Raw genomic sequence first — 138039 nt, forward strand, 5'->3', positions numbered from 1 at the left:
GGTTAGGAGAGGCCTTGGTGAGATCCGAGAATTGTAAACATACACAGTAGAAGGGGCATCATTAACCATGTGGTTGAGATGTCAGGGGACACGAAAGGGGGTTAGCAGGATCAGGTGCAGAAGACTATGTATACGATGTCATTAGGGACTCTCTCTTGCACGTAACAATTATTTTTGTCATTGCCTACACCTTGTCCTATGACTGAAGCGATGTGAACCAGCTCTCTTTCAGCATTGAGACATTGTAAGGTGAATCTGATCTCTGCTGATTGAAAGTTCTAGAGAAAATGCATGGCAATATAAGCAGGCACTGCTGACTTCTATCTGACCCATTTACTTTTCCTTTTCAGTCTTTCTGGGAAGAGCTCAGTTTTGTTTGTCCTCACTGACCACATGGCTTTGTGCAGGAACACTCTGTGTCCCCAGAGGATACCATGAGCTAGGGACGAGTAATCTTTCCCCATCAGTAACAAGATTAGTAAATATTTTGGGTTTGTGAGCCCCATGGTTTACCACTGTCACTATTAAACTCTGCTAATAGAGTGCAAAAGCATCCTTTAAGAACACCTACGCTTAGGCAGAGGCAGGCAGATCTCTGTGAGTTCGAGGCCGGGCTGGACCGACAGCCTCCAAAACAATACAGAGAAACCCTGTCTCGTAAAAACCAAAAAAAAAAAAAAAAAAAAAAAGAACACCTATGCTTTATCTATGGACAGTGAACTTTGCATTTTTTAATCACTTTCCTGTGTCACAGCACATTGCAGTGGTACCTCTAAGATGCCTATGGATACAAAAATCTATGGAGGCTCAAGTAAAATGGCAGTGTCTGCATATGTACCTGTACACATCCTCCAATAAGCTTTGTCATCTCTAAATTGTTTGCAGTGCCCAATAAATACATTGTAAATTCTACATAAGTACTTACACATATTGCTAAAGAAATGGCAAGACAAGTGTGAACATGGTCAATACAGATGTAATTATTCCTTGTTAAATATTCCCACATCCTACATATGTTGATTCCACAGATGTAGAACCTAAAGACATGGGCCAGCACTCAGGAGGCAGAGGCAGGTGGATCTGTGTGAGTCTGAGGCCAGCCTGGTCTACAGAGGGAGTTCTGGGACAGCCAGAATGTAGAGAAACTGTCCAAACAAACAAAAACCCCAAACCAAACAAAAGGTGGTATGTAAAATTGACTATTTGAAAATTTCTCAGTCTTTCCCTCATTTAGAAATGCAATTATCTGAGGCTGGAGAGATAATTCAGTAGTCGAGATCACCTGATTTCAGTTCCCAGCTCCCACATACAAAGATCCAAACCTCCAGCTGCAGGGAATTCTTCTGGCCTCTTAGCCATGCATTCAGTAAACACACACACACACACACACACACACACACACACACACACAGTAAAACACACATAAAAAACAAAAATTAAGAACTCTTTAAAAAATAAAAACACAATACCCATAGTTCATGAGCTATGCAAAAACAGGCAGTGGGACAGATGGACAGATGTAGCCTGTAAGCCCGCCTGCCAGTCTCCTGTACATTCAATATTCAGTTCTTTTGCCAGAGATTGGTTTAGCATATACACCTGAATTTAAATATTTTGCAGTGAGATCTGCAAGTGCTCCTTGGCTCAAAAAAGAGGCGTATGAAGAGGAGCAGTCTTTTTATTGCCTATAAATGCTGCTGTGTGATGAGTAATACCTACAGCTGCTATAGCTATGTTGAGGACATGAGATTTCTCACTTTTATCTGAGAAAGGCAAAGCAGAGAAAGGGATGTGACAGAATCTTCGTGACAGCACTGAGCTGCTGAACTAACCTGAAAATTACTTGGACTGTCAAATGTCATCAGAGTGTTGAACTTCACTGACCCTAGATTTCTTGTATAATAAAGGTTCTTACTATATAAGCCATCATAGGGGCTGGAGAGATGGCTTGGTGGGTAAAAGCATTGGCTGCCCTTCCAGAGGACCCAGGTTCAATTCCTAGCACCCACAAGGCAGCTCACACCTGTCTGTAACTCCAGCTGCAGTGGATTTCACACCTCACACAGATACACATGCAGGCAAAACGTCAATGCACATGAAATAAAAATATATAAATCATAAACCACCTTAATCAAGTTTTCTGTTGCTTAGAGCCAATACTTTTCAATTGATAAATGATGTAAAATGTCTAAGGCAGTACTATATAAATCATTATAAACACTGACTTTGAAAAATATCTTAGAATGAATAAAAGTGTGGCATATTTTACACAGTTAAAATACCATATTTTCAGGATACATGTGCAGATATATATATATATATGTATATATGTATATGTATTTCTCAGTCTGAGAAATGTGTGGAGCAATTTCATCATTGCGTTAACATTAAAGGGTAGTAACACAAACCTAGATGGTGCAGGTTTTCACACAAGTAGACGATATGATATAGCTTATTACCCCTAGATGTGAGATTACACTACTCAGAAGGAATTCAGCAGTCAAGGGCAGCACATGCGAGATGCAGGAGACGGCTGATGGCGTCACTTGGCATGCTGTTTCACTATAATCCTGTTCCTTACAAGTGTTGTGAGTATATTCTATGTAGCTGGAAAGACATATCAGTGGTTAAGAGCCCACACTGCTCTTCCAGAAGACACAAGTTGGGTTCTCAGTACCCATGTTGGACAGCTCACAACCACCTGTAATTCCAGCCCCAGACCATCGATTGCCTGGTGCACACACACACTTTTAAAAATACAATGAGTCGTTTTTTTTTAAAGGAGTGTATTATAAAATAATAGTACAGTGTGATAGTTCCATGATAATCTCTTAGCACTGCTAAGTATTAAGCATGAAATCATATTACTGTGTTTCCATACAACTGACAGCACAATCCGTACCAGCATGCCCACCCATGCTAGTTAGATGGTGCATTGCAACCATGCAATGGCTACGGTGCCACAAAACTAGAGAAAAATTTCGGCCACCTTATGATCTAATGAAACCACTGCTATATGTATGGCCCCTCATTAACCAAAGCCTCTTTATGTGTTTTGGAAGACTATGATCAACCGTAATGAACTCTGGGACCTGTTGCTGGGTAAGTAGGGAGACAGAGGGACTTAAGCTTATTTGTTTTCTTATTTAAAAAGTTAAAGTCTATGCAATCTTTCTAGAGTTTAAAAATTGGCCAGCCTGGTCTACAAAGAGAGTTCCAGAGCAGCTAGAGCTGTTACATGGAGAAATCCTGTTTTGAAAACCTAAAACTCAAAAACCAAACTGTCAGGGACCTCCGGCCATCAACCAGGTATGGCTGCCTCACGTACTCATAAGAAAAGACCCTTATAGAAAGTAGGTGACTCAGGACCACCCTGCTACCTGTCAAATTCCAGAAACAGACCTGCAGCTTATCTAGGACGTAGGCTTAAACAATAGAAGGTGGAATGTGAAAGATAAAGTTAGAGTCTGCAGTTAGGTTACCAGAGGACACAGGATGCCCTACCCATCCCACTGACCTAACGCTCCGCCAGGTTCATCTCAGCTACAGCACATCCCCCATTCCTTCCCCTCCTCCCCTCCTCTATATAAATCCCTTTGGGATGAATAAAGTTGTCCCCTTGACTCTTGTCTTGGCGTCTGTCCTTGTATCCCCTGCCCCCCATCTTTTTCCTAGGTGTCCACCAGACCCACGATGAGTGTCCTGCGGGTCGGGACACCAAACCAAAAGGAAAAAAAATGGTTTACTAGAGCCGGAGATGACTAGCTGGTTAAGAACACTTACTGCTCTTCCAGAGGACACAGTTCAGTTCTCAGCACCCATGTTAGGTGGCTCACAACTGCCTGTAACTCTATATTCCCTCTTCTAGCCACTCTGGTTACCTGTATACACGTGGCATATACTCACTCAGACACATAAAAAAATAAAATATTTTAGGAACAAGTTTACAACAGGAAGAATTGTTGACATGGACGGGTATTTTGAATTGGATCGTGTAGGGATCTAGGGGTTAATTAATTGATGAATTAGCTTAGAGACATGATCTCATTATGTAGCCCATGCAGGTGTTTGGGGATCAGCAGTTTGTGTACTCCAGCAGTCATTCTGTGGATCATAAGTGGCTAACTACACGACAACGAACAAGAAGCATACAGGGTCAGGGTAGAGGTAGAGATAGGGTGTGGGGTAGTACTTGAGAACACACTGTTGCTTTCATTTGCTTTTTCTTAAAAGTTTAGTTACAATGTGTATTTTGTTTCCTCTTAAATGGTCTTATTAGAAGTGTATCATCAACTACACCCATTCCAGATATTTCTTTCAATTTTCCAGTTTGACTCAGACTACATCAATGACTGACACTGAATACTTGGGAAAACATGGTCCACAATCATCTAAGGCAGGAACATAAGAGTGTTGTTTGTTCTGTGTGCACCCTTGCCTCAGCCGAGTTATAAGAAGCACTATTTTTCAGTTCTAATGCTGGCGGTTCCAATGGCACACAGAAAATTGCACAATGGCTTATACAGAGATCTCATCAATATACTTGATAAAATTATGATAAAATTAAAAGCATTGTTGATGGAGGATGTTCTCCTGTATATATGTTTCTCGGCCGGGCATTGGTGGCGCACGCCTTTAATCCCAGCACTTGGGAGGCAGAGGCAGGCAGTGAGTTTAAGGCCTGCCTGGTCTACAGAGCGAGTTCCAGGACAGCCTCCAAAACAATACAGAGAAACCCTGTCTCGAAAAACCAAAAAAAAAAAAAAAGAAAAGAAAAGAAAAGAAAAAGAAAGAAAAAAAGAAAACACTGGTTGGTCAGTAGCCAAGTAGGAAGTATAGGTGGGGATATGAGACCAAAAGAAGGCTGGGGAGAGGACGGAGAGAGAAGCCGCCAGAAGGGATGCCATGTAGAGACTGGGAAGATAGGACATGTCAGGCATTCTCTGGTAAGATAAGGCCATTTAGAAATACAACGATTAGTAGTTATGAGTTAATAATTAAGAGAGAGCTAGCCAGTAAGAAGCCTGAGCCATCATCCAAACAGTTTAATAATTAATATAAGTCTCTGTGTGTTTATTTGGGGATGAACGACCTTGGGACCAGTTGGAACAGAAACTCAGTCTACTCATTGTGATTACATAACAGAATTTAGCCAGTTCAAATCATCTAAGGAGGAGTAGAATATAAGAATTTTAAGATTAAGAGTATCTCTTTCTAACATTTGTGCAGAAAAAAATGTTTAATTGCCATATCTTAGAATAAAAACATAAAGCTAAAGGGTGCAAAATCTGCAAATAATAATCATTTGTCAAGTTGGGTGTGGTGGCTCACAACTGTAACCCCAGCAACTCAGAAAACTGAGGCAGGAAGACTGCTCTGAGTTTCAGGCTAGCCTGGGTTACAGAATAAGACCCTGTCTCAAAACCAACCAACAAACAAACAAATGCATGTATGTACATACATTAGTGTGTTTCTATACACTAGCAATAAACTATCTGAAAGGGAAATTAAGAAAATAATACCATTTATGACAGCCATCAAAAGGAACAAAATGGAAACCTTAACTAAGGAAGTAATTAATTAAAGAAACTAAGAAAGACAGTTAAATGGGTAGATATTCATGGGTTTATTTTGGAAAAATTAATATTGCTAAAATATCCATACTACTGCAAATGAATAAATCTTTAATATATTCCTCAAAAACCCAATGGATTTAAAAAAAACAAAGTAGACACTTTTTAAAAATCCCAAAATTCATATGGGATCACAAAATCTCTACATAGTCAAAAACTTTTCATAGAAGGGGGGTACAAAGATGACTCAGGGAACAGTGTATTCCACATTCGAAAAGAATGAAATTGGATTAATATTTTACACAAAACTTAATTCAAAATGAGATGGACATGCAGGACCTCGAGATACACAAACTCCTAGAAGAAAGCATGTGGAACGTCATGACACTGGGTTTGGCAACGATTCCTCAGATAGAACACAAAAGCACAAGCAACAAAGGCAAAACTAGACAAGTACAGCTACGCTGAACTAAAAACCATCTATTTAGCTAAGTAGTCAATCAATAAAGTGAAAAAACAACCTCAGAATGGGAGAAAACATTTGCAAATCATACATATGGGGCTAATATCCAAAATAAGCACTGAATTCCTACAACTCAATGGAGAAACCCAGTAGTAATAAATGGGCCGAGGATGAAGCATTCCTCTAAAGATATGCAAATGGTCAATAGTTTCATGAAAGATTCCCCAAATTGCTAATTATTAGGGATTTTCAAATGAAAACTACAATGAGTCATTACATACTTGTTAGGATGAACATATCAAAAAAATAAAAAAGCAGCTGGGTATCTTAGCACTCGCCTGTAATCCCAGCACTTGAGAGGTGGACAAAAGAAGATCATGGTCTAAGGTGATTCTCAGTTAAGTAGTGAATTTGAGACCAACCTTGACTACAAGGGACTCTGCCTCAAGAATCAAAACCAACCAACCAACAACAAAACTCAACTGTAAGTGGGTGATGCAAGTAACCAGTGTGGACGCTTCTCAAAAAACTAAAACTAAAACAACCCTATGACCCAGTTATACCATCGTTAGCCTATACTCAACAGGATGGATATCATACCATAGACATTTGCACATCCACGTCTATTGCTACTCTATTCATAACAGCAGAGGGATGGAGACAGCTTAAATATACAAAACAGATGAATGCATAATGGAAACATGGTATTTATACACAATGGAATCTAAATGTAGCCATTAAGAAAATCAAAATTATGAAAATTGCAGGAAAATGGGTGGAACTGGAAAATATTTTAAAGAAAATCTAAGATCAGAAAGACAGATAACATATGTTCTCTCCCATATGTGGGTCCCACAACAGCTTCTCATTGTTAAATATGAATATGTAGGTGGGAGCAAGTGTGGGCAGATAACAGGAAACTAGAAAGTGACTGAGGATGGAAAAAAGGAGGCTTTGAGAGAGGGCATGGAGGGAGCAATAGAACGTGAGATGAGAAAAAGGAAGGAAGGCTACAGGAGCCGAAAGGTTCATTAGGGAAGCAGGAACAAGGAGACGGGAGAGGAAGAGAAGGGAGGGAAACTTAGTATGAAATGCCAGAAGAAAACCTACTACTCTGTAACTTAATATATAAAGAAAACTCTGAAAAGTCAAAACCAACCAACTTGCCAGATACAGAGACCTAAAACAGTAACTGGTGTTTCTAAGGATGGGGAGAAATGGGAAGGAACCCTTGTTGTGATGGCTGTTCTTGGCTGTCAACTTGATAACACCCGGGACTAATGAAAATCCAAGTGGCTGGTTAGGCCTGTGAGAGATTTTTTAAATTACATCATTTGACGTGAGAAGACCCACCTTTAATCTGGATCTTTTGGGGGGGGGGATTCATCTTTAATCTGGGCCACACCTTCTGAGGGTAGCCTAAATGGCATGGGAGAAGGAAGCTTGCTTTCTTTCGTTGCCTGCTTGCGCTCGCTCTTGTTGGCAAGACCGTTCCTTTACTGACATTAAAACCTACTTCTTCAGAAGTTGGGCAGGCACTGAAGATCATTTGAGACACCCAGCCTCAGGGATGAACAGCTACTGTATTCTTGGACCTTCCATTGGCAGACAGTCATTGTTGGACTAGCCCAATTACAGCCTGTAAGCCATTCTGATAAATTCCATATTCTATTTTTCATAGTGACTGCAGCATTTTGCATTTCAACAAACAGTGTTCATAAGAGATGAACAACTTGTATACACTCCCCTAGGGGTAAATGGGTAATGCAAATGTGCTGGATAATGCAAATGGATAAAATAAAAGCACAGTGGAATATTGCAATCACATACAACAAAACAGATAAACCTAGGAATTACAGTAAGTGAAACAAGCCAGTCATAGGAGGAAATACTGCACGCTTCTACTTACATACGGAATACGAAGACAGTCAACGGTTAGGAGAAACAGCATGGTGGTTGGCCGAAGCTAGAGTAGGGTAAAGACAGAGGGTGCCGTGCAGTGGGCATCAAGTATATCACGTGCAAGATGGGATCTAGGGATCTGTTGGACAACATTGTGCCTATAGGTAACAGTGCTGTACTGTATATTAACAGTTCAGATCTCATGTTAAATGCTGTTACCATAATTTTAAAATACCACTGAATAGGGGCTAGAGAGATGGCTCAGTGGTTAAGAACATTTGCATCTCTTCCAGAGGACTTCCAGAGTCTGATTCCTAGAACCCAAATCTGTCCCCTTAGAACCTTCTGTAATTTCAACTCCAGGGGCTCAAACACCTCTGGTCCTCATGGGCAACTGTCACAACCACCTGGACTAGCAAGGAAGACGCGACTCAGGAATCCTACTCACAAGCGGTTTATTCAGGACCTTGATGAACAACATGGAGGCAGCCACGGGAGAAACCCCTCCTGCTCCCTAAATAGCCGAGGCCAGCCAACCCTGAGCAGCCACGTGTGCGCAAGCCATAGGCTCACCAGAATGCATAAGCAATCTGATGATGATGGCGTGACCCGGGCGGGATGGGAGCAGGCCAAATAAGGAGTTGTTTATTACCGAGCGCACTTGTCGGGATGGTGGAATGCGGAAGCTGGCGCCATGTTTGAGGCGCGGTGTGGCGCAGCTCTCCACAGGCAACTATACTCACATGCAGATATACATACCTACACATAATTTTTTAAAAAATCACCCAGTAAACTAAGTAATTCATTGCAGATAATTACAACAGGAGGAATATGGGATGATAGTGGAGTAGCAGACAGGGAGCTTCAGGAAGCTTCCAGATGTAATTATGTTACAGCCGGGTTCTGCGGCTTTAGGCAGGCTTATAGACTCCCCATTGTTTGCCCATTTGTGAAATGGTAAACTTAGACTAGAATTAGATGCCAGCTGACGTCTCTCAGGTTTCCTATGAAGCCGTATGTACACGGCTGGAGCCCATCCTTTCCAATCATCCTGTCCCTTCTCCCAGTTCACCATTCCTTCCTCAGCAGATGACACTTCTCTTTCAACTTTGTTCTTAATCTATGGATGCCGTCCTTTCGTCATCTATGCGATCTCTATGCTTACTTGCTGTCCTATCTCAGATTCAGGCTGTGTAGATAAGAAGCCTACAATTACCGAGGTGGAGTGTGCTCAGAGCTTCATTTTGGTCCATACTAAACGTAGTACAACTTGACATGCTTTCCCAAGACAGGCTGCCTCTTTTTGTTGTTAAAGTTTTGAGACAGAGTCATGCAACAATGTTAACTCCCGATTTCCTCTGGACTGTGTCACTGGGTGAAGATGAGTACTGTTGCTTCAGCTCCTGGTTTGCCAATTGTTTGTCTAGTAACTATTTATTTCAGCCTTACTGCAGTGAGGAAGACACGGATTGTTCGTTTTCATTTTGTTTCATTTTGCTTTCAGCCACTTTTAGTACTAATCTTCTCCTTTGTATGTTGTTGATTTCTCAGAAGTTACAAATACAAATGTCTCCAATAGCCAGCCAGATAATGAGAGCGAATAAAGTGGGTCTGAGTCCTGCAGTGACTGAGCAAGAAGGCTCAGGTGCTCCCTCCCCCCTTCCCCCCCGCCGCCCCCATGTTGGAAACAGACTTTTTTTCAAAGGAGAAAGTTTATTTTGGTTCACAGTTTTGGAGGTTTCAGTCAGTAGTGTTTATCTTCACTAATTGATTCTGGGTCTGACTGAAGCAGAGCGCCATGGTGGTGGAGCAATTTGGAGGAGTCTGTTCAACGAACGGTGGATGAAAAGCAGGAGCCAAAAAAAAAAAAAAAACCAACAACTACGTTTTTAAAAATCGAAACCTCTTGGTTTACTTAATTTTGGCATCTAGTTAAAGTACAATTTGAAAACACTATGTGGGCTAAATGGCAGATTTTTGCTGACTCCATTTGACTCTGACCCTTCTATCAGAGCATCCTGGGAAGCCAGGGTTCCCACAATGCACACCTCTTTTAAGGTTATGCCCACCATGCCCCAGCATTAACACGTCTAATCCGTGGTCACTCACGGAATGTTTTCTTGGTCTCCATGCCTCTTTCTCTCATTCACTTCATTCAATGTGGAATTTTTGTTTGTCTTAATACCGCAGCCTCTCAACTGTTTCTTTCACTCGACTTTCTCTCTACACTCTTTTCTTTCAAGTAAATCCAAAAAAGCGTCAGGGTAAGAGAGATGCATCCCGGAATATCCCAATCAAAAGAATTCTGTCCATGTTGACTGGAAAAAAAAATTAGCGCTGTAAACGGAGAACTCGAAATTCTGTTTAGGTTTGCATGATATCTGAATGAAAATCTGTCCGTGCCGGAAGGAAAAGCCGTGCTGAGGGGACACTCACGGATACTGACTGCCTCTTTCCCCTTACCAGAAGCAGCTATAAAACAGCATAGTCATCCTTTTCTGAGCGATCACTGCTCTTTTACCAACGAACACTGCGTCTATTTTACCATGTGCATTCGTTACTGGGAGCGCCCAGTTATTAAATTGTCCTAGGCTCAGGAACGCATCCAATGCCTTGCTATTCCCGGTTTTTCCTCATCTCCTCAGAATCGAGGTCCAATCCAGAACCGATCCCAGCTCTCCCGAGACCCTCCTCAGATTCTTTTGGCGGGAACCTAAACCTTACAAGGGGGGGGGGGAGTTCCTCCATCTCCCTATTCTTTATTCCTCTGCCGTGCCTTCCTTCCGATTTACAAACAAATCTGGTTTTATTCGATTTGCAGGATTCTTCCTGGCGATCTTTGGCTGATTCGGATCTCTAATCCGGCAGGTTTCACGATCGCTCTCTGCTGAATGTGCCCCGGCGCGGTAGAGATCCACAATCCCTCGTTGCCCAGACCAGAAACAAATCCAATCTACAACTATTCCATCAGCCCCCCTCCCAGCCCTAATATCCTCTTAAAGACGGCTTTAGTCATTTTTATCTAGGTCACACTCCGGTGCTTTCAGTTCTGAATTCCTGGGTCACACTAAAATGTAGCAGATGGGGATGTGTGGGGCTTTGACCTTGTGAAACAATTATTTAGCGATGCACTAGCTCAATACCAAAGAGGGCAAGACGGGATCACATAACAAAAAGCTTTTCCAAGAAGCCAGGTTTCGTCCTTGTTCCCTCGGGCGCCCCCGAGGCACAGGTAGGGAGGAGAGGGGCAGAAAGCATCCTTGATCTCGCGGGTCGGGGGTAACGCTCGAAGGCCCCCCCCAGCTTCCCCAGGAGGGGTCCCGGCCCTGCACTGCGCAACTCTGGGACTCGGTCCTTGCTCCAGCCGCCTTTCCCGGGTGACCGGAGCCGAGCAGCATCGGCCTGCGGCCGGGACCCGCCCCCGGATCGCGGCGCCCACGCCCAGCGCGGTCCGTTGTCCCGGCGCAGTGCAGCAGAGCTCGCACACTCCCGCCCGGCGCCCGGACGGCGCAAGCGCATCGGGACCCGCGCCCTCCGCGGAGGGAGGGGCCGAGGGGGCGTCCCGGGGGCTTTGGGCGAGGGGGAAGGGGGAGGAGGAAGAGGCGGGCGGCCGCGTCGCCCTGGTCGGGGCTCGCGCTCGCCCTCGCGTTCGCCCCTCCGCCTCTGCCGAGCCCCGCGAGGCTGAAACGCTTTCTCCCGGCATGCAGCGGGAGGAGGGATTTAACACCAAGATGGCGGACGGCCCGGATGAGTACGATACCGAAACGGGCTGCGTGCCCCTTCTCCACCCCGAGGTGAGGGGCCGCGACGAGCGCCCGGGCCCGGGCCCCGGGGCCCCGCCGTCCCCGCTCCCTCGGGCTCGCCGAGGGCGTCCGCGCGGGGGGCCGTGCGGGACCCGGGGAGGGAGGCTAGAGGAGCGGGTCCAGGCCCGAGCGCGGCGGCCGGCGGCCGAGCGGATAACGGGGGAGGAGATAGCGGGGCGGGCGCGGCCGGGGCGGGCTCTGGGCCGCCGTCCCTGGCGGTGCCTGGAGGGCCGAGGCGGGGGTGTGGATGGGTCTGCTCGGTCGCCGCGCCGCCGCTGGGTGCGGGGGCCGCGCTGACACTGGGAACCTGCGCCCCAGCCCCTGCTCCCGGCCTCCCCAGGGCGAGCAGGGAGCCGACCCCGCGGTGCGCTTCTCTCCCCTCCCTGGCCGCGGTGGGTGGGTGACTCTGCCCTCTCCGTCGCTTTACTCTTGGTGGGGGGATCGTAGTTTCTTGGGCAAAGTGACGTCCTTCCAGGATGTGCCATGGCAACCGACTCGCCGCTCAGGACGGCGGGTTTCGGGGTTTTGAGTATTTGCCCCGAAGCCGTGAAAACGAAAACAAAACAACAAAGAGCGGTCAGAATTTTCGGGACAACCCCCCCCCCCCACGTTCGCTTGTCAGAGTACAGCTGTTGTAGGACCCGGGTCCGTGTCGGGGAGGGTAGACAGTGCAACACGGTCCCCATCGTTTCTTTTGTATCTTCTCACGAAAGTGAACATCGCTGTCCCCCAGATGGGCCACGTTCTGTAGTTGTTTGCCTCCCGGTTTGTGGCCGGGTTTGTGTTTAGCTAATACCTGGAAGCAGTTCTGTGTGCATTCGGGTTTTTAACCGGTGCACGGTGAGGTGCCGGGAAGGGAGGAAAGAGGAGCTCAGCTCCCTGCAGAACTCAGGTCGTGTCTCGAGGTTGAATATTGTGCACGAATCTGTGGTGTTCACTACAGGGCCAGCAAAGGTGGTTACTTTGCGTGAAATTGATTTTCTTCCTGGATTTTTGCATCTTGCGAAAATTGTGAATAACAAGAGCCACTTTCTCATATGTTCACTCTCCGTCATCAGTCATCATTTCATTCATAACTTCATTACATGCAAAACTAGACAGTTTCTTAGAAATACATGCCCGGAAAAGTAAGTCTCACCAGAAAAAGTTACTTTGGGCTTCTGACAGAACTGTGCAGTAAGAATAAAGTTTTTTAAAAATTGAAGTGGTAGGGCCTGGGGGCTCAGTGTTGAGAGCACTGCTCTTTCAGAGGTCCTGCGTTCAATTCCCAGCTACCATACGATTGCTCACACCTGTCTTACTCCAGTACCCGGGCATCTGACACTCTCACACAGACATACACATGCAGGCAAAACACCAGTGCACATGAAGTAAAAATAAACAAGTCATTAAAAATGAAAGTGGTAACAATTGACATTTGAGACATTTCTTTTGGTTTACACTTAAGCCCTAAAAATATGTCGAGAAAGTTTTCTGACGTCTTGCAATTGTGGTTAAGGAATAGTTCTATTCATCTGTTCATGTGTGTATATTTCAAGCACTTAAAGTGCCCTATGTATTTTAGGACAGTTGGTGGAGGTGGAGGGAGGAGGATTAGAAATTCAAAACTAGCCGGGCGTTGGTGGCGCATGCCTTTAATCCTAGCACTTGGGAGGCAGAGGCAGGCGGATCTCTGTGAGTTCGAGACCAGCCTGGACTACCAAGTGAGTTCCAGGACAGCCTCCAAAGCCACAGAGAAATCCTGTCTCGAAAAACCAAAAAAATAAAATAAATAAATAAATAAATAAATAAATAAAATTCAAAACTAGCCCAAACAGTATGATGAGTTGGAGGCCAGCTTGGCTAAATGATACCCTGTCTCCAAAAACCAGACCAAACTATAAACAAACAAAACAAAAAGCTTTTTGCATTGTGAAAGTGTATGTTGTATGTTACTTTAAACATAATTTTCCAGGGTGTGGTAGTGCACACCCAGTTCTTGGGAGGCAGAGTCAGGAATGTCTCTGAGTAAGACTGGTCTACATAGCAAGTTCCATGCTATCCAGGGCTACATAGTGAGATGGTTTCTCAAAAACTTTTTTTTTCGAGGCAGGATTTCTCTCTGTAACAGTCGTGGCTGCCCTTGCTTTGTAGACTAGGCTGGCCTTGAATTCACTGAGATCTGCCTGCCTCCCCAAATAGTGGGGTTACGGGTGTGCACCACTACAGCCTGGCAAACTTTTTTTTAACTTGCTAATGAGTCTAGAGATTGCTCAACATAATAGAGAACTTGAAGTTGAGGTGTCATCAGTCTGTTATTTAATAGATGGTATATTACTAGAAAGCCAATTTCTCTCTTGTTCAGAGTTGAAGTTGGTGTGGTGTCTGTTCCTTTTACCCTGTAAGTGCAAGGTCTAGTAGTTTAAATTCTGGAGCTCTGGGGACTGACAGAAATCAATTTTTTTTTCCTGTGGTTAGTCTCTCGCACCTGCTGTGGACCTGGTATTACTCTGCTCCTTGCAGTGTTTTAGGAGCAGAACAGGGTGTTATTTCTCTGAGTGTGTGAAATTGGGATGATGATGATGATGATGATGATGATGATGATGACACTTAACTAGTGGCCTGTTAAAGAGGTTACATGAGATAATGGAGAACACAGGCTTTGGGGCCAAAATGATGGGATTACAATTCTTATGCTTCTGTTTTATTTCCTCGTCCTGTCTCCTCTTCCTCCTTTTCCTTCTCTACTTTCTCCTCCTCTCCCTCTTCCAGGCAGGGTGTTTTGTAGCCTAGCCTACACACTAGTAACAAAGGATGTCTTTGGAGTCTGATCCTCACACCTCACGAAGTGCTGGGGATTGATCTCAGTGCTTTGTGTATACCAGGCAGGTGCTCTACCAATGCTCATTCCCATTCCTGGATTCCTCAAATCCTCAGCAATGACAGGATACGAAGACAGACTTGTCTAAGCTTCTGTTTGCTCATCAGAGAACACTGATGTTGCCAGGATTTGTTTAGCTCTGAGAGAATACACATCAGAATATGAGTGAACACCCTGCAGGCGCTTTGTTAAGGTCATCTTTCCACTCTCACTACCAGAAGAATTACTACTTTTCCAGTAATTTAGAAATCTTTGTGGCTTTGCATTTTGTAGGAACATTTCATTTTACTTTTTTCTTTAGAGTTAATGCTGACAAAAATAGTTTTTAGGTATTCGTTAAATAGACGAATTATTTGTAGGATAGAGAGTTTAGCTGTTGCCAAACATGTTAGAACATACCCAGAATACAAATACTTGAGGAACTGAAACAGGAGGGCTGTGAGCTCCCCACTAGCCAGAGCTACACAGCCCCACTCACTTTAGATAAATGGACAGATTCTAGATAGATAGAATCAGCTATTGCTAAGTCACCAATTTGTATGGAAACTGCCCACTGCTAAAACCTTTTTTACACAAGTCTGGACAGTTGAAGTATTTCTAGAGGCACTTTTTAAATGAAATACCACTTGTTTAGTGAGTCATGCAAACACTTGCTTATCAGATTTGGACCAGGTGTGGCACTGAATTTAGAATTTTGTGTGTTTAAGATCAAAAGGCACTATAGGATAGTGGTTAATGTGGGTTTGCTGTTCACTGACATGGTGAAATTTTATTTTCCTCATTTGTGAAGTTGGGATGCTGTGTTATCTTGTCAAGTTGTGAGCATAGTATTAGACAAACTACTGTTTGCAAAGCAGCCATCACACATTTGGACTGACAGGCAAACCTGAAGGCCGTGGCATATCACATAGTGAATACTGAAAGGGAAGTTGATATTACCGTTGCTCTGTTGCAATAGGTGATAATTCATTTTATCACAGAGGAAGAATTAGAGGCTATTTGGAGCTAGATAAACGGACCATCAGAGGATTAGGGCTAGTCCTGGCTCTGTAACTGAGTTAGTAGATGCTTAACTGCTCTTAGTTTCTTTGCTTTTGAGATAAAGAGAGTAGACTAGATGATCCCCACATCTCTTTGAACTCAGATGTTCTGAGTGATTTTTTTTCAGGGTAATCAACTTGAACGTCTAACTGATAGATGTACAACACTATTTTAGATCATGTGCGTTAAAGTGAAATGGGTAATACGTTTTCCTGAAAGTAATAATCTAGTTGGGAGCATACGTGTCTATGAACCACTCTATGGAGTGCAAGTCAGTGCTGAATGGAGTGTAGAGCCTGCCAGCAGTGTCAGGTTCCCGTCACTCAGAATAACCGGCTAGAAGACTGCAGAAGAGGGACAAAGAGCATACCCTATGCTGGTCTGCAGGCCAGCAGGTCTTGTTTCGTAGTTCCTGAGCCTTAGCAGATCAGCTCAGCGCTTCTGCAGCGTATCCTAGCAGCTCTGTGCTTCAGGTTCTGACAGCATTGGACTGGGTTGCCTAGATTATCTGGACTTTCACTTACTGTTTTCCTCCTTTCTTCCCTCATTTTTAAAACCTAATACTGCATCTATCCCCAACCCCAAGAACATGGTGACATTTTATCCATTTTCTTTTCTCATGCTTTGTCTTGGTTGGATATTGAAGTAAAGTATTCCTGTAGTTGCTGTCTTCACAGGGTTTCTTCACAAAGTCTCCCTTTTCAGGCTCTAGCAGTGATGACTTTGCTGTTTTCCATTTGTACTTTTCATCCTTTTATGTATTGAGAGATGTATTTGTTTATGTGTAGAAGCTAATGTCTTGCTTTAAAAAAGCAGACAGAAAACTACTTTCAAAGTTGTTTTCTTCTGTTAGGTTATTGGCAACTCTGTCATCAGATATGTGTTTGTAGATGTTAGATAGGATGTCTTTTTTCTTTTTAGCATTTTTTTTAATTGGGTGTGGTGGTGCACACTTTAATCCCTGCACTGGGAGGCAGAGACAGGTGGATCTCTTGAGTTTGAGGCTATCCTGGTCTACGAAGTGAGTTCTAGGACGGTCAGGGTTATGCAGAGAAACCCTGTCTCAAAAACAAAAAGATGTATTTTTATTCTTTTTTTATTTATGTGTCTGTGTTTGTGTGAGTGTGTGTGCACGCTTATGGAGGTCAGGTGAGGGCAGTAGAGCCCCTTTGAGCTGGGCAGTTGTGAGCTATCCCCTGTGGGTGCTGGGAACCAAACATGGAGCCTCTGCAAGTGCTCTCAACTGAGCTATCTTTCCAACCTCCTCTTTTTAGTGGAAGCAAAAATGTTCTAAGTCTGTCATTGTGATTTAGATTTAAAGGCATAGTAGCTACTGAGTCTCTGTAGAAAATGAAAACAAGATTAACCATTGACCTTATGGAGTATAATAAATCCAAAGATGGAAAGTATTAGAACCAAAATTCTTACTTGGTTTGAGAAAAGTAAAATGCCATTTATCAGTTCTGTATTTTCCCCCCAGTCTTAATTTCATTCTTTTTTTAAGGTAGGGTCTGATGTAGTTCAGGCTGGCCTCTGCCTCTACCTCCTGAAGTGTCGGGCTTACAGGTGTGGGCCCAGGTGTTGGTTTGTTTTCTTTCTTTCTTTTTTTTTTTTGGTTTTTCGAGACAGGGTTTCTCCGTGGCTTTGGAGGCTGTCCTGGAACTAGCTCTTGTAGACCAGGCTGGCCTCGAACTCACAGAGATCCCTTGCCTCTGCCTCCCGAGTGCTGGGATTAAAGGCGTGCGCCACCAACGCTTGGTGGTGGTTTGTTTTCATTGTCGACTTGACACAATGTGGAATCAATTCCTTGAAAAGAGTGTCTCATTGGGAACTGTCTAGATTAGGTTGGCTTTGGAGCATTGTCTGGATGGCTGCATTAATTGAGGTAGGAAGACACAGCCTCAAAGTGGGTGGTGCCATTTCCCCCGGGGGTGAGGGTGGGGGTGGGGTGGGGAGTGTTAGGGTCCTGGGCTGCATAAAGTAAGCTGAGCCCTGGGCATGCATGTATTCTCTCTCTGCTCTTGATGGGATGTGACTAATTACTTCAAGTTCCTGATTCCTTGACTTCCTGTTATGATTGACAGTAGCCTGGAATCATGACTACAGTGAACTGATTTCTCCCCTAAGGTTTTTCTGTTTGGTTGGTTTTTTTGGGGGGGGGTCAAGGCATTTTATCATAGCAACGGAACGGAAACTAGGACACCCAAATTCTCATCTTAAATTATTTCATTAGATAATTTGTGAGTATTATCTTAAAAGTATTGAGTGTCTATGAGGTGTGTAGATAGAAAAGTGTGGGCAATGAATGAAGACTTTGTATTCGAATCTCAATTTGAGCAATAACAGAACTTGTATTCAAATCTCAGTTCTGTTACTTACTAGATGTCTGACCTGGACAAGTTTTGAACTCTTGTGTGCCAGCTGTCTAAGCTAATACCAAGTTATAATAGTATGAGATTATTGTAATGAGTAAATGAGTTGATAAAACTTTGCATAAGCAGAGTTCTATGTCTAGCCATTGACAAACACAGTAGATCTTAGCTATTAATGTAATTGTATTAGTTATGGTTTCTTTTGTTGTGAAGAGACACCATGACCGCAGCATTTCTTATAAAGTAAAACACTTAATTGGGGTTTGCGTACAGTTTCAGAGGTTCAGTCCGTTATCATCATGGTGGGGAACTTGGTGTACAGGCGGATGTGGAGCTGGAGGGAGCTGAGAGTCCTGCAGGCAACAGGAAGTCAAGTGAGACACTGGGCTGTGTCCTGAGCATAGGAGTCCTCAAAGCCCACCACCACAGTGACGCACTTCCTCCAACGAGGCCACACCCATGACGATAAACCTCACCTCCTTATAGTGCCATAGTGAGGTTAAATGGGGGCCAAATACATTCAAACTATCACAGCAATAATAGATAATACCTCAAATTGAGCAATAGTGGTGCATATATTATGTACATACACCCAACGTATGTTTTAAATATGTTATATATTATATATATGATATATGTGTTGTGTTATGTTTTACTCTTTTGTCTTTTTGAGGAGCCCACTGCCCAGCTCCCATAGAGGCTTATTCTTACTTATGAATGCCTGCCCTTAGCTTGACTTGTTTCTTGCCAGCTTTTCTTAAATTATTCCGTCTACCTTTTGTCTCTGGGCTTTTATCTTTCTTTCTTCTGTTTGTCTTACTTTCCTTCTTACTCCATGGCTGACTGAGTGGCTAGGTGACTGGCCTCTGGCATCCTCCTCTTCCTGGTGGCTGACCCCGGCATCCTCCTGTTCCTCTTCTGTTTACACCCTCTGCCTGCCAGCTCTGCCTATCCTTGCTCCTGTTTTGCTATTGGCCAGTCAGCTCTTTATTCAGGTGTTTTAGACAGGCAGAGAATCAGTTTCACAGATTTAAACAAATGCAGCATAAACAAAAGTCACACACCTTAAAATTCCCCAAAGTATGCATATGTTAGGTTGGAGATAACAGAGACTGAAGTACTAAAGTAATACTGGTTGTTTGAAGGATAGGCAGAGGGATTTTATATACTCTTTCATAACTCATGCCTGCACTCAGTCCTTCCTCATGCCCTAATGTTTATTAGCCTTTCTTGTTTTTTTTCTTTTTTTTTTGGTTTTTCGAGACAGGGTTTCTCTGTATTGTTTTGGAGGCTGTCCTGGAACTCACTCTGTAGACCAGGCTGGCCTCGAACTCACAGAGATCCGCCTGCCTCTGCCTCCCGAGTGCTGGGATTAAAGGCGTGCACCACCAACGCCCGGCCTCCTTTCTTGTTCTCATCTCTACATGTTATACTGTGCACATATGTTTACTGATACACGTATATTGTTGTCTAGATCCTGCATATGGGAGAGAATATACATTTTTCCCTGAGACTTGTGTGAACTCATTTAATACTATATAATCTAAGTGCTGTACTTAAGCGTTTTCAAACAAACTGAGATTTGTGCTTTGCAGTGAGTGGTGCCTTTTGCTTTGAGCATGTAGTGATAGGTGGCTGGTTGTCACCCCAGTACATGGGCTCTCTTTGATTGTCCCTGACATTGTAAATGTACACCCGCTGCCCCTCATTTCAGCCAGCAATCATTGAAAGAATATTTGAGAATGGATGAGACTTAGCTATGCTCAAACTATAGCTGGGTTCTAGTAAAATCAAGAAAATTGCAGCATTGGAACATGTGGAATATGGCTTGGAAGAGTCCAGGGGTAATAGGTCTTTAGAAAATGCTGCATTCTAATTTTTGGTGGCTTATAAATGGTATTGACAACCAAAGGTAAGTACAACAGTGATGGAGAGGAGACCAACTCTGACCATGAAGTTTAGTAGTACAGTAACCAATTAACTCTGTCTCTAACGCTGTAAAAGATATATATATATATATATATATATATATATTTTTTTTTTTTTTTTTTTTTTGGTTTTTACGAGACAGGGTTTCTCTGTATTGTTTTGGAGGCTGTCGGTCCAGCCCAGCCTCAAACTCACAGCGATCCGCCTCCCTCTGCCTCCCGAGTGCTGGGATTAAAGGGGTGCGCCACCACCGCCCGGCAAGATTTTTTAATTACTATAAATAATCCTCCAGTTGTTACATAAAAATTCTAAATGGTAAAAGCATGTTGTAGGTAGTTCCATTGGCCGTGTTTTGTCTTTGTGACACCAGATAGTAATGGTGTTCTTTACAGTAGTAACCTCTTTCATTCGGTGAAACTGTCAGTATCTGTTCCAAAGGAAAGTCCACTATCCAAATTCTGGAGAGCAGAAAAAGCCAGAGTTCCTCAGAAACTGGTGAAGCTGGTTCCCCTCTAACAAAGGAGGCAGTTCTCTTATCACTGGCAGAAGGGACAAATGGCTGTCTATATTGCCTGTTAGCATCCAAAGCACACACTGGCCTCCAGGCTTCCTCCATAGTACAAATAGCTCTTCTCACCTCCTCCCTCACTATATTTAACTTTTGCTCAGGAGCATCACCTCCCCCCAACCCTCAGGCTCCTCACTTGGCCTTGTAACCTGGCTTTTGAGTCTGGTCTCCTCTCCCCTATGGCCAAGGCCAGTGGCTGGTCGTGTTCAGTCTACTACTTTCTCTTTCTGTTCCGAACTCTCCCAGATGCCTCTGGCTGCCCTTTTACTCATTACAATAAAAACCTTCCCCTAGGCCATACTTTGGAACAGTCATGTCCTCATTTTAGAGTCTCCAAATAAAGTTTAGAACAGTACCTAGGAAGTATACTTAGCTGTTATTATTTATCCTTTAAACGTTGTTTTTTAGAATTGTGTGTATGTGTTGCCATGGGGGTTCTGCATGAATGCAGGTGTGTCAGAACCCTGAGCTGGAGCTACTGGGCTTGTGAGTTTCCCTGAGGAGACTGAGGCACGGGAGTGGCTCTCTGTGGGAGCTGTGCTCCTCAGCTGCTGAGCCGCCTCTCACCTCTGGCCTGTGACATTAGTTTTCCTGTGCACTTCCAGATGAGTTGGTATGGATGAGAATCTTGCCTTTTAGTTTTGTTGTTTTACTTTGAGATTGTGTTTGTTCATGCACCTCCCTGAAGTTGTAATCGCTCATCATTCTTCAGTGTTTTGTAGGTCTAATTATGAATAAATTGTGTACATCGAATTCTTTGGAACATTTGGATACGATAGTATAGATATGCAGGATCTAAAGTTAATTAACTTGATTTCAAAGGTTCCCATCATTGAACTGTTTTGTGTGTATGTGAGATAGTCTTGTGTAGTTCAGGCTGGCCTCCAGTTTGTGAGTGTAATTGAGGATGCCCTTCACCTCTTGATCCTTTTGCTATTGTTGCTGAGATTATAGGTGCTCCACCACCCTGGATTTATTGGGGATTGAACCCAGTCCTTCATGTGTATCAGACAATCACTCTCCCAGCTGAGCTACATCTCCAGTCCCTGTGTGTGTGTGTGTGTGTGTGTGTGTGTGTGTGTGTGTGTGTGAATTGAATGTAGTCCAAGAAAAGGAACATAATTCTGGGGAAAAAATGGAACATCCTAGAGCCTAGTATTACTGCAAGCTGACTATAAACTTAACATTTCTGATTGATCTATCACCCTATCATGTGATTTGTTGTGTTTTATTGAATAGCATGTGGATTTTCAAGCTATGAAAAATTTTGAGCCACGGCATGTTTTGAACATTAAGAATTACTGACATAACTACTGTCAAACATGTTAGCTGGTATAGAAGGGTGTGCAAGTAGGAGTCCTGCAGCCCCACGTCCCCAGCAGAGCATGCTCCTCTCTGCTATGGAGGATGTTGTATTTCAGGTACACTCTTGCATAGTTGTCTTGTTAACATGTAAGTAGTTAATATGTTTGGAAATATGTAGTGTTTTTCTGAACCCTGTGTGGGCATGGTTCTATTTCAGAGCAAAACAATCTCACTTTTGTGCATCTTTCAGAAGCGTTTTGGGGACTGGAGAGGTTGCTTAGTTGGTGAAAGTCGCTAAGTGTGCAAGGATGAAGACCTGCGTTTGCTCCCTAGCACCCATGTACAAGTTGGCTCAGAGGCATGCAAGTTTAACCCCGGGAGTGTGGGAAGTCAAAGCAAGATTCCCAGAGCTTGCTGGCCAGCCAGTCCACCCAGATTGTGAGCTCCAGGTTCAGAGAGAGGCTGTTTCAGAAAATAATGTGGAGAGAGGGGCTGGAGCCATGACTCAGTCCCCACTCATCCAGAAGACCAGAATTCAGTTCCCAGCACCTACATTGGGTATCTTACAACTTCATGTAACTCCAGTTCCAGGGAGTTTGGCCCTTCTTTTGGCCTCTGAGGATGCCATACATTAAAAAAAAAGAAAAAAGGAAAAGAAAAAGAAAAAAGATGGAAGGCAGTTGAGACAGACAACCCATGTGGTTAGCCATTAGCCTCCAAACTCATATACACAAATTACATGAACAGAATAATTTAGTATGTAGCCATAGAGGATTGATTTGATTTTTTTTTCACTCAACATAATTCTTGGAGATTTGTCAGGTATTTTTGGCGATTCATTCCTTTTTGTTACTGATTATTGTAGACCAGACTGATCTCGAACTCACAGAGATCCGCCTACCTCTGCCTCCCGAGTGCTGGGATTAAAGGCACCGCTCAGCTAATGTACCGTTTCATACATACATTGTAAAATACTTGAGTTGTTTTAGTTTTTAGTGTCTTTAGATATTTGTGTGCAGGTGTTTGTGTAAACATAAGTTTTTAACTCTCTGGCGAAATGCTCATGAACACAGTTGTATCACGTGGCAGTTGTACATTAATGTTTTTAAGAAGTCAAGCTGTTTCCCGTCGCGGCTGTGCAGTTGACACCCATCAGCAGTGTGTGGATGATGTGATCTCTGCATCCTCACTGGTACTTGATGATGTTTATTATTTCATTGTATGGCTTCTTTCCTATCTGATTTTAGGATTATTTTTGTGATTAAGTTAAGGAGAGCCCAGACAGGGATACAGGGGATGTGGAGTTAGGGTCAGGTATGTGCTAGTGAGACATGAGTGCATGGAACAGAAAACATTTGTAAGTATGAGAGGTTAAAGGGGTGAATTGGAAGTAGGGAAAGAGAGGAGACACTTTTGATGTCTTTGTTAAGGTCATGAATGTGATAGTGTTGACGTCTTGTTGCGGAAAGGCAAAGTTGTGGATTTGCTAGTTAAAAATTCAAAAATGACTGAATGTGTGTGCATGGTGTGTGTGCGTGTGCGCGTGCGCACCACAACATGTGTGCTCCGTGTGTATGTCACAGCACATGTGTGGGTACATGTGTCACAACACGTGTGCTCAGAACAACTTAATAGAGTTGAGTCTCCCTGCCCTTATGTAAGTTCCAGGATTGAATTTCAGTTGCCAGCAAACACCTTTATCTGCCAAGCCATCTTGCTGGCCTCCATTCATGAGTATTTTAAAGCAAACGCACATGGATGAGGAGCTTATTTACACAGGTACTGATAACTGACCATTAGATTTTATTATAGTAACATCTGTGGGTTTGTTTGATTTGGGGTTAGGGAATAAGGAACAAACTTGCTTAATTGCAGTCACTCAAGTAGGGAAAGTTTTAACTAGGCCAAAGATGACAAGGTATGACTTGGTTTCAGATATTTTATGTCAAGTTTAAAAATAGATATTGAGGCAGCAATTCTATTAAATTATGACTTTTTTCTTTTCTTTTTTCCCCTCCTGTATGTGGTGTGTGTGTGTGTGTGTGTGTGTGTGTGTGTGTGTGTGTACCTTACACGTTAAGGTAGTCTCTTGTTGAACCTGGAGCTCAACATTCATTTAGCTTTAGCTTAGATGGCTAGCTTGCTGGAGAACCTGTCCACTTTCTCAAGGGCTGGGGGTTAAAACCAGGTTACAATATCCATATGGCTTTAAGTAAGCAATCACTTTATCTACTGAGTCATTTCTCAGCCTGGTCCCTCCCTCCCTCCCTCCCTCCCTCCCTCCCTCCCTCCCTCCCTCCCTCCCTCTCTCCCTCCCTCTCTCCTTCCTTCCTCAGTGTCTTAGTTAGGGTTTCTATTGCCAAGAAGAGACACCATGACCGTGAAAACTCTTATGAAGGAAAACATTTAATTGGGGTGGCTTACAGTTCAGAGGTTTAGTCCATTATCATCATGGCAGGATATAGGGGCATGCAGGCAGACATGGTGCTAGAAAAAGAGCTGAGAGTTCTACATCTTGATCTGCAGGCGTCAGGAAGTGAACTGTTCCATTGGCATAGCTTGAGCATAGGAGACCTCAGAGCTCACCCCTACAGTGACACACTTCCTCCAACAAGACCAAACTTACTCCAACAAAGCCACGCCTCTTAATGGTGCCACTCCCTATTGGGACCATTTTCTTTCAAACTACCACAGACTTCATCTTCCTTTGTAGCTAGCCTATGGTGGCCAGGAACTTGTGATGGCTCCTCCCTCAGCATCCTGAATGCTGGGTATGGGACTGGTATAGGCAACTACACCCTTGAACATTTAGCCCATCCTAATATTTATGATGATAAAGCCATGGCCTCTTAGCCATTTCCTGAGTGTGGGAAGTGGCTAATAGTCAATGGTTTATGATATTAAATTATGGTATTAAATGATGACTTATTAAACAGTGATATTAAATTAATGATACTAAATATCCCTTCTCATGTATATTTTCATTCCTGTATCCTTGGTGAAGTGTCTCTTGTCTGTCCTAGTTCACTGGAGCTGCTGCTGTAAGATAACAGACTAGAATGCTTAAACACAGAGCCTTTCCTCTCCAGTTTTGGAGGCTAGAAAACAAAGAACTAGATTAAACTGTTGACAGGTATGCTCTCTCCTGATATCTTTAACTTTTAGATGTCTATGGTTTCACTGTGTTTTTTTAGTCTATGGTTACGTTTGGTTTTGTAGTAAGCTTTGAGTTAATTTTATATAATTTGAGTTATAAAAATTGGCTTGATCTTTTTATCTTAATTTTTCCCTCTGGATATCCATTTATTTCAGCAAATTTTTTCCTCCATTGAATTGCTTTTATATTGTTGAGAAAATAGTTGCATATATATGTGGGTTTTAATTTCTGGTCTTTTGTTTTGGTTTTTGTTGTTCTGTCTCTCTGGTCGCTTGGTCTAAAACTAAGCCAACACTCTGTAGTATTGATAACTTTTGTGTGATCATTCTTTTCTTTTGTATGTGTTTGTGTGTGATCATTCTTAAAAAATGACTTTTAGAAAAGAAGTCATCTTCCCATATAAATAAACTTTCTGTAGGCATAAAGACTCTTGGGGGATTGTGACAGACACTGTATTATAAACTTGAGGAGAATGGGCATCTTTATGATGGATATTCTAGTTGATGAATACGATATGCAGATTTTTCTTTCAGTAGCATTTAACATAAAATACCACATATGTGTGTCTGATTGCACTGACTTGTGTCTCTCATTCACTCTTGTTCATCTTCAGTTCTTGATTTCACCACACCATTTCTATTAGTGAAAAAAATTCCCAGTCTGAAACCAAACCAAACATGATTATTTTCCTTAGATCTCATTTCTGGTCTGACTTCTGTTCTTATTCATAGCAAAACTTCCCTAAAAGAGTTGTGGGTATTCTTTGTCTATAATTCCTTTCCATCCGTCTACCTTAAACTATCTCCAGTCAGGCACATATCCCTTTGTCAGAATTATTTGACCTCAGTGTTGCTGAATCCTAAGACCACTCTTCCTGCAGCATAATGTTTGCTTCATAAGCTGTCTTCATTTTGCTGCAGGGAAATAGAAACCAAAATGATAATTTTTGGTGTTTCTTAGGTATCCCCAAATGAGGAAGTCTGATAAATCTAAGTATAGTGAAAAAGAAAACATTTGCATTGTTAGTGAAGAGTATAAATTGGAACCACTCACTACCTTGAAATACAACTTAATGATGAAGTTCAAGAAACTGAATTGTTTTATCTGCATATGTTTTCCTAATGTGATAAAAAAAGAAAAACTAAGCAGCACTGCATCAAAAAGAATAAGCAGCTGTGCCCAGTAGGGCAGTGTTTTTGTGTGGTTTACTGATGTAATAAAATGCCATTTACCACTGAGGGAAGGAGAGCCATTTGTATGAGTGCTGATAAGTCTCAGAAAGGTCGTGTTTTCTTCTGGGTGCGAGAGATAAATGCTCCTGCTACACCTGGTGGAGAACAGGGTATTTGGAACAAGATTTCTTTCCTCTCAGCTTGCTTTTGGAGCACAGCTCTGAGATCAGGATCTGATAAACACTCCTGCATTTTAAAGAGAGAGGTTGAACTTGCTCTAAGTAGCTGTGATTTACCCCACAACTTTGTGTCACCACCAGCCTGTCCAACGTGGAGAGAATTTAGTATAAGAAGAGATTCTTTGAAGAATTTAAAGAGATTCTCTCTAGATTGACCTAATAGCATTCCTGCTAAAATTGGCCTGTGTGACCAAACAAGGACAAGAGTGGAATCAACTGAACAATGGCTCACACCCGTCATCCCACCAGCACATGGGAACACAAAGCTGAAGGTCCACAGGTTTGAAGCCAGGCTGGCCTGCTTTAGTGAGATGTTGATTCAGTGTTCTATCAGTCTTGCAGAACAGACCTCAGAACTCGAGATGTCCCAGTTGAGAAAGTCTGCTTGAATATCTCCATAGGTATTCAGCAGTTGAAAGAACTACACATAGTGCCAACTCTGCAATTTGGACTTTGTCTCTTCTCTAATCCTGTTTATCCTCTGGTAGGTAGGTGCTCCCCAACCCTCAAGATAGTGGGGACCTAATTCCTGGAACCAATAACTATTACCTCTGAAGGAAAGTCATTGCAGAGATGGCAAAGGATCTATGATGGGGACTTGTTCTTGCATTTAGTAAGCAAGAACAGTGATTTGGGGTTTCTTATCCAGAAGCCTAAAATAATAAATCTGTGTTGCTTTAAGCCACTAGGTATGTTACAATAGAGATAGCAAACTAACATAATTCCTTGACACAATGCTTAATGATTTGTTTGCATAGTAATGGGAGCTCAGGTAATAGGCTATCTAGGTGCCTGAGGGAAATGAGGGGAAAGGGAAAGTGATACTTGAATTGAGAATTGAAGGGTTTAAAACTTTGCCTACACCCAGTACTACTAAGTAGGATGGAGACCATGAGCTAAGATGTAAGATGGCAAGGTTTGAAAGTGCACATGTTTAGGAGAAGGAGAATGGTAGACACAAGTTGAAAAAAGTAAACCGGGAGAGGTTTGTGGAGAATTTTATGTGATTGCTAAAATGATCTCACTTACTTGATAAACCCCATTATAAAATCTGAAAGAGAGATGTAGGGGCAGCAGTAGTCTGGGCAGAGTGAGAAGATGTTGTAAGGGGTACAGAGAAAGGGACCAGTGAGGATTAGCTTAGAGAAAAGCATTCTTGAGCTTTGAAATCAAGAGTCAAGGTTGAATGAGTGTTCTAGCTAGGACATTTAGTAGGTAGAAATAAACGCCTTTTAGCAAACATGAAAACCAAGAGTGAGTGTTCGCTCAACACAACTGGGATACCACTAGTTTCCCACCTCCTCCCCCATAGGACAGGACTAGCCCTCCACAACTAGCCTGTCATCAGGAGATGCTTGTGTACTACTTGGGAGGACTGGTTGTGTATCTATCTAATTCTGTTACTCCTTGCATAAGCCTTGCTGATTGAACTCGGCTGCATATTGAACTGGATACATAATGCCTTTATTCTCAAAGATGTGAGTTCAACATTCTTCTAAGAAATTATTCATAATGCTTAGGCTTTTTAACCCTGTTTCTGTACCACTCAGATTACATTTTGGTAACTGAGTTTAAATAACAGTGTTTGCCTGTATGTAACTTACATTTTAAAAGGAAAGACAGCTTATAGTGCTTAAAAGGTGTTTCCTCAGAAGCTTTCAGAGTAATTTTGTATCTGACCCAGTATTTTGGAACCTACTGGAAATATGCTGAAGGCTTGATGCTGATAAGTGCTGTTGGTCAAGGAGGAGGAAAGGAGACTTCCGAGATAATTTCCACCCAATGAGGAGCTGCATTAAAATGGTGCTGTTCAGAATCTTGAATTGGAAGACAAAACTGTTATTTACTTTTAAGTTAAAGGCCAAAACACAACTTTCAACCAAAAAGGAGTAAGAAATAATTTATTTTAGATCTAAGCATGGCCTGGAAACACAGATTTACATTACCCCCAGGCACCATGTTCTAAAATCACCACAAACTTCATCTATCAGGTTTTTTTTTTTTTTTTTTTTTTTTTTTTGGTTTTACAAGACAGGGTTTCTCTGTATTGTTTTGGAAGCTGTCGGTCCAGCCCAGCCTCGAACTCACAGAGATCCGCCTGCCTCTGCCTCCCGAGTGCTGGGATTAAAGGCGTGCGCCACCAGGGCCCAGCTCCATCTATCAGGTTTTTATAGGAGTAGAACAGAGAGTCATAACTCTAGACAACTTTTCATTATGTTTTGGACGCATCAAGAAAATGGGTTCAGCAAACCAGGGATGTCTTTCCCATAGGCTTCAGCTGCTATTTAGTGTCATTCTTAGCTTGCAGATTGATGGGAAGACACCTAATAGTTGAAAGGTGTTAGCTCATGTAGAGTTAGGCTGTAAGGAGCCATTTAGGGAGCTAAGGTAGTCTAAGACAATTTGTCTCTGGACCTGCAGCATTCCAACTCCACACATCACTGATAGGAATCAGTCTTGTAAAGTGTTTAATGTAGGTGACTTGATGATTTTGCTAATGCTATGGGTATGAAAATGAGAAAACAATACCACCTATTTTTGGAAATTAGATTGTACTTTTGACTATTCAGAGATATTATTCTAAAATTTTTTCTTATACATGGTCACACATAAGAAATTAAGTTAGTGAGCCAGGCGGTGGCGCATGCCTTTAATCCCAGCACTTGGGAGGCAGAGGCAGGAGGACCTCTTTGCGTTCAAGACCGGCCTGTTCTACAAAGTGAGTTCCAGGACAGGCTTCAAAGCTACTGTGTTGAAAAAAAAAACAGAGAGAGAGAGAGAGAGAGAGAGAGAGAGAGAGAGAGAGAGAGAGAGAGAGAGAGAGAGAGAGAGAGACATTGTTTTTACAACCATCTCTAAAATATAATTAAGATTTATAGAGATCTATCTGTATAGTACTCCCTAAAGTAAATAGCTCTCATGATTCTATTAGTTAGGATAAACTAGGTTTTGCTGCAGGCTCAACAATGTGTTAATGGCTTCAATGTTATTGGTTTGTGCAACACATACATTATGGGGTAAACAGTAGCTACTTTTGGACCCAGAATGATGATTTTTACTCTGTAAAAGGATTGCTGGTATCTATGTCACAGAAAGTAAGAGTGAGGCACATATTTTTTTGTCCATAGTCAGTTAAAAATAAAAACCTATCACCAGCACAGACTTCTTTCAAGTGGCCAGTTGTATAATCTTACTATGTGCCTGAGAAGACAAGGGGGGATATTGATGAGTAGCATTACTGATTGCAGTTGTATTTAAATACAAAAGTCAAGACCAGAGAAGTCCAAGGAAAAGATTAATGTGTGTGATTATTAATCATATAATGTCAGAAATAAATTGAAGCCACAATCAGTAATTCTAGAAATGGGACAGGCATCTTTAAGTAAGAAAATGGGTAATATCTAATCGTGCATATACAAGTCTAATTGAAACATGTTAAATGAGTCTCAGGAACCAGTAGAATAAAGTCCTCATACTCCCAAAGTATGTTAATACTCACTCTCTTCCTTCCTTCCTTCCTTCCTTCCTTCCTTCCTTCCTTCCTTCCTTCCTTCCTTCCTTCCTTCCTCTCTCTTTCTCTTTCCTCCTCCTCCTCTTCCTTCCTTCCTCCCTCCCTCCCTCCCTCCCTCCCTCCCTCCCTCCCTCCCTCCCTCCCTCCTGTCCTCCCTTCTCCTCCTCTCCCCTCCTCTTCTTTCTTTTTTGAGATAGTCTCTCTGTGTAGTCTTGACTGTCTTGGAACTTGCTCTGTAGACCAGACTGGCCTCAAACTCACAGAGATCCTCCTGCCTCTGCCTCTCAGTGCTGGGATTGAAAGCATGTGCTACCATAGCCACCGTAAATGTTATTTTAAATAGGGAACAACTTAAAAATAATGTTCAGTGCCATGAGAAAATAGTTAATGATGTTGATAGGATTGCAAGTACTGTCCTTTCATACCCTCTTCAAGAAATGAAATGTTTAATGAGCTAGAGTTTTTTTGTTGTTTTGCTTTTCTGAGACAGGGTCTCTCTAGTGTGTGACTTTAGCTGTCTTGGAGCTTTTTATGTAGACCAGGCTGGCCCATGGTCAGTCACAGAGATCCACCTACTTTTGCACACCCCCCCCCCACGTAGTGTTGGATTAAAGTGTTTTCAGTATGAGCAAAGAAAATAATCACATCCATTCTTTTATTTCTGTTAAGGGCACCAGTATAGATGCATATGGTGGCACATTTGTTTGATTCCAGTACTTGGGAGGTGGAGGCAGGAGGATTGTGAGTTTGAGGTCAATCTAGGTTACCTGATGAGACCCTGTTTTTAAAAGAGGGCACTGGTATCATGCTAGGCTTTACTCTATTGTGGAAGACTTGATGAGTCATGTTCCTACCCTGTCATAATTTAAAGTCTAGTTGTGAGAAGAATTTTGGGGGGTATGTGGAAAAGGAGTTCAAGAGAGAGAATAGGAGTTTAGCAGAGCTAGCTTTAAAGTCTAGCCATCAGGGAGGTGATGTGCAGTGCATTCCAGCGTGTCAGTGTATGGAGGGCCTAAAAGCTGTAGTGGAAACACTATGATAACGTTTCAGCTCTAGTATAATTTTAAGGGGCTACAAGTTTGTGTGGTCTGTTGTTGACTAAGTATTACAGGGATGCTTGGCTGTACTCAGGCTGATTTCTGTTAGAGTAGTTTATCTATACAGGGTTAGGAAAGGCTAGTATCTGAGAGCAGAAGGTTTTGTTTGTTTGTTTTGAGATAGGGTCTCACTATGTAACTGTACCTATCTCATAACTAGCTCTGTAGACCAGGCTGGCCTTGAACTCACAGAGATCTGCCTGCCTCTGCCTCCCGAGTGCTGGTATTAAAGGTGTGTGCCACCATGCTTAGTAGAGGAATGTTCTTAGATGTTATAGTCCTCTAAGAGAACATGTAAGTCCTTTCCCTTTGTTAGCGTATTATATTTTATCTGGGACATAGTGTTGGAGCTGAGGTTATTTTAGAGTAATAGAAAAGTTGTCACAAGAGAATGAGAATTTCAGGAAAATGTGAAGAGTTCTGTGGTACAAATGACAATTGCTAATTTATCATTAATTTCTAATCTCAGAGCTTTTTAGTTTTGGGATGTGTACAAGGGGAAGGTTTATCTATCCATGCTTTTTCTCTAGAATATGGATTGTGAGTAAGCTAAACATATTTATTTCAATAATATATATTTGCCAAGTAGCACAAAATAAAAACATTAAAGTATTTTTTGTAGTTTTACATTTCTTGCTTATGTGCTTTTTCTCTTTAACAGGAAAGCAAACCACAAAGCCATTATAACCATGGATACGGCGAACCTCTTGGGCGAAAAACTCATATTGATGACTATAGCACATGGGACATAGTCAAAGCTACACAGTAAGGTTTTTGTTGTTATTTTCTTCCTTGACATTTGTTTTAAGTGAAGTATGAATGCGAATTATGTATTCTATGGCCTTGGGGAGGACGTTGGTATCTCAGTTAAACTGTAGTAATTCCCATCAGCTGTTGCATTTGTTACTTGCAGTTTTGTAGAGGTTTATTATTGTACCTTAAGAATATTCAGTGTGGACAACTAGAAAACATTTCCAACTTTAAAAGTACCTTTGATGGGGTTGGAGACGTGGCTCAGAGGTTAAGAGGTTAAGAGCACTGACTGCTCTTCCAGAGGTTCTGAGTTCAATTCCCAGTAACCACATGGTGGCTCACAACCATCTTCAATTCAATCTGGTACCCTCTTCTGGCAGGCAGAAAACTGTATATGTGATAAATCAATAAAATAAATCTTAAAAAAAAAGTGCCTTTGAGTTAAAAAGGTAAGAGCGTATCCCATATTCCCTACCACTCAACCAAGTACACAAATACAACATAGTTAATATTATATGTGCATATATATTTATTCTACTAAGGGGGATATATCATAAAAGTGTTCAAAATATAATCTTCCAGATGTCAGATGATATTGGTCTTTGAGATTAGATAAGAAAATGATGGATCTAGGAATATTGTCATTCAAATCATATGGAAGTTGAAATACAGCAGGTATTTTTATCTGCTGACAGAGGAGAAACATGAGTTGAGTCCTGCAGCATTTTAGAATTGTCTGACAGTTAGTAGTCATACTGTACTTACTTTTTGTCATGTTTTTCTTGTCTTTTTGATCATTTGTATATTTACTTCAAGAAGACCCATTAGCACATATTAAGTGTATATGGTAATAGATTCATTGTGATGTTTTCCTGCATCCCTATACTGTAATTTTTTAACCTTGTATTGGCTGTCTTATTGCCCTTCCTCTTCCTCCTGATCATCTTAGTAATAAGTTTCCCTTCTAGTGTCTTCTTTTAAAGTCTAGATATTTTGAATGAGAGAGGGAAGAAAGGTTTTTTATTTTGTTTTGTTTTTGAGACGGGGTCTCACTGTATGTGTATCTGTTGCTGGTTTGGAAGTCAATGTGTAAACCAGGCTGTTCTCAGACTCATAGATCTGCCTGCCTTTGCCTCCCCAAGTGCTGGAAATAAAGATGTATACCACCATGCCCTGCCTTAAAAGTTCTCTTGTACTGTATCAAGCTTCTGCAGTGCCACACACATAACTAACATTAATAAAAATCAGTCTTTAGTGAAAGAATACATTAAGGGGCTGCTAGGTGGCTCATTGGGTGGCACCTTTGCCACCAAGCCTGACAACTTAAGTCCCCAAGTTCTGTCTCTTGGACCCAAAGAGTGGAAGCAGAGAATTGACTCCTGTGAGTTGTTCTCTGACTTCCCTGCATGCACCATGGCACACATACACATATGCACACAACAAATATAAGGAAAAATTTAAATTATAGTTGTTTACTTGGAGTTGGAGAAGTGGCTCAGGGGTTAAAAGCTCTTGCTCTTCAGCAAGCCAGCGAACATTTCTCCATGGTCTGTGTTCAGTTCCTGCCTCCAGGCTCCTGCCTTCAATTCCTGCCCTGACTTCCTTCAGTGATGGACTGTATGTAACCTATAAACTGAAATACACCCTGTAGCCTATAAGCTGACGTACACCCTTCCTTTTTCAAGTGACTTTTAGTCAGTGTTTAATCTTAGCAGCAAGCAACCAACTAAAGCAATGTTACTAAAATTGAAGTATTGTCTTTATGCAATTAAAACCAGTGTTTCTACCTCTCCTAATTGATTAAAAACCAAAGCTCCATTTTCATATGGATTATTGGCTTGGCTTAATTTTTTTTTACTATGACTTTAGTTTCATTCACATAGCTTCTTTCTAATAGTTAGTTAAATCAACTTTGTACTTGGAAAATACTTCTAAATAAAAACCTTCTAGGCTCAGGGAGAACCCTTTCAGAGGAACTGGGTTCAGTTTCCAGAACCCACATGGCAGCTCGTAACTGTAGCCCCAGTTTCTAGAGGGATCCAAAGCCCTCCCCTGACTTCCAAGGTCACAGTGCACACATGGTACATATGCACACATGCAGGCCAACACTGGTGAAATAAATCTTTAAAAAGGTAAATTTTGATGCACAGTGCTGAGGATTAGTTTGTGTTTGTGTCCTTTGTCAGATGGGAGCCTCCTGGAGCTGCCAGTGGACGTTCCCTCAGGTTTTAATGAATTGGCTGAGTCACAGGACTTACTTCCTACCCCAACACACTACGTTTTATTTGTCTCCAGGAATATTAGCTAAATTTATAAATTGAGAATCCTAGTGTTCATGTAAAATAGTTTTTGTTCATGATAGTCCTCAAATTTCTTATGTATTCCCTGCTACTTATTTTCTTGTAATTTAATAGTTTTGAGCTTCTGTTTAGTTTTAAAATTTGCATAGTTTTATACACTGTTTTGATATGAAGAAATTGGCTGACTTTTATTCCTCCCCATATCTTTTTGTTTTATACCTAATGAAATTTTACATTGTTACAAATGAAATATTTTAAACTTGTAACAAAAGGGTTAGTAAAAGCTGTTGACATGCTGATTTTTTCAAATGTATGTTGGAAAATAGTTTTAATTTCTAAGTATGAAAATGAAGCATTAAGCCTACTGAGTGTAATTCCAGCAACTTGGGAGCTGAAGTAAGAGCTTGTTGTGTGTTTAAGGCTAACCTGGGCTATCCTGTCTCCAAAAAAGCTTTCAACATTTTAAGTAGTGGTAGCATTGCTTGTTCTCTTTCCTAGATATGGAATATACGAACGCTGCCGAGAATTGGTGGAAGCAGGTTATGATGTACGACAACCAGACAAAGAAAATGTTACACTTCTCCATTGGGCTGCCATCAACAACAGAATAGATTTAGTCAAGTATGTGGTTTCTGTGCTTTTCATTAATAAGCTTCCTAAGAACTAATGATTTCTAAAATCCATAACTTTCATGGTGTATATTCTGCATAGCTTACAAAACAACAGCTTGTGTTTAATACATATTGAAAGCTTACATGAGTCGTATCATATAGAGTACTTTTCCAAATATATTCTCTTTGGCCATAATTGTTGAAATAACTCCACTTGAGATGTAGCAATTATGAGTGAGAACACTGAAGTAGAAAGCTTAAATGTGCTACCCAATATCATCACAGCTAATAAAAGTTAGAATTAGACTTGACTTGGGCGATTTCACTTGACTCCTACATTCTAAGTATGGATTCTCCATGGGAAAAGCAGCGAGGAAAAATGTGTTGAAATGCTAATCCACACCAGGGCTGTGTGGTAAATGGTTTCCATCCTTTAGCGTAAATCTGTTTGTTTATTATTGACAAGAAAGTGATAATCAAGAGCTGAGTGATAGGAATCTATTGGTAATCTTTGATACTTTGGATGCTAGATGTTTTAGGTAAGGACATGAATCCAGAACAAACTGCTTGGAAATGGAAAGGTAAATGTAGCACAGGGAGTGAAGAACAGACAGGTATTAAAGCCACGGGAAGAAGCAGCCAAAGATGACGCAGTGACAGCCATGAAAGTACTAATGTCCCCAAGGAGCACGCTCTGTTTGCTCCTTCATCCCTCCTTCAGGTCCCTGACATTCCTCAGTCTTCAGTGTACACTCTCATAGCTAATTCTGGCTTGTGCGAAGTACGTGCCTCGTTTCATCTCTATGGAAGAAACTTTCAAATGGAATAGAAACCTAGGTTGGTAGATTCTTTATTTCTTGTTTTGCCCATCTCAAAGGTTATTATACTGTTTCTGGCTTTTGTCAGAAATCCATCTAGGCATGGCACTTTTCAAGAATTTTGTTGTTTGGTTTCTCTTAGGATTTTCTATTTCTTGTTTCTGCAGTTCGACATGATGTGTCCACAAAGTATGAATTTCTTTTTATTTATCTTAATGAGAATTCAAATAATTTTGAGTTCATAATATTTTTATCAGTTTTTTTGGGAAAAGCGATTAGCTTTTTAGCTATTGCTATATTTTTTTTTGCCTTCCCTTTCTTCTGCTAGTCCTTCCCATGTACTTCCCTTGTTCTCTCTCAAACTCATAGCCTGTTTTTAATTGTTAACATGTATGAATCTAAATAAAGAAGTACAACCTGCTCAGTCCATATAGTGTTAGTGGTATTATGTCTGTAATTTCAGGGCTGACCACTTTGTAATGGAAACCAGCAGTCTTCTCTGGAGAATACTGTTTCTCCTACTCTATTACTTTAGTTGTGTATAGTTCTTTCCTAGGGTTGAGAACCATGAGCTTTTCCCTTTCCATGTTAGTGTGTCTATTGACATTGTCTTTATTTGGCTCTTGTTTAAGTCATAGGTGTAGCTTCTCTGATATTTCTTTTTTTTTTTTTTTTTTTGGTTTTTACGAGACAAGGTTTCTCTGTATTGTTTTGGAGGCTATCGGTCCAGCCCGGCCTCGAACTCACAGAGATCCGCCTGCCTCTGCCTCCCGAGTGCTGGGATTAAAGGCGTGAGCCACCACCACCTGGCTTCTCTGATATTTCTAAGAGATGCAATCTCACAGCAAACTTCCTGTTCCTTTAGCTTGTGCAATATTCCCACTCTTCCTTCTATGATCCATGAGCCTTAGGTGCAGGAATTGTATCAGTTGAGACTGGGAACCACAGGATCACTTGTTTTCTGCTTTTTGATTGGTTGTGGTTTTCTATAATAGCCTCCATCCCCCAAGATGTTTCTTTAATGAGAGGTGAGATCTATACTTAGGTGTGGATAGAAGGATAAGCATTTAGAATGTAGGTGGGAATTATGCTGATTTAGTAAAGGGGTTGTTGAGGCTCTCCAAGATGGACATCTTTGCTAGCTCTGGGTAATTGGGTAGGAGTCTAGTTCCATGCATGATTTCCATCCTGTTGTGGGTCTTATGTCAAATTAAAGAGCTGATTGTTACCACCAAGGTACACATGCTAATACTGTACCCTTGGGGACATTGTGCCATGTTGGTTATTGTAGTTCAAAGGTATCATAGCAACTATTGGTTGTTTCCCTCTCTTGGAAGCCTATATGGTACATCTGGTAATATGAAAACTAAGTCCTCAAGGGAGGAGGCTTTCTGGTCAGATCCATTTCATATCTTCTGGGTCTTACAAACAAGTGCACAGTGTCTTCAACAATAGAGAGTTACCTTCAACTTCTGTGAGACAGCCCACAAAGGGAGCTTCTTGTCCCTCGTGTTGGGGTTTTCCTTGGATGGTCTATGGCTCTTTGAGGTACGCATTGGGAGAATTTCATTTCAACTATATATGTATACCAGGACTTATATATTATGTAATTTTGGTGAATATATGATTGCTTAAAACGTTTTCAGACATCCTTATTGTCATTTATCTTTTTTCCCTCCTTATGCATTTTTCTAAACCCTTCTTCTTCCTCCCTAATTAAATGTTCTCTCTGTTTTTCCTAGTACCTGGCTATTCCCTTCTGTGCTCCTCTGAGACACTGGGTGTGGCTTAAGCATGTATGAGACCTCAAAACCTACCTCCAAAGTGGCACGCTTCCTCCCACAAGGCGGTCTCTACTCCAGCAAAGCCACGCCTCCTAATAGTGCCTCTCCCTTTGGGGGCCATTTTCCTTCAAACCTCCACAGGCCCCGATTATTGTTTAGGGCTTCCTTTTGTGGGGTTCAAAAGAAGGAGGCATTTGGTTGTCAAGGAACATACAGTATGCAGATCTCTGTTCTAATTATCATGCTCACATTCTGTAAGCTTTTGCTTCCAGCCTGTGTCCCTTCCACTGGTACATCTGGTTTTAACTGTTTATGTCTAGTTATCAGGCATACGATAGTGAGCAGGGGGTTCTCTCCAAAAGTTCAGTTTTTCTTATTGTGTGTATACTCAGAACTCATTCACGGTGGATCGTTAGCAGTAAGCACTGCTGACACAAGCTGTACACACCTTTCTTGGCTCTTTGGTGTACAGCTACCCAACTCCAAAGTTTTGTGTGCTGCTCAGATACTTGTGATTGTCTGGTCACCTTTTTTATATGACTATTTGGCATTTGCTTTAGAAATCATTTCCTTCTAGATCAAAAAATAGTGATGTGTATGTAATATGAAATCCTTCTAAACATGTTTCTTAAACTTTCAAAAGACTGTTTATCTTCAAAGGTACAAAATAGGTTGATAGCTCAAGTGGAAAACATTTTTTGCACTATTTTCTAAAGTTGAAGATGAAAACTATCTAAATTACTACAAATTTTATTTTATAGATACTATATTTCGAAAGGTGCTATTGTGGATCAACTTGGAGGAGACCTGAATTCAACTCCATTGCACTGGGCCACAAGGTTCACATTTATTTCTATTTCACCCTGCCCCTTTGGCCTCTTTATCTTTTGTTTTTAATGATATGCCTATACATTGTATAGTTAATTGTTTATTTATTGCTGCCCAATGTTGTTTTCATTGGAATCAGTTATAGGTTGTCCTCAGGGAAGCATGCAAGTCCAGTTGTAAGGGTTGATTACATTTTGGATTAGTAAATATAATACTTTGGAAGTGTGTTTGTTTACAATAAAACTGGTTAGTTCTTGGGACTTTTAGGGTCATATTGGAATGGATTAGCATAGTAATAATTATATTTAAGGAAGTTAAGATTGTTTTCATTAAGTTGTCAAGGCTGTTGTTCACTAAAGACTTTCAAGAACCATAAACTCCTGTGTCTTGTTTTAAAGCAACTCCATAAAAACATGATTTAACTTGCCACCATTACCTTCCTCAAGTATACTCTTTCCCAGAAGACTGTCTTTGACATGACTTTGTCTAAATGTTTGTTTTTCTCTTTTTCAGGCAAGGCCATTTATCCATGGTTGTACAACTAATGAAATACGGTGCAGATCCCTCATTAATTGATGGGGAAGGATGCAGCTGTATCCATTTGGCTGCTCAGTTTGGACATACCTCAATTGTTGCTTATCTTATAGCAAAAGGACAGGTAAAAAAAAATGTCTTCTAGCGTGTTGGTGTTTTAATCAGATGTTCTCCTTGACTTAATGCTGATATTCTTAGCATTATATTTGTAATACCTGGAATAGGTACTATTTTCTGGTGAGTGAAGAGAGTAAATAAATGTAGTTGTTTTGATACTGAGTTTTTAGTGTACTTAAAAGTAAATCTAGTTGGAGGTGGAGAGATGGCTCAGAAGTTAAGAGCACTGACTGCTCTTCTAGAGGTCCTGAGTTCAATTCCCAGCAACCATGTGGTGGTTCACAACCATCTATAATGAGATCTGGTGCCCTCTGAGGCAGAATGTTGTATACATAATAAATAAATCTTAGAAATAAAACAAACAGGGCCTTGGGAAGTATTTACCCCCGGTGTACAAATAGACTTTGAGTGCCCATGCCACAATATGGGAGGCTCTCTCAGCCGTGACTCTTGGGGGAGGGCCTAGGCCCTGCCTTGGATGAAATGACAGTCACTGGAGATTCACCAGGAGGGCCTCACCCTCCCTGGAGATTGGAGTGGAGATTGGGTGGGGGACTGGTGGGCCTGGTGAGGAGGGTGGGGGAGGGAAGAGGGGGAGGGAGTGGGAGCTGGGGTTGACATGTGAAACAAGATTGTTTCTAACCTAAATAAAATAATTAAAAAATTAAACAAACAAAAACGCAAATATAGTCACAAATTAGATAATTCTTCGTTAACTTGTTTTTGTTGGTGGTGGTGGTGTATTTTTGTTTTTTGTTGTTGTTGTTTTTTTTTTTTTTCCGTTTTTCGAGACAGAGTTTCTCTGTGACTTTGGAGGCTGTCCTGGATCTATCTCTTGTAGACCAGGCTGGTCTTGAACTAAAAAGATCCACCTGCCTCTGCCTCCTTAGTGCTGGGATTAAAGGCATGCGCCACCATCGCCCAGCAGGTTGGTTTTGATTTATAAGCAAGATAGAAATAAGTAGTGAAAATCAAGGGAAAATTTATAATCTATTTTTGCTTTAACTATTTCCCTTAAATAGTGTCAGGATTTCTATTGCTGTGACAAAACACCAAGACTAAAAGCAACTCTGAGAGGAAAGGCTTTATTTTACTTACACTTCCCGTCACAGTCCCTCATCAAAAGGCGTCAGGACAGGAGCTGATGGAAAGATCTCGGAGGGCACACTATTTACTGGCTTACTCCTCATGGTGCACTCAGCCTGCTTTCATATAGCACTCGGTACTATGAGATGACCAGGTGGCTCCGCCCACGTCAATCATCGATCAAGAAAATGCACCACAGGTTTGCCCACAGACCAGTCTGATGGGAACAGATAGCATGTTAATATTATCACAGTATAAAACACTTTCGAAACTTCCAAAATCCCATAGTCTGTAAAAAAAAAAAAAAAAATCAAACTTGAAAAGTTGTGTCTCTTTAAAATATTCAGTCTCTTTAAAATATTATATTCAAGGTCTTATAACTTTCAGGCTCCTGTAAAATCAAAAAACAAAACAAAAAACCAAGTTAAATACTTTGTGACACCAGGAAGGAGGAAGCAGGGTGTAGTCACAGCCTTAACAAAGCAAAATCAAAGTCTAACAGTCAGAGTTGGACATCTGGGATTCACTCACAACCTTCTAGGCAAATTCAAACGGGGCTGAGTGTGTTGGCATATGCCTGTAATCAGTCCCACTGCTTGGGAGGCTGAGAGGCAGGAGCACCACCACAAGTTTGAGCCCAGTGGGCCTGCATGGTTATTGCCAGGCTAGCCTGGACAAGGGTGAGACACTGTCACAAAATAAAGCAACTTAATAGGAAAAAATACCTAAAGGATCAATGAACATGACTTCTACTAATGTGTTTTATATAAAAGATAAAATATGATGAACTAAGTTTTTAAAGTAGTTTTTCCTGAGTAAATTTTCTTCATAAAACAGCAATACATACTTAAAATATTTAGACATAATATTGTATGACTTAATAGGTATAGTATTTACAACTGTCTACTAAAATTGTCAAGGAAATTAAGATGGTATGTCTTTACCTTTTGAAAAATGAAGACTGTAAAACAGTGTCACATGGAAAGTTTCATCTTGTGAATTGTCTTTTATTCTAAATTAAGATTGTGAAATAATAGTGTTTGAGGACTCTACAATAGCTAAGATGTAAATGTAAAACACTAAAAGGGAAGTCTGAAAGCATAATTTGTATTAGTGGCAGCACTTTAAAGTTAAGAGGGAAACTTTCATAAAGCATTCTTTATTGAGTAGTAATATTGTAGATTGTATAATGTACAAATTAGATGTTTCCAACTGATTTTGGCTAGGATCTTAAAATTCTGCTGTCTGACTTTATTATCAGGATGTAGATATGATGGATCAGAATGGAATGACGCCTTTAATGTGGGCTGCTTATAGAACACATAGGTATGTAATCACTATGGACTACTCAAATCACTTCAGTATAATACTACATGAAACAAGTGATTAGAAAGACCAGCAGATGTTACACTTGGAACCGTTTAAAGCTTCTGTAGCAATGACAAGTGCAGAACAGAAGTTACTCTGTTTTGGTGTCTATCCTTTGACTCAGTATATAATTCTCTTAATTGTGAGATGGAACAACAGTTACCTTTTTAAAAGTAATTACCTTTTCATGCAATTGTGTTAAAGTTTTATGTATTCATTTTTAAGTGTCTAGAATCATTTTTATATCAGTCCAAATTGAAACGAAGTAATTTTTATCCTTTAAATGTGTAGGTGTTAATAGCATGAATTCTTAGATTAAAAGTCGGAAAGTTAGGACCAAGTATGTGGTCTCTTGGTACCATGTTACTTTATATAGGGTTGCACATACATGATAGGTCTTGTTAAAACATTATTTAATTACTGATTATAGTATTACTGAGGCTAGAATAGATGTGTTCTAAGATGGAATGAGAATGCAGCCACAATCAGTGTAGTCTCTGTAATGATTTCGATAATTGAAATTAGGGTTGTTGTTGTTGTTTGTTTGTTTTTTTCCTTTTCAGTGTGGATCCAACTAGATTGCTTTTAACATTCAATGTTTCAGTTAACCTTGGTGACAAGTATCACAAAAACACTGCTCTGCACTGGGCAGTTCTAGCAGGGAACACCACAGTCATTAGTCTTCTTCTGGAAGCTGGAGGGAATGTCGATGCCCAGAATGTCAAGGTAAATATTTCCTGCTGTTGAAGGAAAAAGAAGACACTAATATACATGAATCTCTACATAAAACACATTGGTTTTTTTGTTGTTGTTGTTGTTGTTTTTTACTTTTTTAAAAAAGACTGAACATTAGAAGAAACTTATTAGCCTTTGCTTCTGCAAAATAATTTGTTTTCAAAACATGGGTTGTTTGCTTTCATCTTATGATACTTAAATAGTTTTTACTTTGGGGGTGGCTTTTTTATTAGGGAATTGTACTGGATTTTAGAAATTACCTGCTTCTAACTTATATAAATGAAGGATAGTAGCTTTCTGGTGTCTTAAGAATATCACTACATGTAAATTTATAGTTAAAAAAACACATTATCCCATCAGCCAAATGGCACAGCTGGTAAAATCACTTGTCTGTAAAAGGCTGACAACCTGAGTTGAATGACTCCCAGGGCCCATCCCTGTAAAGAGGTGGAAGGAGAGCACCAGCCCCATAAAGGTGTCCTCTGGCCCACCTGCGTGCCGCAGTGCCCTCTGGCCCACCTGCGTGCCGCAGTGCCCTCTGGCCCACCTGCGTGCCGCGGTGCCCTCTGGCCCACCTGCGTGCCGTGACACAAGCATCCATGTGTGCGCCATACCTTCACACACATGAAATAATGGCAGTAGTAAAGACACATCATTCATAAAAATTTTAGTCATTCTTTGATTTGGTCGTTTTAGAAACTTATTTCTTTAAAGAAGAAGACTTTTAAATTTGATTAAACCCTTTATGATGTTTATAGAGTAGTGACTTAACCCAGGATAAGTATACAGAATTAATATAAGCCAAGTACAACTTAACATGCACACTTTTGAGTTTTTAGAATTTGTAGACATCATAAATTGTCTACAAACTCGAGATCTGCTGAGGGACTGGCAAGGTGACTCAGTGGGCAAAGGCACTGGCTGCCAAGTCTGATGACCAGAGTCCTCCCTTCAGGGCATGGGGGAAGGAGACAACTTTCAAGTTGTCCGACTTCCACAGGTGTACTGTGGCATGTGTTTGCACACACAAACACGTGATAAATAAGTGTCAGAGTTGGTTCTGTTGGTACTCTCAGGTTTCGGTTAATCGTTTGCATTCTTAAGGACTTATGGTCCACTGTGTCCTTTAGCAGTAATCCGAATAATTACAATTATTGTCAGGAATCACTGTCTTTTGGCAAATGTTTGTAAGGATTAGCTGTAATTTGTAGTATTTTCTGAGCCATGCTTTATAAATGCCTAAAGGATATATGTTAATTAAATGTGAAGGGAGTTTAAACTAATACTAACCTGAAATAGCCAATCATAAAGTAGGTACCTCTTGCTGGATCAAGGCATCTCTTTATGTTCTAGTGAAAATTCTTCCTCTACTGGGTTACTTTAAGAAGAGAAGGTTAGACTATTAAAAATGGCTTGGACTATTTTGTTTTTTAACTTTTATTTCATAGCTTAGTACATTTTTAGAAACTAGTCTAATTACAAATTTTGAGTTTAGCTTAAATATTATAAACTATAAATTTGATAAAATTATATGTTTCCTTTCTACTTTTTAAAGTTCTAAGTCTTATTCCTGCCCAGGATGATCAGAATTGTCCACTAAACACAAGGAAAAGGGAAAGTTGGCACACCAGAATGACTGACATTTGATGGGCCCTTAGCAAAGCTATTGGCTAAAAGAACGAAGATCTGCATAGTCTTCAGTTTTGCCTAAGCTGACATTTGTGACAGCCAGTGTACTGTTCTGCTACTTCAGAAATGATAGAGGAACGTTTGCCGTTGCAAAAATTAACTTTAAGAGCATGCTCTGAAATTTATTAACACTGATTGTAGTGAACTATGCTGAGCCCAGACCAGAAGAATAAGGAAGATTCCCGACTAAATCTGACCACTGTTCTCTTAGAGAAGTTAACAGATTCTCTCACTTTCACTGTCTGTGCTCCTTTCCATCTCACTCTCTCTGACTTCGAGATGCCCAGTCTTGAGGTTCATGTACTAAAAATATATTTCAAGATACTGCTTACATCACTGTAAAAAAAAATAGAACCAATTTTTATACAGCAAGTAATTTCAGTTTGCTTTTTCCTAATTGCTATGTTAATGTATTTGAATTACAGTATGACAAATAATTCTGAAAGCAAAATGGCTATACAGTTCTGTAATTTGAAACCAGTATATAAAACCTTAGGACAATTCAGTCATTATCTTTAAGCATTTGTAACATATTTGGAAATTTTAACATTTTAAAAAATAATGAAAAGTTATGATCTCCACTAACCATTGCATAAACCTTTAATATTGGTAAGATAGAAAAGTCCATAATGAATTTCAACAGAAGGATAATGATATTGAAAGTGTTTGCATGATTTTTACCCTTTTTTTTTTTTCTGAGTGTGCTCTAGGTTCAGGCATATTACTTATATGGTACCAAGATCAGAATACCTTGTAGAGTCTACAGTGCCAAATGATTGAGCTTACTAATGTGCCTGTAGACATTTTATTTAGACTCATGCCTTTTTAGTAATTTTATTTTATCTGACACAGATTCACAGTTGACTATTGGTTAAAAAGAAAAAGTCTTCATACCCATGTTAGAGACTGCATCCGGGACTTCATGCTTGCTAGTCGAGCATTTTACCCGAGTAAAAGTCTCTAGCCTAAAAATGTGATTTCAAGTATAATGGTCTTGTAATGTCTTCTATAGTAACATTATAGGTAAAGAAAATTAGGTCTAAGGAAATAATTCATTTGCTCATGCAACATTTATAGTTTTGAGAGGAAAGTGTCTGTCCACTTTCCATGCAATTTAAAAGGAGAAAATAAGAATGAAATGTTCTTTCTGTTGGGACCTAGCATTCTCTGTATACTTGAAGGGCAGTCACCACTTCTGATAGAAATCATTCTTGCATTCAGTAAATATTGGTTCAATGGTAGGTTGTCTCAATGTTCAAGGCAGATTAAGGTCTGTGTTGTCTCAGAACATAACTTTGTTAAAGAAATAAAACTGTAAATAAATGAATAATAGATGCAGTTGAGTGGCAGGATGAGAAGGTGATAGTGATATGGGTATTCCTCTGAGATGATATTTTCTTTGAAGGTTATGATGAGAAAGATAAGTTGTGCAGAGACAAGTGGTAAGCAGATTTTCCATGTAAAGAAATACGAGTACTACAAGGCTCAGGAGGGTAAGATGCTGAGTTTTAGGTGTGATAACTGAGGCTGACTTAGAAAAACAGTGAGCAAGAAGCATCTTGAGAGGCAGTTGCCAGGTCACAGAGATGCTGTAAGTCCTAGGATACAGGAGGGTTTATATAGACCGCCAGAGGATGCGCTGTTTGTTTTAGATACTGTTTTGGTTGAAGAAGCCATTGAATCATTAAGGCAGTAAAAAGATTGGAAGATCAGTTAGGCTGGTGTTTTTGTCTTACTTTTTTTAAGGATCATGTGAGCTTAGCCAAGGAGTAGAGATGGAGATAACTGGAAGAATGAAGTACTGTGTATAATATCTTAGAGTAGGAATGACAGAGGGGACTTATTTGGGAATGAAAGAAGACACCACGGTGGTGCAACTTTTGTTTCAGTTAACTTGCCTTTGGTCTGGTTGAGGTTGTGAATGCTGAGGGAGAGCACTGTTTTGAGCTGAAGATAGGATGGATTTCTTGCTGTTTTGATAATATTTAGCATGAGGTACAGCCTTTTCACTGTGTACCACTTAAAGCTAATTATTTAGGTTACTGCAACTTTTGAAAAGGAAAAATTCATTTTAAAAACTCCAACATAATTCTTTGTCCATAATTTTGACAACATTTCTTTATTTCAGTTTTCATTTTTAATACTAGGAAAGGTCTTTGTACTAAAAATGAATTGTAGGGGCTGGAGCGATGGCTCAGCAGTTAGGAACACTTGCTCTTGCAGAGTCATTTCCCAGCACCCATAGGGTGCTTCACAACCATCTCCAACTCCAATTTCAGGGGATCTGACACCCTCTTCTGACTCTGGCAAGCATCCGGCGTTCATGTAGCACATATACACATAGGCAGGCAAAACACTAATATACATAGAATAAAATAAATATATTTTTAAAATGTAAAATGAAATGAATAGTAAAGGGAGGATATAGCTACAACTTTAGATTTGATTTTAAAAACTATAAAATGTTATATTCTCCAGACAAGATAAAACAAACATTTTCTGGGCTATAATCATTTAACTTTTTGGTCCTTTCCTAAAGTAATTGCTTTAAAAGTAAGGTTAAGTTTCTTTTAAATCTGTTTAGGTTAACTAGAAATTGTTCCTGTATATTACTTGTTTGATAAATTAGGTTCCTTTAATATATAAAACATTTCTTCCATCAAAATAAGACATCTTCTTTTGAGAACTATTTTAATAATATGTAACTTAAAAATATTTAAAGTTGGTATTTGGAAGCAAAATACCCTAGATTAGATTCACAGTGGGTCTAGGATGACACAGACCCATAAACCCCTTAGACTTGTTTAAAGTATCACTGTAATAGCATTTTGGGATGGGGAAAGAAGATCATTGGCTTTCATTGAATAAGTGTCAAAAGAATTTTACAGCCATAGCCCTAGGTTATGGTTAAATGTTAACCATAGGGTTAGAAACTCATTTGTATACTAAGAATAAAGAAACAAATTATGGCTTATGTCATAATTCTTTTTTACTATGGTGGTTTTGTTAATTTTTAAAGATTTTATCCTGTAGTTATAGTTAGAAATTTTAATTTGAGAAGAAAAATTCACCTGAGTGCTCCCCAAGCATTTCCAGTCTTTTCTTTCTAAAACCGTCAAAGGCTACAAGTAGACAGAAGCGTCTCTTGTAGTTTCTTGGAAGGAGGTGATACTCGTTGGAGAATGCAGTTGTTCATGAGCTCTTGAATACCCAGACCTCAATGGTCTCTAACTAGTGTTTGTCAGTTTTGACAGTGAGATTCAGTCCCACTAAGGCATAAGTGATCTTCCACCTTAGCCATGGTTATTTGACCAAAACCTCTGAAGTTTCTGTTCACTACTAGTGACATAGTCTATAAATTCTCCATGTGGATTCTTGCTGATGCTACTTTTGTTAGTATTATTTACTATTTGGCTGCAACATGGAGTAATCAAATATAGACTTGATTCCAAACCCTGGTTTTAGTACACCTCATGAACTGTTTGTTTATTTTACCAGCTGAATAAAAGAACTATACAAACATGGTCAGATGACTAGCGGAGTTGAAAGGTTTTTAAAGCTCCCTCAATCTTTCTGTCTAGGCAATCCTTAGGTGTCACATGGCCCTCTAGTGGAAGGGGAGCTCAGCTGGACCGAGGCAACTGCAGGATATTCTGGGAGTTGTTACCCAAGGGATTGCTATTATTCAGGTAATATTTATAGTTTGGATTAATTAGCTGCTTCTGAAAACCTAGGTGATGGAATTCTGGAATAAGGAAGGAATATCTAAAATAAATATCCCTATTTGTGGAAGGCTCACCTAGATTAGCCCATTCCTTATTAAATACCATTGGTTTTTGTACTAAAAATCTGCTTGGGCTTTTGAAATTTTTTATTATTGTTGTTTGTTTGTTTATAATTCTTTGTTGCTATATGGTAGTGTTATGCTTAATTTTTGTTTTTTAAGACTGTGTTCCATACTTGATAAGTTACTATCTCTCCCAAATGAAGTTTTTTTATCCAGCATTTTGAAATAAAATTTCAATTGTTATTTTAAAAGAACTAATTTGAGTATCATTCTTCAAATTCTGCCAGTTTTAATTTCTTTTTTATTTAAAGAATCAGATAAATAGAGGATATTAAATAGATTGAAAATGTAGGTATCTAATTTACAAGACGAAATAGAAGATTTAAATTAACAAAAGCAAAAAGGAACATCTAGGATTAAGTTGTGTACTTCTTGTTTCTTGGCTTGTTACTGTACCCCTGCATTCTTGTCTTAGGGTTAAGGGACCTTGTAGCTTGTAACTGAAATGAAATGGTTTCCTTTCAGTCGCTCTCCTGTCCTCTTTGGGAATCTCTTCTGGGTGGATGAGTTTCTGGTAGGTTGGATGCCAATACAGCAGTTGAAGTAGAAGCTAGCCTTTCTTCCTCCCTTAATCTCTTGTTAAGGCTTCCTCCATCACTGAAGGAAAACAGATTTGTGACAACTTGGTACAGCGTCAGGATGTTTTACAGCACTGGTATTGTTAGTGAGGTCTGTAAGGATGTGCCTAACTGATAAGCTCAATGATAGCCTCTGATCCAGCAGGTACTAAATACCTACTTTTTGATTTGCTTTCTAATTTGTCAGAATGCAAGCAAAATAGAATCTATAGCATAAGATGAAAAAAAGTATTTTCTATTGTATTTTGAATGGGAAATTATAACAGGTATGTAATTATTTAGATTTTTAAATTGATTTATCTGATGTAAGAAATCATTGTCAATGAATGTATGTAGTCAATTTATTTTTATGGAATTTCTTTAAAAGTTATTAATAAAATATTAGTTTTATTTTTAATGTGAATACCTTCTATTTACATTACCAGGGTGAATCAGCACTTGATTTGGCAAAGCAAAGAAAAAACGTGTGGATGATCAACCATTTGCAAGAGGCAAGGCAGGCGAAAGGGTACGACAACCCATCTTTCCTTAGAAAGCTGAAGGCTGATAAGGTAACTTGTGGCTAAAAAGCTTTCCGTCTTCAATCTGTAGCTTACTTGGTATAGATATTCACGTACATTAATTTTTACATTCTCCACTGTCATTTTAGAGTATTATTTCAGTCAAATTAAGATGGGGTATTTAGCACAGTTTCTTGTCTGTGCTGTGTGATACTTAAGTAGGATGGATGTGCATAGCGTATTTAAAGTTGACTGGTCCTATAGATAAAAGCATTCCATGTGCATGTGTGTTTGTTAATGTGATAAAGAATCGTTACATGTCTTAGTCTTCATGCGAATTTTAAACTGAGTATGATAGCTCTAATTAATTGAACTTTTTTGTTCTTTGTGATGTATTCTAACTTTCAGAGAGAAAACTTCCATTCGGCTATTTCATAGAAAGTCCATTTTCTTCCACAAACCTTCAATTTTAAAATTTATGGCTGTTGTGCCTGAGTTCAGTTCTAAGCAGGCACATACTACAGTTCACAGCACCCTGTAATTCCAGCCCCTCTGGTCTCTAGAGGGGTTGCTTCCTACCCAACACTTAAAAACAATTAAATGCTAACATTGAAAGAAAGCTTCAGGGGTTGGAGAGATGGCACAGCAAGTAGAGTTCTTGTCTCCCAAGCATGAGGGGCCGGGGTTGGATCCTTAGAATCCACATTCATTAGGGTGGGTGGGCCACATCCCACAACCCCGTGATCCCAGTGCACCAGAAGAGCGGGATCCATGGCGTACGCTGGCTAGTCAGAACAGCAGAAGAGCGAACAGGTCCTGACTCGGTCAGTATATAAGGTCGAAAGTGACAGATAGGGGAAGACACCTAATGTCAGCCTCAGGGTCTCCACATGTGCATACTCACCCATGTACCTGCACACTGTAGACACACACACTCACAGGAGAGCTTCAGCATGTCATGTACCTGCACACTGTAGACACACACACACACACACACACACACACACACACACACACGAGAGCTTCAGCATGGCATGTCATGCACCTGCACACTGTACACACACACACACACACACACACACACACACACACACACACACACACACATGAGAGCTTCAGCATGGCATGTACCTGCACACTGTAGACAAACACACACACACACACACACACACACACGAGAGCTTCAGCATGGCATGCACCTGCACACTGTAGACAAACACACATACACACACTCACAGGAGAGCTTCAGCATGTCATGTACCTGCACACTGTAGACACACACACTCACACACACACAGGAGAGCTTCCTTATGTTATGCAGTTTTAACTGTGTATGTACTACAATGACTTAAGCTTAGAAATTTGGTTTCTTGTTTTTCATTCAGTAGCTTTAAACATGTTAGGTTTTGTCTTTTTGTTTTTGAGACATGGCCTTACTGTGTGTCTGTGGACAGCCTGGAACTTATTATATATACTAGGCTTTCTTGAACTCATAGAGATTTGCCTGTCTCTGTCTTCCAAGTTCTGGGATTAAAGGTGTATGTAATCTAGCACTTGGGAGGCCGAGGCAGGAGGGTCAAGAGCTCCAGGCCATTTTGGACTACATGGCAAAATGTGATCTCAAGTATGCACATACACAGAGATAAGAAAAATGTCTAAAGACAAGTCTGATGATGCGGAAAGACTGGATTGCTCAAATGTTGCTGGTGAGATTGTAAAATAATACAGTCCTACAGAAAATAACTGTACACAATTCCTTTTCTTTCTTAAGTCTAAATACATTTTTAAACACACTGTAACCTGTTTAGAGCTTTTTTTTTTCATATACCTGTCTTTATATGTATCTTTAGCCTTTCCTGACCACATGAACCAAAACAAACTGTTAAATGGCTTTGCACTGGCGGCTGGCTCTGCCCTGCTCGTGAAAGCCAAGCTTTGTGCCCCGTGAGCCTGGTCAAGGGTTGCTTTCACCTGGGAGCACTGTCTAACCGTAAGCTGCATTCAACCACCCCAGCAGAAACTGGTGCCTGCACTGTGGCAGGTGTTTTTTCTTAGCTTCCCGCTACTCAAGTGCTTGCTGTACTGCAGAAGCTCTTAAAGGCGCTGTATCACTTTTTTGTTTTGTTTTGATCTTTTTATTTGGTGGGGGTGGGATTGTTTTCAGCTCTTTCAGGCACTATGTGAACATATACACCCCATGTTGGGTGGCAAATTTAATGAGCATCCTTTGGGTCACTAACCAGCTCCCAAATCATGACATGGAGACTTGTTATTAGTTCTGAATGCTTGGCCTTATGCTCATTTCTGGCTAGCTCTTATAACTTAGTTTAACCTGTTTGTCTACACCTACATTTTGCCTTGGGGCTTTTTACCTTTCTTTTATTCTGAATGTCTATTCCAGTCTGCCTGCCTGGCTGGCCCCAGGCGTTTCCCTCTTTCCCTTGTTCTCTCCTCTCAGTCTCTCTTGGGCCTCGATTCCTCCTCCTCTTATTCTCTCCGCCCGCAGCCCCTTCTATCCCTGTACTGCTTAGCTGTTGGCCATTCAGCTCAGCTTTTCATTAGACTACCAGGCAAAGCAGCACATCTTTACAGTGTTAAACAAACGCAGCATAAACAAGCGTAACACATCTTTGCCTGGTTAAAGTAATATTCCACAACAACCTGTTTATCCTTACATTCTGTAGGCTGAGAAACTCTGCTGATTGATGATTTTTGTTTGTGTTGTGTGAGTGGTTCTTTGTGTGTGTGTGTGTGTACATGTATGTTTATATATACCATTATAGACAAGGTACATGTGTAGAGGCCAGAGGACAAGTTTTTGGTAATTAATCCTCACTTTTGTCATGGGTTTCAGGAATCAGACTCAAGTGGTCAGATTTGTGTGACAAGTACCTTTACCCATTGAACTATGGCATTGGCCTTGACTTTATTCTTTATTTCATTTTACAGCTTTAATATACTGTTACTATATGTCATTTTGAATGCCTTCTCCAAGTTGAGCATCTTCAGTTTTCTATGTATGTGATAAAGTTATGAGACCATACATGGTCATTTTGATTGTAGTTAGCAAAGCCTCTATTAAAATGGAGTGTTGAGTTATGACTATTTTATAACTAGCCATCTTAACCTATCCTACTGTTTGTTCTCTTTTTTGCCTGGCTGTGTAGAACTCACTCCCATAATTTCAGCTTCTATTCTCATTTTCCACAATCTTAAAAAACTCCTTTTAAAGTGTTAGGTTTTGTGTATTACCTGAATATTATAGGTAAATTTGAATGAATGAATTTTACTTTTGGTTGCATACTTTCATAAAGATAGCTATGGTTAACATTGAAATCATTTGAAACAAAAAAAAAAACCTTTGTAACTTGTTTTTTACAGGAATTTCGACAGAAAGTAATGCTAGGAACTCCATTCCTAGTTATTTGGCTGGTTGGGTTTATAGCAGACTTAAATATTGATTCTTGGCTCATTAAAGGGCTAATGTATGGTGGTGTTTGGGCTACAGTACAATTTCTTTCCAAGTAAGTGTATTGTTTTTAACTTTAAATTTATGAAAGAACATAATTTGTACCCTGCAATGTCAAATTAATGTTTTCTGTGTTTAGAATATTGTCTTTATTGATAATTTCTGAAATTCTTTAGGCTTTTTTAGCATTATTAAAATTATTCAAAAAGTTCTTTAATGACAAAAGTGTAGCGAATTTTTGAAGCTAAAATACATTCCTAGAAATAGTTAAAATATTTCTTTAAATGTGGATTTGGGTTTGTTGCACTGTAAATGTGTATTATTGACATTTAGGTAATTATTATACTTGCTTTGATGTAGTATTGCCTTTGTATATTGGCATTAAAAACAATGAGCTTGGACTTTACTAGCATAATGGACTGTTGTCTACACAGTCATGAAGCAGGCTTTAAGCACTGACCATATCCTTACTTATTAAGTCTTTTTGCCCTAAAAATTGCTCTGTTTAGCAAACCTAGGAAGGTATCTTTGACCTGCCTCTCCCTGTCTCATTTGACTTCTTCTAGCATCTTATTTCCATTGAATTTTAGAGAAGACTTTGGAAATAATTCACACAGGAATAAGAATGACTAGTCACCCCTTATGTTGGTTTTCAGAAGACTGAGGTTAATTCATCTCTCTAATATTCTAGGAGCTCTGACATATCATTAAGTAGGAAAACATCAAGACTACTTGGCTGACATGGATAAAGGTCCTGTTTTTACTGAGATTTATCAGTACTTCTTCCTAAATTTTAAGTCTTATAAACACAAGCCTTAAGGTGCACTGAATCATCCAGTTCATTTTACTTGAGAAGTTATGCCACCCCCCCCCCCCTTAACTGAACTGGCTAGGTTAGGAGAGATGAGCATTGTTGTCCTCATTTGCCAGAATGTTAGCATCCCTGAATAATGTGCTAGGTAGGGAAGTTGCTAAATGCTAAAGTGCAGCAAGTTGAAATACTCTGAAATTCTAAAGTTGCAAGTTAGTGGGATATTGTCAGGCTCTTGGTAGGTTTAGAGAACCTTGCTGAACTTATTGTTACTGTGAAACAATCTCAGTATTTAATTATCTTCTGCCTTTGTAATTTTATTCTCTATTTTATAATAGTATAGCATTTATATTTTGTAAAATGTGTGTTTTACAGGTCCTTTTTTGATCATTCAATGCACAGTGCATTGCCTCTTGGGATATATTTGGCAACCAAATTCTGGATGTACGTGACATGGTTCTTCTGGTTTTGGAATGATATCCTTTGCTGTAAAAGGATGTGTTTAAAACATAGTCCTCTCCAAGTAAACGGTTGATGAGTTGACTAGTCTCCACTGTGCCCAGCATAAAATACTTTTAAAAAACAGTATAATTTGGGATTGTAAGTATCCATGAACCTGTTTACCACATCATGTGACTTGTTTGGTTTTGAGAAGGGTTTATGATGTTGCCCAGCCTGGCCTGGACCTCCTATTCTCAAGGGGGTTCTGCCTCTGCTTCCATGTGCATTGGACTATTGGCCTGTGCCACTGTGCTCTTTTTAAGTTCCCAGTTTGTCCTTTAACTCAACAAGTTAGAAAGTAATACCCCATGGACTTTTTCAGCACAGTGTGCATAAGACCAGGAGTTTTCTTCTTCAGGTCATTCGTCACCACCTACACTTACTGCTAGAGAGAATTATGTTACGTTTTCCAACATATTGATGTGTTTAGCAGTTTCTCTTCGTGTGCAGTCAGTTTTTCTTTGTCATTTTGTAGGCATTGCTATGTGTATATTGGTTTGGGTTTCTTATACGTTGAACTTTATTAGCATCAGTGTGCAATGACTGAAAGTCAAAAGCACTAACTATACATATGTGTATCTTTTAATTCAGCATTTTTAAAGAGTGTTTTCTTCTCACCTTTGTAAGGCTGATGTTTAGATATGAATCTTGTAAACAGATGTAAGTACACACCCACGGGATAGACCCTAGCTTTTGGGACCAGTTCATCTCTAGACTTGTACCATAGTGCCTAGTGCATCTCTCTATTTTTACTGAAGCTGGGGTGTATTCAAAGGATAGACAGATAGAAACCTGTCTTTATTCAAGAAAGAAGGCACTACGATTGAACAGTTTCTGAGTGTGGTAGCACACACCTATCATCACAGCACTGCAGAGGCTGAGGTAGGGTTGAGAGTTTGAGGACAGCCGGAGTGTATTAGCCTTTTTATGCTCTGTGTGTGCTTAGTTTTCCTTAGTTTATGATTATATAATTGTTTGGTCTCAATTTGTTTTCTTACTTCTAGAAGCACCCTTTTTATCTGTCTTATTTCCTTATCCTTAAATTATTTGCTAGGGTCCATATTTAAACTTAAAATTTACCTTTTACTATTCTTGTGTATGAGCGTGCTGGGGGGCGTATGTTCCTGCCATGGTATGTGGTAGGGGGCAGAGGGCCACTGTTGGGTTAGCTCTTCCACGGTGGGCTATGTGGATTGAGCTCAGATGTTCATGTTTGCACAGCAAGTGCTTTCAACCCACTGAGTCATCTCACTGGTACTCCTAATTAAGCTTAATTGTGGAACATTGTCAGTTCAATTGCTTTTGTCCTTAGGGTGTGTTTTCTTTGAGACTGGATTCTTTGGTGTATGGCTGCTCTATACTTTTTTTCTCCTTTGATATTTATTGAACATATGCTAATGTAATTGTTAGGCCATTTCTCTTCATCTTTCATCTTTCCTATGACTAACTGAAGTGAATTTACTCAGCCTTTCATCTTTTCTGTGGTAGACTGTGGGGTAATTGTTGAGTTTTCCTGTCCCCTTTGGTGTCAAGATGATACCACTTCACCGTTTGAACTGCCTGTTTCCATTCACCTTTTCTTTGTCCAAGAGGAAAGGCTTAGTTGTGAACTCTTGCACCAGAACCTGTTAAGGTTCTGCCTGACGTTCCCTTCTTCCTGACACAGGGCTGAGCTGCGATCACCTGCCACAGCCACCCCTGTAAACAGAAATGAAAATATTAATGGTGGTGAGTTCAGTCTCTCACTGTGTACTGTTAGAGCATAAATGCTCATAGTCAAGAGAAAACTAATGTTTTTTTGCCTGAAAAATTGGCAATAATTTTTCTTAATGCAGGTGTAGAAGTCAGGTAGTTTGTCACTAATGGGCTATAAATTGGTATCACTTAGCAGATGCTAATAGTAAATCTTTCCCCTTTGTGCTTCTCGTATTTGCTGTAATTGCTTGGTGTTCAAACACGTCGGATTATTTCATTCAAACTCTTATTACAGCTCTTCTTCATGAGAAATGTCAGCAGTGTGTGTACGTGGTGGAGTCTTCCAGCCTTCTCGTGGTCAGTTCTTCCTACATCAAGTCTTAGAAATGCTGTTGAGTGAACCAGATACTACAGATGGCTGTGAGCCACCATGTGGGTGCTGGGAATTGAACTCAGGACCTCTGGATGAGCAGCTAGCTCTTAACCTCTGAGGCCTCTTTCCAGCCCCTTTTATATTTATAAATGCCTGGTACATTTATTGTATTTTTATTAGGTAAAACCTTTCTATTTTTAGGAAGGCTTAAAAATGTTTTCTAAAATTAACATCAACTTGAATATGTTCAAAAGAAGGCAAAAGAGAAAATTTATCTTTATTGGCTTTCTTGTAGTTAAATGCACCCTTTAAATATGTATCTATGCTGTTATCAGAATTTTGTTTCTGTTTCTGTGATCCCTTAGTTAAAAAGCAGCTTGGAGCAGCTAGAGAGATGACTCAGCGGTTAATCTTGCTGTACTTCCAGAAGACCAGAGTCCAAGGGATCCAGTGCCTTCACCTGTCCTGTGGGCACTGCACTAACACACACAACCCCCACAACACACACACACACACACACACACACACACACACACACACACACACACACACACACACACACACACACACAGAGCTACCCCTCCCTGAGATATAAATGAAAATAAGTATAAGTCAGTGAAAAGGAAACTTTTTATTTTTATTTGTTTGTTTGTTTATTGGTCTTTTGAGACAGGGTTTCTCTGTGGCTTTGGAAGTTGTCCTGGAATTAGCTCTTGTAGACCAGGCTGGCCTTGAACTCACAGAGATCCACCTGCCTCTGCCTCCCTAGTGCTGGGACTAAAGGTATGCACCACCAGCACCCAGCAGGAAGCATCTTTTAAAAAGAAAATACACCACAAAAATGTACACAGGTCAACCTAATATAGATAATCCCTAACTGGGGCATATCCCAGGTGACTCCAGGTTATGTCAAGTAGACAATTAAAGCTAATCATCACAGCTATTCGAAAAGTTTGGTATCTGTATATATAAAAGTTTTGATGCAAGAAGAAAGTATGTTTTAAATTTGTGAAAATACCTTCAAAGCTACACAGAGAGACTCTGTTTCGAAAAAAAGAAAGTCATATTTTATCTTTTTGTACTTAGTCATGAACGTTATGGTAAATAAATTTTGATTTAGGAAGACTCATCATTTTTGGTTGATAGGTGTTCTTGTGTGGTAACGCTATAGGGATTACAAATCTCTATATAAAAACTTCTGTCCCAGCACTTGGGAGGCAGAGGCAGGCGGATCTCTGTGAGTTCGAGGCCAGCCTGGTCTACAGAGTGAGTCCCAGGACAGCCTCCAAAACAATACAGAGAAACCCTGTCTGGAGAAAACACCACTCCTGTGTTAGCGTCCTTAACTTTGGATACATCTCAACTTTTTATTTATTCACCTTCCCTTCCTTGCTAACAGTGTTGCACTTTTCTACAATTTTGGAAAGTCTTGGAAATCAGATCCAGGGATTATTAAAGCTACAGAAGAACAAAAGAAAAAGGTGATATGGACAGCCAGCTTTTCAATATTTATAGTAGAGATGTTGATTAGAATCAATGACATCTTAAGCAGAATTGTTCCTGTCCGTATTTTCTGTGTGTTCACCCTGGTGCCCTTGTTGTGCCTGGCTTTACATTTTATGGGTTCTTCTTTTCTTTTGCCAAGGGTGCTCTGGTTGGTTTCAGAGGTGAATGTCACAAATGAGACACCTCTTTAACCTCCACCCCAAGGAATGGTGGGTGACTTACCTGTTAAACTAGAAGGGCAGTGAAGTGACAGTACTAATGCCCCATTCCAGGAGCCAGAGCTTCTCTGCACATGACAGATGTAGGACGTCCTTTGCCAGGACACGGACTTGAAGCTGAATTCATGTCAAGTCTTCTGTCAGTAGAGAATTGGACCAGGCATTTTAGATTATTTTAAGAGCTATTTTAACTGGTGTGGGGAGAATAACACCTGTAATCTCAGTACCCATCTCAACTACAGGAGACCCTATCTCAAGACAGGGAGACAAAACCAGAGAGTTTGTTTAAAAAGGAAACAAATCTTAATGAGTCATTCCTGCCGTAGTTAACTGACTTTAGCAAATTCTGTGGCCTCCTCCCCTTTTTGTAAAGACTGTATAGACTTGCTGTGCTGATGTTCTTTGGTTTTCATACAGTAGTGAGATGGTGAGAATTTCTCAGTCAGGTTACCTGTTTGAACTTAAAAAGACTGATAAAGATGGCATGTTTACTGATTCATAGTAATGACAAAAGAGTTGGTGAGCATTATTCATTCGGTTTTGAGTAAACGTTTTTTTGCTTTTTAAATTCACAGACAATAGTTGAACTTGCAGAGACTGGAAGTCTGGACCTCAGTATATTCTGCAGTACCTGCTTGGTAATATTTATATATTGTCTTCTTTCTCTCCTTTTCCTCTATACTGACAGTATCTCAGCACAGAGGGCTTGCCGGGTATGGTACAGAGTCTCCCCCTCAACCCCATCATCATGTGGTCTGTGGGAGAAGAGAGGGCAATGGTGGAGGAGTGTCTGCCCGGAGTGGGCTGTTCCCGGTAGTAGACCCTGAGTGCACACAGAGCCCTGCTCATATCTGTTCTCACTTCTTATCTTTCAACATGCAAAACCTACTGTTGTTTATAATCGAGTTCTAGGTACAGTTTTAAAAATTTCTTAAGTTTAAAAGTCACAGTATAAAAATCCCATGGATTATTTTTCAGACAACATAGTCTTATAACAAATAGAATTTGAGTATTTATCTGGAAGTATCTGTACAACTTAGAGTACTATATTTTCATTAAATTTAAAAGTGGTTGTTTTGAATCAAGTCATTAAGACTCAAAAGTATTGTTTATGAAATCAGTTACAGTTGTGACTATTTTATCATGGACATTTTAAATTTAAACTTTGTTTCAGTTATTTTATAGTATTTGTGAAAATACTTTAAACACTGCTACACGGTTACATTTCCCCAAATCGTACATGAAACTAAATGCATTTAAGTTATATACCAAAAGTAAACCAATGCTTTGTTATTAGTAAATAATAGTAAATACCTTAATAAAGTAGTTGACATAGGTTAGGATTATGGGAAGGTTTTGTACAGCTTTATTTCCTATTTGTGAATGGGTGTTCAAAGTGCATACCGCTGCTGTCGACAGTGATTTTTGGGCACTGGCTGCATTCTTTTGTACATTCAGGCTTTATTTTGCAAGTTTGGTTTCTGTGCTTTTCCATGGATAATATAGAAGACTGTTACTGTTTTCTTATTGTTATACCCTGCTATTTATTCTGTGAAGATAATCAGGTTCCACAAAGTCATGCATATACCATATGTGCTTGCATGTGGTATATAGTCAGTATAGATAGAAGTTTTCTTGTTAAATAGATGACTGCTGGCTTTTTATCATTGTGGCATAAACTTTTTATTATATATTGTAAACCATGTACTTTTTGGTAGATAATTCCTCATTCACTATAGAGCATATCCTGTTATAAAGACATAATTTTCACTATATGGTGTGCTTTTTATTTATTACATTGATAAATAGATGACTTCCTAAGAAGACTTGTGGATTGGGTTTTTAGAAATGAGTTAGCATTGGTTGTAGGCCAAGGATGTTATATTCTAGAACAGTGACACCAGCTCACCCTTTATCTTGTTATTCTTGATCAGATTTTTTGTTTTTTATGTTTCATTTTTATTTGAAATTTGGTACTCTTGTAAGGTTTTTTTCCTCCCCCTCAAATATCATTTAATGAAGGAGACTTGGCAGTTTTCACACCAGATTCCCCCTTGGCTGATTTAGCATACCCAGTAGAGGGAGAGGTACAATAAATAGCAATGTAGTGCTTGTAAAGACCAGAATAATGGCTTTTTGTAAAGAAATAATGACTAGCCGGGCGTTGGTGGCACACGCCTTTAATCCCAGCACTCGGGAGGCAGAGGCAGGCGGATCTCTGTGAGTTCGAGGCCAGCCTGGTCTACAGAGTGAGTTCCAGGACAGCCTTCAAAGCCACAGAGAAACCCTGTCTCGAAAAACTAAAAAAAAAAATAAATAATGACTACTAAACCCATATGGTCATCAACTCTAGCAGGGGAAATGCTGAACCTAATTTGAGATTACAGGAGGCAGTTAAAGAGAACATAACTGTTTTTGCTAGATTTGTTAATTTGGGGAAGGTACCTTCATTAAAGATTTCTAATATGAAAAGCTGTTTTACTCAGTTTTAATGTGACCTTCTTTTTATCAAAAGAAACTTTATTTATTAAAGGGCAACCAGCATCATGATCATCAGCCAAATGAATTTTCATGTTAAGAGTTTAGAAGGGCTGATGTTTGTATTATTTAGAAACTTGAGATACAAATTGTGTGATCTTTTATTTATTTATGCACAGTGTTCAGCCCCAGAAGAAACAGTGCTAAAAGCTCATTTGTTACCTTTTGTCAATCAGTTCTTCATTTTCTATTCTTTCCTTCTGTTTTAGAAATTGTTTTAAGATTTCATATTGTGGACTCCTTTTACCCTTTCTGTTGCTATTGTTTTTGTTTTGAACAAATTAACAGTAATTTTGGTTTTATTGGTTTGGAATTGGTTGGAAATACAGTGTTATTTTTTCACAGTTGTATTTTGAGAGTGTAAAAATTCAGCTTTTCTTTTCTTGCTGTAGACCAGGCTGACCTCGAACTCACAGTGATCTGCCTGCCTCTGCTTCCCGAGTGCTAGGATTAAAGGCGTGCGCTACCACCTCCTGGTCAGCCTTTTATAATGCATTGTTTTTTATAATACTTTAATATGTCTATTAACAGATTCGGAAGCCGGTGAGATCCAAACACTGTGGTGTGTGTAACCGCTGCATAGCAAAATTTGATCATCATTGCCCATGGGTGGGTAACTGTGTAGGTAAGTTGTGTTAGCAATCTCTAAGTATGTTGTTATTTTAAATTACTTTAGGTAACTAATGAAATTCAGGATTTAAATAGATAGTTATTCTTACACCCCACATGCTTCCTGGTTATATAGCAACTCATCATCAAGGTGCATGTACACCTATGGGTGTGTGTATGAGAATCAGTCGGGAAGAGTCTAATTGCTTCACTGTCCGTTCTCTCTCGTGTCTACTCTGCCGTGTTTCCCCACTGAGTAGCAATGAAACTCATCTGATGAGGGAAATGACATTTTAAACATTAAGCTGGAGAAAACAAGGCAATAATAGTATTTGAAAAGTTATATGCAGAGGCAGAGAAGAGTGACAGGTAGAAATTCGACGCCTCAAGTCACTGGTGCAATCCGAGAGGAGGATTAGGTCAGTGATCTGAAAATGGCTTGGCGATTAAAGGGTGGTAGGTAGAAAGGAAATGGCTGCAAAGACTGCATGACCACGGGAGAGGAGATCTTGAGTGTAAGGGTTATAAAAGGGAGATGGAATGGGCTTGACAGGACCCTCACACCATAAGAATAGGATTGAAAGCCAAAGTTACGTTTTGTTGGTTTTTCGGACTCCCTTCCTTCAGAATGATTGCCAGTGCTCTCATCACATCAGGAATGTAATTGCAAGCATTCTTATTTAAAATATTGATTAAAACAATTTTCTCAAAGCATTCCACAAAATAAGGAATGGATGCATGTGATTATTGTCTAAGTTGTATCATACCTGTCATAGCACACCCGATGAAGGTGTGTTCTCAGTCATTTTCCCTCAGCTGACATATTGCTTCTGTGTTGTCTAGGTGCGGGCAACCATAGGTACTTTATGGGATACCTATTCTTCTTGCTTTTTATGATCTGTTGGATGATCTATGGCTGTGTTTCTTGTGAGTACAATTAGTGTCTGCCTTCTTAAAACACAAGTGTTTAAATACTTAGATTGCATTTGCTGTATTAACAAATTGTTGCAATAACGAAAATCTTTTAACTGAGACTTCATTGTTTGGGGCATCATATGAAACATAAAGGAAAATATGTTCCATGTCTAGTGCAATCAAACAGTGGTCAGTGAGCTGCCTTTCATGCCTTTTGTTGGGTTAGTAGGCTTTGAAAGCTTCTGAGTAAAACATACCAGCATTCCACAGGCATGTGCTTGCTCTACCAGCTTCTGGGTAAGATGCACCAGCACTCCACAGCACATGTGTGCTTGCTCTGCTAGCCAGGGTGATTCACTGACTGGTCACTCTTCTTTCCCACCATCCCTTAGTAGTCACCATAACCCCTGAGGTACACAGAAGAGTAATTGTTTCACCTGTCTTCTGAGTTTAGACTGGGGACTTCATTGTGAGACCACTTATACCAAGGATGGATTTTGGACATACATTACTCAGATTGCCACATGCTCCCCGTGGATGTTCTGGATGTTTCTGAACAGTGTGTTTCATTTCATGTGGGTGGCTGTGTTACTTATGTGTCAGATGTACCAGGTATGTATGAGTGCTTTTTCCTTGGTATATTAACTCTAAAACTTATAAAAGTTCTCTTTCTAGACACTCTGGCTTGTTAAGGATCACTTAGGTTTTTTATTTGCTTTTCATTCCTGCCTCCCCCTCCCCATACTCTGCTTTTAGCAGAAATTTTTATTACTGATTAAGATACTTACAGTTGGACATGTGATACTATTAATTTTCTTTTCACTTTAATGATACTGTTTTATTATTTACAAATACTAGTATTCATTCAAAAGTCTCCTCTTTCTTTTCGAGTTTTTGGGGACAGTGTCACTTTGTAGACCAGGTTGACTCCGGGTTTGGCATCTGCCTGCTCGGCTTTTTGAATGCCAGGAGTACAGGCTTATGACATTCATTTTAAAAGAATCTGTTGGGGAGGCTGTCTTATGCTCATAGTGTCTGTTGGTGTATGTGCAGTGCTCAGGCCCTCGTCTCGACTGGAGTGATGCTGTGTGAACTGGCTTGACACTCTCTTACAGAAAACCAAACACAGATTTTATCTTTTTATTCTATGCTAATCCTTTTGAGAATTTTGTGTACATTGAATATTCAGAAAGGATAATGGGCTGCTTTTTCTTTCTTCTCAGATAACATGTTTAGGAATTACCACAAATGAAAGAATGAATGCCAGGAGATACAAGCACTTTAAAGTCACAACAACATCTATTGAAAGCCCATTCAAGTATGTATATATTCATAAATACAGTAAGTTCCTTTGTTGCATGTTTCATTAGAAAACAAACTACATTAAAGGGAATTGTTTTCTGTAAGTATAGTGTTTTCTATAGAAGAACAGCTGAAGTAGGGATGTTTCTTTTAGTCATGCTTAGGCTAGATTTAACTATTACTGAATTGCAGGGTTTTGATGAAGTGACGTTCGTCATATACCATGACATAGAATCTGTCACATTAACTGAGCATATACTTATGCTCTTAATATATACTGTAAAAATTTAACCTCTGCCTGATGCTTAGCAGTAGAAGTGCCCTAATTTTTTGAAATATTTAAAGATGAATTTTGTGTAAACTATTACTGACCCTCAAGGTTCTGTACTGTGATTAGTTATTGTGTTCTTCTGGAAGGGAAACCAACTCTTACATAAAAATGACTCTTGCTAGGGGTACAGTTATTATATTTGAGGTGTAAGTGGACTGCTTTTCCAAGAGTTACTGAAGACTTAAAGTCTCTGAGGTTGCCCTTACATTTATTATCTATTGTTACTTTTATTAAAGTCCATTGTCAAATTCATATGTGTATAATTATTTTTCTTTTACTTCTTTTCTCTATTTTGAACGTAGTTTGATTTATTGGCAAAGAGCAAGTAATCAAGGAAGTGTGTTTTTTTGTTGTTTTTGCTGGTGTATGTTAGAAGCAAATTGTGCATTGGAGTAAAGTAGTTCATATGTTTAATTGTGTAGTGTTTTAATTAGTAAATGAATGCCCACGGAGCTGTGGAGAAACATGAAAGTGTGTTTTGCAGTGATAAATTACTTTTTTCTTGAAGGCAACCTGAATTTTTAAGCTTAGAAAAAAATGTTAACATGAAAAGTTATTTTAAGTCATTCATACTAACTGAATTCTTTTTTCTTTTGGGGTCTGATTTTAGCCATGGATGTGTAAGGAATATTATAGACTTCTTTGAATTTCGATGCTGTGGCCTCTTTCGCCCTGTTATCGTGGACTGGACCAGGCAGTATACTATAGAATATGACCAAATATCAGGGTCTGGGTACCAGCTTGTGTAGCAGCGTCTTTATCCTATGAAACAATATTGCTGAGTGGTGCCTGAAGATTGTGTCTGTCCGTGTCTCTCTCACTCGAATCCACGTCCTTGGAACAAATAGCATGCTATATGTAGGGCTAACAGTGAATTTTACAGTCTTTTTTTCAGTACTTTTATTAACAAAAGCAAACATGGACACTGCCACTTCTAGGAAGAATAAAGATCATAAAAAGAATTTTCATGGTTCTTAATGTAGGAATTCATAACATACTCAACTTTTTGGTTTTGTTCTCATAACATTTGTCATGAAAACATGAACTTATTTTGTTACTAGAGATGGTATGCCAAGGATAAATGTGGTTATAACTAAAACTAAATTTATATTATACGGCTAAATTGTATTATGCAGTACTTGAGAGTATTGCATCCAATTCCAGGAGAATTGTCTTAAATTGATAACTAGTATTATGTACATTGTAGATGTACATGTAAATACTGTGATGAAAATCATGTGGTTTTATTAGAGATCTACTGTACTGTGTTCTCAAAGGCACAGGGAAATAATGTTCACGGAAATGTGTTCACTGTTGTGTTGCCACCAGCTGTTGCAATGCTGGTTTACTTCTAGCTCAGTGAAATAATTTCTAGTAACCTTGCTCTGAGGTCTCCTGGTCTGATAATAAAGCACTTGCATGAGTATACTAAGTCATAATATTTTGTTGAAATTTAAAGCCCTACTAAGTGCATGTTATACTGCATAGACTGTATACTAGCAGATACTGTCCAGTGAGGCATAAATTACGATTTAATTTCATGTGCAAAACAGCCCAATTCCTTCTTAAGAGTTGAGGTGGATTTTCAACAAGAGGCAACACAAATAAGCTAATGCAAAATTCTTATTAATAGAGATAAGTGGATATGCTTCTTTTTAAATTCTGAGCTGAAAATAAATTGTAGGCAAAATAATGGAGTTTAAGCTAAAGATGGAGCATGATCTCTGTATATAGCACATGTGAATACATGAAAAGCTAATGGAATATTTCTTTTTTTTAATGACCTATCAGAAAGTAGAATTTAGCCCCCAGGGTTATTATAATTTTTCCAATATTGAATGTGATTTGAAGTTCGTAACACTTTTTGAAAGTCTTAGATTCTACTGTTCAATGTGACGCACTGATCAAGTTCTGTTGCAGCATTTCCATACCCTCATGAATGATGTCACTGCTTCCATGATATTGTTTACAGTGAGACTTGGTTTAGTCCTCTTAAATGCTGTAGCAAACTGTGGTTCGAGCACCCTGTGGGAGGGGATGGGGGAGGGGGCAGACTGAGACAGATCCTAGACCAGTGTAAAGAATGTGTATGTGTATATAAATAATTTATCAAATAGTTTCTCTTTGTGTCTATATGTATTAGTGTTTTTAAAGCTGCTCATTTCATTTTGCCCAACCAAAAAGAAAAGGGAGAGATTAATGAGCTTCTAGTGGTGTTCAATATTGCTGTTAGTAGGCACTATGCCCTGCAAGTTCACTGCATGTCCAGTGCTAGGTAAAATTAGCATTCCCTGTACAATGCTGGCTACAGGTATTAAAGCAATCTAGTGGTACCCGCCCCTTGCCTTAGGAAGAGGAGCAGTGACGGTGTATATAGTTGATGTTCAGTATTTCCAGGTACTACCATTTTATAGTAATTTCTTTGACCATAAGTCACCCCCTCCAAACGACTCTTATCGTATTTGAGGGTTTTAAATATTAGAATTGGCATATGTACTTTATTTTTGAAAAGGGAAGAGATGGGTGTGGGGTGGTAATAGCATTGTACCATTTTGTCACAGAATGTAAAAAAAAATGGTCAACTGTACAGATGTCTCTGCTAGTTTTGGCTAATAATGGGGGGAAATTTTAGGTAATTTTTAAATTAAAAGTTATTTATAAAACGCTAGGATTTGTTTTAATTTTGTATTTCGAGTCACTTCACACGAAGACTCAGTTGCAATTTTTATCAGATACATTTTTACCAACAGTTAAAGACTATGGTGGTTCTCTGTTTGAATTAGAATGTTGTTACCATGTCCTTTCTTCGTGGTACAATATTCTTTCCGTGTGAAAGATGCTGCTCAGTGAAGCAGACAAACCCTGTAGATGTGTAGTTACATGGCAAGTATTTGCAAGGAGATGCTTTGAGTTCTAACCATTTCATAGTGTCAGTCATCTGTAACAGAGCTGTCAGATGGTCTGGAGGCATCTACGTGGCATCTGTCATTTCTTTGTAAGTTTGTGTGGAGCAGTGCAACCCAGCTCTCAGGCTGGGTGAGGCAGCCCGCTGAGGGCACTTACTGCTCGGTCGGATTCTCAGCTCTGAGCCGGAATTCTTCGGTGTTTTCTCATCCATACTTTTGTTGTTTATAGGCGTTTGTTTTAAATACTAGACTTAAACAGCGCATCCTACTTAAAGCTATGAATATTTTCATTTTATATATCCTTTATTTATAACTGTGCCAAGTATTATTTTGCTACTTACTGTGTTACTCTGTGGAAAGAAAAACTTGTAAAGTGTTTAATAAATTAGTCCTCCTTACATAAATTAAACCTGTCAGAATTTTGTAAAATATTAATCAAAATAAATATTGACTTAAATATGGTGTTTTCTCAATTCACTTTAAAGAAATTGATATAACTTTGATGTGAAAAGATGATATTTCTGTCTTGATCAGTCTGTAGTCAAGTGCTACAGGATTTCATAGGAATTTGCATAAGTGAGTAAAATTATGGTATTCTAAAATTTCTGTGTGTGTGTGTGAGAGAGAGAGATTCTTTTTCAGTAAAATGATACATTTGTTTTTTAGTATGTCTTGGATTCCATGGAGTTACTGAGGACCTCAGGAAATGTATGAATCTGGATTTTGAGTAATTATGTCTAAAGGCTTATAATAAAATATTGTAAAATGATACCTATGAAACTTTAACCCTGGTCACTTCAGATACTAGGCATGGCAAAGAAAGTGTCTTTGCAAGTTTAAAAGGCAAAATTATGAGTGTCGTCTCAGAGCTGGTGGTAAATGAGGAATGGTTTCAGGGTGCACTGACTCTTCTTACTGTGTAACATGAAACAGAAGCGCTCCAGCGCTGTGCAGTGACCAATGATTTGCCCTCCGCTTTCATGCATGCACTCTCGGGTCCTTACCAGTCCTTGCTTATTGGTAGGCCTTTTCCGTGATGTGGGTACCTGGTTTAGTTTATAGTTATCTGAGAAAGGTACATCTCAGGACAGGGCTTGTTAGAAAATCCCTTAGCTTCACAAGGTGCTTATGTTTGCTAAGTATATCTGTGTCTTTTAAAATAGAAAGTCTGTAGTTGCAAGTAGAACACCCAGTGTGGGTCTCGGCCACGAACTCAAGAACGCCATCTGGCCTCACATAGCCCTGGCCTCTGAACTGGCTGTGTCTCACTAACTAGACTTTACTCGGTAGCTTAGTTTATATTTGTCACCTCACATCACTAGACTTGAAGAGCTTTTGCTTTGCTGCCCAGGGCTGGCCATGAACTTGGAATCCACCCGCCTTGGCTTTCCAACTAACAGGGATTTTAAATATATATCACCACACCTTGCTTGATGAAGTTTTAATAGATGACAACATTTTAGTGCTTTTATCATGGCTTAGATATATAGATTTACAGTTTTACCAAATCCACAAGTGCTTAGTCCTGTCAATTTAGTTTTTTTCAAATTTGGAAAATTTTCAGTCTTCAAATATTTTTCTGTTTTCCCTTCTCAAGAAGTTTCATTTAGGCAGTGCCTGCTACTCACTCGGGGTAGTAAGCCCTGTTTATAGGTCCCCGACTTCCACTGTTATTGAAATGCCCTTTTCTGTTTGCATAGTTCCTATCGCCATCTGATAACTCTTCCTGCAGGGCCTAATCTCCCATTACCGTTTATCGGTATTTTCATCTTGTACTTTGTAGTTCTCTTACTGTAATATCTGATTCAGAAGTTTAGTTGTTCTTTACTCTGAAAATGCATGTGTTTCCATTGTCTCCTCGCCTGTGTTTTTCCCCTCATACTTACTGTTTGGGTGACTTTTGGTTCTTTGTTTCTGTCCTCATTGCAGACGGTGTGTTTTTAGTGGCATTCCCTCTTCTTCTCATGCCTCGTAATTTCTTTTATTACTGCTAGATTTTTGTATTGTAGACATTTTGAGCTTTGCTATGGAAGTAAGTTACTTGGAGAAGTTTGTCCTTTTTGATGTTGATTTTAAAATTTGTTAGGCAAGGCTGTAGCGTTGCTCAGTTTAGCAATAGCCTTCTTTCTGTGTCAGGTCCTCTAGCTGAAGCTCCAGCCATGCGGTATTCACAGTGCGCCTGTGGGCAGTGGAGACCTCGCTACACATTCCAGCCAGTGCCAGCAGCATTGCCCTAAGGCAGTGGAGTTTTTTCCTCCCTCACTGTGTGTGGAGGTCGGAGGTTGATGTCAGGTGTTTGGCTTGATCACCTTATTTTCGAGACAGGGTCTCAACCTGGAGCTCATTAATTCAGCTGGTCAGTGAGCTCCGGGGATCCCCTCCCCCCAAGCCCCAGGGTTAAAGATGCATGCCACAGCAATAGCTTCTATCTGGACGATGAGGACCCAAACATACATGTGCTTGTGCACTCACCAAGCCCTAGGCCTCGGCGAGTACACAGGTGACACTGATGCAGACAATTCCCTCTCCACTTTGGGGAACTGTCCAACCAAGAAGAGTAACCACCAGCAGACTCTAACGGGGACGGGGCAGAAGGGAAGGGGAGCCAGCTCTGAGGAGCCGAGATGGAGATGCCGGCACACAGGAGTTGGGACATTCCGACAGATACAAAGGTATGCCCATAGGTATGGGGTGTGAGCTTGGGAACCTGCTAGTGGCCACACCTTCAAAAGAGAACGAGAGCCCACTCCCCCCAATCAGCTACTTCCGGCCCATAGCTCTTCAAGGGGTGCTGGGAGGGCACCTCAAAACAAAGTCATGGCATTTGGAGTGCGTTAGGAGTGATCCATTTTGCTATATAGATGTATTAAGTTCTCAGAAATAAAAATGATTTTCTCAACTCCCACAGTGCAAATGTTAGTCTAGTGTGTAAAGGGATTGTCATTTTAACACATTTTTTATCTGGAGGAAGGAACCACATGATTTCCCACTACCTAAAATCAGAACAGCTCATCCAAAGGTTAACTAAGCAACAGTATCCAAATCACAACAGCTCCTGCAAAGGTTATCTAAGAGACAGTACCCAAATCAAGCCAAAACTTTATTCCCAATGTAAAAGAAATGCTCTTAAATGCTAGTAAAAAGCGAGCAAGCGCAGTGCTGTCTTGTCCAGCCCGCATGCGCAGGTAGAGGTGTAACGCACAGTGCCGAATGTTGGTCGAGTTTCACAGTAGTGAGTGTCGTAAGGTCATCTGTGTTTTGGTAGTGACGATTCTGTGTGCGGTGCTTCGTTCTGGGTTTACACCATCACTGAGCATGAACAAGGGCCCCTGCTCCTTGACCATAGCCAAATCCCTTGGGCCCAAAGTTCTTTGCGTAGCATCCTACAAAGAGGAGGGAGAGTTAGCCAGAGTTCATTTACTCCCACTGCTTCCCACGAATGTCCATACCTATAAAAGCAGACTCTGCCAGAGGTCAGTTTAAGATACAGAGTGTGCTAGTTACAAACATCCTTGCTTGAATCAGGAATTCCCACTGTGGCGTAGTTACAATCCTGCTGAGTTCAGCTAAGTTGCGTTTGTTACCTTCCTGTGCACATAGGCTTTGCTTAAAGGGGGAAGTCAAAAGACTGTTAGGGAGGCCTTGTGAATGTGCTGCATAAACACTTTACTGACCAGCCAAATTCCCAGCCCCGTGGGAGTTACACATAGGAATGGGACACATAGACACTGTCATACACACCTCTGTGTCTAACACTCAAATGGAGAGCCGAAACAAATGAATTTTACCTTTACAATAGATTTCACCTTCTTTCTCCGTCAGAGTTGTAGATTCAAGACTCTTGCCACACTTGGCACATCGGAAGCAGTTTTTGTGCCAGGGCTGCAAGAGACAGATGTATTAGGACATTCAGGAAGTCGGCTTTCTTTGTTCTGACCAACGCAGAAAGAGGCTGAGGAAAGTTCTTTATGCTATGGTTTGGATCAGCTAGACAGCCAGACCTGGCCCTCCTCCCTGGCCTTGTCCTAGGCACCCATGAAGAGCCGTTGGCCTGGGAGCAAGTTCTGACCTTGCCACAAACTCAGTCTGCCCCTTTTAAGGTACCACCTTCCTGGCTGAAAATGTAGCAGCTCAGGGGAATTAAGGCAATTTTTCCCAAGTCCAGGTATCTAACGATCATCGGATGTCCTGGCCCGGATAACCCGCAGAACCTGTACAAAGCAAGTTGGTCGCAGTTCCTTTAAACATGATGGTTAAGCATGGCTATCATTTCCATAAATTAGTGATTCCATGGAAATCCAGTTGGAAAAGCGGAATCTTGCCAAAGTGAGAAATGGGTTCTTGGATGGTGGGGTGGGGTGGGGGGATAGGGTAGGGTAGGGATGGAATGAGATGGGGTAGGAGTGGGGTGGGGCGGGTAGGTCAGGGGTGGGGCGGGGTGAGGTAGAATGGGGTGTAGGGGCGGGGCAGGGTGGAGCTTACAGTTACCCTTTAGAACAGCAGCTTACCTTTCCAGCTCCGATTATCTTCTCGGCAGCATAGACAGAATCCCCACACCTGGAACACTTCTCAGCGCCTCCAAATTTCTGGGCAAATTTCGAAGTGTTTGGATTGGTTGTAGGCCTGTGCGGCTGAGCACTTGAGGAAAGGGAAAAATAATGAGGCCTGATTTCCCCCAAATGGCTTTGCAAGCTAACTGCACTGTCCCCCTTGGCAGTGTCAGACAGAAATCTGCCAGGTGCCGCTCAGCAGAACAAAGAATAACCCAGGTGCTCCCCAAAGGACTGACTTAACCTGTGTCTGGCTTCATCAGTACTAGAAAAAGGCAAGCTCAACCCTGAACTTAAGTATCTTTTCCTGAGTGTGAACAGAATTCACGAAGTCCCTAGCGCTGCCCAATGCAACTTGATCATGGCTAGCTTTGCATTTCTCTGGAATTAAAAATACCTGCAGACACATTGGCTGGCTTAAGTTGTTTATAACTAGGAAAGGAAGTCATATTTTACAGATTATTTGCTCAATATATCTTTGGCCGGTGAAGTGTGAGTCAGCCAACTATTTTCTTCATGGAAAATACTTCCGGAAATTTCCTTGTTACTGTTTTGTTTTTTACATTTTCTGTTTATGTTTTCTTGTGGCAGGATGGTATTTCTTTCACTATTCACAGGTTATGAAGGTAAATGATATTTAGCAGGATTATTTTCCCCATTCATAAGCAGACACACTAGAATAAGCAATGACTACAGGGACATCTTAGGCCCTGAAGTTGACAGCTCTACACTGTGCAATACATTGTTAAAGCACACACATAAGTCTAATACAATCTTAGTATAGAAATGATGGCTTTTTCATTAAATACTTTTTAAAAATTTTCACCTGCCTCTTCATCTCTCTTCATTCTGTATTTTAGAGTTTCCTACACAAATTGTTGAATATATAGCAGTCTTTGAATGTGTCTGATTCAAAGTGTGAATTCACAGTATGTTTCTTCAGTTATACCTATAATGTATATTCAAGATATTTCCACAACCTATTGATACAATTTAAGTGATTGTTAAAAACTTGTAAAAATGACATGTAACAATTGATAGAGTCCCAAGAAAAAAATTCCAAATGTGTCATTAAGACCTTTACACAGATCACCTCCCTCTGGCCTTTAAACAATTTCATAGGGTATGGATACTTCATATTACAGATAAAAACTGGGGGCTTGGATGCTAAGTAACGTATTGATGGCAGCCTTAACAGCAGTGCTCCACCTCAGTGCTACCTCTCAAGGAGACGCTTGTGAATCTCTTTAATCTGTGTGTTAAAAGGCAAGCATGGGTGTAGAGTCATTAAGAAAGGCTTCTGGGAAAAGGAAGTCCTTAAACCTGGTCCAGAGGAAGGGCAGAACGAAGCCCCGCCAAGAAGGAGCAGGCAGGGAGGGGTAGGGCGGGACGTAGGGCTTACACACACAGCATGCTCACTGCTGGAGAAGGTGGAGAAACAGCAGAGACCAGCTCTCCTTGTCATCGTGCTTTTCCAGTTACGGCTACAAACACTGACTTTGGGGGTCATTCATTAATTTAGTTTTCATTTAGAGGCATCATGTATTTTGGAAAAATTAATTTTGAAATTAAACCTTTGGAATCAGGAATGCACTTAAAAGCCGAGCGTCAAAGGTACAGTATACAAAGGCTATAATTGCAGTTCCTGGACCATATAGGGAGACCCTCTTTCAAAATCAGGGCAAGGACAAAAGGAAGGAAACAGGGAGAGGAAGTTCCAAATGAAATTATTTAGCAGGAAATGAAGCTGGAACAGATTAGCACCCTGGTCCTTTGGTCATATTTGTCCCTCAAATAATCAGAAACAGGAAATTGTTTCAATTTTTAAGTGAAAGGACAGTAATTTCCTGAGGAAAGGGTGACTAAGGACTTTCCATGGACTGCTCAATTAATTGCATCCAAGAACCATCTCATGATTCAGACACTTAATGATATTTGAATGTTAATTTAAGTCACTTTCCTTGAGACCCATGTTTTCCTGATAAAACCAGGGCTAGCAGTCCCTGCAATAATTTCTAAGACTTTAAGTACAAAGCTGTCAATATTTTGACATTAAACAAAGTCATAGAATTTACATTAGCATTTGGTAGAGGCTATGTTACATCTTGCTTGCTTAGTTTAAGCTGAACATGTAGACATTCCCAGGTCCCTAATACCCGAGCAACAGCAATTGTTCTACCCACTGTTAAGACGGTGACAAGCATTCTCTCACCTCTCTGGCTTGATGCCCAGCCTCTCACCACGGTCCATGTTGAGCGTGCCAGCGCCCTGGCCATAGCCATAGCCCTTTGGTCCATACTTCTTTCCATAGCAGGATTTGCAGTAGATCTCTTCATCATGAATTGCCACTGTTGTGCTGTCTAAATTTTTCCTGCAAACCACTAAGGGGGGGGGGGGTTAGACTTTAAACCCTTCCTCTCAACCTCTAACACTCATTCTTCCTGCCTTGTCACACCAAATATTTACCTCACGACCCGATAAAGAACAATAGAGTAGTGACTGCCTCGGAATGGCCTCTGCAGCCCCCCTCCTCCTAAAAGCACATTCCAGATAAAAATTTTAATCCAAAATTCTAGTTTCCATTTGTAGTCTAGAATGAAAAAAAGAATCGTTCTTCCAGCTTCCCCAGCAGAGATGAGTGGGTCTGTCCAGTGGTCTGAAGCTTGCATTTGCCTTCCCTGTCTCAGAGGAGAATGCATTCTTTCCTGATGGGTTTCTAACCACAAGGCATTTCTACGCACCCCACTGCATAAAACTGCCAGATGTCATCATGGTTTCTGCAGACATTAGTTCACTTTCTAAAACTTCAAATCAGCTTGAGAAGAAAAAAGAAAAAAAACCCAAAACCTTGTGAGGGAACTCACTGGTGGCACAGTCAGGTAGCTGGAAACCAAAGTTTAGTGGGAGAGAGAGGGGTTTTACCCCCCCTTAAAAGGGGGCGGGGACAAAAGGACAGCTGGCTGGCCCAACTGCCATAGCTTCTCATATCTTGGACTGCAGTGCTCTCTAGAAGAATAAACAGAGCTACTGTGCTCTTCAACTTCAGGCTCCATGTTACAATGCAATTGCTTAAAAGATGTGAACCTCCAGCCCTTAAGGCTAAGTAGCCTTAATATATCGTTAAGTCCACACAATATCTATTCTCAAAAACATGTATGTACATTAGGGCTGGAGATATTGCTCACTGACAAAGGCAGAGAGAGGTGGACCAGCCTGGTCTACAGAGAGTTCCAGGACAGCCAACGCTACACAAAGAAACCATGTCTTGAAAAACAAAACAACCCCACCCCACCCCCCAAAAAACAAAACCCACAATTTGCTATGCTGTCACATACAGGCCTCCACAGGCCTCATCTCTGCAGTGAGTTCTCACAGATCTGTGGGTGACCCGGAATTACATTGTGAGGTTTCAGTCAGCTGAGACAAGTATTAGGAAAGAGAAAGGCTGGCCAGTGAAAAACCTGACAGGCAGTAAATAAATACTGATTTTGTTATGGTACAACCATCGGGGCTCAACCCAGAAGAAAATGAGAAGTTTCTATAATACCTACATTTCAGATTTCCAACATTTAGCTTAGTTGCGTGCCTGTTGAAATATGGATTCCCTTTTTTTAAAAAAATCACAAAGAAAAAAGCCATGGCTTCGGAAAAGGAACAGTACAACCAAATCTGACAGTCAGCCGTTATGAAGTCATAAAAAACATGCATGTGTTTTTACTTTTTGTAAACACAGCTTTCTGCTAGCTTTTTTCCTGGGAAGCAGGCATACTGTATGTACAACTTGAATGCTGGTGTCTATGGAAGGGAATGAGCCACATTTGAAAGTCTTTTTCTTAAAGTTCAATTCTCAATTCATGTAAGCAGTGTTTGGAGACAGGGTCTCTGTTTCCTCAAGTCACCTGGCTGCCTTGGAACTTGATATGTAGACCAGGCTGGCCTCAGACTCAAGAGATCTGCCTGTCTCTTGTTGGGTTTAAAGGTCTGTGCTACCTACCACACATGACCCAGTAAATTTATGCTTAAAACATGGCCTATTTCTGTTTAAGCTGTTTTTAAGACACAGCACTTGTCACTGTATAGCGCTATGAATAAGGCAGACCTCCACTTGCTTGGATTCTTCATTAAGGAAAGTTCCATCACTTGATTCATGGTGACTGATAGGGGGCTTTCTCAAGTCATTAGGCTACCGCTTTGAAACTTCAGACCTCGTGTCTTGTGAAGGGTTTCTCTTATTATGGGGTGTTTACTCTTCAGAACACACAGATGTATGTTGTTTTATACATCTAGTAAACAATGATAATTCCCATGATGCCTATAGGGACTCTTGGTGTCCTATACTCTTCTCCCAAAATAGGAATAGCAATAACTGCTGGGCATTGGTGGTGCACGCCTTTAATCCCAGCACTCGGGAGGCAGAGGCAGGTGGATCTCTGGGAGTTCGAGGCCAGCCTGGTCTACAAGAGCTGTTCCAGGACAGCCTCCAAAGCTACACAGAGAAACCCTGCCCTCACCCCCCCCCAAAAAAAGAAAAAAAGAATAAGAAAAAAATACCAATAACTACGGGTAACTAACAAGGACAAATTTGAGTTTCTGTAGAAACTAAGCTGGTAGACTCTGAACCTCAGCCCGTGGTATGTTAAGAATATGTCAGAAAGGAACCCAACCAGAAAAAGAAATTGGCAAAGATCAACTTACTTATCAAAACCAAGCCAAACACACAGGGTGTGCCCGAAGCTTTGGTAGGTGCCAGACTGTCCGGAAGCCACCAAGCCCTCACTAAAGCAGGGATTCAGGTGACAAACCCTTGCAAAGGCCAAGTAACCAGCAAGCCCTCACTAAAGCAGGGATTCAGGTAACAAACCCTTGCAAAGGCCAAGTAACCACCAAGCCCTCACTAAAGCAGGGATTCAGGTAACAAACACTTGCAAAGGCCAAGTAACCAGCAAGCCCTCACTAAAGCAGGGATTCAGGTAACAAACCCTTGCAAAGGCCAAGTAACCAGCAAGCCCTCACTAAGGCAGGGATTCAGGTAACAAACCCTTGCAAAGGCCAAGTAACCAGCAAGCCCTCACTAAGGCAGGGATTCAGGTAACAAACCCTTGCAAAGGCCAAGTAACCAGCAAGCCCTCACTAAAGCAGGGATTCAGGTGACAAACCCTTGCAAAGGCCAAGTAACCAGCAAGCCCTCACTAAAGCAGGGATTCAGGTAACAAACCCTTGCAAAGGCCAAGTAACCAGAATGGAGGGCCGGGTACTCTTAAGACCAAAGAGCTATAGAAACCACTCTAAAATATTACTCTTGGCTAGTGTTATGTTTCTCCAAGAAGTCAACTGGAGCTTTTTATAGACAGTTTGTGTAAAGGTGGAGGGGGCGGTACTCACTGCACAGAAAACAGCAGCGGTGGAAGCTCCGCCCATCACACTGCACCTCCTCGGCATGGTACACGGTCCTCGCACAGGCCCCGCACTTATTTCCACCGCCCCAGACAGGCATTCTGCAGAACAAAGGATGCGTTAGGATGCCCCGCGCTTGTCTTACAAGTTCGCTACCGGCAGATCCTGCTTCTTCATGCGCTACTATTTCAAAGATCTGCATCCCTCCAACATAGTCCCCCCCATCTCTCCCAAATTATAGCTCTCATTAGGAAACCGGCTCGGGCAGCCTCTCTTTTGTGGGAGACAAAGGACTTGCATTCAGTGGAAGAGTCAGGTCACCAAAGTAGACTGCGTAACAAGCCGCTAGAATCCACAGGAATTAACCCGGGGGAGGAGAGGCAGGCACTGCCCCTCACCCACTTCTTAATGAACCCTTTAAAACTCAGCTGGAAATCTTACACTTAACTATAGTCATTTGCTTTATATACGTCTAATTCAGTGTAAAGACATTACATTCTGAACATCTGATGTACATAAGCTAAGAGCATGTTTATATGTGCCTGCTAGCGTTCATCCAATTACGGCTCGCATCACCGGGGTCTGTGGCTAGTACAACTGCAAGCTCCCAGCCCCGCGGTCACCACAACAGACCGTCCAGACGGCTGCCAAGTAAGTTCCTGTGCGCTTCACTAACCCCCAAATCCTTTAGTCCGGCCAACAGTTGGTTTTCCCACTCTGGCAGGTTCAGAAAACGCTACCAAGTCCCCTCCTCAGCAGTGACTATGAAAGTATGTGGGGACAATCTATGAGCATTGTCTAATGTGATGGGAAAGAGGTTAATCCCAGACTGTGTATGATTTAGGGACAACATTCTCTAATCCCCCTTAACAAAGTGGCCTCCTGGGACAGCTCTAATGGCCGAAATGCCAGCATTCTCAGCCTGCCAAGAAGGGACCTTGTATCCGTTGGTCCCTGACTGGCGCAGTGAAATAATCCCTTTCCCAACACCTCTTTTGACTTTCCCTTCAGTGAGGGGTACTTGGAGCCCTTTGCCTGCTAAATTTCTGGGTGTGTCTCTTGCCTCTCTAGGAAATGGCTGGCTATAAAAGACACATTTCCTTACAAACATACACCTAATTAGAACACATGGAAGTCCCGATGAGCAGGGCAGGGGGAAGCTTCAATCTTTAACACTGAAAGAGGATGGATTCCCATACAAGCATTAAGGTGGGTCCAGATCTCTCTACCGTTTCCCAGCGAGACCTTTATTAAATATTTATACAGCTAATCATTGCAGTGGGTACCCTGTCTCTCTTCTCCTAGTACTGCCCTAGACTTTCATCCCTGTAGCATGGGAGAAACATCTCTCTTCGCTGACGTAAGTTAGAAATGACCTGTTCAAGGTAAAATTCAGGCAAGCATTTAGAAACTTGATTATATGGTTTCAGTGCCATTTGTGTCCACCAAACTCATTCTGGAATTTAATTTCTCTGTGTGTCAGCTTTAGGGGCTGGTTCCTAGTGGTAGGTATCTGGCTCCTGGGGGGTTCCACTGTTATACAGAAGGAATGGATGCGTTTTCACAATGGAGGGCTGTTAGAAAGCACGTCTCATATGAATGCACCCTTCCACTTTCCTGCCACACATGGGACAGCGTGTAGCTCTGTGGTAACCATTCCTAGACTTCACAGCCACAAGAACTGTTAGCCAAAGTAAACTCCTTTATAATGTAATCCAGCTTCGGGTATGTTACAGCAAAAGAAAATAGACCAAGACAATGACCGAATGCTACGCCATGATGACCAGCAGTGTGCATAGTCAGGATACTCATCTTGAAAATGTCAGTCCTTCCGTTTTAGAAAAACCGACTCCTGGGGGCTGGAGAGATGGCTCAGAGGTTAAGAGCACTGACTGCTCTTCCAGAGGCCCTGAGTTCAATTCCCAGCAACCACATGGTGGCTCACAACCATCTACAATTCAATCTGGTGCCCTCTTCTGGTATGTAGGCAGAACACTGTATAAGTAGTAAATAAATAAATCTTTAAAAAAAAAGAAAGAAAAACCGACTCCTGGTATAGGATAACAGGCCATCAAGGAGGTCAAGAGACTGAGGCAGGCAGACAGATCCAGCATTGTACAATGCGGACGCAGGGACAGCATGTCTTTGGCAATAGTAAGAAAGGAGGAGCTCCCACACCCCCAGGCAGAAGGAAGGGGTTTCCATGCTAGACAGACATGGGCTCTGGCCAACCAGAATGTATCTGGACTTTCTCAAAAGCACTGCCATGTGCAGTGTCTGCTAAGAAACCATCTGGGCATCCTAGTGTCTTTGTTTGGTCTAGTGTCTCCCATAGGAGTCTGAGATCGTGCCAGAGTCATTTGCTGAGCCAAACAGGCCAGGTCAGTAGGATTCCTGCATAGAGCGTCACCACACACAGCTTGAATGCACTCATTTCCATGGCATTGGCTGTGCTGGTCTTAGCCTGTTCTGCGCTGCTGTAATAGATTCAGTCTGGATGGTTTATAAAACACAGAAATGTATTTCTCAGAGTTCTGAAGGCAGGAAGGTTCAAGAACAAGGTGCTGACAGGCTTGGTGTCTGTTCTGGGACCCTGATCTCTGCTTCCAAGACTGTGTCTTCAACACAGAAACTACCCTCACATGACAGAGGAGTGAGAAGGAAACCCTTCCCAGAACCTTGTTATAGTGGCATTAATCCATTTAATTAGTCCTCAGTTTTTCTGCTGGCCCCTGCCTCCCAACACTGTTGCAGTGGGGTCTGGGTCACAGCATATATTCTGGATCAAAGCAATCACTCACCCCATGGCAACCCTCGAGCAGGTATGAACACAAAACCTCTTGTCGGTCCAGTTCCGTGAAAGGTAAACCCAGAACTGTGCTTTAAAATGGGGTGGATAAGGAGCAGAGCCTGTAAACGAAGAGCCTAAGGAGCCAACACAGAGGAAGGGAGACAGGTTTACCTTTGAGTCCCTGACTTGGTTATAGTCCAGCTTCTCCTAAATGCCTCAGTTTTATGAGCCATTACACTAGATTTTCAAACCATGGTAAATCAGAGCCTGCTCCTTGAAATAAACAATATCAACACTACTCCACACAAAAACATGACTGATAGCACTAGTTACCACTAAGTCCTACGTATCGATTTGCAAACCAAACCAACCAAAACAACAACTCTACATCTGCCCAGACAGTAATAAACACGTTCCAAGGGTCTACAACTGCTAAAGGCTTGCCGTGAGGTCATCCACGCTGGCTTTCTTTCAATGTGTCAATCTTTTGTTCCCCTCCGTGAAAACAGGTGCTTGGTGGTTTCATTGAAACTTAAGCCTGACTATAAACCCAAGGCACAAAGTACTAGCTAGCTTCAGCAGCCTGCACTGGCTTGAGTACCGTCAGCGTTGCCTCCAAGGTTACCCACTTGTGTTCTGCAATGCTCGTAGATGTGCAAGGCACCTGATAGAGGTTCCTCGTGAGTCCCAAGGAGACCAGAGTTGTCCAGGTTAACGGGTAATCTTGGCTATTGGGGCACTCCTGTCATCAAGTAAACTGGAACCACTTAGTCTCAGCCTGCTGGCCAGCTTTCTTTGATTCTGTTATCTACCTCTGGAGCAATTTCAATGAGGAAACAGTTCCATCAAGACCAAGGTTAGATTAAGTTGTCCTTGAATAACATTCAGACTTATTTTCTAAAAAAAAGAAAGAAACCCAACTGAACATTTATGTTGTTCTTTCTCTCCAGTGAAAAGCAGTCCGGATTTAGCTTTTGAGGAGTTAGTGTGTCCCTTTTTCTGTGTGGTAACAGGTACTTTAAACTCACCGATAAGTCCCCTGTGTGTCTACTGCAGCCAAGTGTGACTGTGTCTGATTTCGGAACTACCCAGGCCTTCTACAACATTCTGCTTACTATGTCCCTAGCTTTCCCACACCTACCGTGTGCTGGGCTTGTCCCAGTAGCCACCAGTCCATATGGCTCGTATCTAGACATTAAAGTCCTGTCCATCTTAAGGACCTTCGTTAGGAGTCTTGAAGAACCTTTTCTTCCTATAGGCAAAAGCATCCCCAGGAAGCCTCAGTGAGATTTCTCTGTTTTAGAACAGTGGATGGGTAGCTATAGTCAGTTGATCTTCCTGGGACCCTGTCTTGTATGCATGCCCACTCCATGATGGGAAGAGCAGGGAGACAGGCTGGTTTGGACATTTTTGCAATGCTGGGCTTGTCTTATAAACTGGGAAGGGTAGTCCTCACTACAGAGACACTGTAAAGATAAAATCCTATAGTAGTAAGAAAACCCTCCGAGCAGCCTCCAAACATCATAGCCGCACTACCACAAAGTTAGGGAAACCCTTAGCTGATCCGTCACTCATAACCCCCTTTCCTGGACATTAAAATGAGTACGTATAACAACGGTCCCATTTACAGCACTGGCTGTCTAAAGAAATGAAGTTCAACTTCACACATTTGGTGTGAACCCCTCCGGATGGGACCTGAATTTGGCAGGAGAACATATGATAACCTTCCATTTCTGTCACTCTTGGCATTGCTGCAGATTTTTAAGAAGTGCAAGGCTTCATTTTTCCTCCAAGCCTTTGGCCGTGCTTCTCTCCAACAGCTGCTATTAATCACAGCAGACTGGATCTGCACTGAGCAATCTGGGCTGTATGCCTCCTGCCAGTCCTATGGGCTCATTTACAGAATGTTAAGAGCACAAATAAAATCCCTCTTTCCATAGATCTTGCAGCACAGGCCAAACGCTGGCTTTTTCTGCTTTTAGTCTTGTTCTTGGGTTTTCACTGTAACTTCCAGAACTAGCATTTACCCACTGCACTAGACTAAAATGCTTGGTCTACATGCCAATACATATGCTTTTCCTCAGTCATCCAAGGGACTTACTCTTCGGAGTCATGACTAGAGGCTAAATCGGACTCACCTGGTATGAAGTCACTCTTCTCTAGGTAACCAATGAGACCTGCAAAGTGACTACATGGGTCAAATCATTCTTAATGTTTCGTTTTTAGATCTATTTTTACTTCATATGCTTGGGTGTTTTGCCTGCCCATATATATGTCTACGTAGCACATGGATGCAATGCCTGTAAAGGCCAGTAGAGGGCAACAGATCCCTGAAACTGGAATTACAGTTGGTTTGGGGCCGTCTTGTGGGTCCTGAGAACCAAATCCCAAGTGCTCTTAGCAATGAGCCCCCTCTCCAGGCCCATGGTTTAAGTCATTCTTATACTGCTGGCTCTGTACTTAGAGCCCAAGGACTGAACCTGTGCCTTTACACCAACATGCCTTCCATTTAGGAGTTTTTAAGTCACCTGATCTAACACTAGCATTTTGGCATGGCTCTGTGCATAAATCCAGATTTTTAAATCCTTCCAGCTTCAACACTTCCACATAAAACACTTCACTGTTACCCTAGAAACTTGGCTATTGTCTCCTCTCTCAAAGGGGGAACTTTTTAAGAGCCAGCGTCATCCTGAGCCCCACTGGGGGAAGAATGGCTCGTTAAAAGGATATAAATTAGTGGTGCTGTCCCAATACAATGGCATTGGCAAAACTTGTATTTGAAAGCTGTCCTTGAACAGAAATTAGGCTTCACCTCATCCTACTCTTAAGATTTGTTTCTGCTGCTGCTCAGTCTAATTCTCTCAGCTAGTAAACACAACAGTGCCAAGAACGGTCCCTCAGGTGTCTTGGTAACCTGTACTCGCTCCGTCTGGCTCCTTCTAAGAAACCAGATCTTCACCCAGCCCTCCATGAAACCTGACTGAGTAACTGCGAAGTGGGAACCGGAGTCATGTAACCAGCATGGTGTCTGCCGTTGCCCTCCTGAAAAATGGGGGCCAGCGGTACTTTCTGTACAGAATTCTGAGAACTTGGCATGACAACGTTTGCACGGCAGACACTCAAATGTCAGTGGCTGACATCACTTCCCAGTCTTCAACTTTTGTGTTACTGGGAACTGACCCCATAGGCAAATGCTCCATCACTGACTTACATACCCCAGGCTAATATTCTTTTTTTTTTTTTTTTTAATTTTGAGATACTAAGTCATCTCACTAAGTTGTTTCTTAGCTCGGGCAGGCCATGAACTGGGATCCTCCTGACACAGCCTCTCAAGTAGCTGGAATTACGAGTCGATGCCACCAGGCCCAGAGGAATGTGTAAACTTCATTATAAATAGTCGTCTATCCATTCTCTTTATCTTCCTAACCCTTGCCTATGAAGGCTCTTGATGTCCGTCCGTCCGTCCAACTTCTGAATTCATTTCTGTATGTAAATTCCTCTGGGGGAGAGGTGGCTTCTAAGTGTGTAATTATCTGCTCTTTATTAAATGTTTAATCTAAATATAACTCAACAATTACCTCCTGGGGGCTGAAGATATACTTCACTAAGTACCCATGTCACATGCATGGGACTTCAACTTCGGGCAGAGCACCAAACCACGTAAAGGCATTATAAGCCATATATTACATATTGGTTTAAGGGCTGAAGATAAAGAGTTAGGGGCTAGAGATTGTTGGTATCCTGGCATTACGCTGGCCCTGCCCCTGACAACCGGCAGGGTAGGCACACCGGCATTCAGGCAGATACTTAGACAGCTCAAAGGGCCCTGTGTCGTGTGGCTACATCACGTGTTACGAGGCTGTACAAGGACTCTGTACGCATGTGCAAGCACCTCCCACCTATCTGCCCCTTCTCCCCCTCCCATCTCTGGTCCCCCCTACCTTCCCTTCCTCGCCCACAGCTGAAGCAAAACAACAAGAGATGGGTCAATAAAAGTCTGCTGCATAAACCTGAGGAAGGACCCGAGTTCAGGTTCCCCGCATCCACATAAAAAGGTCATGGTGTTCACTATAATTCCAAAGTTAGGTGTGGAAGGATCTAGGATCTCAGGGGCTTTCTAGCCAGTCACGTCCACCTAAAAAAATAGTTAGCTCCATGCCTGGTGAGACCTTGTCTCAAAAAAATAGAAACTGGACAGCAATAAAGACACTGTCGACCATGGGCAAACACACCCCCACACACGAAAGAATTACACGGGAGAGTCTGTTTCTTAAGGACTTGTTCTTTGCTGGTAAAGATATGTACACAGGCTGGAGAGGTGACTCGGTGGTTAAAATCACTTGCTGCTCTTCCAGGACCTGGGTTCAGTTCCTAGCACCCAAATGACAGCTCACAACCTTTTCGTAGCTCCACTTCTGGCGGTCTGACACCTTCTTCCGGACTCCCCAGGAAGCAGGCACACCTGTGGTCCACGTACACACATGCAAGCAGAACGTCCATAGCATAAAACGATTTTTAAAAATCCGTAAAAACAGGGCTGCTGATACAGCACAGTCAGCAAAGTGTCTGTGACACGAGCTCATGCGGGATGCCCTGAGTTTGGGTCCCCAGTACGGACACGAAAGCTGGCCATGGCAGCAAGTGTGTGCAGCCTCATCAATGTGGAAACAGAGACAGGTAGATCTCTAGAATTCACTGGCTAGCCATGACAGCTGAATCGTGAGCTCCAGTACAAGTGAGAGACCTTATCAAAGATAAATAAGAAATGAAATAAGGTAGAGAGTGATCAAGGAAGACCCTGACTGCTGTCCTCTCTCTGCGTGTGCACACACGTGCACACACCCATACAAACATGCTTACACCATACCACATTCACACACACACACACACACACCAACTATGTAAACAAATTTTAGCATGGTTTTAATTTTACTGAGACGGTAAAACGGTTTTATCTTGCATATCCATTGACAGTATGTTCCTTGAGGAAGATTGAGTTCAGCCCAGGCTGCGCACTAAAAGGCTGTATGAAAACTTAAGTACACACCACCTCGAGGCCTCTTTCCGACACTCCTGGTACAACACAATGAATGTGGAAGTAAGATTTTGAAATACTTAGGTCTGAAAGCTAGGTACCACCTTCGTGATCCTAGCAATGTCCTTAACCTTTGAGCTGCGACTTCTTGAACCGTCATTTGAAAGCGGAGGAAGATTTAATGAGACTGAATTAAAGGGCCCAGAAAAGCACCAGCAACTCCACTAAGGTCACTTTTTCTTTAGAAACAGCACCAAATTCAACTGTGCATGACTTCTGAGGTCACTGACCTCCAAAGTAGCAATGAGCCTCATGTTTTGAAGCTATCCCTAGGACTCCCCTGACTGTTTGCTTTTTTACAAGAACATTGAAGGTTGAGATCCTTCAAGTCACCAAGAGCTCTCCATCTTTGAGTTCACATATAATATGCACAGGAATATAGTCCTGCCCACCCAGACTTTACTTCTCAGTGACATCAATGCACACTCAAACTGTGACTTTCCAACAAAAACTCCTTCTCTCTGCTAACGCAAGTCTAATTTCACCACCAAACAAACCTCCCTTCAACGGAGTAACCCTGGCCTCTCCATTTTCAGCAAGGTCTCTGTTGTTACCACGATGCCTTCAACAGCAGTATAGTACAGTTCTTGACATGGATGTGAACTGCACCTGCCCAGTCATATACTATGGAATTAAATGCAGCTATGCCGTAAGTTTGGTACTCTCTGGCCCCAACATAGGCCATAGCAATTGACAGTCTGTGAATATGACCAGACACTTCACCATTCAAACAACTTCTTCCTGATCTTTACATGGAGTGAGACCTAGATTTAGATGCCAAGATTCCTGCTTATTTGGCAAATGATAAAGGTTGCTTACATCTTATCTGCTAGTTCTCTTATATCATAAAGCGTTTCTGAAGTTAAACAATATATGCAAACCCCTTACCATAGTGTCTGTTACATAGCAGGTAGTAGTAATTGCAAATACTCCTGTAATACTGACCATATTCATTTGTGTTAAGTAGTTTATTAACTTAACCCTCACATTACCAAGTACCCATATTATGGGTGGAAAACCCGATAAATATTAACTGCAAATTATGAAAACAAAATTACCAATTTGACTTAGAACACCAACAAAGCTCATTGCCAGCCACAAAGAAACGGTGGCACTGTCATCTATGGCTCTGACAAAGACTCTTAGCATTTGCTATATTGGATTCAATCTTCTCTTCGTTTTTCTCTTGTGAAGCCACCAGGAAACCTATTCTACATTAGCTGTCAAGTCCCTTCACCCTCATGCATCATAAACTGTCTGATCTCCTATTACTAATCAAAAGCAATTAGTACTGTTGGCACCAGATCAGAAAAATGCAAGAAGCCTGCTAATCTTTGCAAATAACTCACATGCAATACAGTATGGTTGGTTCTTCCTCTATGACTTACAATAAAATTTAACAACCAGAAATTGTGCCTTGCTTCCCTATAATTCAAAGGAGAAACACTCCTCTGGATCTTGATTTTTTTTTAATGTAAGAAATACAATTTCTCTAAATCTGGGGACTGGCTAACTCAGTCCCACACAGTATATCTTATATATTTAAAAATGCTTTGGACCAGGCACTGTAGCACATACTTATAATCCCAGCTAGTTCAGAGACTATGGCGGGACAATCTGAAGTTCAAGGCCAGCCTTGGCAACTTTGCAAACCTTCTCTCAAAGTGAAAAAGAAAAAGGGCTGATTGTAGCTCCATTCAGAGTCCTTGCTTAGTATTCACAAGGTCCTGGGTTCAAATCCCAGTACTACAAGGAACACAAACAAAAAAAAGCACACATTTGGAGAAGAGGTCCAGATATTTCACAGGACTGTAAGAAGGCCTGTGGCACAGAAACAGGATCCCTAAGAAGTAAAAGCACAGGTGACACACAACCCTGGGGCAGCACCTTGGATTTACACACACACACACACACACACACACACACACACACACACACACACACACACAACACTTTCACTCCTGCACCCCACCCCCAGAAAGGATGTGATTACACCCATTTCTTTTCTCTTTTCTCTTTTTTTTTTTTTTTTTTTGAGACAGGGTTTCTCTGTATTGTTTTGGAAGCTGTCCTGGTGCTTGCTCTGTAGACCAGGCTGGCCTCGAACTCAGAGATCCGCCTGCCTCTGTCTCCTGAGTGCTGGGGGATTAAAGGCGTGTGCCACCACCGCCCGGCTGATTACACCCATTTCATAAGAGGAAGTAACTGAGACCAGACAGTGAACTTGTTAAGAGCACCAAGCAGTGGGTATTGACCTGGGAATCACATTGCTGACTTCATTTCTGCCTTCCCCAGGGCTCCCTCTCTCCATTCATTTGATTCATCTAATTTGTAACAGAACAAAAACTAAAGAGTTGAGCTCTCCATATCAACACAGTTATGCCTGGACCGAGTATCTCATTTTCTGTGGTTCCCCCTACTCTATATCAACATTTATGCTATCTTTTGATAAGGATGCAATTTCCCTCAGGTCCTCAATGGTGCAGTTTCACCAGGAAAGTCCTCCAATTAGTTCTGCTTTGAGTGAGGACTTTAGCATACTCCATGTCAGCCAAAATCTTGAAAACACTGGGAGGAATCTGCTAACAACTTAAGGTAAGAACTTTGGACAAAATCTGTTAACTGATATCTATTGCTCCTCACAACTGCACCTCATTTGTTCCTTCCTTCTTTATTCAGTGAACTAGTGCTGAGGTGTGCACCAACCGTATTCAGATAACTAAATAAACAGTGTTCCAAAGACTCATGGGATATATATATACTTCCATGGCTACCTGGCTATGAAAAAAATACAGGGGACAAAATGTCTTGAGAAGTAGTGATGGAATTAGCTATCAGTAACAACTAGAAGAGAATGGTAGGGACTAGGAACACAAATGTCACTTGTGTGCAGTTTTGAGACTGAGATTCTTTTGATTGAAGAATCTGGGTAAAAAATACAGTGCGCCTTGTGGTTGTCCTTTTTGGATTCTTGGTTTTTTTGTAAGTAGAGATTTAACAAAGGTTAGGAAAATCAATCACTAAACTATTTTCGCTGCCCAAGTTAAAAAATTACTACATCCAGTATGTTTTGTTTTCTATTTTAAAAACCATTTATAAAGTTAAGAAAAAAAAGTACGCGGCTTTCAGTCCAAACAAAACAGGTCAAACTTTTGAGTAATCATGTAAACAAATACAGTTCAACGTCCTGGCCTCCAAGGGGGCAGAAGCTTTCAGAGTATTCCCCTCCACCCTAGGAATGTGCCTACACAAGAATCCAGCTCTGAAACCAGGTTGTGACTTCCAGGACCTGTTGCAGAATTCCTAAACCAAGCAACGTTGCATCCCCGTTGTGCCTGAAAGGTAGAAAGCACCGGGGAAAACTTGGAATGATCATCTGGAATTTCACTATGGTTTCTCCCACATTTAAGATTCCGTGCTTGGTGGGCAAGAGACCACCGAACAAAGGCGATGGCCAGGAGCCCCGGTCCGCCGCAGGGAAAGAATTGGGGATCGGGATCTGGGGAGGCGCCTACCACCCCAGAGCACCCACACAGTTCCCGAGAAGGTCGCCTAGGCTGGTTAAGCACACACTCGGGGTACAGGAGCACCGGAGCTTCTAACCCGCTCCTATCCGAAGGCGAGACCCGGGGAGAGAGCCTGAGGCTACAAAAAGAGCGTTGGGCAGCCTTGAGAAACTCCCCAGCTCGCCTCTTCCCCAGAGAACGGATCGAAATTAAAGGTCACGGGGGATGATTTACCTGCCCCAAGGACACGAGGTCTCGGGGTAAGGGATGGCCACCGGGGCGTCAGCAGGTGTGCTAGACGACCCCGCAACGGCGCAGAGGTGGGAGGATGGGTGGGAGCACGTCAGGAGCAGGGGTGGAGATGACAGGGAGGGCTTGCTGGGCGGCGGGCAGCCTAGGACTCACCCGAGAGGGAGGCGGGAGCACGCGACGGGCGGAGCTAGCGAGGCCGGGACAGAGGGAAGCCGCGGGCGGATCCGAAAACCGGCGGGAGCGCGTGCGCCTGCTTTTAAAGACTCACGGAGGGGCGTGGTCTAGTTCGCCACGCCCACTACCCAGGCCACGCCCCGCGGGTCCTCCGCTGGCCTCGCCCCGGCGCAGAGCTAGGCTCCCGCTGCGGGTTCCGAGTTCTAGCCGAGAGACAAAAGGCCGGAATCCCGCCTCTTCCTGCGGCTTCCCGCGCACCGGCGTCTCCCTCCATCTCCTCCCCATCCCCAGTCGTTCCTACCCTCGGCGTCCGGGGCTTCCTGAGCACTCAGAACTGGCCCGGAGCCACCGAGATGGGGTGTCGCCCCACTGGGTTCCCGCCACCCTCTACGAAGCAATCGCCACATGATGGACTCCTGGGGTGCAGGACTCCCCGGTGCAGGATAGGCTCAGGTCAGAGTTCCAGCTTCTGGAATCCACAGCTTTCCTGTCGTGAAAGAGCAGCATTCCTCATCTAGACTAAACAAATGACGTTATGAAAACACCTCATTCCCCAAGTGTTTTGCGCTCCCCACCACTCGTGGCGGAGGGGAAGAAACCCACAACCCACACAGAAACCCTGGCGCCACAGGGCTTCGGGTTCGGTTTGCCGTTGTCAGAAAAGCCTAAGGAGGCCGCTGCCAGCGATGACAGCAGAAAGAATCTAAAATCTGGTCTTAAGGATGATGTATTGTTTTAGACAGAAAGGAAAATAATGCCATCTCTATCTGGTTTGCATTTCTCTGCCATCAATAGTGGATTGGCCTAAGAATTAGTATTTGAAGTTTGGTGACCTCCAATAGGCAGTGATCAAAACTGCTCCCTCCAGTCGCAAATCAATCAATCACCCCTTCCATCCAGGGGCGACAACATGTCACTAACAGGCTAGCTAATTCTTTGGTGGGGGTTAAGGGGGCGTGGTAGGCTTCCTTTACCTGTTAGATGCAGGGAGAAGCCAGGACCCTCATGTTGCTACAAAAAAAAAAAGGCCCGCACTTACATGGCCAAAGGCCCTGTTTGAGGGAGGGCAGGGTTGAGGAACGCCCCTCTGGGGTGTAAGTCTGTGTGACAAAGTGCAGATCTAGCTTATGATACTGGTTTATCCTGTATGCTGGGCCCAATCCAGAATAAACTCATAACTGCAGTCAGATTCTCTCTGTCCCCCAAGTGCTGTACAAAAACACTGCACGTAGTGATAGACATTGCAGCAGGAGTTGGAAAGTGTGGGTGCCTGCTGTGAGCTTCTCTAAATATGGCAGTTCCTGCGTCCATGTTTGCTTTACCTCCGCAGCTTTACTGTTCTTACAGGAGTAGCTTGCGCTTTTGTTTTCACTGATCGAAGCTGGGATCGTTTCCTTATGTGAACATTTGTTTTTCAGCAAACGATTGTTCTTTTCCCGGTACACCAGAGGTCATCTAGAGTCTCTCTGTGGGGAGGGGCCTCAGGACCTGACCTGTTGCCTTTCTGTTGTCAAACTATTTGATGAATGAAAAATAAGAAAAAAAGAAAGAAAAAAGAAGAAAAGGATATGGCTGCTCCTAGATGTGGTGGACGAGAAAGTTTATTATAGATAGGTGGGAGAGCATAGACAGAGGCAGAGAATCTGGGAGAGTCCTGAGTGGACATGACCAGATTGGATGGAGCTGGGGGGTGGAGGGGTGGGGTGGGACACACACACACACACACACACACACACAACGACAAGGTACACAGCAAGGAAACACAGGTACAAACGGGGTAGGTAACCAAAACATCTGGATTCTTTGGTTAGAGCCTTTGGGTTAGGAGAGCCCAGCTGGAGAGTTCAGAGCAGCTGGTGTGATATGCCAGCCATACCCTGTAACAGGTAGGGACTGAGGGATGCTGGGAGAACCTTGTGGCCAGGTCTGCTTGGATATATTAAATAGGCACCTCAGACATTTGTCGCGAGTTTGAAACTTAACATCTGTCCCTATAGCCTGAGATCAAAACTTGCCTTGTGAAGCAAAGCTACTTATGAAAGTCAGTGGTGTCTGAATGAAAATGGCCCCACAGGCTCATAGGGAGTGGCATTATTGGGGGTGTGGCCTTGTTGGAATAGGTGTGGCTTTGTTAATGGAGGTGTGTTACTGGGGGCTTAGTCCACTATCATCATGGCAGACACACATGGCGCTGGAGAAATAGCTGAGAGCTACACCTTATCTATAAGCACAGAGAGAGGGACACTGGGTCTGGCTTGGGCCTTTGAAACTTAAAGCCCACCTCCAGTAGCATACTTCCTCCAGCAAGGCCACACCTCCTAAGCCTTCTCAAACAGTGCCTGTTGCTGATAGCTCAGCATTCAAATACATGAGCCCATGAAGACTACTCTTATTCAAACCACGAAATCTGTAAACTAACACTGGGCATCTTGTAGGAGAACAAATCAACATGGTGCATGTAAAATGCCAAGCATAGCACTTGGCCCATGGTATACTCGCCAAATGATTGTTACATTAGGAATAGATATCATAAAATCGTCTTCTAATTTTTTTTTTTTGAGAAACAGAGGCTGTCCTTTGCTAGCCGGTCATGATGCGCTCTTAAAGGTTTTGTAGTAGAAATGTACTAAGTGTTCTCTCAAACAAATAAGACACTTGAGTAGAAAGAAATCTGTGTGCCTTGAGAAGACATAGTTGGAAAAATTTGCCCTTGTGGACAAGAATGAGCCCTATTTACTGCCTATTTACTGTCCTTGTCTGTTTGACCCCTTCAACCTTGAAGGCAAAAATGGAGAGTTAAAAAAAAAACACATCTGGAAGGAGGTTTCGTTTTCCCACACAAGATACACAGCACCATTGTCACAGAACCTTCATTATCTGGAACCAATTTCCAGTCAGCATTCCCTGCCAAGATCAGGGTCCTGAGGCAACTTGAAGCAAGGTTGCACTTCTCTCTAACCGTGCGCTTGGAGCTCAGGGTTTTCAAATAGTTCTGTTGTTCTCGTCACTTGTCACCTTCTCTCAAAACTGTCAGTCAGATGGCTGTGAGCGGAAGCCAAGGCCTCTTTATTTTAAGGCCAAGTGTTCTTTCCTAGAAGTCAGGTAGGCTAGGTGGAAAGGAATGTCTTTTAGTGCATGCTAATCAAAGAGGCAAAGTTCTCATTTTGCTAATGGACAACACAGAAACAAAACAAAAAACAGCTGCTCTACGACTTAGCCGGGGGTTTAGTAGCAACGGTGGGTATTTACTATGTTCGTGCCTGCCAGTGATGCCCTCTAAGGCATTTTAAGGGAACAAGTTTCATATGTTTAAGTTCTGAGATCGGAGAATCTCTCTCATTCAAGGTTCTTGTCAAAGCTGTGTGGTTTGAAATCTTCCACAGACTATGCCGTTTCCAAGTGCATGGTTCTTTTGCTAGCCCCCTCTCATCGGTGGGTACTAATTTCCTTCATGCTATTATCTTTTGTTACCATGCTGTTTGTGCCTTCTCTTAGACACGGGCTCCTGAGCTTTTCTAGCTCTATGCATGCATTTTTTTTATTACAGTTGAGGTCTCGCTTCACCGTGTGAGAAGGCGACTCATTTCATATGTGTCATCGTAACCCCTCGAATGCCGTGTCACCGTTCTCTATTGTTTTCAGTCAGCATCATCAGCTTCTTCATTGACATTCACAGTCGCCAGAAGACATTACCTCAGCCTTCATCAGCTTTGTCTCAGAATGTCTGTCTACGTTTTCTCTAGAGTGTATATTTACCATCCCTGGTCTTGGGATCATGCATTGCTTTCCCGCTTCACAAATCCTGCTTTGGCTGTGTGAGTATTCATTGTTTCGTTATTCTCTGGTTTGGTTTTGAGCCATGTCTTGTTACAGTATACTGGCTGGTGGCAAGTTCCTGGGCTTTAGGAGCCTTTCTGTCTTGATCTCACAAATACCGGGACTACAAGTGTCTACCATCTTGTCTGGCTTATTTTGCATTCTTTAATCCTGTCTCCTTGGTTTTCAACTTCTGTTTCTAGGTCATCTTTTCCTTTCAGATGACAAAAATGCTATCTTACAGACTTAAAAACAAAACAAAACAAACAAACAAACAAAAAAACAATAGAAGTGTCCTCAATCCTGAGTTCAACTCCCAGCAACCATATGATGGTTCACAACCATCTGTAATGGGACCTGATTCCTTGTGGCTTGAGGACAGAGCATTCATATACATAAAACACATGAATAAACAAATCTTGAAAAAAAAAACCAAGAAGTGTCCTTGTATGTTTTAGTTGAAAAAAAGAAAAGGATAAAAGCACATTAATACAGGAGTTAGTGCTTCAGGGTGGTGCTTAATAATGCTGGCCTCACTTAGTGAATGACCATGTCCTAACCCTTACTGGAGCAGAGATTAGCGTCCATGTTAGGAACACACACGGATGAGTTAGGGAGGATTCACACAATGAGGAGAAGTTGTTGAGGCCCCTGGCCAACAAAAACAAGACTGAGCTCGAATGACCCTCTGGTCCTGTCAGGTAAAATGATTTCAGCCCTGGCTAACACTTCAACAGCCTTGGGAGAGACCCTAGAACCCCTGTCGTGGTTGTCAAAGAGATCCCAGTTACCAAACCATTGAGGTTTTCTTGCCTTCCTCTACAAGATTCTTTCACTCTTGAACAACACTAAATAAATACACAATTTTATACATATATGTACAATCTTCTGAAGTTTCACACAAATGTTAACATCCATCTTTAAGTACTGGTCTAACGAGACATGAGAATAAATTCAACCACTGGGAAGCGTATGCCTTCCCATTAAAGTTTTGTGTTGTGAGAGACAGAGAACATTAGACAATATGGTAAGTAATTATTATCTTACTTGTTACTAGAAACACCAGCAATATTTTAATTATTTTATATTACTTATTTATGAGTGTGTGGGCTGCATGCATGTCTGCGTACCCCGTGCATGCTTGGTGCCCAAAGAGACCAGAAGCGGGCTTTGGATCCTCTGGAATTAGAGTTACACAGATGTTTGTGAACCACTACGTGGGTTCTAGAAATCGAACCTTGATCCTCTGGAAGAGCAGCCGGTGCTTTTAACTGCCAAGTCATCTCTCTAGTCCCAAATAACCAGATATTGTGAGGAAAATAAAACTTTTTATTTTCCTTTATATTACATTTTTGTTTGTTCTAAGGTTAAATAAAAACGTACATATTTATCTACAAAATTTTAAGAAACAAATTTAGGTCGGGCGTTGGTGGCGCACGCCTTTAATCCCAGCACTTGGGAGGCAGAGGCAGGCAGATCTCTGTGAGTTCGAGGCCAGCCTGGTCTACAAAGTGAGTTCCAGGATAGCCTCCAAAGCCACCGAGAAACCCTGTCTCGAAAAAAAAAAAAGAAACAAATTTAGAATGTGCAATAGGACTTATCACACATAAAAAGTATTTTTCCCCATTCAGGAAAATACTAGAAAAATCACTGCAATTTCAGATTTTAAAGATAATTTATAAGTGTATGTTTCATTTTAAATGCGTAATGAGACTTCCATATGTCTTGGCCACTGAAACAAACCTCTGGAGAAAAATCTCATAAAAATGTCCACTTAGAGCTGCCCACGTGTGCACGTGCGTGTGTGTGTGTGTGTGTGTGTGTGTGTGTTTGTGTAGGAAAGTTGACTCAACATTAGAAACAATAATGAATCGTGTAATTGACACTTAATTGCGTATGACATATGCCTGCAAGGATATGGTAAGAGTCATTTGTAAAACGAATCCTTTCTTGTAAAAGAAAATGAAATCTGTCATATCTCTGTAGCTCTCATATCATAAAAGAAGTGTTGAGCTACAGGGGAAAAATTAATGTTTAAAAAAACAATAATCTCCTATAAATCATATATAATTATATGCTTAAAAAAACCTGTAGGCTTAGGTTTTACTTTAAATGTTATTGGACCACAGTGTTCCAAAGACTGTAGGGCAGTGATTCTCACCTTCCCAATGCTGTGACCCCCTCAACCATAAAATTATTTCATTGCTACTTCTTAAGTATAATTTTGCTACTGTTATGAATCAGAATATAAGTATCTGACATGCAGGATATCTGTTATTCGACCCTGTGAAAGAGTTGTCTGACCCCAAAGGAGTCACGACCTACAGGTTTGAAAACTATTGGTATAGGAAGATGTAATTCACGGTCCCATTTCTTTATTGTATTTTAGTTTGATGGAAGGAGGGGTTGAGACAGGGTTTTTCTATGTAGCTTTGGAGACTGTTCTGGAACTTGCTCTGTAGACCAGGCTGGCCTTGAACTCACAGAGATCTGCCTGCCTTTGGCCCGAGTGCTGGGGTTAGAGGTGTGAGCTACCACCACTCAACTCCATTTCCAGTTCTTAATGGTATATGCTGGAAGATTCTGGGCTTTTCTTTCCTTGTCCTTATGTTCTGACTTCATTACTTACTTTATATCCATACTCCATCTATTAAGCTTGATGCTCTGTAGTGAGACCCACACCACAGATTCCTAAGGAAGGAGTTGGCTTTGTCTGTTCTGTGATTCTGTAGTGGGACACCTGAGGCCTAGTAGTTTATGAATGAAAAACAAAACAGGTGAATTTCTCACAGGCCTGGAGACTGGGAGTCCAAGGCAAAGGGCTCTTCTGCAGAAGTGAGAAGGACAAGAGAAGGCTGACAGAAGAAAGAGAAGAGATCCTAACCTGAGTTCATTGAAAAAATCAGGAACCTACTTGTGCAATCATTAACATACCCCCAAGATAACAGTATGAACTGTAAGAGCAAAGCCCTCAAGACAGTATCTCCCTTTAGAACTTCCTGAATCTCCAGGAGCTTCCTTAAAACATTCAACATAGCCTAAAGGTGGTGGTGCTTGCCTTTAATCCCAGCACTCGGGGGAGGCAGAGGCAGGCGGATCTCTGTGAGTTAGAGACCAGCCTGGTCTACAAAACCAAGTTTCAGGACAGGCTCCAAAGCCACAGAGAAATCCTATCTCAGAAACAAACAAACAAACAAACACACAAAAAACCCAAAAACATTCAACACAACTGGATGGGTCTCAAAGCCTCTGTGAGAGGGAGTTAGGCTATTTTGGAACCTTGTGTCCTACTTCAACTGTAAAATCATAAATGAGAAAAGACCAAAATCCACATCGTTGACTGTTCTTCAAGCAAACAATATTTTAATAAAATCACAATAATCATTCATTAAAATTTTTTCTTTGCCTGTCAAACATTGTAGTAATGTTTTCCTTGGTCCTTCCAACAGTCTTGTAAGTTGGTTATTATTTTACATGAGAAAGGTGAGGTATTGAATAACTTATTCAAAGTTCACATGCTAAGTAATTGGCAGAACAGAGATTTAAATCCAGTCTGGATCTAGTATCACATTCTTTCCACTCTTAAATACTTTCAACAATGGTTCTTTGATGTCATACTAGAAGAACTTTAAAAACAAAACAAAAAACCCACAAAAGTTAAGTTCTTCTTAACTTGAAGAACTTACAGAGCTCTAGCTTCTGGGGAAGATACCTTCTGGAAAATGAGACATAGAGCTTTCCATCCTACAGAGGAGACTCTATATGATGCGCTATAGCAATGAAGACTAAGAAAGCACTGGTACCATGTAGAGGTCTAGGTGGGCTTCAGACTGGGGAGCAGGTGTGGAAATGGGGCCTCTGCTGAGGAGGAGGAGGAGGATGGAAAGAAGGAAGTAAAGTCATTATAGAGGTGTCACATTCTGTCTACCTCCACTAAAGGTTGCAAGACAACAGATGAACACATACTAACACAAAAAATGCCATCATGTAACCTGGAGCAAGCCAGGTGGCCATTTGTCCCACCTCCTCTTTGGGCATAAGGAAGCTATGAATTCTTTATGTAGAGCCAGAATAAGGAGACCACCTGTGATTTTTGTCTCTGCCTCCATTTGTGGAAGACCAGGGAAGTTATTTACTTGCTTTGAGATTTCTTTAAGTAGAGTTCATTGATAAGGTCCTGCTTAGCTTTAAACTCTACAGTTCAACTAGTAGTAATAATGATAGACTATTATGGTCATGTGATTTTGGACAGGGGTGTGTGGTCACATGCATCCAAGAAGGTTTTGGGTTGTAGATCATGAGATTACCATGAACTAGGAAGCAAATACTGGGCCAGCCAGGGTGGCTCGCACCTGTAATCCCAGCACTCAGGAGGCAGAAGCATGTAGATCTGTGTGGTCAGTCTGGTCTACACAGCAAGCTCCCAGTTAGGGCTACATAGGGAGACCAAAAAAGCAATCAGTGTCCAGCCTCAGGATGATATGGCTACACATGCCTGCCTCTCATCATCTCTTATGCCATGTCCAGACAAAAGGCTTTTACTTGGCTACTGGCCATCTGCTGTCCTTGAGTGTGGCCACCACTATAAGATACTCGCTTGCCTTCTAAATGTGTAGCAGAGTAGACAGGCCTAGATGAAAATCGGTTACAGAACTTCGCTTCAAGGGAGTCTTGCAGATGTTTACCTTTCCATCTAGTCTTTGGGGGTACATAGATGTGTTTAAAGAGTGAACGGATGTTAAGGAAGCATGTGCATAATGTCTCTGTGTTACAGTTGTATACCAAAAAGGGGGAGAAACGTACATAACATAGTTTATTTTGATATGTAAGTCTTGTTTTATTTAATGATTAGGTTATATTCTGAGGTAACTGGGCAGTTTCATTGTACACATATGGTAATGCGCAAAGTAGACCAAACTGGGCTTGAACTCAAAGATCTGCCTGCCTCTGCCTCCCAAGTGCTGGGATTAAAGGTGTGCACCACCACTGCCCAGGTATTTGTTTGGATTTTTTTGAGACAGGGTCTCTTAGTAACTCTGGCTGTCCTGAAAATCACTATGTAGACCAGGGTGGCCTTGAAATCAAAGATTCACCTACCTCTGTCTCCCAAATTCAGAGATAAAAGGCATCCACTACTATGCCCAGCTTAAAGTTGCAAATTTTAAAATCGAATATTCTAACCCAATACAACCCAGAGATAAACTATTTTGATATATGCTAAGGAATGATACTAGGAAAATAGTAAGCATCTTTGTTTAATTAAGCCATTATGTTTCTGTAGGAACAGAAAACTTTGCATTTACAGGAAAAACAAAGCAAAACAAATAAACAAAAAGACAAAAACCTGACAGTTCTTAACATACAATTGAATCTGAGCAGATATGTCAGGAAGCAGTGATTGACACTGCATGACACAACAACATATGCAGTGCATGCTGGGTACTCAGAACCAAAGCTATAATGAAGTGGCGTAATACAACATGAACACCTCAAATCCATTATGCGTTTACTTTGAGTTAATTTTGTATTGCTATGTCATTGATTTCTTATTGCATTTAGAAACCTTCTCTCGTCCAATTTCTCATAACCCCCACATTAAATCATGTTACCCCATGTGGGGTTTTGACCTGCAATTCTAATGCCTGGAGCTGTATTCTGATCCATAGAGCAAAAGTGGAGTACTCAGAGGCATTGCTTTAGTGACTGTCTTAGCTATGGTTTCTAGTGCTGTGAAGAGACACCATGACCAAGGCAACTCATATAAAATTGAGATGTCTTGCTTACAGTTCAGAGGTTTAGTCCATTATCATCATGGCGGGAAGCATGGCAGCATGCAGCAGACATGGTACTGGAGAAGGAGCTGAGAGTTTCCTGTCTTGATCAAAGGCAACAGGAAGTGGTCTGTGTCACTGGGTGAGGCTTGAGCGTATAAGTGACTCCCCCCAAAGCCTGCCTCCACAATGATACACTTCTTTCAACATGACCACACCTCCTAATAGTGCCACTCCCTTTGGGGGCCATTTTTTTCAAACCACCATAGTAATGGAATAAAATTAACCCTCAAAGGCTTTGCTAACCCCAATTAAGCTTAAATGAACCAGTCTTGAAAGTAGCAAATCATTTCCGAATACCAAGTTCACATCTCAGGAAGAGGAGGCTCAAAAATATTGAGAGGAAAGACACAGTGATCCAGAATACATAAAAATTGACAAGGAAGATAAAGCCCATCATAATCACAAGGTAAGATTGAGTGAGTAGAAGCAGGTTGATGGTACAAGGGTGTTAATAGTGACAGACATTTTCCACTTGTTCCTGTGACAGAAAAGGTAGAGAAATGATGAAGCATGGTAAGTACATGCGTGGGAAATACACGATTATGCAAATGAAACTTCCAGAGATGGAAATTGAAAGATTAAATAAAGACATAGGAGCAGAAAGCATCCAAATGAAATGCATGGAGACATGACAGGGAAGAGAGTCAGGCCTTAGTGACCTGTGGGACAGTTTTAAATGACCTGGTAGGTATGCATAGAGTCCCTCGAACAGAAAAGAGGGTCAGGAAGAGCATTAATAAACAAAAAGGAGAAAATTTCCCAAAGGCATGAAAGCTAAATCATTGAGCTCTAAGAACAAAAACCATGAGAGGACACCAAGGAATATAAATTATTAACAATGACAGATTATTAAAAGCAGCTAAAGAGGAGCTGAGGTAATGGCTCAGTGGTTAAGAGCACCTGTTGCTCTTGAAGAGGACCCAGGTTCAGTTCCCAGCACCCACATGATGGCTCACAATCATCCCTATCTCCAGTTCCAGGGGTATCTGACGCCCTCTTCTGACACACATGGTGCACATACATGTATACAGACAAAACACTCACACATAAACACAGACACACACACACATAAAAATAAATAAATAAATCTTTTTAAAAAGCAAACAGTACTGCAGTACACACAGCTGGGTACAAGAGTAACAATGGTGTCAGACATCTTGTCCAAAACAACCTCTGGGGCTGTGGTGGCACACGCCTTTAACCCCAGCACTCCAGGAGGCAGAGGCAGGTAGACTTGTGAGTTTGAGGCCAGCCTCTTCTACAGAGTGAGTTCCAGAACAGCCAGGTCTACGCAGAGAAACCCTGTCTTGAAGACAAAAACAAACAAACAAAACAAAACAAAAAAGAAACAACGTAAGAGAGCTCATAATGGAACAATATCTTTAATGAAGGCAGGGGGAAAATGGCAACTTAGATGTCAAAAACAAGAAAAAAAATACCCTAAGAATTGAAGATGAAATAATGTTTCTTTCATTCACATGAACACTGAAATAACTCATCACTGAAGAATTGAAGTGCAAGAAATGATGAAACAGTTCCATCTCACCAGAGGAAACTGATCCTAGGAAGATACCCGGGCCCACAAATGGAGCGAAGAGCCTTGTTTATAGGAGAACATCGGGTAACTGCAAAAAGATCAGTTTCTTCCTTAAAAATCAATGGCTGTTTAACAAGAAAGCTATGAAAATGTGTACAATGTTTTGTGTAGAGAGTTTATAATAATGCAAAATGCAAATACAAAGTGAGACATACAACAATGACTTGAGGGAAGTCTGGAGGTGGGAGAAGATAGGATCTGTTAGAAGGTTTTTGTGCAACCTATGTAGTGATACATTGTCATTTGAGGGAGACTGTAGTACGTTTAGGATAAACCCCAAAGCAATCACCAGCACTGAGCAACACAAATAGTTTTAGCTAACTGGCCACCAAAAGGAGTAAAGAGATTCATAAAAGTATTCATGTAACCCAAAAGAAGGCAGAAAATAAGAAACAGGGAACAAAGACAAGATGAGTCACACCAAAAATGGATAGGGAGATGAGGCCGTAAACCATGTTGCTAGGGCACCAGCCTGAACTCTTACGCAAGTCAACAAGTTAACTTTGATCTCTCTCTGCATCAAAATTCTCTTCCAGAGTTGAAGAGCAGAGGATTAGAAACTTGAATTAACCGTGGTTACAACAGCAAAACGCTCCTGGCAACGATCCCTTTTCTGACCTAAGCATTTTACAGAAAGACACTTAGCAGGTTCAGCCAAGAGACGCACACAGAGCCCTTCCTTAATTCTGGTTGCGATAGCCTAACAGCCCAGACGGGGTTCAAAAGGGAAAGCCTTGCTCTCAGTCCTTGTGAGGTTTCAAGGGACTCTGTAGCCCCGCTGGCCACACGATTGCTTTGTGGAGCAATGGCCGCCCTTTTGCAGTCCATTGCTCGGGGGTGTCTGTCCTGTACCACCCTCACCGGAATGTGGCTTCCTCCAGCGGCTGGGTCTTACCCAATGTTGCATCTGTTTCAAAGACAGCGTTACCTCTTTCAGTCTTTCTCGTTTACCTCATTCCCATTTGCTCTTCACATCGCCTTGTGTGGTGTTGAGAGGTCAAACAAGGCCTTGTATAACACATGCTAGGCAAGCGCTACAAATGGTGGGGCTGGAGCCCGGTCCCGTCTTAGCATCCTTATTCAAGACCTGCCGCTGCCGCTGCCCCTGCCCCTGCCCCTGCCGTCTGATCCCAGATTTCCATCGCAGTTCGAAACTACAGTGTGTAGCATGACTGGATGGCAGGGGTGGAGGCAAAGATAGTCTGAGTGTGTTTATTGCCTGCATGGATTGTAACAGTTGTCTTCCGTCTCCAAGTCTTTTAGCTACCATCGCTGTTTAGGAAAACTGGTGGACTTCATTAGGTTGATTGCGTAAATCAGCAGAGGGAAAAACTTGAAAAACGGGAAAGTTGGGAAACCATGGAGGAAAGTACTAGGGCTGAGAGAATAATGGGCCCAAGGGGAGCTGAGGCACCATAAATAAGGACCAGGCAGCTGGGATGTGAGCGAAGGCTGGAATGTGGGCAGGGCCCAGATTATACGATGTTTAGGGAAAACACTGGGAAAATTACAGGGCTTGTGGGATTTTCAGTGTGAGGGAAAAGAATGTGGACAGCTAATGTGTCTGGAGGCCACTCAGACCCCTTTGATAGTCCTTGAGAGGCGCCAGGAAGGATAGAAATTACCTCAGTAGAATTTTGGTTGCTGTATTTGCCAGAGTAGGGAGCACAGACTATTCCTCAGGGGCACTGGCGTGAGCAACAACTGGCGTGTTTGGTGGCCAATGTCCATTCCTCTTCCCTCTGTAAGACACTGCCACCTCCTCTAGGGACCGACCCATTTGCCCTGGCTTCTCCTGGCAGCTGATTCAGTTACCGTGATGAGCGTACGACTTAGGCCTGCGCAGTCAGAGAACCACATTGCACCGGCTCGGAGTCTCTGAGAAGTGCGTGTGTGATTTATTTTGAGTCATACTCAAAGCACTTGAGAAAGAGATTCTGCTGACCTCACAATTAGACCATGGTAACGAACACAAAGGAAGGTAGGTAGTGCAGAAGTCGGAGGAACCAGGTCTCTCGGTGGTGACTGTATACCAGCCTGCCCTGCAGCTGGCCCTTGGCTTCTAAACTAGATGAGTCAACCACCCCCCTCACCATTGGCTTATGTGATATGAGCAGGGTGAGCCACTTGGATGCAAAGAAGTCTAAAGTATATAGCATTTGCCTTATATTTGTGTCACCTATGACAATGACACTCCCCATAATAATTAGTTACATCTCATGAGGGCAGGGGCTGTGCCTTTCTGTGGTCTCTACTCTATCCCCCAACACTTAGTATGATATCTGGACCGTTGCATGTAAGCTATTAAATGCATCCTAATCAGTTCATGGCTAGAAGGTGCCTGGAAGGTTCTTCAAGGTAAATAAAAAAAAAAGCTCCTAAAAGCTCTGTGAGAGAGAGCAGGTGATATCTCAGCCAGGGACAGCTGTCCTTTGCCATCCCAAGGACTCAGGGATCTTTCCCAACATAGAAGAAAGGTTTATTTTGGCACACAGTTGGAGAATACAGTCTGTCAGGGTGGGAAAGTCATGGCTATGGGAGCTTGGGGCGACTGGTCACACTGTGTTCACAGTTAGGTAGAAGGAAACTCTGCTGGTGTTCAGCTCCCCAGTGTGCATAATCCCTCACAGACATGCCAAGAGATTTGTCTCCAAGACAATTCTGGAGTCTGTCAAGTGGACAACCAATACAAGCCACGACAGACTTTTGTGGCAGATTATTATTTTAAGGTGTGTGGCTTTTGTTTATGCAGCATTTGTTTAACTCTGTGAAGCTGTGATTCTTTGCCTGTCTAAAACACCTGATGGTCTAATAAAGAGCTGAACGGCCAATAGCAAGGCAGGAGCAAGGGCGGGCGGGGCTGGCAGGCAGAGAGGATAAATAGAAAGGAGAAACGAGGAAGAGGAGCAGCAAGGGAACAAGGAGAGGAGGACAGCAGGGGCCGACCACCCAGCCACTCACAGAGTAAGAAGGAAAGTGAGATTTACAGAAGCAAGAAAGATAAAAGCCCAGAGGGAAAAGGTAGATGGGTCAATTTTAAGATAAAAGCTGGCTAGAAACAAGCTGAGCTAAGACCGGGCACTCATAACTAAGACTAAGCCTCTGTGTGTGATTTACTTGGGATCAGGGTGGTGGCCCCACAAAAGAGCCAAAAAGTGAAAAGAGTAAAACTTTGTACAACAGACGTTAAGGGCGCTTAACCTACTGTTACAGAGACCATACACTTAAAGTATCTGGAGAAACAATGGTGGGGTTTGCAGTGCCTGGGGAGTGGGTTCCTGAGGCCAGCAAAGCAGTCCTCTTCTCTAAGCAGCGGAGCCCAAACCAAAGCAGAGCCCGAGGGGAAAAGGCCAAGAGGGAATAAAACAGGGCTCCCAGCTTGTGATTTCCTCTCTCACCTGTTTAGCTGTCCCACCTTCTGGTCCTTTCTATCAAGACGAAGCAATTGGCTGAGTTCACATAGTTGAGCATGTGGTGCACAGATAGCTCACATTTTGCAGGTCGATTTTTATCAAGTGATGAATGCATGGTCCTGTTGTAAGCTGTGGTTAGTTACCTAGTGTACTGAGCTTAGTAAGCAATTCCTCTAAACTCTAATTTGTTTTCTTATCTTCTCTGCCTCCTATTCTCCCGACTGATGAGACTAAGTGGATAGGATAAGATGGGTACATCCCTTCCTATCAGGGTACCTAGACAGACCACAAATACGTAATCTGTTTGACAGCCTTCTTAAACATCGGCTAACATAATTTTAGTAGCTTTAGCTGTCAGTGTTAGTTAATGGTATCCCCACAAATCAGACACAGGAAATAGTGTTTCTTCTGGCAAATTTTGCAAATTTGCAAGGAATAACCTTAAGCAAGCTGTTTTCTCACCAACCAATATTTTGTATGTATCTATGAGGGAGGGAAATTAGCTACTCAATTATCAGGCGTGGTTTGGCTTTACTATACAAGATCCTTGAAATGTGCTATTCCAGAGACTTGACAGTGATACAATTCTCCTCTAAAGTTTACAATGTTTAGGAGTTTTTCCATCTTGACTTTCACCATGGAGATGAAGGTATAAAGGGGATGAGGTATGTAGCAATTGCTTGTCCCAGAGATGTCACTGCACTGGACCCTTCCCTGCACAATGTGTTGCCAACACTCCTGCTATCAGAAGGTGGGATTCAGGTTTTCTTCTTCTTGCATTTGACAACTGTGACCATGCTAAGTAACCCTGTGTGACCTCATAGCTTAAGTCATCAAGGTGAAGTGGCTTGTACTTAGGGCTTCAGACCCAGCCACCACGCTCGATGTGAGAACACTTACCGGGCTGTGGGTAGGCATTTCAGACCACAGCTTTGGCTGACCTCCTGGTGAGCTGTCAGAATCAATAGGGATTCGAACAAGAAAGACTTCCAGATGCTTCTAGCAGCAAAACCAAACCAGGAATGAAAGAAAGCTCAGGAGAGGTTGTCCAGCTGCTCTAAGTGCACCCCAGATTAAGAACTGTTAATTGTGGGGCTAGGTGTGTGCCAACTTGAAGAGCTAGCATCAGAGAGGAGGGAGCTTCAAATAAGAAAATGCCTCCATAAGATGGAGCTGCGGTCACACCTGTGGGGAATCTTCTAAGTTAGCGGTTGATGTGGGAGGGCCCGATGCATTGTGGGTGGTGCCATCTTGGGCCTGGTGATCCTGAATTTTATATGAAAGCCTGCTAAGCAGGAAAAAGGGAACTCCTCCCTGGTCTCTGCATCAGCTCCTGCCTTCAGGTTCCTGCACTGTTTGAGTTCCTGTCCTGACTTCCTTCCATGATGAATAGCGATGTGGAAATGTAAGCCAAACAAACCCTTTCCTTCCCAAGTTGCTTTGGTCATGGTGTTTCTTCAGAACAATAGACACCCTAAATAAGACAGAAATTGATACCAAGATAGCAGGATGTTGTCGTGACAGACCTGACTTTGGAACATTGGGCTAGAAAAGCCTTTGAGTGTTCAAAGCTTGGTGGGCTGTTGTGTGGGAGCTTGGAAGATAAGAATGTAGAGAGAAATGCAGATCCTGGAGGCCTGGCTTGGGAAGTTCCAGAGGGCAGTTTGAAAGTCACTTAAAGACCCTGTCAGGGCCCTTGGTTATTTTGAGTAAAGTTTCTTTGTCATTGGTTAGCTAGGGCTGAAGGATCGGCTGTGGTTAACAAGACACCAGAACCCCTAAAGAGAAACCCTTGCTTTACTGGGATACTTAATGCTGGTTAGCTGGAATGAGCAATGATTAAGAGACCAGCCTCAGTGAGGTGAAATCTTCTGGGAAGTGTTTCCTGAGAGCACACAGAAGCTATGTTCCTGAGGTGGTCACAGTTGTCCCTTGCACTTGTGGCTGAACTTGGTGATGTGCGAGTCATCCAGGTGGTACTGGTGTTGACGGTATCAAGGGGTCATGGAGAGCAGCTGAGGCTTGGCAACTTCGTGTCAGGGCTGGAGTCCCTGCAGAGACCCCAGGTGAAAGTGCATCCCAGTTGCAGCACAAGACCCTAGTATTTGGAAGATGCCAGGACCATGGGATAACCTCCAAGAACAGCAGCAGCAGTGGAGTGGAGTCAGCTGGAGCCCAGAGGACAAGCTGTGTGTGCTACAGCGAGTGGAGATGGAGAGGTGACCCAAGCCCTATGGAGGAGCCCAGAACACTGTGAGTGGATCCCAGACATTGGTCACTGAATTATTTACACACCAGGAATTTGATTTTCCTTTGTTCAGATTGTGTCTGTGTCCTGCCTCTTCCCTCTTGAAATAAGGGAATAAGGGAATGTTTAACTTAGTTTTTATTTTACAGGAGCCCACAGTTGAATGAATTTATAAAGAGATTTTGGATTTTTATGAGACTAGATTTTAAGGTGTTTGCATTTGTAGAGACTGTGACTTTTTAAGTTTGTAAAATGTTTTATTTTGTAACGCCAATAATAATGTATAATCGTGGGCATACAGTGAAGTGTTTGTGTCTCATGCTGACAAAGGGTCAGTTGTGCTGGCTAATTTGTCAACTTGGCACAAGCTAGATTCATCTCAGAGGAGGGAACCTCAGTTGAGAAAATACCTCCGTAATATCGACCTGCAGATAAGCCTGTAGGGCATTTTCCTCCCTAGTGACTGATGTGGAAGAGCCCAGTGCATTGTGGGTGGAGGCCTCCCCTGGGCTGGTAGTCCTGGGTTCTACAACACAGCAAGTCGAGGGGGCTGGAGATAGCTCAAAAGGTTAAAAGCACTGGCTGTGCTTCCAGAGATCTTAAATTAAATTTCCATCAACCACATGGCAGCTCACAACCATCTACAGGAGGATCTGATGCTCTCTTCTGGCATGCAGGTATACATAACAGAGCACTAATGCATAAAACAAATATAGCCTTCTTTTGTTTTGAAAGAGAGAGGGCCTGTTGAAGCCATGGGGAGCAAGTCAGAAAGCATCACCCTCCATGGCCTCTGCACCAGTCCCTGCCTCCGTTTGAGCTCCTATTCTGACTTCCTTTGATGACTAACAGTGATGTGAAAGTGTAAGCTGAATAAAACCTTTCCTCCCACAAGCTGCTGTAATTTTAAACTACGACGTTAGAACACATTATGCAGTAATAGGTTCCTGGAACAGGAATGGTATTATCTTTAGTGTCCCAAGTAGGCTTTTGTGGTCTACAGTGGTCACCAAATTATCTATTTGGGGCAGGGGGTGGGGAGGGTTTCTTTTGATCACACAGCAACAAACTATAGAAAGAGCAGTCGGATTAGGCTGTCTGCGATGCAGCATGCAGTGATCATCTTAGCTCTTAGTTCAGTTAAGCCTGTTGAGAAAACCACATGAGTCCATGATTAAAGCTATACATCCAAAAATTATGACCTAGAAAAAAACCAGCAATTACACCCCAAGTATAAAAATATGATCATATTTGACTTTAGAAATGTTTTCTGTATATAGCTGAATTTGTTGTAGGTATAATTTTTTTGTGTGTCTGCTTTATTAATGACATACCCTCAAAGCCTAGAGGAATGACTTACATGGGTGCTCAATAAAAATACATTGAATTCATGAATGAATGAATGAATAAGTGATTATTGTGATGGTTACTGTTAATTGTTAGCTCAACAAAAATCTAGAATTACTGGGGAGTTGGACCTCAGAAAATACATATGAGGGTTGTTTGGCTGTGGTAATTCAGGTGGCAAGAACCATCCACCATGGGTGGCACCATTCCTAGGCAGGGGATCCTAAACTGTGTAAGAGTAGATCAAGTGAGCTTAAGTGATAGCATGTATACATATATTCATTGCTTTCTGTTCCTGGTTACAGATGCAATGTGACCAGCTCCCTCAAGCTCCTGAGGCTGTAACATCATTGCTATGATGAACTGTAACCTGAAACTGTGAGTTGAATAAACCCTTTCTCCTGTAAGTTGCTTTTGGCAGAATACATTGCCACAGGGACAGGAAAAGAAACTAGGACAAATGGTAGCATATCTGTCAGAAAATTTATTTCTGGAGGGTATAATTATATGTGGGTTTAATTTGTTTCTCTTTTTCCTCTTAATTTCTTCATCATGATCATGTACTACTTGCATAATATACTTATAAAATACCACTGTGCTTTGTTTTAGAATAACAGCAGCCATAGAAGAGGCTCTGGGAGAATCTCTTCCTGTTGTAGGTTTTGTTTGTTTGTTTTGTTTTATGTGGAAAGAAAAACAAAGCTCAGTTTGCATGCATGTTCTGATTGATTATTCCTAATGGTGATCACCTAGCAAGCGCTATGAAGGATTTTGAAATTACACCTGGTTGATTAGTAATGTCTGCCATGGGGCAGGTATGGAGGAGAGGAAACTATACTTGGTGAAAACATGCCTTGGGCAGTTACTGCAGTCATGTATCTTTACAAAACAGTGATGTTGATTAACTTCCAGATGAATTAAAATTTCAATAGGGGTTAGCACTTGTGTGTACTTTTGTTGAACTGGTAGACATAGATGTAAATAATCCATCTTTTACAATCCAGAGCACATGGTTAAATATGAGTTTTGATACATTTAAGAATTTTACACAAGACTGTTCAAAGTGATGATGCTATCAAATGAAGAGCTGATAATTTAAAAGCATAGAGGCTAGAGAGATGTCTCATCAGTTAGGAGCAAGTATTGCTCTTAAATTTGACCTGGGTTCAAACATCCATGTTGGTTGGCTCACAACTACCTGTAACTCCCAACTCCAACACCTCTGGCCTCTGTGGATACTGCCATTCACATGCCCAAACATAGACTACATACTTGTGCATAATTATAAATAATATAATATTTCTAAAAATAAAAGCAGAGACAGTGTAAAAACCAGATGTACTGGATCATGGTTCCGAATTTCATGTGCTAAATGAAGATTTTTAGCTCATTTTTAAAAAATTTTCGAGACAGGGCTTCTCTGTATTGTCTTGGAGGCTGTTCTGAAACTCACTCTGTAGACTTGGCTAGCCTCAAACTCACAGAGATCCGCCTGCCTCTGCCTCCCAAGTGCTGGGATTAAAGGCGTGCACCACCAATGCCCGGCTTTTATCTCATTTTTTAAGGAAGCAAAACTTCAAGGTTTGCTGATGTCCACCTCCTCCAACCAAGGATGCCTAGTTCTTGGGCTTGAGATAGTAGTCAGTCTTGACCCAACTGAGAGTTGGGTGTTCACGGGCTGCAATGTGATTGGCAGTATAGTTTGACTTGTCTCTGCATTGCTGTTGCTATATGACTGTTAGGTCACATAACAAAGCAAAATTAAGGGGCAGAAGAAGTAAAGTTGCCAGTCATTTAACATTAAATGTAGGGAAAGGCCGGGTGGTGGTGGCACACGCCTTTAATCTCAGCACTCCAGAGGCAGAGGCAGGTGGATCTCTGTGAGTTCGAGACCAGTCTGGTCTACAATAGCTAGTTCCAGGACAGCCTCCAAAGTCACAGAGAAACCCTGCCTCAAAAAACAAAAAAAAAAAAAAAAAAAAAAAAAAAAATGGGGAAAGAACCTTGAGTTTCCGCTAAAATCATAAGTAGAAGAGAAGGCAAAACAAAGTGACGAAAACCAGACAGATGACTTTTTTTTTTCCAAGTGGAAAAGAGAATCAGGAGACAGCCATCTGGTAGCCTGAGCAGTGTGCTTGAAGGCAGATGAGGGGAGCCACGAGCTAGGAACTAGAGAGGCTGCAAAAGAACCCCAGAACCAGGGAAAGGAGCATTGCCGACTCCCGCATTGATATTAGTCCTCTGGGATCCATGTCAGATTCCTAACCCACAGAACTATGTAATAATAGATTTGTGTTGTTTAAACCGCTGAGTAGCTGATTACAGCTGAAATAGAAAACCAGTCTCTGAAATATGCTTGTTTTACTTTAAAAAGGAAACGACTGCTTCCCAGCCCTTCCAGCTGTTAATCATCTGTCTTTTGTGGCTCTTACAGTTCCTCTCTGGTTTGTTCTGAAAGTTTCAGGATCAAGTCTCTCAACCTTGGCAGCTGTGGGAAGTGATGTGAGGGGGAAAAGAGCCATGTTCAGCCCTGCTGATCAATGGGTTTTACTCTCCTTCCCTCTCCAATAATTTGTGTCTGTCCAATAAGACCACAAGTCACTGCGGTTGAGTGCGGCATAATGATGGGGGGTATGTTCTGGAAATGAGACGTTACTTAGTTGTGTCATTGTGTGAACAAGAGAGCATGCCTATCCTAATCATGGGGCTAAAATGTCATAAGTGCTGTACTCCTGGGGTCCCGCCATTGTGTGTGATGCTGACCTAAATGTTGTTGTTTGGTGGGTGGCAGGGGCATCATGTTGACCTGCTGACCCTTCTTACTAGCTCATGTGGTTGGTTCTTTTTTTTATTTTATTTATTTATTTATTTATTTATTTTTTAATTTTCCAGTTTAAATTTAGATAAGAAACAAGGTTGCTTCACAAGTCAGTTCCAGGTCCCTCTCCCATTCCCTCCCTTCCTCCCGAGCCCTCCCCCCATGTGGTTGGTTCTTAAAGGTGCAGTAGTCCTAGTATTTAATGACAGTCAATGCAATGTTTATAGGATTGCTTCATTTTTTGATCATGTTCTATTATTTATTTACTTACTTTCTTCCATAATTGTTAAGGAAGACCTTGAACTCCTGATCCTTCTCCCTTCTCCTCCCAAGTGCTGGGATCCCAAACTATGTGATGTCATACTTTAAGTTTTAGGTGTACATGAGAAACTTTTGAAAACAACTGTCTAGGCTAAGCCTCATACAAGCTGAGTCTGGATTTTTGGAGTGAATTTAGCACTAGCTCCTTCCCCACACTTGCCCCTGTTTTTTCAAGACAGGGTTTCTCTGTGTAGCCTTGGCTGGTGGGGAACTTGCTTTGTAAGTCAGGCTGTTCTCAGATTCATAGAGATCTGCCTGCCTCTGCCTCCCAAGTGCTGGGAGTAAAGGAGGCCTGTGCCACACCATCTGACTATGAAAATTTCTGATCTAGAATTGCAGACTAAAGTTTGGGCAGATATCTTCCTAGGTTTTAACAGGTTTTGTTTCTGAAGATACATTTCAGTTTATATACATGTATACAATTTGTTTATGTAAAACTGTCTTGTTTTGGAATTTGCCAGAAAGTAAGTTCTTCATGTCTTTGAGCTTAATGACATTTGGTTTCTCTTTTTTTTTTTTTTTTTTTGGTTTTTCGAGACAGGGTTTCTCTGTGGCTTTGGAGGCTGTCCTGGAACTCACTTTGTAGACCAGGCTGGCCTCGAACTCACAGAGATCCGCCTGCCTCTGCCTCCCGAGTGCTGGGATTAAAGGCGTGTGCCACCAACGCCCGGCCATTTGGTTTCTCTTAAACTGCAGATTTGTGTGTTTTGTGTGAGCTATCTCCTCTACTCGAAGATTTGTTTATAGTGAGTTTCTTGGGTCTCCTGGGGGTATTTATGACTTTTTTCTTTATTTTTTCAATCATGACATGTACATTGGCTCTGCTTTGTCTATATTATTAGTGCACATTTAAAGACTATCTTCAGAGTCTATTTCTGTTGAGCCAGCCATATTATATTGATACCAAGATCAAAACCTCAGAAACAGGAAAAGGTTTTAAACTGTGCTGTAAATAAAGGAAATCCCCACAAAGATGACTCCAGCCTCGGGGCCTTGGTTCTTTCAGCAGGTCTGGAAAATTCCTGTCTCCTGGGGCTAAGCAGGAAATCTAAGAAAATGAAACGGACCAATGTGTTTAAAGTGGGGCCAGAGAGAAGCCAAGGTAGACAGTTTGTTAGACAGTCCACTTTTAAAAGAAGTCCATGCAGAACCTGTATTTCGTCATTCAAACCAAGCATGTTTGGGCTTGGGACTTTGCCCACTGACGTCCAATTTGCACTTTTTTAACCACAGACAATGATGGATGGGTGGGGTTAGCATCCTCCAGGCATTCTCCTTGGACTCCAGCCTTGATCAGAATGACAGCAGATGGTGTAATCTTGCTTTTTTTCCCTTAAGAATTAAGGTGATCTGGGGCTCCTTGACAACAGTCATGAAAAATAAAGATTAGTTTATGTGATTATTTATCGTGCTCTACTTACATGATCATGTAATTCATCCACAATTTATGAAGTTTAGCTCTCTGTGTTAGTTGATGTAATTGTCTGAATGTAATTGTGTGTTCTGCATAGCTATTATTTATTAGTTGATATGGAATTAGGGATAAGCCTAATCCATGGCATCATTAGAATGTAGACCCATTAAGGAAAAGTGTGGAAGTCAAAAAAGGACTCTCTGGCCTGGGTGGGACCTACCATTGCATTTGGGTCAGGTCAATCACCTGCCTAAAGAAACACCCCAGGAAGGTGGATTCACCTCAACTCATGCTAAAGAGGCAGGAATCAATCCTTTAATGAGACACTAATTTTCTCACCCCGAATTTTTGTTTTTTTTTTTTCAAGACAGTGTTTCTCTGCATCTTTGAAGCCTGTCCTGGCACTCATGCTGCAGATCAGGCTGGCCTTGAACTTCCTTAGATCCATCTACCTCTGCCTCCCAAGTGCTAGGATTAAAGATGTGTGTCACCACCCCACCTGGCCTCTCACCCCAAATTCTTACCCCTGAGCACAGTCCCTCGGAGCCCCCATGAGTGCAGCAGGATCTCCCCACCTTTCTGAGGCCACCAGAAAAGTGACACTCTGCTTTTTTCTGTCCCTTTCTTTTGGATGCTGGCCAGATCCAAGTATGCTTCTGCTGGTGTTTTGGGCTTCATGACTCTCAAGTTCTCACCACCACCACGTGTCTACCTGTCCCCTGGGTCAGACCTCTGGACCAGCTTAAATGGCATAGCTCTCCCCCCTCCCCTTTTCCGTTTTCTTCCTCTTGGAAGCTACCAAAGTGGACAGTTTGCCTGCCCTGGGAGTTTTTCTTTTAAACTCTAATAACTGTGTTCTTGAGCTTCTCTTTGAGTCCATCCTAAAATTGTTTTATTAGTGAGACCAAGAAGCCCAAGAGAGGAGGGAATCCAGTTTTTCTGGTGTTATCTTGTAAGATCTCATGGCATTGTGGCAACAGTAAGTTTTGAGGAGGAGCAACTGGGGAAGGAATAGGCTCACATGTGGCCGATAGAGGCACATGACAGAGCATGCTTTGCAATGCAGTCACTTGAGAAATTAATGCTAAGGACTGCAATGTCCAGGGCAAGCCTGGCTTACACTGCAGATCCAGCCCAGTCTGGGCTGTAAGGGAGATTTTAAGAACATAAAACAGTAAAAAGACAGTGGTGACATTACTATTTGCTTCAAAGAGGTTTTAAAATGGACCTTCTCCCTCTTTTTTATTCTTTAGCTGTCAAACTAGACATATGCATTCTTTTTCCCCTTGCCTCATTATCTGCCCAAATCCACTGCTTCTCTGAAATTCTTCTCCCTTTTGGCTCTGCTCTCTTTGGGGCTAGTGCTTTGGATGATGCATTAAGGATACACACTGACTGTACTTGATCAGGCTGGAGTGTTTATATGAGTTACTTGCCACCCAAATTAATTAGAAGTCTACAAATCTTTTTTTCTACCCACTGACTTGCAAAATGCCATTTCTCATAAACATAACTGCTCCCTTTCTTTTGGCTTAACCTGGTGGCCAGGTTCCTGAGTGTGTTAGTGGTAAGCTTCTAATTCCATATCATACACTCGATACTCAGAAAAACCAGTTTGGTTTTCCCTTTTGTTATAAACAAGGAAGCAGCTTCCAAAAGTGAAGTGGTATTGATAACCTTAGTTTCTACTGCATAACTGGCAAGGATTAAGGCTACAGCTGGGAGAGTCCTGCTTACAACCTGGGCCAGGGACTTGGTGGCATAGGTCATAACAGCTGGCCAGTGGAAGTGTTAGCCCCCAATTCATGAGTCTCAATGAGTTGCTCCTAACAAAACTTGCTGTGGAGGCCCTAACAGAGCTTTAAAGGTAGTTCTCTGATCACTGCTTTTAACAACAACACTAGGCAGGATGGGGATTATCACCTTAGCTTAGACATTATTAAACCAGATTTCCAAACTAGAAATCATAGGTCGATTACTACATGCCAAAGTTCTCTACCACTTAAGACCTTTTAGATGTTAGAAAGCCGCAGACAATTTCATTTTTATTTTATGTGTACGGTTGTTTTGCCTGCATGTGTGTCTGTGTAGTTTGTCTGTGCCTGGTGCCCACAGAGACTAGGGGAGGGCACTGGACCCCCTGCAGCTGGAGTTATGGAACATCTTAAGCTAGCATGTGGGCACCGAGAGCTGAACTGGGTCCCCTGAAAGCTCCCAGTGCTTTTAACTGCTGAGACATTTTCCAAGCCCTAATTTTATTTCTTAAGACTTCTGTTATCTTTAAAAATAAGAAATGCCCCAAAGCGTCACATACACTTTAAATGTTTACAGTAAAAAAAAACAACAACACTGTAGATTGGACTTTGAATATTCCCTACAAGTACAAGTGGGCCATGCCTAGTCACTAATTTGTGACACAGCCGGCAGAGGGAGGAACCTTTAGATCGGTGGCCCCCAACATTCCTAATGCTGCGACCCTTTAATACAGTTCCTCATGCTGTGGTGACCCCCACCCATAAAATTATATTCATTGCTGCTTCATAACTGTAATTTTGCTACTGTTAAGACTCGTAATATAAATATCTCTTGTTTTCTGATGGTCTTAGACAACATCTGTGAAAGGATCATTCATCTCCCAAAGGAGTCACACCCCACAGGTTGTGAGCCACTGCTTCAGAGCGTGGGACCTATTGGAAGGAAGGTAGAATTTTGAGGACATGCCCTTGACAGAGAGCTAGGGACACTGGCCACTTCTCTTCCTGGTTGGCCCAAGATGAGCATCTCTGTTTTACCACATGCTAGTGCTATGGTAGACCACCTTATCACAGGCCCAACGCAAAGTGTCAGTTGATCATGGGCTGAAACCTCTGAGAGCCTGAGCTGAAATAACCCTGATTGTCTCAGTGATGTCATAGGTGACTAACACAAAACATCTCTGTAAACAATGGCTCTTAGCCTCAAAGATGTCAAGTATAAACCTACATTTTACATACTTTAGTCACTATGAAGCCCAGGACAAACTGTCATGTGGACAGTGTAGAGAAAGGTGGTCAAAGAAGGAAGTGGAGAGAGACACAGACACGCTGATAGAGACATAGCATTTTAATTTGATGCTATAGTATAGCGCTTGCTGAACTAAAACAAAACTCAAAGTTTCTTAGTTGATTCCAAGAATGCTATGTAGAAGGAGCAACTGTGGCTGGGATCGGTGACTTGGAGATGTATTTGCATAGCATGTCAATATTGTGAGCATTCTGGTTTGGGGTTACCGCACTCAGGATGGTTTTTCTAGTTCTGTCCATTTGCCTGTGAATTTTTGAATGTCATTGTTATCATTGTGTAAATATATCATACTTTCTTTATCCATTCATCAGTTGAGGGGCATCTAGGTTGTTTCCAAGATCTGGCTATTACAAATAATGTTGCTATGAACATAGATGAGCAAATGTCTTTGTGGCATGAATGTGCCTCCTTTGGGTATATGCCAAACAGCCCATTCTATATATGGAGCGATACCTTGCTCAGCCTAGACACAGGGGTGTGGGGGTGGAGAGATGCCTTGGTCCTGTCTCAACAAGATGATGGGACAGACTTAGTGGACTTCCTAGGGGAGGCCTTACCCTCTCTGAGGAGCAGATAGGAGGTGAGGGAGGAGAGGGGAGTAGGAAGAGGAGGGAGGGGAAACTGGGATTTTTTAAAATATACTAAAAAAAAAAGAGTATTGATCAGGGAATTAAGGTGAGGGTGGAGGGAATCAGCAACTGGAATTAATGACCAGATGGAGGATATGGGAAAACAGAAACAGATATTTGGTAGTTTTCTCCATTTCCTGGCACTCAGAACTTTAAACGCATGGAATACTCAGAATTCTACAAGTATACTTTGTTTGCAAGTGATGTGATTGGTGGCTTGTAGCACCTAACTAGTTTTAGGATGATTTCTGGTTTTCAGAAGAACTAGGCATGATCTTAGCGAGTTGAAAAGTTGAATTTAGACACTAATGACCAATAATGTCATCATGCATGCATTAAAAAAAATCTCTTTTAAACTACGCCACTCCTGAGACCTTCTGGGTTGGTGAATGGCATGGGAGACTGTGGAGGTGACACTCCCAGAGAGGTCCTGGAAGCTATACTGCCCTGTTGCTGTGCTTGGGCCCCTTATCGATTCCACTCAGTTCCAAGAAAGCCATTCTCTTCAGTTCTGTGTGCTGTGCTAGGTAGTGGCTGGCCATGAGGAGAGGATAATGGGAGCCCTCAACTGTTAGCTCACCTGCTCAAAGTAGCAGAGGCAACAGGACATTGATGTGGTGTCTGCCATAGCGGTTGACCTGGTGTCTGTTGTAGCGATTGACGTGGTGACTGCCGTAGCGATGGTCTCAAGCACTGAGCTTTACCACGTGGGCGCTGAAATACTGTTGGGTAGTTAGTATCAGAACAGAAAGGAGTGTAGAGATGTTTGTTGGTATCTGATAAGCGGGGGAATGTGCTGGTCTGGGGAAAAACTCCCACATGTTTGGCTTCAGATGGGAATGAAAAGCAGCTCAGGTGGAGGGAAGGAAAGTGTTTAAATTATTCTTGACTCTCTCGCCTAGTTTGGGTTCAGTGCAGACTGACCCGCCAGCAGACTTTTTTCTCAGAAGAGGAATATTACCTCAGCCCCGACATAGAAGTCAACCCCCCCTTTTCTTTTCCTTTTGTTCCCCCCCCTTTCTTTTTCCCTATGTCTTTGAAAAAGTTTTATCGAGAATTTTTATGTTCCAGGTCTTGAACTATGGAGATGAATAAAACCTAAAAGGCCTTCCTTCTCATATGTTGCAAACAAGAGACCAGGAGATAAGAAGCCAGCATGCTGAAAACAAAAGCAAGGCAATTTGATGAAGATGAAGGACAACACTGGGACTATGCATTCTTTCCCCCTTACTCAGATGATCAGTTTTATCAACCACTCATAGCAGCAACAGCTATGCTATGCTGCGATTAATGTGTACACATATAAGATGCACAGATACAGATGTACACAACTGAACACATGGACACAAATGCATGAAGGAATGTCACACATAACCAACATAGATAGAATAGAGCAGGAACTTGTTTAGACGGCCTCTTCCGAGGAAGGAGTTATTCTGAAGAAACACTGCAAAGGAACTCAGTTCTTCTTTAGGGGTGCTTGTGGTACTTTCTTTGAATGAGTCCCCCACCCAAGCAAAATGTGTCTTAACTACAGACTGGAATCCTAGTGGTAATCCAAATGTTTAGGTTCTGTGCTGTGTTCATTGAGACCTTCTGAAGAATTAAGATCCAGGGCTGGGGTGTAGCTCAGTTGGCAGAGTGCTTGTCTAGCATGCACAAAGACCTGGGTCCAGACCACAGGAACCAGGCATGACGATGCATGCGTGTCATCTGAGAACGCAGGAGGGAAAGAGGAAGATCAACAGTTCAAGTTCACCTTCAGCTACTTAGAACATTGTCTCAGACAATTTCCACAATAAAACCTGGACATGGTGGCACATGACAGCAACACCAGTACCCAAGAGGAGCAAGCAATTCAGGGCCGTCCTGGGCTACATGAGACTGCATGTTTCACTATAAGTGTATTCCAACTTATAGTTTTTGAGGTTGAGGTCTCTGGTTGGTTGGTACAGTTGTTGCTGGTCATGGTGGCATGTCATTATAGGCACGTGTGGCACAGCAAAGCCTCAGATGGAAGCTTTGTCCCCTCATGGTGACTAGGGAGTAAAAATGAGATGTCAGAGCTGGAGAGATGGCTCAGCAGTTAAGGGCACGTCCCATTCTTGCAAGAGGAGCCAAGTTTACTTTCCAGTGCCCGCATCAGGTGGCTCAAAACCACCTGTAATCCCAGCTCCAGGGGAATCTGACACCTCTAGTCTTAGAGGGCACCTGCACTCCTATGTGCATAGCCACACATAGACACACACATACACCCACTTAAAAATAGCAATAAGTCCTAAAAGAAAAGACTTCCTAAGCATGTGCCAGTGACCACGCTTAGCTCTTAGAAGCCTGCTGCCTACTGCAGTATCCTACCATTTAGTTTTTGTCAAATTCAACTTTTCAATGCGTTAGTCGATCCGATTTTAAAACTGTTTGTACATTTAACTCCAGTCTTGCCTAGATCCTTGTTAAGAAGGGATGACAGAATTTTGCATTTAGAATTCAAGTACCCATTTAATGTTTTCTTAGAAGTGTGTCAATTTTAGTTTTGTAAAATCTAGATGAAAAAGGAAGACAGTTTGCTTCTCTTGTCAGCTAGTAGCCCTCTCAAGCCAACAGAAGCACCATGGTTGGAGGCCGAGTTTTCTCTAGCCCCCCCCAGTTTTTGATCCCTGACTAGAGTATTTTGTTGTTGTTTTTTTTTTTCAGATGACAAGTTTCAAATTCTTACTCTGAGGGCCAGCTGCATAGTTACCAGGGATCAGGGCAAAATGAAAATGTTCAAAATGGAGAGGAAGGTGCCACCAGAGGTATTAAAATAGAAGCTCTGCTCTCTTAAGTATTTTATTATATATAAAACTAAATAAAAGAAATAGTGAGACATAAGACTATAAGCTTGCAAACTGCAAAAAGAGGAGTATTTTTCATGGGGGAGGGTATCATTTAGTTTCTGTATACTTTTGACATATGCTCAAGAGTTTTTAAAACCAGAGGGGCTGAGGCTGGAGAGATGGCTCAGTGGTAAGGGCACTGACTGCTCTTCCAGAAGACCCGGGTTCAATTCCCAGCACTCACATGGAGCTCATAACTGTAACTCTAAGATCTGACACATTCACACAGACATAAGCAGGCATAATACCAATGCATATGAAATAAAAAAAAATTTTAATTAAAAAACAGAGATGCTGAACTCTTCCAATGATGGTCCAAGGTAGTCTGCTTCCAGGCCAGTGTAGTAGCTCACTAATAGTTCATCACCTAAGTGCTGGCACTTGAATCCCAGGGCTCCAGCATGAGGGAGAGCTCGCCTTTGTACAGACATGCTAGCCCAGGCCTTGGGATGGATGAGTAAGCAGGCTTCCTGCTGCAAGACATGCTGGTCCCCATAAAGCTGTCACCAGTCCATTGCTCTTATAACTGCAGTTGTTGCTGTCGCCATTGCTAGTCTAGGCCCAGGTCCCAGGTCAGCTATTCCAGAGATCTTGGTACCTGGGATGAGAGACTGTTCTTCATCTTGTCTCAGCTGGGACTCGGTTGGAGCCCTTTGTGTATTGGCTGCTGCCAGGTCTTGAACCATTGCTTTTCTCTTTGGCTTGTGTGCCATTGTTTTACTGTACCACACTGGAAACAGAGGTTCAAGGACAACGTATGAAGAATTTTAAGTCAGAACAAAACATGGGAGTGAGCACAAGCCCTGTGCAGAGAGGCTGCTTACTGCCCCTGAAGCTGCACCTCTTGATTAACCCTTTGAGAGGTTGCTCTAGCCTTTGAGTTGATAACCAACGGTATGGACACACACCCGTGGATGTTCTGTGAGGGAGGGAAGGTCTGCTGCTTTAAGTAGGATGTCAGGAAGAGCCTCAGAGAGCCCTGAAGGATGGGAAGAACCATGATGTAACCTGAAGCAGAATGTTCTCAGTAGAGATGAGGACAATGGCATAGTCCTGGATAACCATGGCTGGCCATGTCCTGGGAAGCCAGAGCAATGGTTAAAGGTGGAGCTGTGTATGAGACACAGATAAGGCCAGGTGGAGTAGGACCTTCAACGGTACTATCAGGAAAACACAGACAGGTGTGCCAAATAGAGACATGCTCCTCTGTGGCATACACACAACAGATTTGCCCATACAAACCGCTTCAACTACTTTTCTGTATCTTTCTAAAAAGAGTCAAGCAGGAATCTCTAATGTTTTCTCTGATATGGTGTTTGTTTTTACTTCTCACATTGGTGTGACAACTTTTTTTAAAAAAATTCAGTTGATATACTAAATAGTTACATCGTCATGACATTTTAATACATTTGTATATGATTGTACTTTGCTCATATTTATAATTTCTTAATAACACATAATTTGGGAAATATTTTTGTGTGCACCAAGAAATATAAATTATAGCTATACTTTCATTTTAAAGAGATCTTTTGTTTACTGGTAGAAATATTTTACATCAATCATTCTTTATTGCTTGAAGAGTAGCTTATTATGTTATAATTATTCTCCTTGTTTGAAATGCAGTCTCCCCCATTAGAATTTGCATTTTTATTTTCTTTCCTTTGTTTTTAAATCAAATATCCTTTCTTTGTTAGCCAAACATGTAAGAGAATATGAAAATGAACTGATATAGCTAAGAAGTATGGCATGAATATAACATGAAATTTTAGATGGAGTCAATTATTCTTGGTTGTAATTGAGTCAAGATGGCATAAAATTAGTTTTCTGTGTCTTCAGTCAATAGTACTTTTGTTCAGAGTTTTGAAGATCATTTGAAATATTCACTGAGCCGGTCAAAGGAGGCGTCCTTCCAGACTTCTAATAGCTGACAATGGGCATAAATGAATATTTATTCACATTCCAGAAGGCAGGATTTAGCCTGTCACCTACTCTTGTATAAAACACCTCCCACCATGCCCTGTCTATTGCTCCTTTTATTACTCCAGTCCCTTGTCCCTTTTTTCACCCTACTCTCTTCCCCCAGACCACCCACCCTTCAAAGTCTGTCACGCTGCTCGTGAGAATAGTCTGAGATCTAGACTACAGGCTGGACAAATTGTTCTGGTTCCCCTCGTTCTCCAAGGAATTAAGCTAAACGCTAAAGTCACATTTCACAGTGACCACAGAACTTCCCACTGGAACAAAATGTTCTCACTTGGCCGGATTAACGACCCATGAAATCTGCAGTGCGAGCTGTTAGAAAGGGTGTAGAAGTAATTTCAGGGCTGGAACAGTGGGATGTTTATTTTGGTCTTCAGCTTGCTACTGTCAGCTTTGGGAGGGCAAAGGTCAAGGCTGTAGGAATGCAATACTAGAATCCAGGCTCTGCTCAGGCCACTCTATCTGCAACAGCCTCCTTGTCCCTTGACGGGTCCAGACAGGCACTCCACTATTGCATTGTCCCTCCATCACAGACCATCTTGGAGCCAGGATGTCTCATCTGGGGAGTGAATTTACATGGAAGTCTGGCTTCTTTTTCCAGTCCCTTTCCTTGCCTTCTGTCTGGGAATCCCTAACCCTGGCTTCAGCTCTAGCTATGAAATCTCCCTCAACAGAGGAATATAAGTGTTAGGAAGAGGTGTGCTCCTCTGCATATGGGCTATGGCTGCTTTCTCCAGAGACCCTAAATGAAGTCTGCCTCTGGTGCTCGGGTCTGGTTGCTCCTCGGAGCTCTCCCTCACACTGTTACTTCTCTGTCTGTCTGTCTGTCTGTCTGTCTGTCTGTCTGTCTGTCTGTCTGTCTGTCTGTCTGTCCATCTGTCCATCCACAAGCACTCATAAATCTAATAATGTCACTCCCTAGTAATCCATCTCATCGTCCTCTGGAATACCTCCCCCCCAAACAACAGAGGTCTTTGCTGTTTGTTATTGTTTCCCCATCTGTAAAATAAATGCCTGGACTAGGCAGCGCTTGAGAGTTTTCAATAAATACAGAGCAAACTTCCTACAGCACTGTGCTGATTTTAAGTAAAAATATTCTGCTTTTATAGACAAACCTGAAAGGAACCAAGTGAGTTCTAGTTGTGACTTGAGAACTTTTTGTTGGCAAATATCTCTTTAAAAAAACAAACCAGAACCAAATTTAACCAAACCCAAATAGTCACTTCTGGCAAAGCGCTTGTGTTTGGGTAGGCAGGGAAGTATTGTTAGCGTAGGAATAAAGTTCGTTAAAGGAAAAGTTTCCGGTTTGGAGCACTTCTAGGCAGGCAGACAGGCTTACCTTAAGCCAGGCCAAAGAGAAAAGTAGAATAGCTTTTCCTTCGTTGCCTGAGACAGCGAGGCGCGACATTTCCTTTTTCATTTTCATCTCTGTCTTTCAGGTCCTGCGCAGAACCTAGGCATACCTTCCCTCACACTTTGGGCCATCCTTACTCTGTCTCTAAAGCAGTGGTTTTCAACCTGTGGGTCTTTACCCTTTGGGGAGCCGACCAACCCTTTCACAGGGGTCACATAAGAGAGACCCCGTGTATCAGATATTTTCATTATGATTATCAGTAGCAACATCAGTTATGAAGGAGTCACAAAATAACTTAATACAACATGAAGAATTGTATTAAAGGGTCGCAGCATTAGGAAGGTTGAGAACCAGTGTCATAAATCTTCCCTCCCTGCCTAATGGACCCCTGTGGCAGATTAAACAGCCTGTCTTTCCCCTCCTGTTGCTCCAATCTCCACCTTGTCTGCCCCGGGAGTTTTTCTTTAAAAACTCTAGCAAAATGTTCCTTGAGCTTCTGCTTGAATCCATTGTTAAACTCTTGTACTAATGAGACTAAGAACCCGATCCCCCCTGTATCTTTAGGTGATGAGGGGAACCCCTTCAAATTCCAGGAACAGTGTTGACTCATTTCCTGTAAAGACCAAATGCTCTTGGTGAGCTGATAGGACTGGAGCTTACTCAGAATCAAATATTTGCCCAAGGCAGTAGGCAAGCACACAACTCTTAGCTTTGCAGGACAGCCAGTTTGCGGTTCTTACCTTGCTGCCCCCAAGATGGTGGGGATGCTCCTGCCCTCCAGCAGAGAGTGTGTGATTGAAGCTCAGCCAATCAGAGCATCGCAGTCACTGAGTCAAACAGGTGCTCCTGGGCTGACAAGAGGCAATAACGCACAAGGACCCGGCTACTGAGACACTGAGGTCTTCTTCCCTCTGGAGTGTCCTTCGGAGGCATTCCAGATAAGTCCATCCTACCAGGAGAGTATTAGCGACAGGTGAACTTCCACGAAGGAGAATAGACTTGAAGGACTGAGAAAAACCATCAGGTGTGAGTTATGGCAGTAGACACTTGGGATCATTCTATGCTGGTCCCTGAACCTTTATTTAAAAGGATTTGGAATCTTTGGGGTGGTCTTGGGACAAATCCCCCCAGACAAGGAGGACAACTGCTTATAATCCCATTAGGTCACAAGCTTCATTGCTACTGTGTTTAAATCCATAATGTTCTCATAGCCATTGTGGTTAAAGAACTGTAAAGTTTCTTTTTAAAATTGCTCTAAAGTTCTTAACACCCATTTTGGCTATATAATTAGGTAATTAAATGCCCCAAATTATTGTAGTTTTAGGTAAATTGTTTCTTTGTCATTGTGAGTATTTGTGTCTGTGGTATTGATATAGCTAGCTTTCTTCTGGCTGGTGTGTTTTCATTATATCTTTTCCAATTCCTTGTCTATGAAGTTTTCCATGTCATAACATTGATTTTTTTCTTTTTTTGATCAACAGTGTATATTTTTAGACAAGCTTTAAATTTTACTAGTTGGACCAACATAGAAATACAAAGAATATATTACTAAAAAACATAGGCTAATAATATGCTCGGTGGATCCAGAGGAAGAAATAAATGAAGGACTAAAAGAACCCAGATGGGGCAAATAGAGATTTGAACTCAACAGTAGATTTCATAACCTTAAATAGAATTCACGGCCCATCTAGAAGACCAGACTGCTGTATCCTCTGTGTTCTCTTTATCAAGTGGGATCACTCAAGAGGGCCCATTTGGACCGTCTGACTTGAGTCTATAAATGCTTGCTTATCTGTCCCGGAATAGCATGTTTTCTGCTTGGAGTGTGGTTGATAGCAGACATGACCATATAAGGAGCACTCTGCATTATCTGTGAGGTGTTCTGTGAGGATCAGGGTCTCAGATGAGGTCTCAAACGACCAATCCCTCCTCAAGGAGCTGGAACAACGTTTGGTTTCCTGACAAACTGAACATTTTTCTCTCTAGAGAAATGTTATAAAAAAGAATTTTCCTTTCCCGACTTTTATGCAATAAGCTTAAGGGTAAGTTTTGTGATTATTTTTAGCTCTCATACTCAGCTTTCAAGAGTACTACTTCATTCTCCCAGTTGGCCAACATAATTAGGCTGAGTACTTGACCGGATTGGAGATTAAGGAAACTGGCTTATAAGGATAAAAATGTGAGGAGACAGACGCAGAAACAAACATGGACGTGACTGGGGCAGCTGCTGTGGCGGGATCAGCAAAGCTCTCTGGGGATGGAGGCATGAGGGATTAACTACACCTGCGATGGGGGAGCTGGCAAGGGTTCCCCGAAGGTGTGGCATGTCAAGCAGGGCTTTATGCACAACTCCGATTTCCTAAGAAACCAGAAAAAATTAAAAACTTAAAATGATATTGTCAGATAGAAACGTAATGTGAAAGGCAGAGGAAATCACAGATGTCCATACATTGAAACGGTAAAGAAGTAGATGAAACTCACTCTAATAATAGTTTTTCTTAATTCTACATATCCATTATAATATCATTTTTGACATGTAAGCTTTAAAAAAAAGTTACTGGTGAAATATTTATCACCAACTTTTAATACAAAGAATTTGAAGTCTAATACCCATTTTACATTCATATGAGATCTCAACTTGGGCTGACATGTTTCAAGGACTCCAAAGTCACACACATGACTGGCAGCTACCATATTGGATAGCAAAGGGTGAGAAAAATTTCAAAGACAAAACAGAAGATCAGGGAAACAACCAGTAAATCTATTGTTCGTGTCATGGTCTGACTCTGATGTACCTCCCACAGGCTCTGTTGTCAGCTGCAGGCATTATTTTGGGAAGTTGTATAGCCTTTTGGGGGTGGGGTCTGGTTGGCCAAAGGTCATTAGAAGTTAGCTCTTGAAGGTCATAGCCCAGCCCCTGGTTCTGGCCTGCCCTCTGTGCCTCCAGCCTCTGTGATGTGAGGCTCCCTCTGCCACATGTCCCCTCCATCAGGACTTCCTCCCTGCGATGATAGACCAAGATGATCCTCTGAAACCTTGATCCAAAATACATCTTCCCTCTTTTTGGTTGTACTATGAGCAACAAACACAAAAGTAATTAAGTGTTTATATTTGTGTGTATGTGTGTTTAAATCTGTAACATTAAAATGATAGTATTTTCAAATCAAATTTAGTGCAATATTAGTCATAATTTTTGAGAGTAACATTGCTTGATGCCAAAAAAATGGACATTTTAACATTTTCAGAAAAATGGCTAAACAGAAGAATAGTGTTGAAATACTTCCATCAAGCACATATTACACTGGGTATTAATTAACATGTATTTAAACTCTCATAATTCTATTGCATTAAATAGGCAGTAGAACAGATGAGACTGTAAGAGCTGATTGGGTGTAGGCACAGAGTCACAGGCAGAGCTGGGGGAACCTGAGGGGAAGCTGAGGCACTTTGTGGCTAAGCCAGGAAGGATTGTGGGTAGTCTGTCCACACTCTTGATTTTTTTTCTTATTTTAATGCTTTGCATTGACCAAAGCTGGGTCTGCATCAGAAAGGCAGCGGAGCTGGGTGCTGGAGACACTAGTGTGAGCTCCTGGGGTACAGTGCTAGGCAGAGAATGGAGAGGGATGTGAGAGACTGCTACATAGATGCAAACCTGAACATGAGGGTACCAGCTGTAAACCTAGAAGAACATAGCCAGATTGTATGCTTTGTAAAATAAATGCTAGATGGAGTCAAGACCTAAAATGTAAAGAATAGCAGACTTCTCCCTGAAGAAAGACTTCTGAAACAAGGAAGAAAAGAGAAGCATGAAGTCAGAGACACTTACATACAGGACATTAAAAATCCTTTACAATAGAAAAGTGTAGGAGGAAGTCTGATGCCGCCATTAAACATGTGACTTATTAGAGGCGCATACAGATGAGGTAATAAAAGGGTGGTTTACCACACCGCTAACCACACCCACTTTAGGCAGGACTAAAGACGTATACAGCTGGACGTAAAGACGTATACGTACGTAGGCGGAACTACGTCACTAGCCAGGCCCACTTTTGGGCGTGGCTAGGGGCGTTACGGGGAGAAGACATAAAAGACAGCACACAGGAAGTCTCGGTCTTTTTTCCTGGAGTTCGGCTTCCGGTCCGGCTGCTAGCTGAGAACTGTTTGGCTCCTCTGGGTTTGGTATCTTGTGAGTAATTTTCTACATTAAATACTTAGCTTTACTGTCAGTAATTGTGTGTCACGTATCGTTACAGCGTCCGTTTAGCCTACAGAAAAGGCTATTAGTTGTATAAAATAAAAAGAACACACTGGGAAAATACACTTGTAACATATCTGAGAAATATAGGAAATAGTTCCTCTTTTCAGAGAAATAAAAAAATAAAAAAAACAAGTTAATACCATTTTTTGCCAAAATAGCCCATGCCATTTTATCAAAGCGACTACAGAAGACCCTGAAACTAAAGAAAGTATCCAGCCTGAATTTGATGAGAACGTGCAGCCTGGACAGGAAAATCCAAAGCTAAGTGAGTTTTCCTCCTTCACACTTTTTTTTTCTGTTACCCTGTAAAGATTACAGCCATATGGAAAACCAAAGTCAACCCATCACCAAAGGATATGGGGCACAGAAAGCCTCTTCCTTACTCAGAAACTCCCGTTGCCAAGACTTCATCTCTACAGCTCCCCTAGGAGGCCTTTTCTTATGTATTTTTCCAAAAATAGCCTCTGTATTATATAACCTCAAGTGGCCAGTGGAAAAAAGTAATACAATATGAAATAATTACAAAAAGAACATGCTAAAGCCATTGCTGGAGACATGAAGCTTTGATTTCCCAGCAGCCTCCGTCATTCTCTTTCAGTGTGTGTCACAGTCTTCTATGCCCAGTATGCCCTATCCCGTCACCAGACACCTAAGCCATTTCTAACCTCGCACTATGGTTAGCGAGCAGTAGCCTGTGTTGGTTTGCCTGTAAGATTTTTATGACTCTTCTTACTACATTGTCTTTCACTTGTAGCCACTGATGTTTGAGGTTATACATCAAACTGTCAATCCTAGTGGCCTCAGGTTGGCCTAGGTAGGAGGCATACTTTAACATTCCCCTCTGGCCCGAGGGCTCCCTCCCCACCCCTGTCCGCTCCCCACTCTCTGTGCAAGCACATGCCCATGTAGGTTAGAAGTTAACCTTGGGTGGTGTTCCTCAGTACCAACCACCTTGATTTTTGAGATACAGTCTCTTGATTATCTTGGAACCCGCTGATTAGGTAAGACTGGCTGGCCAGTAAACTCCAGGAAGCCTCCTGTGTGCCCCAGTGCTGTTGGCACCATGTCAGATGGCCTTTTTTTTTTTTTTCCACATCCCGGGAATTGAACTCAAGTCTTGTGCTTCTAAGATGGACATTTTGCCAACTGAGCTATCATTGGTGCTCGATGTTCTCATCATGCACCTTTGATTTATGCACTTTCTCACCCAATGACTATTTTGAACTTCAAAAATAAATACCAGTCTGAAATTCAAGAGACATAATGGGGGCAAAAAAAAATCACAAACTATATAGACAGCTGGATACAGTAAAATAATCCTGTCTAGGCACATTTTTTATTTTTGTAAAATTTTGGCGGGAAATGAACCCTACAAATGCATGTAAGAATGAAATATATCAGTGCCTGTCTAAAATGGAAACTTCCCAGTTGTCTTGGCTTACGAGAGTGCCTAGGGAGGAGTGAGTTCATTGTCTCTACCGTTTACCCGCCTAATTTCTCTTTTCTGGCACACCACTAAAAGGCTGGGGAATGCTAGTGCCCTATCTAAATGCACACATTAGCTCCTCTGGAGGAAGCTGATTTATTGGGGCTGTTAACATCAGTGCACCTCCGACTCTTCCTCCTTATAGGCAAGTTATGTTTTAAAGATTGTTTTGAGTGTTTAATTCCACTTTGAAACTCTTACAACCTTCCCTGCTGGCAGCCAATTTGCAAATGGCGCTACAGGCTTTGCTCTAGAAGAGAGGGTTGGGCTCTGTTTTGTCTGCTGAGCATATATCCCGCTCTATAAACAACTGTTCTGTATGAGGCTCAACCACAGAGGAATCTGAAGTCATAGCTGAGGCTGTGATACCCAACATGGGGGGCCAGGCATGGTGCAGGCCTGTAATCTGAGCCCTTGGGAGGTGGAGGCAGAAGGATCAGGAGTTCAAGGCCACTTTTGGCTACATAGTGAGTTTGAGGCTAGGCTAAGACAAAGACCGAAATAATAAAGCAGAGAGAAAGAAGGAAAAGGCAGAGGTTCCTGTGAACTTCTTGGGAGGGAGATTTGAGTATGTGGAGATTTGAGGGGTTGGAAGGAGATAGAGTCCCGGGGATGAGGGTGGGCCGGGCTCTAAAGAAGACAAAGGAAAACTGTTGATGGAGTTCAGGAGAGACGAAACATACACTTCTTTTAAAACACGGGAAGCGTTAAACAAACTACTAAAGACTGTAAAATGCATGCAAATAAGATTTGAATTTTAAAGTGATTTTTCTCTTATAGAATACTTTATATGAACCGGGCTTTGGTGGTGCATGCCTTTAATCCCAGCACTCAGGAGGCAGAGGCAGTCGGATCTCTGTGGGTTCGAGGCCAGCCTGATCTACAGAGTGAGTTCCAGGACAATTCCAATGCAATACAGAGAAATTCTCTCTCGAAAAAAATCAAGAGAAAAAAGAAAGAATACTTTATATGTATATTACCTTGTTTAAAGAGAATAACGGAGAAATTGATTTCCATTTATCTAGCAGACAAAGGCCCAAATGTTTTTTCTGCTTTTAAAACATTTCACAATATCCTAAATTTATTGAATGTCAGTGATTGCCAAGCATAAGTGACATTAAAGAGGAATTAAAGAGGAATATATATTTATACTACATATATTCATAATGTATATGACTTTTTTCCTTCAAGAGCTCATTGTTGGTCAGAAAAGATAGGATGAAAATGATTGTGGTCTGCTTGGTAAATATAGCATAGAAATAGCTCCAAAGAAGAGTTACCTGCTATTCCCACTGGATCAGGTATATCCTCAACAAAAAAACATCTATGGAAGGTGGGTTTTTTTGTCTTCTTTAAGTTGTGGAGTCTGGTTGTGTTGCCCATGCTGTCCCTAAACTCCTGGGCTCAAGTGATTCCCTGGCGTCTATCTCTTCAGGAGCTGGGACTACATACAGGCACTCAACACTTTGTTTGGATTTCTTGTTTTAAAAGAAAACCAGGAGGCAGACAAGGAGAGAAATCATGATATGATAGTATTTCCTGGTATAAGAATTCACCTGGGGGATGGCTTACAGTTTCAGGGGCTAAGTTCATTATTATCATGGCAGCATGCATGTAGTAGAGCATGGCAGCATGCATATAGGGGCTGGAGCAGTAGCTGAGAGCTACATCATGATGGTGTGGGGCAGGAGAACAGCATGGGGTCAGGCATGGTCTTTTGAAACCTCAAAGCCCACTCCCAGTAACATACCTCCTCCAACAAGGCCACACCTCCTAATCCTTCTAATCCTTTCAAATGGTACCACTCCCCCGGTGACCAGGCATTCAAATATATGAGTCTATAGGGGCCATTCTTATTCAAAACACCACAGGATGTAAGAGGGGAATTGCTGAAAGATATAGAAAGGAGTTCTGTAGAAGGCTTACAGGATCAGCTGGGAACTTGAGGATTTATGGGTGGGGGCTGGTGAGTTTGTGGAGGGTCTCAGTAGAGGCAAGACCTATTCCTGTTGAGTTCACTGGGCAGCAGTGAGGATGTGCTGGCTCAGGGGCTTGTGGATACAGGTGACGTTGAATTATTTTTCGTAGAAAATGACTGGTGTGGCTTCTATTCCTAACTGGACCCAACTGATAGATCTCTCCTTGTATACTTATATCTGCATCCTATGGGGTATGGTGAAAAGTTTGAAAAACAGTATTTGGAAAAAAAATGCTGCTCTATGCCTTTTCTAAATTCTGTTTGTCTGTCTGAAAACAGAATCAATCCCAGCACGAAAATATGTGTGTTGGTCTGAGTGGAATCACTTGGGGTCTCGAGGGGTTAAAGTGATAACTAATTGAGTCAAAGTGAAGGACAGAGAGGTCTGGCTGATGGTCTAAGTTAGGGAAATAAGAGAGAAGTGAGCCATTGGTAAAATGGAAACTATGTGCCTTCTTCTAGGGGACAACTGCAATTTGGTTTCAGTTTGCCACTGCCGTGTGGGAATGTAGTCCAGAATCTTCTCAATTTTTTAGGAATTAAAATTTTGAGGGTTTTTTTGTATTTATTGTGTGTGTGTGTGTGTGTGTGTGTGTGTGTGTGTGTTTGCATGTTTACATGTAGGAGCATGTGTGTGGCAGTCAAGGGCTACCTACAGGAGTCAGTTCTCCCTTCCATTGTGTGCTTTCCAGGGACCAAGCTCAGCTTATCAGCTCCAACAGACACCACCTTTAGCCACTGAGCTGTCTTACTTGTCTCTCAGTTAAAAATTTTAGGCAGAATTACTTGACAACTAGTGAAATAAAAATAATGCTCACCATGCAAGTTAAACCGATGCAAGCAGAGCTTGGTTATAATTGTGACAAGCCACCAGGCACTAACTCTTAGATCTGCAGGAGCTCTTCATTGTCACCCAGGACACTTGTGGGCACGTTAGGTATATATGGTTTAAAGTAACCTCATGGTACTTTCTTCCTGTAACAGTAGGATTGACGGCCAGTGGTGCACAGTTGATATTTACATCGTTTTCCCTATGGACTCCGAGCTTCCTGGAGAAATATTAAGTCACTTCTTTTTTTGTATCTCAAACCCCTTAACATAATGCCTGGGGTATAGTAAGTGTTCAATAAGTTTTAATGCCTGGCTGAATGGATGGGTCAGTATTTAAGAGACAGACAATACCGTGTAAAGCAAATCTTGCAAATTAGATGTCTGTCCTTTGTCCTGTCGTGTGACTCTGAGAAACCACTTAGCTCCCTGAAACTTCCTAACCAGCAAAATGGAGATCTTGTATCTTCTGGGATTTTCAATTTTTATTATTTAAAAACTTCTAACTTAAGTTCTTTTCACTTTAGTACTTAATCTGCTTTTATTCAAACAATTCAGGTGAGAGCGTCTTGGGTGGGGTTAGCTAATAATGTAGAGAAGGCTCACAGTTTCCTGGCTTCACAGCTTGCTCTGTGTCTGTGGCAGAAGTAACACTGAACCCTCTCCAGAACGTCTCAATCTTAGTCCCTGCACCCACTGACAGTCAGCAGCAATCATGGAGAGAGGTCTATTACTTTATCATTAACGGTGGATGGCATCCCCCTCAGAATCTCTCTTCTACACTGCGCATTAAGCCACCGTAGCCAGGAGACCCTTCCCTTCCAATCTCCACATCAGTGAAACCTGGCTCTTTCCCACTGTTTTGGAAGCGTGTGCATTTGATTGATTTCTTTCCATTTCTGCAGTATCTAGGGAAATGATCTGAGAAGTAGAACCTCTTCTGAAATGTGCCTTTTGGATTTCTTCCCAGAACTCATATGCAGTTTGCCCATTTTCAGATTACTTGAAAGAACGAAGCCCAGAGCACTGCAAGCTTGTAAAGTTTGTGGCGCTGTGGTCTGATAGATACCCTGTCTTCAATGCTCCTGTTTCTGCTACCCCCAAGACAGTCTCACCAGCCACCCTGGTCCTGAAAGGTCCCAATATGTTTTATTTTTCCCAGTGTTTCTCCTTTGTTGCCCCTGTCCAGTCAAATGTGAACTTGGTTCCTTGATGGGGGGACTAAAGGCTGATTGACTTCAGTGTGTGCTGACCCTGGGAAGATGGACTCCAGAGTTAGACTGATTGAACTAAATGTATTTGTCATTCCTTTGCTTAATGGTGATCTGTATCCGGGAGGACAGCAGGTTGTTTTTTTATAGATACTTTCTAGCTTGCTTCTAAGTCTTCTGGGCCATTGTCCTCACCCTCTACCCCCGCTCTTACATTCATACGGGAATTCTAAAGCGTTGTGTCTTAGTTAGGGTTTCTATTACTGTGAAGTGATACCATGACCGCAGAAATGCTTATAAAAGAAAAACATTTAACTGGGGCTGCCTCACAGTTTCAGAGGTTTAGTCCATTATCATCACGGCAGGAAGCATGGCAGCATGCAAACATATGGGGTGCTAGAGAAGGAGCTGAGAGCTCTACATCTGGATCTGAGGCAGCAAGAAAAGAATGAAACACACTGGGCCTTCATGGAGTGTTTGAGCCCTCCAATCCCTCCCACAATGACACCCTTCTTCCAACAAAGCTACACCCACTCCATCAAGACCACGCCTCCTAATAGTGCCTCTTCCTATGGGCCTGTGGGGGTCAGTTTTATTCAAACCACCACACTTTGCTACCCCTGACTTTCCTAGTTATCAAGGAAGCAGATCTTTATACTGCCCTGCAGTGATCTGTATCTTTAGTCAGAACTTTTCTGATTGAATGAAGAGTTTCTAAAAGTTTTCACACAGCCAGAGAATAGGCATCCCCTAACATTTTGGAGAAGTATAAAGAAAACAGAGAGGAGGAGGGTGCCCCTCAAAATCCCAGCAATACCTTTTTTCTTAGAATTGGAAAAAGTGATTTTCATATTTTGTAGAAATATGGAGCATAAGAACCAATACAATTTGCGATAAGAACCAAAGCAGTTGATTTATACTATCTAGTTTTGATTATCGTAAAAGTATATCAAAATCAATCGGGGCAGAGGTGGTACATGCCTTTGATCCCAGCACTCAGGAGGCAGAGGCAGGCAGATTCCTTTGAGTTCGAGGCCAGCCTGGTTGACAGAGCGAGTTCAAGGACAGGCTCCAAAGTTACAGAGAAACCTTATCTTGAAAAACCAAAAGAAAAAAAAGAGAAAAGTCTAAGTAAGTGTGCAGAGAGAGAGAGAGAGAGAGAGAGAGAGAGAGAGAGAGAGAGAGAGAGAGAGAGAGAGAGAGAGAGAGAGACTTGGTATTTGAAAGGAAGAGAGAATGGGAGGGGGAGTATCAGAGGCTTTAGTAGAGCCAGATGCACAAATTTACAAAAGGCAAGAAGGTGTGAGGTAGTTAACTGTACTTACCCAGAAGAAACAAGCACTCCGCCCACGAAAATCAAGTCTAATCGTCACTGCACCTTGGTAGCGCTCACACTTGGGAGGCAGAGGTAGGTGGGTATCTGTGACTTAAGGCCAATCTGGTCTACATGGCAAGTTCCGGACCAGCCAGGCTACTAGTGAGATCCTGAGGGTTGGGGAGATGGCTTCCAAATATCTGAGAGAACACTTTTAGGTGGTGGATATAGGTGTGTGAGGTCAGAGGGAGGGATGGTCATTTGCAAGCTTTTAAAAATAGCTCCAGGAAGCTGGGCAGTAGTGGCACATGCCTTTAATTCCAGCTCTTGGGAGGCAGAGGCAGGTCTGGTCTACAAGAGCTAGTTCCAAGACAGACTCCAAAGCTATACCCTGTCTCAAAAAAAAATTAGCTCCAGGGCTGTTTGGGGGTCCCTTCTGCTTAGAGCCAGTTCTTCTAATGACACTAAGCCTTCCCAGGCAGGGACTTTAAGGGAGACTGAGGTCATCCGAGGGCTGGCTAGTTCAGTGTTCACTAGAATCTTTCTTTCTGGGAGGCGTGAAGAAACCATTGGTACAAAATATGGTTTTTACAGGGGAAGCTTGGGGTCTACTCAAAAAGACAGTTCTCAGGAGCTCGCCTGGGTTTCCTGGAGTACAAAGTGCAGGAGCATAAGCAGATGGCCACATAGTCAATTAAAGTCATAGAAGGTTAGCAGGAACATTCTACTTGTAGGACATAAAAATTAGATTGAGAAATGCCTCAGTGGTTAAGAGCACTGGCTGCTCTTCCGCGGGACCCACATGGCGGCTCAGGACCGCCTGTAACTCCAGTTCCACGGAATCTGGTGCCCTCACACTGGCATACATGCAGGCAAAACACCAGTGCACGTAAATAAATAAAATACCTTAAAAAGGGGGAAAGTAATAGAAATGCAGCCCAGCCTTAGTGTGCATCTTAATATGTATACCCCCTTTATGAAATGCATTTCAGTCAGATGAATTTACATACATGGACAATTTATCGTTTTTTCATTTTCCATCCTGTTTGTGTTTGAACTGTGGGAAGTGTGGTGTTTTGTTGTTTTTGGTGGTACTGCTATGCCCATATCGCCAGGTGCTTCCAGAGTGAGCTTCTACCATGTGTTTGTAGTGTAGGCAATGTTGCTTCATTACTATGTTGTCAAACCTTATATTGATTTTTATCTTTTTTTTGCTAAAATAGCCTTAATACTCACTATAAAAATGTAGATGCCATTTTAAAAACATTATGCATGATGTGCCTAGTATCTTGGTTGCAGTGATGGCTTCATGGAGATACACAAATACTCAATCCTATCAAAGTGTTACACATTGAATATGTGCCTTAGGGACATCAAATTTATGAAAACCACACTTTGTTTTTTTAAATGATCTAGAATTTTGCAAAATCAATTGCAAAGAAGAAACTAACTATACTGATAGAGTCTTAATTAGTATACTTTAGTGTACTATATATAGGCAGAGATAATTAGGTTCAACTAACAATATCCATTTAACAACCCATAGAGAAGTAAAATTAGTAGTAGCAGAAGGCCTTTAAAATGTATAAATGTATGTATGTACATACGCCTTAGGTACTACACATGGCTTCAGTATCATATTTATGCAGATGATATATATCTCAAGGTGATAAAACCTGTATTGACCCTATAGATCAAATACAGACAGGAATAAAAATGAAAGGAAGCAAGCCTTACTTGAAATACCCTAGTTTTCTACAATTAGTGAGCAATGAACTCAAATTTTATCTCCTTATATAGAACAGCAGAAAAATAAAAGTGAGTAAAATGCTATTTTTCACACTGGAAATTTTTATCCATAATTAAGAGCATGCCCAGAAATATGCATAAGAAATTACCTATTTATAATAAGATGAATTACTGCATTATTAATGACCTGAAAACCATTGTAATTTCCTAAAGATTTCTTATTGACTTTTCCCTGTTATATTAAAAAGTATGAAAATCAAAATTACATGTTGGAAGAATGATGAGTTACATTATTTTCTCTGCTGCTTTCTTGGTGTAATTTACTTGGGCACACACATAAACCAGGGACAATTGATCTAGTTTGTGTAGAATCAAAATTCCCAGCGTAATTTTATCCTGTTTCTGTGGAAACTCATTTTGGACGAGCTTCAGTGACTAATACATCATTTGAATGAATTCACTTTGGGATCTGCGTAATTAATAATCAGGACTTCCAGACCCATTCTGTCAAAGTTTTCTGTGTTAATCAAATTACTTACATTCATAAAGGCATTTACAGGCACCATGGACTTTTTTTCAGGATAATTGCATTAATGATAAATATCATGGAAGCATAATTATGCTTGTTCAAGTGGTTTTATGCTTCCTGTGGACTTATTTGAGCCAATTTGATTTTACAAAGAATGGAACTGCGGAAATGGAAAATACTAAAAAATGTGAAAGGAGTTTGAATTGAATCTTATTGGGGAATGACAAAGGGGAGATGCATTGTGGGATATTTGGGGGGATGTTCTGAAGAAGCTCATACATCATCACCTTGCCCTCTTTTTTGTTTTTGCTTTTTCTTTTTTTCAAGACAGAGTTTCTCTATAGCTTTGGAGCCTGTCTTGGACCTCGTTCTGTAGACCAGGCTGGCCTCAAACTCACAGAGATGCTCCTGCCTATGCCTCTGCCTCCCCGGGGCTGGGATTGAAGGTAAGCATCACCACGCCTGCTATGGGAACTCACTTTGAGGTACCAGCCCCTTTAGGTGCAATGTGTGGACCAGGAGCAAGCTCTGGGTCTCTGAGAGTGGATGGCAGCATCCAGTGCCTAAAGACAAAAGACCTTGCGGGTCTCTACCTTGCCTTGTCATCCGTGAATGATGCCACAATAAATACCTGACTTCCCTTTACCCAGGATTTCATGGAGTCTATTACAGTTGTCCATCACAACCTCCCAGCCATCTTGCCTTTTGAAACTTACACTTCCGTTTCTAGGGTAAGTGGCTTTTTAGACTGCATTAATGTACCCTTCCCACTACATGGAAAATAAGAGCAGGTTGGGAGGTGGTGGCACACGCACACCTTTAATCCCAGCAGTCGGGAGGCAGAGGCAGGTGAATCTCTGTGAGTTCCAGACCAGCCTAGTATACAGAGCAAGTTCCAGGACAACCTCTAAAGACACAGAGAAACTATGTCCAGAAACCTCACCCGGCGCCCCCCAAATCAGTGCGGAGCAGGCACTGGGCTCCCTTTCTTTAATCTTTTTCCCGTTCTTTTTTCTTTCTTTTTATCTCTTTGTCATTGGTATTGTAAAGATGGGCTTGTCCTCTGTAGCCCAGGCTAGCCTAGAATTCAGTAGCATCTCAGGCGGCCTTTGAACTCATGACAATCGTTCTACCTCAGCTTCCTAAGAGCTAGGATTATAGGTTCTGCCATCTTGCCCAGCCAAGGTGTCCTTGATAAGGATGGAGCCATGCTTCTATGGAACCTTGGTAAGTCCTGGAGAAATGGAAAACAGATGTTCAGACAATCCTAATAGCCCTCATGTGTTGGGTTTTACCAGACAAGGCTGTTAGTAACTCATAGTAATAAAGTATGCCAACCACACTGTCTGGAAGTGTGTGAATGTAAGGTTGCATCTCTGGCTCATGCAAACCCACTGCAGATGCCTGTGATTTCAAGGCCCAGGCCATCTGTGCCCCAGAACTGGTCGCCTTGTCTCTGCTGCATGCTTTTTAGGAGTGGAAACCTGGTAGCAGATACTGCGTTTCCAGACCTGGCCATCCAGAACTGTTTATATTTATTATAGGGCAGCCACTGGCATACAGGATGACTGTCTCTTCCTGTCAGGATGTGATGTCATTGTGGCTGGTTGTGTCTGGGGAAGAGATTTATCTGGAAACCATTGTTACTGGTAATTTTTCAAGACACTGTGTGTCACTTGATATCTTAGCAGGTATGTCCATATGCACATATAAACATGCACACATGAACACATGTTCTCATACTAATACCCACACCTTCATGCCACCAATAATGTTCACTCACACAGACTTAATATATTCATCGCCACACAAACACATGCACACACTTATGCATCCACGCACTCATGTATCCCCACACCACACACACACACATACACCACTGACACACACAAAGACATAACAGATAGAAAGATGGGCAGAGAAGATGGCTCAGTGTAAGGGGCTGCTAGCCCTGCAATTCTGAGGACCAGTCTCATCCTCAGACTCTGTGCTAAAATCCAGATGTGGTGGCTGTAATCCCAGCATCCATACAGTAAGATGGCAGAGGCAGAAGAATCACCCAGAAGCCCATGGGCCAGCTAGCCTGGAGTACATGGCACAGTAGGAAAAACAAGGACTGTGCTTCCACAAGGTAGAAGGTCAGAGTTGACCTGACTTCTGCCTCCCTAATTAGACAATACTTCTGTGCATCGTAGCACCACCTTTATGACAACTGATCTTCACACTTTGGGAAGCATCCCACAGCTGTTTCTTAGGGCTTAGTCTATAAATAAAACAGTAAAATTACATAGAGGAAATTTTGGTTGAGATGGATATAGATTTAAGTTCATATTCTAACTTATAAGTGAATTATCCTAGTATGGTAATATTTTTATTATACAGGTTTATTGTGAGTATTAATTAAAACAATAGTGTTTATCTGTAGAGTAGTTTCTCAATAAAAATGAAAAGTTAGTACACATATATTATTCCCATTATAATACAGTGGCTGACAAAATGGAACAAATTAGTAATTTGACTTCATAGTGAGTCTCCATAGTGCTTTGCAGACTATGTGGCAGGCCCTTGGGAATTGGTTTGTGATGCTTGCCTCATAGCAGTTGTAGGGTAGAGGAAGTCAGGGCTACGATGTAGGACTGCCCAGGTTGTGCACTGTGTAGCTCAACGGGATGTCTTTCTTAGCGCTAATGAGGTAAATGCCCCCACTCTCCCCCATGACCTACCTGCTTAGGGACACAGCCATGGGGATAATTAGACTGGACTTGGGTACAATAACTTTTCTAGTCTTTTTTTTTTCATTAAAGTTCAGAGAAATAAAGTTTCCCAGCTGGTTGTTTCATATTATTGAAGATCTATCTGACTCATTTTATCATAATCTTTAAACATGTGAAGCATGATTCTAAGCGGAAGAGAAAAAACTGTTTACATTCACAGATAATTATAAACATTACATAAATTTATTTTAATACAAGCTCATTGGTCAAAAGGTAAAGACAATGAGAAAAATTTTCCTTCCTAATTCTTAGACAAGTTATTTTCTGAAAACAACACATTGGATGACTGATTTGAATTTTCTGGTTCAACAATAACAACAACAAAATGGATTTTCTCCTCATTCCTGGCTGTTGTCACGCAGTCTGAACCGAGGCTCCCCTTGGCATGGATGTAGTTTCCCAGACTTGTTTAGAATAATACCAGGAGGGAATGTTTCACATTTGCAGATATTAGTATACTGTAAGTGCCGTGGGAAAAGGCAATCATGATCTGAGATCATATGTTCCCAGCAGAACATGGGTTTATAGAGCGCTGACCCTGGTACCATATGGCTATGAATGTTTTATAGATTTTTTGATACAGGCCAAAGAAAACAAATTACAACAATTCCCTCTCACGTTGTCAATTAGGTAAGCAGATGTGATTTCTCCGAGGCAAGGTCTTTGGGGAGTCATGGCTGTGTTATCGAAATTAAAACTGGGCTGGATGTGAGGGGCTCCCAGATCAGCCCCCTAATTACATTTAGCATAGCAAACCTTACACACACACACACACACACACATACACCACCCCCTACAGTACTGCTTGTTGATAATGATCTGGAAGGTATTTAGTAATCCATGAAGGATGAAGACAAAAATGATTGAATGTCAGTTACTATGATTTTTACATGTTAGGCATCATGGCTCTTTGGAGATGCTCCTATCCTAGTTTTCATTCCAGAGAAAGCAAGCTTGCCCACACTGATGCTGGCTTTGCTACCTGGCTCGTTCTTTGACATTTTGACAACTCCCACATGTCTGACTGCATCCTTCAGATTCAACCCTGCTGGAGAAGAAACAGAATAACTTGGAAACAGTCTTGTTAGCTTCATACACTATCAAACCAATAAAAGGTCGTGTCCCCATGTGTCTTCTGGCCTTAGCCAAATTCTCTTCATTTTTTAAAATAGAAACTTAATGAGCATAAAATTAATGACAAATCTAATTACAGTGATTTGCATAAATTAGAAGACTTTTTTTATTAATTTGTGAGGACTTATCTCCATAAGAGAGGACATATAAATTTGGATGCTAATTAAGCCAAGATTATCTTTGTTAATGAGTGTTAGCATATAGTATTAAGCTCTCCAGTGAGGAGGAGGGGGGCAGTTGGTGGGTGAGGGTGTTCTACCATAGGTGCTGGCAGAAATAATCACAGGGAGACTTTACTGACTCACCAGGGTTTCTTTGTTTGAGGAATACTTTGTTAGTCTGTCAGTGGTTCTCAGCCTCCCAAATGCTGCAGCCCTGTAATACAGTTCTTCATGTTGTGATGACCCCCAACCATAAAATTATTTCATTGCTACCTTATAACTGTAATTTTGCTGCTGTTATGAATTGTAATGTAAATACCTGATATGAGACCTTGAAGGGGTCATTATCCACAGGTTAAGAACTGCTGGTTTAGATCTCTCTCCTTTGTGCATGTGTGTGGCCTGCCTTTGTGTCTGCATGTCTGTCTTG

The 138039-nt window shown here is 41.7% G+C and overlaps 2 protein-coding genes and 1 long non-coding RNA gene across 4 annotated transcripts; 2 read left to right on the forward strand and 1 right to left on the reverse strand.

Moving 5' to 3' along the window:
* Positions 1 to 11545: 11545 nt before the first annotated feature.
* Zdhhc17 (zinc finger DHHC-type palmitoyltransferase 17) lies at positions 11546 to 66171 on the forward strand. 2 transcript variants are annotated; one of them, XM_005068060.4, is made up of 17 exons: positions 11546 to 11732; positions 31654 to 31757; positions 34544 to 34666; positions 38020 to 38097; positions 38600 to 38744; positions 41085 to 41149; positions 41755 to 41917; positions 48466 to 48591; positions 51922 to 52064; positions 53196 to 53296; positions 56746 to 56870; positions 57689 to 57751; positions 60183 to 60276; positions 61104 to 61187; positions 61630 to 61787; positions 62399 to 62493; positions 63419 to 66171. In XM_005068060.4, exons 1-17 carry the CDS (start codon positions 11640 to 11642, stop codon positions 63555 to 63557), a joined length of 1899 nt encoding a protein of 632 aa, XP_005068117.1. In that variant the 5' UTR covers positions 11546 to 11639; the 3' UTR covers positions 63558 to 66171. The 2 variants fall into 2 exon arrangements, with proteins under 2 accessions (XP_005068117.1, XP_040610851.1); XM_040754917.1 differs by lacking the exons at positions 11546 to 11732; positions 31654 to 31757; positions 34544 to 34666; ... (2 more) ...; positions 41085 to 41149; positions 41755 to 41917 and adding an exon at positions 47203 to 47304.
* Positions 66172 to 68796: 2625 nt separating this feature from the next.
* Csrp2 (cysteine and glycine rich protein 2) lies at positions 68797 to 87588 on the reverse strand. Its single transcript, XM_005068059.4, has 6 exons — positions 87456 to 87588; positions 75647 to 75759; positions 72477 to 72645; positions 70223 to 70352; positions 69503 to 69596; positions 68797 to 69097 (listed from the first exon to the last, which is right to left on the reverse strand). The coding sequence occupies exons 2-6, from the start codon at positions 75756 to 75758 to the stop codon at positions 69021 to 69023; spliced, it is 582 nt and encodes a 193-aa protein (XP_005068116.1). The 5' UTR covers position 75759; positions 87456 to 87588; the 3' UTR covers positions 68797 to 69020.
* Positions 87589 to 103042: 15454 nt separating this feature from the next.
* Positions 103043 to 115512, forward strand: LOC110340529. Its single transcript, XR_002382326.2, has 4 exons — positions 103043 to 103541; positions 103871 to 104389; positions 106037 to 106109; positions 115048 to 115512. It is a non-coding gene; the product is annotated as an uncharacterized LOC110340529 (long non-coding RNA).
* The last annotated feature ends 22527 nt before the right edge of the window (positions 115513 to 138039 follow it).

The sequence above is a fragment of the Mesocricetus auratus genome, unplaced genomic scaffold, assembly GCF_017639785.1.
Source record: "Mesocricetus auratus isolate SY011 unplaced genomic scaffold, BCM_Maur_2.0 Super-Scaffold_100011, whole genome shotgun sequence".
NCBI lineage: Eukaryota > Metazoa > Chordata > Mammalia > Rodentia > Cricetidae > Mesocricetus > Mesocricetus auratus.

Bases quoted from the DNA above. Each gene is read 5' to 3' on its own strand.
- Zdhhc17 (XM_005068060.4), top strand. From the start codon at position 11,640: ATGCAGCGGGAGGAGGGATTTAACACCAAGATGGCGGACGGCCCGGAT. The intron at 38,745-41,084 runs GTAAAAAAAAAT...CTTTATTATCAG, and splicing joins ATCTTATAGCAAAAGGACAG to GATGTAGATATGATGGATCA. The intron at 62,494-63,418 runs GTATGTATATAT...GTCTGATTTTAG, and splicing joins TCTATTGAAAGCCCATTCAA to CCATGGATGTGTAAGGAATA.
- Csrp2 (XM_005068059.4), bottom strand. From the start codon at position 75,758: ATGCCTGTCTGGGGCGGTGGAAATAAGTGCGGGGCCTGTGCGAGGACC. The intron at 70,353-72,476 runs GTGAGAGAATGC...CCTTTCCTCAAG, and splicing joins CTGGGCATCAAGCCAGAGAG to TGCTCAGCCGCACAGGCCTA. The intron at 69,597-70,222 runs GTAAGCTGCTGT...TGTCTCTTGCAG, and splicing joins AGATAATCGGAGCTGGAAAG to CCCTGGCACAAAAACTGCTT.